The sequence below is a fragment of the Dasypus novemcinctus genome, chromosome 1 (genome assembly GCF_030445035.2).
Source record: "Dasypus novemcinctus isolate mDasNov1 chromosome 1, mDasNov1.1.hap2, whole genome shotgun sequence".
NCBI classification, from domain to species: domain Eukaryota; kingdom Metazoa; phylum Chordata; class Mammalia; order Cingulata; family Dasypodidae; genus Dasypus; species Dasypus novemcinctus.
The window spans coordinates 190991270-191135448 of NC_080673.1; the positions used below are offsets into that span (position 1 = coordinate 190991270).

The 144179-nt window shown below is 40.0% G+C and overlaps 1 pseudogene; it reads left to right on the forward strand.

The window, feature by feature from the left end:
* The first annotated feature begins 143869 nt into the window (after positions 1 to 143869).
* The window catches only part of LOC101440290 (fructose-bisphosphate aldolase B pseudogene), an 831-nt pseudogene continuing 521 nt past the window's right edge, over positions 143870 to 144179 (forward strand).

Consider the following 144179-nt stretch of genomic DNA (forward strand, 5'->3'; position numbering starts at 1 on the left):
AAGCCATATGGAATAGACAAAATATTATGAAAACCTGGTACTGGAAGGATGGGGGAAGGAGTGGGAGAAGGTGAGAAAGAGGAATTTAGGTCAAAAACCTGCTTACCACTTAAAACATCCAAATTAATTAAATCCACAAATGCACCAAAAAATAATAAAAGCTCTTCTAGGTACAAAGCATTTTCAAAAATTTTTCTTTGCCATATTTAAACCCTTCCAATTACCATTAAAAGAGACGCTGTTCTTATCATTTTATCATTAAAGAAACAATTACTAAAAACTCACTTATATGGAGTTTTTAGTTTCCAAAGTGATTTCACAAATAAATTTTAATTTTTAAAAGTGTCCATGTTTATAGAGAAGGAAATTAATTCAGGAAAATTAAGTAAATTGCCAAAGATCTCATGTCTTAGAAGTGTCACATCCAGGATCTAATCCCCTTTATTCTGACTCTTGGATGGTTGTTGAGATCTGTTTTTCTCAACCTGTGGGAATCAGGCTGAATCTGCACAAGGACCTGGTCATCATCACCATTAGAGGCTCAAGTAGAATCTTCTGCATGTTTCTCAAACTCAACCAATATTCACCCTGAAGGAACTTATTGGTGTCAAAATTCTACCACTGTCCAAGTTCAGAAGATGAACTTTGCCAGGGGCAAAGCTATACTTTCAGACTATGAATATCTTGTGAAGTGTCCCAGAATTCCACCAGCTAATCTAGGAGGATTTTCCAAAGACTTGAATCTAAGAGGGAACCTCCTGCATGATGGATTAGATAAGACCACAGGAGAACCTCAGGCTATAGATGACTCTTCAACAACAGGCCAAGTCCTTATGGTTGACAGCCAACCAGGCAGCAGCCAGAGAATGGCTTTTTGCCAGCTTGGCTTCAACACAGTTCTCCGGTGCTGGTGAGGGATCCACCTGGCTCTGGCCTCTCACTCTTAACTATCAAGTTCTCAGGGTCCTCTGCTCTATTCCCTAGCCTGTGGCATAATAAATCTACCCCTGAAAAAGGAAAACTTGGCTCACCAAACATACATTGAAATTGTCCTTTTACCTGAGGCCAGCTAATTGTACCTCCTCCTTGTGGAGTTATTTTAGCATTTGTTCCTCAGTAAGTGAGCCCCCTAAGGATACATATATATATGTGTGTGTGTGTGTGTGTGTATATATATATATATATATATATATATATATATATAGTCTGGGGAGTGGGAGAGAAAGACAGTTTAATACCTGTGGTAGTTTGAAGCTGTGTGCACCCCCAGAAAAACATGATCTGAAATCTAAACCATTCCTTTGGGTCTAAACCCATTGTAAGTAGGACCTTTTAATGAGACTACTTCAGTTACGGTGTGACCCATCTCATTCAGGATGGCTCTTAATCCTATTACTGGAGTCCTTTATGAAAGGAATAGAGAGAGAAGAGAGAAGAGAGAGCCATGGACAGAGCAGCCAGAACTGAAACCAACAGAGCCCAGAAGAAAAGGGAGAGACCAGGAGACACCACCATGTGCCTTGCCATCTGACAAGCTAATGATCAAGCGTCCCCAGCAGCCAGCCCCAGGATGCCACAGTCTCAGGGAGAAAACAGCACCTTGATGATGCCTTGACTTGGAAAATTTCCCTGACTTCAAAACCATGAGTGAATAAATTCCCATTGTTTAAGCTAAACCATTTCATGGTATTTGCTTTGAGCAGCCCAAGAAACCAAAACAGTATCTTAATAGAATACATAATCAGGTTATTTTACACCATCCAGTTTTTTTTCCCAATCTATACCTCTCATTAACAAAATGAATCTCTACATCCCCTAGATTTTTGTTCCTACATTGAGTATATAAGAGGTTTATAGTTTAAACCTATTAAACTTTAAAGCAAATACTAATTGTGTTTGGTTCAACTACAGCTGATTCTGTGACCTTAAGCAGAGGCAACACACCCGATTGTCAGGTGAGCTCCATCTTCCCTTGAGACTCACCATTAGCCACATATCACTCTTGGGTAAAGTGGTTACAAGCTGGATAAGCAATTTCATGACATCATTCATAGAGGCAGTATATTTAAAGCCATGCTATCCCAAGAACATAAGGCAAGAAAGTACTGTACTATCCTACCCTAATTCAACCCAAGAATTCATTTCGTGCCAAATGACAGGCTTCCTCTTCTCCCTTCCTCCCTTACCAGATATTCTAAGATTTTGGGATTAAAAACTGTCCCAAAGAGGAATGGAAAGACTGATCTCTCTTATTTTCTTTCTTTCTCTCCCCACCCTGAAGCCCCAGTCAAGGACTTGAATTACAGGGGCTGTGCTCTCTGGGGCTGGAGGCATCATCTGTTTGAAAGCTGCTTTTGACTGTAGAGATGGGCCTGGGGGTAGGACACAATATGCAGACTACCCAAGGGCAGTTCTTTCAGTAACCTCCCCCAGGGTGAAGGCCCAGCCCTCTTGCCTCCAGTGGCCGCCAGGTCACGCTTTGCTGGCTTCCACTTCCTCCCTTGCTTTAGGCTGCCATGCATTGGGTGCTTGGCCTCACAACCCCAGTCACCTGAGCAAGAAGGGTGGCTCTCGGCTTGGGCCTCATGCAACAGATACCCAGGGCTCACCTGGACAGCATTCATGGAGCCAAGATGTGGTGGGGACCAGAGGTGACCCACAACGAGGACCTGGAGCAGCTGAGCAGACGGACCTTGTGGCAGCCCATTAACGTGCCTCAATTCTGACTGGGCGGTGGTAGTTCTGGTCATGCCCTGGCCCCAGCCAGCAGGGAACCGTGCCAGGCATAGACTCTCTGGGCTCCACTTTCTCCTTTGAGGTCAGAAGGGCCCTTCAATCCTTACCCCAGCCACCTTGTCCCACTTCCCTTTCTCCCTGCGTCCCAAACGAAAGTAGGTTTAATACACAGAAAGTGTATAGTCGTCTAGCGAAGTAATGATGCTTTTCTGGACTAGGCAGTCTAGTTAAATGATTTAAGATGTATTTTGGAAGTAGAATTGACAGTTCTCAGGGATAGATTGACTTGGTGAGGAATAAAAGACAGGGTGAAATAAAAATATAAATCCTAGGTTTCAGTAACTAGGTGTATTTGCACTTTCATTTATTCATCAAATATGTACCGTGCACTTAAAATGCACCAGGCACTGTTCTAGGCTCTGCAGAAAAAACTCTATCTTAGTTTGTCAGGGATGCTATGACAAACCTCATAAATTGGTTGGCTTAAACAACATGAATTTATTGGCTCACAGTTTGGAGGCTAAAAGTCCAAAATCAAGGTAATCGGTAGGCCATGCCTTTTCTGAGGTCTGTAGTTTTCTGATGGTGGCTTGCAGGCAATCAGTCTATCTCCAGCATATGGTCCTCCGTCACTTTCTCTCTCCTCCTGTGGCCACTACTGTTTCCAATTTTTCTTTGTTTATAAGGACTCTCGTCATACTGATTCAAAGCCAGATCTGATTCAGTTTGGTCAAATCTTAATATGACCTTCAAAGGTCCTATTTACAAAGGAGTTCATACCCACAAGACTGGAGGTTTAGGACTTGAATATGACTTTGTGGGGCACATGAGTCAATATATAAGCAGGAGGGAAGTGCACTTGGTCCAGGGGTTTGGGTGTCCGTCTACCACATGGGAGGCTCGCGGTTCAAACCCTGGGCCTCCTTGACCCATGTGGAACTGGCCCACATGCAGTGCTGATGTGTGCAAGGAGTGCCCTGCCACACGGGTGTCCCCACGTAGGGGAGCCCCACGTGCAAGGACTGCGCCCCGTAAGGAGAGCTGCCCAGGGTGAAAGAAAGTGCAGCCTGCCCAGGAATGGCACTGCACACATGGAGAGCTGACACACAAGATGATGCAACAAAAAGAAACACAGATTCCTGTGCCACTGACAACAACAGAAGTGGACAAAGAAGAACATGCAGCAAATGGACACAGAGAACAGACAACTGGGGTGGGGGAGAAGGGGAGAGAAATAAATAAAATAAATCTTTAAAATATATATATATGCAGAAGTTTTTATTCTGGTTGCAGGATATTTAAGAAAAATTTAAAATAAAATAGGAAAAGAGCAATACCTAACATGATTGTGTTAAACATTGTGCTAAGTGTTTTTAATGTGTTGGCTATTTTAATCCTCCCACAGCTACTCTAAAGTATGTAACCTCATTTTATGGATTAGGAACCTGAGACCCAGAATTAAATAACTTGCCCAAAGATGGTTGGTGAAGTGTCATTTAACAGTGCCATGCCACACAGGGGTGTACCCCGCGTAGGGGAGCCCCACACGCAAGGAGTGAGCCCCGTAAGGAGAGCCGCCCAGCGAGAAAGAAAGTGCAGCCTGCCCAGGAATGGCGCTGCCCACACTTCCCGTGCCACTGATGACAACAGAAGCGGACAAAGAAACAAGACGCAGCAAATAGACACAGAGAACAGGCAACGGGGGGGGGGGGGGGGGGGGGGGGAATTAAATAAAATAAATAAATCTTAAAAAAAAAAAAGAAACCCAACATCAAGAGATGAGGTGGAGGACATGGGATTGGCAGAAGAGACTGGAAAAGAGGGTCTAGTGAAATAGAGGAAAACCAAGAGAGAGGAGTAACCAGAATCCAATGTGCCTGGTCCAGAAGGTAAAACATCTGTTTCAGAATGCAAAATACTCACTTTAAATGCTCAGTGTCCTGTAGAGTAAGAGCACAATGTTTCTTCTTTTTTTTTTTAAGATTTTTTTCTCTCCACACCTTCCCCCGCCCCCCCCCCCCTCCGCAATTGTCTGTTCTCTGTGCCCATGCGCTGTGTGTTCTTCTGTGACCGCTTCTATCCTTATCAGCAGCACCGGAATTTGTGTTTCTTTTTGTTGCATCGTCTTGCTGTGTCAGCTCTCTGTGTGCTACGCCACTCTTAGGCAGGCTGCACTTTCTTTCATGCTGGGTGGCTATCCTTATGGGGCGCACTCCCTGCGCATGGGACTCCCTATGCATGGCACTCCTTGCACGCATTAGCACTGTGCATGGGCCAGCTCCACACTGGTCAAGGAGGCCTGGGTTTGAACCGTGGACCTCCCATGTGGTAGGCGAACGCCTTATCCATTGGGCCAAGTCCACTTCCTGTGTTTCTTCTTTTAAAAACAAATTAGGAAGCATGCATATTGGAAGCTCCAGGAAGATGGCAGAATAAGGAACTCCAGAACCCAGTCCTTCCACCAAAAATAACTATTAAATAGGCAGGAGCTGTCTGAAACAACTGTTTAGAAACTCAAGAGGCCAGAAGAACACTGTACCCCTCCAGGGAAGAGCAGGAGGAAGAAGCTCATAAATTATGGTAGGAACTGTATATTGTTCTTTCCACACAGTGGCTACAAGCATTCATGTGACATTTTCATGGCAGGCTACCATGGGGTTCAGACCCTGGCTAGTGGCTGGTGACAGAAAGAGAGATAAAAATCCACTTCAGCAAGAAGAGGAATATGCACAGCCAATCATTGACCTGACATTTGATTAGTGAATTTGGATCATTGGGTCCTGGCTCTGAGGTCAGTTATTGGTTCAGCCCACCCCAAACAAAGGTGGTGTCAGCAATTGTTCCAACCATTCCAGGACAAGGCAGAAGTGATAGAGATTTAAATGCACATGGTTTCTGCAGGGATGTTGGGGAAAGTTAGTTGAAGGGCTTCATTTGCTGGGCAGATCAGGAAAGCTCAGCCTTGAGGAGCCATCAGAGAAATTTTTGGTGTCCTTCTTGGGCACTTTGGAGAGGATCTATACCCCCTTCGTGGGTCTTTGGCCCTGTTTTAATTGGGAAAGACTAAATTGGGAAAGTCATCCCTAGGGTAACCCTCCTCCCAGGATTTGTCCTCTAGGCAAAAGCAATGTGAGACAACATAAGGAGTGTAAAAAACTACAGAGGTGGACAGTCTGGGACAAAGGCCTGCCAGCTTCAGATACCTGTGAGAGGGAGTATGTCCCCTCGAAACAGAGGGGACAACCAGACTCCACTAAACAGGGAAATTCCAAAATAACTAAAAAGCAAAATCCTGGGACAAGACAGAGGCCCAGTAAGGCAGGGAAAGTCCTGTACAGTGCATTTGCCATGGGCAGACCTTCCTGATAGGAGGCCTGATACTCAAGAAAATCACCAGCTAATTACAAAACCAAAAAACAGACATCCTGGGGAGTAAATCCCAGAGTAAACATTTTAAAATATTAAAATGTACAGTATGCAACAAAAGAGTACAAGACAAACAGGAAAGGATGGTTCATCCAAAGGAAGAGGATAAAAATCCAGAAAACACAAATTAAAAAGATGAGAACATGGACATACCATACCATACTATACAAATAGGTTGGCAGTGAAAGGATGGAAAAAATATACCATGCAAGTAGTAACTAAAAGAATGCTGAGGTGGCTATACTAATATCAGATAAAACAGACATTAAGTCAAAAAACATTTATGATGGGGACGCGAATGTGGCTCATTGTTTTCTTTAGGAGATACCAGGAACCAAACCCGAGACTTCCCATGTGAGAGGTGGGTGCCCAACTGCCTGACCCACATTCCCTCCCCAGGAAATATCTTGAGGCAAATGAAAATGGAAATAAAACACCATAATTTATGGAATTCAGCAAAGGCAGTGCTGAGAGAGAATTTTATAGCTCTAAATGCTTATATTACATTGAAGAAGGACTTCAAATCAGAAACCTAATCTCAAAACTGATAGAATTATAAAAATAAACTAAGCCCAAAGCAAGCAGAAGGAAGGAAATAACAAAGATTAGAGAGAATATCAATAAAATAGAAAACAAAAAGAAAATAGAATCAACATAATCAAAAGTTGGTTCTTTCTAAAATAGGCATTCTTTTTCTAGTGATAGAAGAACTTGTAACATTGATATAAAGATAGTGATCACAAGAGGTTCTGAGGGGAGGGAAAGGGAAGAATAGGTGTAACATGGGGCAGTTTAGGGACACTGGAATTGTTCTGCATGATATTACAGTGACAGATACAGGCCATTATATATTTTGTCAAAACCTGTAAAATTGTGAGGTGCAAAGTGTAAAATAATATAAACTATAGACCATGGTTAATAGCAATGCTTCAATATATGTTCATCAATTATAACAAATGTATCACACTAATGAAAGATGTTGTTAAAGGGAGAAAGTGTGTGTGTGGGGAGGTTATATGGGCATCCCCAATATTTTTTATGTAACATTTATGTAATCTAAAGATCCTTTAAAAATAAAGAAAAAAAAAGAAAAAAGTTGGTTCTTTGAAAAGTTCAAAAAAATCAACGGACCATTAGTTACACTGACAAAGAAAGAAAGAGGATACAAATAATGAAAATAAGAAATGAAAAGGAGGACATTATTACCAATCCTACTGAAATAAAAGGAACTACAACTATATGAGAATAAATTAGATAACCTAGACAAATGGACAAATTCTTATAAACACACAAACTACCTACATTGACTCAAGAAGAAATAGAAGAGGTCAACAAAGCAATTACTAACAAAGAGATTGAATTAGTAATCAAAGACCTCCCAACAAAGAAAAACCCAAGACCAGATGGCTTCACAGGGGCATTTTACCAAGCATTCCAAGAAGAATTAACTCCAATCCTGCATAAACTCTTCCAAAAAACTTAAGAGGCCGGAACACTCCTTAACTCATTCTATGAGGCCACCATCACCCTTATATCAAAGCCGAATAAAGATACAACAAGAAAAGAAAACTGCAGACCAATATCTCCTATGAATATAGATTTTAAAAGCTTCCACAAAATACTAGCAAACTGAATCTAACAACATATTAAAAGAATTATATACCACAATCAAGTGGAATTTATCCCTGGTATACAACATTGGTTTAACCTAAGAAAATCAATGAATGCAATACACTACATTAACTGAATGAAGAATAAAAACCACATCATCCTTCCAATCTATACAGAAAAGGTGTTTGACAAAACACAGCACCCATTCTCAATAAAGCATTTAGAGCACTAGGAACAAAAGGAACCTTCCTCAACACAATAAAGGGCATATATGAAAAGCCCACAGCTAACATCCTACTTAATGGTAAAACCCTGAAAGCTTTCTCTTTAAGATCAGGAACAAGACAAGGATGCCCACTGTCACCACTGTTATTCAACATTGTATTGAAAGTTCTTGCCAGACCAATTAGACACACAAAAAAAATTAAAGGCATCTAAATTGGAAAGAAAGAAGTAAAACTTTCCCTACATGCAGATGATAAGATCCTCCCTAAAAATCCACAACAAAGTTCCTCAAGCTAATAAATGAATTCAGCAAAGGGGTACAATATCCATACCCAAAAATCAATAGTGTTTCTATACACAAGCAATGAATAATCAGAATAGAAATCAAGAAAAAAACTCCATTCACAATAGCAACTAAAATGATCAATTATCTAGGAATAAATCTAATCTAGGATGTAAAGGACTTGTACTCAGAAAACTACAAAACATTGCTGAAAGAAATTAAAGAAGACAAAAATTAATGGCATTCTACTCCATGTTCATCGATTGAAAGACTATCATTAAGAAGTTAATACTAGCCAAAGCAATTTACATGTTCAAGGCAATCCCAATAAAAATTCTAACAACCTTCTTTGCAGGAATGGAAAAGTCAATTATCAAATTTATATGAAGGGTAAGGTATTCTGAATAGCTAAGCCCATCTTGAAAACGAAGAATGAAGTTGGAGACTCATACATCTTGATCTTTAAACTTATTACAAAGCCACAGTAATCAAAACAACATGGCACTGGCACAAAGGGCAGACATGAAAACCAATAGAATAGAATTGAGACCTCAGAAGTCAACCCTCCCGTTTATGGCCACCTGATTTTTGAAAAGGTGGCAAAGGCCACTCAATTGAGAAAGAACAGACTCTTCAACAAATGGTGCTAGGGAAATTGGGAAAGAACAATCTTTTCAACAAATGGTTCAACAAATGGAAAACTGGATTTGCAAAAAAAGGAAGACCCCTTCCTCACACAAAAATCAACTCAAAATAGATCAAAGAACTAAATATAAGAGCTAGAAATATCAAATTCCTAGAAGAAAACATAGGGAAGCATCTTTCAGACCTTGTTAGGTAATGGTTCCTTAGACTGTATACCCAAAACAACAAAAGAAAAAAATAGAAAAATGGAACCTTATCAAAATTTTAAACTTTTTTTCTTCAAAGAGCTTCATCATGAAAGAAAACTAAAAAAAACTACCCAATGGGAGAAAATGTTTGGAAACCACATATCTGATAAAGGATTAATATCTAATATGTAAAGAAATCCTTCAACTTAACAACAAAAAGACTAACAACCCACTTTAAAAATGGGCAAAACACTTGAACAGACCTCTCTCTAAAGAAGATACATGAATGCCCAGAAAGCACATGAAAAGTTGCTCAACATCTCTTAGTCAAGCAAGTCAAAATGACAATGAAATACAATTTCACATCCGTTAGAATGGCTGCACTTGAAAAACAGAAAAAATAAGTGTTGGGGAGGATGTACAGAAATAGGAACATGCATTCATTGTTGGTTGGAATGTAAAATGGTGCAAACACTGTGGAAGACAGTTTGGCAGTTCCTCAGAAAGCTAAGTACAGAGATACCATATGACCAGGCAATCCCACTACTAGATATTTACCCAAAAGAATTCAAAGGAGGGACTTGAACAGGTATTTGTATACTGATGTTCACCATTATTGGCATCATTATGCACACTTGCCAAAAGATGGAAGCAACACAAGTGTGCATCAACTGATGAATGGATAAATATATATACTCAATGGAATATGATTCAGCTATTAAAGGAATGAAGTTCTGATACATGTGACAACATGGATGAATCTTGAAGACATCATGTTGTGTGAAATAAGCCAGACACAAAAGGACAAATATTGTATGATCACACCGATTTGAAACAATTAGAATAAGTAAATTCATAGAGTCTGAATCCAGAATATAGGTTATCAAAGGATGGGGTAAGGATAGGTAATGTGAAATTAAGGTTTAAAATGTACAGGGTTCCTATTTGGAATGATGGAGATATTCAGATAATTGATGGTGGTGATGGTAGCACAACATTGTGAACACTGAAATATATATCTGCGTATGATTAAAAGGAAAATGTTAGGTTGCGTATATAATAAATACATGAATAAATATATTTATAAATTTATTTCTTTAAATTCTTTATAAATATAAGAATAATTTTTTTAATCCATAGAACTACATTACACAGTGAACCCTAAATTAAACCATGGACTTTAAGTAATCATACAATTATAAAAATGATCTATCATCAATTGTAACAAATGTTCCACACCAATGCGTAGTGTTGATGGTGGGGTGGTATATGGAAATCCTATATTTTAGGATTTGTGTGACTATTCTCTAAACCCACAATTTCCCTAATAAAGAAAAAAAAATTAATTCTGTCTCTAAAAATTATATTATTTGTTCTTTGAAAAATGTTTGTGTTTTTCACCCTATTGGGAAGCAGAGGTTAGGCTCTGGAGGGTAGACATGCAGGGCTTTCCTCCTGTGGTAGATAAATCCTGTCCCCCACAAAGCCATGTTCAAGTCTGAGCCCCTGGACCTGTGGGTGTAAACTCATTTTTTAATTAGGCTCTTCAAAGATCCTATTTAGATGAGGCCAGATTGAATTAGAGTGGCCCTTAATCCAATGTGAATTGAGTTCTTATAAGCACAGGAACTTTGGACACAGAGTAGTAGCTACAGAGGAGACAGAAAGAGATAGCGGGCCACGTGATGGAGTCCAGCAAGCTATAGACTGGAGGCGGTAGGGCCTGCTGATACTCTGGTTTTGGACTTCAAGCCTCTAAACTGTGAGCCAATTAATACATTTCTGTTGTTTAAGCCAACCGGTTGTTATGTTTTGATAGATCAGCTCTAGAAAATGAAGATATACTTTCCTCGCTTGATGCAGAAGGAGAGCCTGGGGGAAAAAAACTGGACTACGCTTGACCTAGTACAGCCTGGACCTTCCTGTTTGTGCCTCAGCCATGGGGACATGATGGAGCTCTTTAATAACATGGAATGTCTGACTGTAGACAATGTAACTTGCTCACTGTCATGGTGTCCCATGTGGCCATACTACACTCTCATAAGGGGGGATGGGGTTTCCCCTCATCAGAATTGGTATTCCCATATAAATTATCCTTTCAAGAGATAAGTCCTGGAGCAGGCAATGGGGAAGGCCTTCGTTAGATGTGAAATGAGGGGGGCAGGATGTACGAAGGCGAGGCTGCTGTTCGTTCTGGACTGAACTCCGAGGAACAGAGCTGGTGAGATCCTCCCAGTGGTAGAGGATGAAAGGGCCTTGGAGAAACGACAAAAGGTACAGATTAGGTAGGAACTCACCTGGTAAAGAATTCTGAGGTCAGGTTTGAATGTGGATGTTACTTCTCATGACAGAAGTAACTTGTAATCTATTTCCAAGATCTCGGGCTTTCAGCTAAAAGTGGGGAAATGCATAGGGTTGTTCCATGCTTCCGAAGGAATAGGTAAGGAAAGAGCAGTACCTGCCCCCAAGAATGGAATGGAGTTGTTGGCCATGTTCACAGAGCAGAGACATAATCTCTAAGGAGCCACCAGTTCCAGGGATAGCAACGTGGTCATTAAACAATTTAGCAGGATGAACGGGAGGTTCTTGCCTTGGATTATTCATGAGTAGTACCCCCCAGGACACTCCAGAGTGACAGATAGTTTGAAGGAGGAGAGTTCCTGGAAAGATTATACTATATAAAAATATCACTTCAATTCTAGGCAACATGGAGAGCTAAATGTCCAGAAAATACCCTCAGGAAATTACCCTCAAAATCTCTGGACACATGTGAAAGTTGTCTTTTTATCATGTATGGCTGAGTCATCTGGAAAAGAAGTACAAAACAAAACATGAGGTTAGAAATGCAGGAAAATACACATCCAGAGAGGTAGGAAACATTTTGCCATAGGGGGCATTTGAGGACCATTCACAAGCTATAAGAGGGGTGTGGGAGAGGTGTACTGGAGACCTCAGAAATGGGCTGTTGAAACAGAGATTCCTACATAAGTCTAAGACCCAAAAACAAAGAAAACAGTTATTCACTTTTTCTCATATCACCTAGAACAAGCTTGGCTTTGGATAAAGAGAAAATTCTCAACCATAAACACACACTCAAGGGATTTAGAGCCAGAATTTATGCTCCTATAAAACCTGTATAAGAAAACAAACAAACCAAAAAATGCTACCTGTTTTCTGTGCCTCCAGGGTCAGGCAGAAGCTGACACAAATCTCAGGAGAAGACACTTTAAACTCAGGTCTCAGATAGTTCCTACTGACAAGGGTCCAAGGTATTAGAAGTGACAAATCATGAGGAACAAGCCATTGTGAGTGTGAATAATCAGAAGGAATGTAAATAAAATAAAGTAGATTCCTAAATCAGAAAAAAAAAAAAAAAGAAAGAAAGAACTGGCAGAATCAGACATATGGAAGCAAAGGATTAGAATTATAAAACCAGAATGTAAAAGAAATACTTAAAGGAAAAAATAGAGCATCAGAAGTATGGAAAAAGGGACCAGATAGACAACCACTTAAAATAAGCACGCTAATTTCAAAACGAATGAAAATAATAGAACTGCTAATAATGAAAAATATGGTCATTTAAATAAAATTTCCTGGGCATGTTTTACAGTAGTTTAGGTACAACAGAAGATAGAAATGCTGAACTGAATGATCAGGAATTACCTACATGCAGCACAGAGAGATAAGAAGTAGAAAATACAAAGAAAAATTGAAATGCATGAATAATAAAGTGATAAAGTCTAAAAACAGCTAATAGGATTTTCAGAAGGAAAGAATAAAGAGAATAGAAGAGAAAAAATAGTTTGAAAAGATAATGGCTGAGAAAATTTCCAAATTGGCACCCCAACCTCAAGTCCAATTTATCTGTTAAGAAATAGTCCAGCATTAGACAATATAGTCCCAATTGCTCATTTCCCCAGGGACTGCAGGCAGTTGTGAGTGGGGAGAGGCAAATACACTATTATGGAAGGTGGGGGTGCGGGGTGGGGGATGAGAAGGCTAAACCGTTAGAAGCCTATTAGGAAAGCTATATGCAGCACAAATAAATTCCCTGGAAAGCAGGCATCAAGACCTCAGGATATCTATCCTCCAGTTTTAAGGGAAAAAGACAAACCACAGTTCATATTAGAATGCTCTATACAGGAAGTTAAATAATTCATTCTCTTACTTCCAGGTCTGAGAATTGTATGAAAGAGGGAAAGAGATGCTTTCCTCAAATTAATATAGACATATGACTAAGTCATTGTATTATCAATCTTGATTTAGAGCAATTCAAACGTCCTAAGGGAAAAAAAAAATTATAGAAAACCAGCAAATAGAGTGAGAAGATTGACATAAGTGAATTTTCCAGGTATCTATTATTTTCCCCATGAAATGACATAACTTTTAAAAAAATATTAACCCCTTAGTTTGACCCTAGAAGACTAGAATGGAAGACTATTCCATTCTATTGGAAGATTACACTAGAAGAATGAATTCTATTGGAAGATTACACTAGAAGAATGAAAGCTGCTAATAAAACTCTTTCTTCTCGTTGCCCAAATTATGATATATGCCAATTCCTGGACCAATCACTGCCGCGAGGGACATAATTACACTTTACCCAATAAACTCAGGTATCTGACTTGAGTAATAGGATAGGTACACGATTTGACCATTCATGGACGTAGGAAACATTGGAGGAAAAAAAGTTTTGACAGAAGAAAAGAAGGCCTATTTTAGGCATAATATCATATTGGATATAATTAGACAGAATTTGAGGTAGGGAATGTAAAGAGTAGATAAGGCAGATGATAAAGTAGCATATTATAATAAATATTTGCAAAAGAGTTTACAGAAAACAATCCTGGAATTTGGAGTTGTCCCCGTTTACTGGTAGTAGGAAGGGAACTGAATTGATTTTAAGAGGGGCCAAATGCATTTGCTTTGGGAAGATGTGTTCATGGGCAGAGCTAAGGTTAGATGCCCCCAGGTATTGGAGAAGAAGTGTGAGAAATACATACTCAGCTATGATGTTTAAATAAATGACTTATCCAAAGCATATCAAAAATGCAATTTATTCCAGGATCATGGAGAGAATTGGGGAGTAGAAGTCAATCACTTCAAACCATAAAATAAGAAAGCCATCAAACATTTGGAAGGCAAACCAAACTTAGAACCTATCTTTTAATACTTGCAATGTCTCCAACAACATTGTGCATTCAAAAGCCATCTCTTTGAAACTCTTGAGAAGAGTGATAGTTAAAATCCTCTGACAAGTAAGAAATAATTAAGAGGAATCAATTGCACAGTATCCACGTTTATCAATTTAACACATGCAAACTTACATTGAAAGTCTCCTTATTTAGTGGTGTGGCTTCATTGCTTTATTTTATTTTATTTATTTTTATTTTTTTGTCTTTTTTTTTTTAATATTACATTAAAAATATATGAGGTCCCCATATACCCCCCGCCCCCTCACCCCACTCCTCCCCCCATAACAACAATCTCCCCCATCATCATGAGACATTCATTGCATTTGGTGAATACATCTCTGAGCACCGCTGCACCTCATGGTCAATGGTCCACATCATAGCCCTCACTCTCCCACGTTCCACCCAGTGGGCCATGGGAAGACATACAATGTCTGGTAACTGTCCCTGCAGCACCACCCAGGACAACTCCAAGTCCCGAAAATGCCCCCTCATCACATCTCTTCCTCCACTTCCCTACCCCCAGCAGCCACCATGGCCACTTTCTCCACACCAATGCCACATTTTCTTCTCTTACTAATCACAATAGTTCATGAATAGAATATCAGTAAGTCTACTCTAATCCATACTCTCTTCCTCCGTCCTGTGGACCTTGGAATGTTTGTGTCCTCTCCACATCTATATCAAGAGGGGGCTTAGATTTCACATGGATGCTGGATGCAATCCTCCTGCTTTCAGTTGTAGGCACTCTTGGCTCCCTGGTATGGTGGTTGACCTTCTTCAACTCCATGTTAGCTGAGTGGGGTAAGTCCAATAAAAACCAGAGTGTAGGAGCTGAAGTCTGTTGAGGCTCAGGGCCAGGATCTCCAGAGATTCAGATCTCTGGGTATATATTAAACCCCAGCACCAACCACAGTTCCGGTAAAAGTAACAGGAGAGTCTTGTGAACAAAGATCACATCTGAGTCCAGCTCCATCATACAGAAACACAAACTCCAAAGTAGGGCCAACTGACATGGCACTGAACTCCATCTGCCATGACCATAGAACCTGTGGGCCTCTGTAGCCCTTAGAAGAACCAATGCCCGGGGTTGTATCTACATTATCTGTCTCTGGGACTCTGCTGAGGTGTGCATAAGGGCGACCCCTCTGATAACCTCCCAGCTCATTGCTTTATTTTAGGAAATACATAGAGATTTTTATTATTTTTATAAATATTAGCTTTCAACTGTATGCCAAGTATTTTGATAAGTGTTTCACATACATCATCTCATTAATCTTTATGAAAACCCTGTTCCATTGTACTGCCATGATCCCCATTTTGCTAATGGGGAAACTGAGGCACAGAAAGATTAAGTAGAACCTGTAAGTGGTATGCTGAGATTTGAACTGAGGCCCAGGTAAATTCTTTTCCAGATTCCAGAAAAATTCCTCACACCTGTAAATTTTTCCACTGTAACTTCTTCTATAGCTAAGTCTGTCATAGTATAAACACTGAAGTTGATAAAGAACTTCTGTGCCTTTTGATGGAATAGAAACTTGTTTTAATGTTGAACCAAAGAGTATTTATGAATGGATCAATATCAGGCTGGCTGAAGGACTCATTTAGCCTATCTTCGACAACATATTTATCAACAACTAAAGTGAAGGCCTTGAGAGCATTTGCTAATCATCTAAGTAGAATCTTGGGAGCCATTCTGGAATGGAATTCCCTCTACTTTCACACCCAATTAACCTGCAAGTGAGGCCATTTTTCTCTCTTCGGTGTATCTTGAATACACATCCTCCTCTCTAGTCCCAGACATGTCATCATCTTCTGCCTCTTCCTAGATAGCCTCACACCTAGACTCACTCCTGTCTCTCTTCTTCCCCTCAAATCTGCCCTCTCCAGTGCCAGAATAATTGATTTGATGAATGAAGGAATGAATGGATGATGCAGATCTGAACTAGGGCAGTGATAGTAGCAAGGAACAGATGGATTTATTGGAGAAATATGTTGTAGGTTATGACATGTTTACGAGTTTGGACTTCGATCTAATAGCAGCAGAAAGTGAATAAAGACCTTTAAGTAGGAAAGGGACAGGATTGAGTTTATATTTTAGAAAGATATTTTTATATTCAATAACCTCACTGAAGAATATGTCTTTTCGTTTGTTCATTCCTGATTTCAAATATTGGCTCATCATTTGCAAGCTGGTTGAAATTGGGCAAGGTGGCCATTCTCTACATCTCAGTTATCTCATATATGAAATGGGTATAACAATAATAACCTTCCAGGGTTTCTGGAAGTGAGTTAATATATGTAAAGCACTGAGAATAGTGCCTGGAATATGCTAAGTGCTTCGCTACTTTTTAAAAGTCTACAAATAAGATTTTTGTTTTTTTTCCTGTAAGTGCCGGCCTTTGCTTGTCAAATTTATTCTTAAATTTTTAATCAGTTTTGTTGGTACTGAAAGTTGTATATTTTTCCGGTTTCCATTTCTAGTTGCTTATTACCAAGGCAATTAAAACCAATTAATGTTATGTTTTTCTCTTATATTCAGGCAAATCACCAAATCCTCTTACTATATAAAATATTAATAGGGTCCCTAGAGTATTTTTGATAAACAAAGACAATATTATCTCCTTTTAACCTAAATTTAAATCAGTTATTTCATTTTCTTTTCAAAGAGCATTCTCGACAACATTTAAGAAAATACTAAATAAGAATGGTGAGGGCCTCCACTTCTAGTCAGAAATAGTGACAGGGAACAGATTCACTATCATACGTTCAAGAACTCTAAAACTAGACAAAATACATGTGTCCAGTCAGTGTGCAATAAGCAATGCAGGATTATGAGCCTTGAGAGAAGAGAAACCAATCAGGAAAGCCCTATGATTGCCCTAGCTTCCTGCCTGCAGGAATTCCAAATTCCAGTGCAGGAAGAAGAGGTGCGAAGTATATCACCCCAGTTTCACAGAGTGAAGGAGACTTTGCAGCCTCCTGGTATTCAGGAAGCCTGAGGGAGATGATTGCTACAGGGCAGCATTCCAGAGAAGAGGGAGTTATGTAGAAAATGAGCTCCAGAATTCAGTACAATGGTCTCCTTCAGTCTTAGCTAAAATGAAAACAAAATAAAAGATAAACATTTTGGAAGGGAAGAAAGAAAATTCTCTTATTCAAAGACAACATGTTTACATAGGTGGAAAATCCTAAGGAATGCACACTATGGGAGTTTAGCAAAGTCATTATCCAAAAATCATTTTTATTTATTTGCAACAAACAATTGGGGATTGAAAATTTAAAACAGCATTCATGTTAGCCTTAAAAATGTGAAATATTCAGGGACAAAATTTGTCAAAATATGTGAGAGTCCTATACCCCGAAATCTACAAAACTCTGCTTAGATAAATTAAAGATAACTTTAAAAACAGAGATATTCCGTGTTCCTAGGTTAAAAGACTCAATATTGTTAGGATATCAGTTCTCCCCAGTTGATATATAGATTCAGGAAATTCCAATCAAAGTCACAGAGAGATTTTTTTATAGAAACTGACAAGTTACTCCTAAAAATTATGTGAAATTATGAAGAACCTAGAATTGGCAAAACATTTTTGAGGAAAAAGAACAAAGTTGAAAGACTTAGTCTACCTGGTTTCAAGATTTATTATAAAGCTACAATAATCAAGAGAGTGTGAAATTGGCATAAAACTAAACATATAGATCAATGAAACAGAATAGAGTCCAGAAATAAACACACACATATGAAGTCACCTGATGTTCAATGAAGATGTCAAGGTATTTCCATGTGAAAGGATAGTCCTTTAAACAAATAGTAAAGGAATAACTGGATATCCATCTGGACAAAAATGGAACACCATCCTTATTTCATACGACATACAAAAAATTAACTCGAAGTAGATCACAGGCCTAAAAAGTTAAAAGTTAAAACTGTAAAGCTTCTAGGAGAAAACATATATTTACTTGCAGTAGCCAAACAGTTTTTAAACAGGGCACATAAAAGCATGAACTGAAAAAGAAAACCAAAAACAGTAAATTAGATATCATTAACATTAAAAACTTTTGTTTTTCCAAAAACACCATCAAGAACATAAAAAGTAAGTCAGAGATTGGTAGAAAATATCTGAAGTACATATATCTGGCATATACATTTCCAGAATGTATTAAGAACAGAATGTATTAAAGATATCTTGTTTCTGGAACATACACAAGGAACACTCTTAAGAAGATGAACAACCCCATAAAAATATAAACAAAAGATTTGAAGAAATCCTTCATGAAAGAAGATGTACACATTGCCAATAAGAACATATAAAGATGCTTACTGTTATAATTCATTAGTGAAAGAAATTTAAAACTGTAATGCAGTGTCTCTACACACCCAGTAGAATGGTTAAAATAGAAAGGCTGACAAATACCAAGAATTGTGTGCTGCACTTGAATCTCCTTCCAATGTCTTATTATTTTTACTCAAATTACCATCCATAGAACTACTACCATATGCTGGCAATCATGTCTGTATTGTCTCATTTAATCCTCCAACTACCTGGCGAAACAGGTGAAAAACCTGAGGGTCAGAGACATAAGTACCACATCCAAGACCTCACAGCACGTAAGTGCTGGAGCTGGAATTCATACTGAGTACTGCTGGAGTCTAATGCCTCCCTTCTTCCCAGACAGCCTCACTAACTCTGTCACAAACAATATAAACAAGACACTCCACATAAATCAGATGTCATGGAAATGTCTCCAAGATGAGGACATTAATAGCAACTCCCTATGAAACTTGCCATACTTTTCCCTCCCTGCTGAAAAGTTCTCCAAAGGTAAGACCAAATATTGGACGATCTTCTGCTATGAGTCAGGGCTTCCAAAACACAGCTGCCCTTCAGGGTCAACCTTGTTCACAAACTCAGAAATAACCCTTTTTCCAGAGGATTAAGGACACCACAGCAAAAATCCCAAGAGAGGAGGGAAAAAAGCAATGGAGGGGACAGATGTCATTGGAGATAGGCCACCATGTTGCCTTGGGCTGGTTCTGCACAGGTCTTAGTCCAGCTAGAGTGATCCTCACCAGAGAACATGGCTAGCTCAGCCCACTCTTGGACTGATGGTTCCACACGAGAGGCAGGGGAACAAACAGACTTGACAGTTAGGTGTAGGTTTGAATCCAAGCTGTGTTTCTTAACCTCTCTCAGCTTTCAATTCTTCATCATATAAATATGACTCAAAAGACCACCCCCATAGAGTTGGAAAAAAGTAAACAAAATAACATTTGCATAAATACATGGCATATAGTGGGTATTTAATCAATGGTGGTCACTCTCTCTCTGCTGGCACCCAATGCTTTAAAGCAATAGTTACAAAGCCAGTTCTTAAGAAAACTAGGCCTGCCACATTCTAGCAGAGGGGTGAGGTAGGACAAAAGGGGCGAAGATTCTGTAGTTAATTATGATTGAGGAAAGCAAGATACACCTTCTTCCTCCTTCAAATTCACAGTTAACATTACTGTTCAAAGGCTCTGAGAATTCATTGAGAAAGATTTCTTACATCCATGTGACCACAAAACTGTTTTCATAGTCTTGTAACACTGAGTTAAATCCAGATAACACGCTTTGAGCAATGTTGCTTTAAAATATAATATCTTTAAAGGAGATTTTCATTCTTTCATACAAATAGAAGTGTCAGAAAGAAATTCATTCTTTCATTATATTTATATTACCTTTATCTGAGGCACCTAAAAATACCCAGAGATAAATTGCCAGCTATTGAGACAGGCAGGCAGATCTGATCCTCATATTACAGTATCGCAACTGCCAAGAGACAAGATCTGATCCAAGAAAGATTGAAAGCCACTATTCAAAAGCCACGAAAAAGCAATGCAGAACATTTCTTAAAGTGAGAAAGACACTGAATCTCTGTCATCCTCTCAAGACGCAATGATGGATGAAGCCTCTTGTCCTTAGAGCAGTTGGTTTGCTCTCACAGCCATCTCTCTGCCCTGCTTTCATAATAGCATGTAGCGGAAAGAATGCTGGGCTCTAAAAGCAAATACTGAAACTCAAAATCTGGCTCTTCAATTTACAAGGTATTTACAAGTCTCAGTTTCCTTAATTATAAAATCAGGCTAAAATGATGGTTCGATGAGATCCTACATGCAAAATACTATATATGACATGGTCAATTTATGTTGTATTTAATTAATGCATTTGGATGAAAGATAGCTAAGACAGTGTAGAACCACAAGGACCTTGAAGATTATCTACTGCAGCCCTCTGATTTTACAGATGGTAAAATCAAGGCCCAGAGAGTGAAGTGGTTTGCCCAAAGTCACAGAACTAGAACTTAAACTTGAGTCTCTGGACTTTAAATTCAGAGGTCTTCCCACTACACCTCAGATATCAGACACATCTTCATTTTTCTTTAACATTGAATGAGCATAAAATTAAGCTGAACATACCAGCGATCTCATAAGTAAATATGAAATACTCTTATCTAATAAAGTCAGGGGGAGAAAGGAAGTTCTGGTTAATCAAAGAATCTGTCTCACGGAAATTAAAAATTTCTCACCACGGAAAGGTCAGGGAGTCCTGATATATACCACACATAGATTAATAGTCGACTTTCAAATCAGGTGAAAGCAATACAGTTCACCTTTGAAACTAGCCTGGACATAATTTCCTCTCTTTGATGACTTTGGATTCTTACACAGCCTAAAGACAACCTCTCTGAATATCAATCATCAGCATACTGAGGGCATTAACTCAGAGCCCCACTCTGAGATTACACTGGGCAGTGTGCAGTGTGTGGGGCAGGTTAATAGAGCTCTGAGTTAATGGAAATCCAGGGAGCAGAGGGGTAAACTGGGTATAATTTTATGACCAGCTTCCAGGAACTCAGTAATTTAGAAGATTTTGCACCTTTAATGTTTCGGTTTTTTTTAAAGATAGACTATTGCTTAATACTTTACTAATTTCAGAGTTAAAAGTCATCATCATAAAATAGAAACACAGTTTAGATAGTTCACAGAATCTCAACACTTAAACCTGGAAGCCAGCAAGTCCAATGACATCCTTTAAAAGATAAGGACGAGAGGCCCAGAGACGTGAACTGACTTACCTAGATGGAGGCAGAGCAAGGAGTCTAACCCAAGACGCTGAACTCTTCCCAGGGCTCTTTCCCACTAAGAAGCAGAATCTCAGATTTGATTCTTCACTTTTCATTCAGAAGAGCCTGAATGATACTACCTAGATTTACGGTGGAGAGTTTGTGAAAAGACTTTATCTAGATTGCAACTGCCATGGGAAGTGAAGTGCAGTGTCTGCTCCAAAGAAGGAACGTTTCCCACTTAGTATCCACTAACTTATCCCTGACTGCATCTCATCAACCCCTGGCATACCCAGGAAATTCTGGCAGTGCATGGGAATAGAGCCACAAGCTTCCTATATAGCTGGGAATTATTATATCTGGCTTTCAAATGCCTGCTGCCATTCCAACTACTGATGCACAATCTCTTCTAACTCAATAAACCCAGAATTTAATTTACTGTTTTCCCCCTAAGTCAGAATCACTTCTGCATTCTCCATCTCAGTTTTTGGCAAAACCATCAACCTCACTGCCCAAGCTAGAACCCAGTGGGAATACTTCCTCTTCCACTGCCATTGATTGTCCACCTAAAATATCTCTTGAGTCCATTTTTTTAATGGTTATTAAATCCCATCTACCGCAGCCATAGTTCAGATTCTCATCATCTCACACATAAGTTTACTACAATAGTATTTCTCCTGACATCGCTGCCAACAACCCATCCCAACCCAGCCACCATCTGCTTAAAACCCTTCAATGTTTTCATTCAGAAGAAAATCTTCTTCACATGTTCCCCTCATCCTTCCACCCACCTCTACACATGCACACACTCATTGTCACATGCCAAGAGCATCAAGCTGCTTATAGTGTTGTAGTGTACAATATGCTATTTCTTTTCTCTGTAACCTTGCTCATGGCAGCCCCTCTACCCAGAATACCCTTTTCCCCACCTACTCGAGATCATTTTACCAGGGTATTTCCTCCTCTCGCATCAAGTCTCAAGCCTTGCAGGAAATTTTCCTGGATCCACCACATCTGACCCTCAGGATATATTTAGTACTACTTGGGATCAAGATCGAGACTGTGTCCTATGCCATTTTTGTATTCCCAGTGCCTAGCACACCTAGCAGCCCCTTGATAAATGGTAAATGTACAGATCAATCAATAGTTCCTCCCCATCTTTCTTGTCCTTTCTAGCTAACTCACAACATAACATTTCCATCTCCACTCTCTACAGAGCTAGAGGGAACAGACATAAAATAATCAAAGAATTAGGAAGCACTGGTGACCAAGAGCTCATTCCTTGCTACTATTGAAAAGTGGTGCATTATATTTCTACAGATGCTGAATGCTACAAATGCAACTGAATCCAATCACCACTTAAAAATGTTGCAGTAACCCGGCCTTATATTTGTGCAGTTCTTTAGTACTTAAAGATCACCTTTACAAGCTTAACACATTCTATCCTCAGACTAATTCTAGGAAGTCAATTGGAGTCTGGATAACCTCCGTTTTGCAGATGAGAAAACTGAGGCTTAGAGAAATTATTAAAGCACACTGAAGTCCAAAGATGAGTCAAATTAAAGGCTCAAACCTTAATATCCTGACTCCACCATGTTACCTCAAAATATTCTCATTCTAAATAATAATCAAAACAATCTTATCTCTGAATTACGTCAATGGCTTCATTTTCAAGAAGCATTTTCTCCCCAATCACCCTGGACCTCCTAAGCCCGTCTGCCTTTCCTTTTCCTCAGGAGGAATGAGCGCAACTTCCTTTAGGACTCACTAGCAGATGCTGCCTGGAAACAGCTTGAAGAATTGTTTGACTCTCTCCCTATTCCTGGTTGCTTAGAAGCAAGGGGGCAAATTAGTATCCAAACAGTGTCCTTAGATGGAAGGCGTAATTTCTACAGCAGGTCAACTTCTATCCAACAAACATCACTGAATAGAAATCCTTGATTGATGAAGAGATTTTCAGGCCCCAACCATGGACCATGTAATAAAAGCAGCCTTGATGTGACAACATTCCAAACACATACGCATGGACACACCCACACAGAGCCCCCTATTATTTTGAATTATTTTCTGCTATGTTCTTTCCAGGCTTTTTTGATGTATTGTCTAATTTATCCAGAATATGCATATCAGACAGCACTAATGGCTCCATAACCACACGCCATCTGCATTTATTTAAAATTTTTGTTCCAATCAAATCTTTTTTCTTACCCAAGTGTGATGATTAATGTTACATGTCAGCTTGGCTAGGCCGTGATGTCTGTTTGCATGGTCAAGCAAGCCTAGATGTTATTGTGGAGGTATTTTGTAGATGGAATTAGCTTCTACAATGAGTTGACATCTTTCCCTCAATAATGTGGGTGGGCCTGATTAAGTCAGTTGGAGGCCTTAAAAACAAAGAACAAAGCTTTCAGATTTAAGAAAAAATTTAGACTCAAAACCTTAATATGCCAGAACTTCCAGCCTGCTGGCCTGCTTACAGATCTCAGACTTTCCAGCCCCACAACTGCATAAGCCAATCTTTAAAATAAATCATTTAATATATACACATACATCCTGGTGGGTCTGTTTCTCTGGAGAACCTTGACCAATACTATAAATAAAAATAAAAACTTTAAATCACCATGTAATTGAAAATATGGTGTCACTATCCATGAGATCTAAAAATAAATGTGTAACTATTAAAATAATTTTTCTATGAATCCCTTAATATATCATATATTACCGCTTTTACACATACAACACTTTAAGAAACCATCACAATGACTTTTAAAGTTATCTCACCTTCACCACTGGAATTCTTGTATGACCAAAATCTTGGCCAGTTCAGTGATGGTTTGGATGTCTTATGTGAAACTGAATCTGGAAGTCATGATTTCAGTGAAGCTTGTGGCATTGAGGCTGATGTTGGTGCTATCAGACCTCTGCTTAGAGTAGTCCAAGTTTCCATCAATGTCAAAGTTTCCATCAAAGTCTTTTGGCATCTTCTTCCAGGCTGCACTTCAGCTGACATTACTCATGTACTTTCTCATCCTCCTGCAGGAAAATCTGGTGGCAGCCTGTGGTCCTACTGAATGCAGGCATCCAATCCAGCCACTTTGCCGTGAGTCCATGGTCAGGAGTGCACTGTGCGTATCCAGGCACCTATTACTCATAGCTTCCAGAATAGCTATAAGAACACATTTCACAAGACCTCCCAGCTTAGGGAAGCCAAGCTGTTGAGCTCTGAAATTCACACTAACATGAAGAAGGAGCTCCAGCGACCCAGGGTAAATAGGTAATGTAAACAAGAAGTAAGCCACTGAGTGTGGCAAGGATACTAAGACACCCATCCCTGGGAGACACAGGAATCCTCCAAGAGTCACCTTTACCTCCAGGATTCCCTGACAGCTTTGTCCAATCTGCCCTTGACTGCATGGCCGTGCAGGATGCTTCCAGCCTACATTCTTTCCATCTCTTCACCCAGCGTCACAGATGCATGGCTATCTGACAGTCTCCCAGCCTTACCAGGTGCCCTCAGTGGTTTCTCTCACTCAGGTGTTTTTTCTAAGAAAATCCTTGCACATTTAATTTTTTCTTAATGTCTGCTTCACTGAGATCTGAGCTAACACAGTCCCCTCCTCTTTCTTTGGTTTTGTAAGAAACCTTGCTGAGCTGTGGGTTTGTTTTGTAAATGGTTTCTTGAAACTGAAATAAAATTTTTCTTTCTCACTTCTGCACCTGCAGATCTTTTCCCAGTACACATTCTCCTCCCTGCACCAGGTAATCTTGGCCAGATTTTATTTATTAATTAGAATTAGGTTTATTTTTTATTTTTTATTTTTTAAAGATTTTTTATTTATTTCTCTTCCCTTCCCCCCTCCAGTTGTCTGCTTTCTGTGTCCATTTGCTGTCTGTTCTTCTGTGACTACTTCTATCCTTATCAGCAGCACTGGGAATCTGTTTCTTTTTGTTGAGTCATCTTGTTGTGTCAGCTCTCCAAGTGTGCAGCGCCATTCTTGGGCAGGCTGCACTTTCTTTTGCACTGGGGGGCTCTCCCTATGGGGCACACTCCTTGCACGTGGGGCTCCCCTATGCTGGGGACAGCCCTGTATGGCACGGCACTCCTTGTGTGCATCAGCACTGCACCTGGGCCAGCTCCACTCTGGTCAAGGAGGCCCGGGGTTTGAACCACAGACCTCCCATGTGGTAGGTGGATGCCTTATCCATTGGGCCAAGTTCGCTTCCCTAGAATTAGGTTTTATTAATTCGGTCATTAGAATGACCCAAAATGAGTGACTTAAACAAAAGAGAAGCTTATTTATACCTCTTATAAAATTGGTCTTGTGGTAGAAAGCCCAGGGCTGTTATTGCAGTCCCACATTCTTGCCCACTGCTTCCCCAAACCTGGTGTGTGGCCCTATATTCTTGGTCAAAATGACTACAAAAGAATCGGCTGCTATATCCACATTCCAAGGCATAGTGTAGAGGAAACAGAGAGCAAAGGGATAACTCTTCACTTTAAGACATATTATTGTCTAGAACGTAGCCAAGTGGGCAAACCCAGATGCAAAGAAGGCTAGGTAGGGTAGGTTTTTAGCTAGTGACTATATGCCTAGGTCTGTTATTAAGTAGGGCATGAAGAATGGATAGGAAACTCTAATGCAGGCTGAAAAATAAACGGTCAGGAAAAAAAGGCTTTGTCCATTATAATATTAAAACTCCAAACTCTGATCCAATTAGAGCACTGGAGAGTAGGGCAAAGTTAGAACCTGCTTTACCCCACCCCTCATCCTCTGGCCACTCATTTGACTGCCAATGGCTCTCCAGAGTTGTATCTGAGGAAGGAAAAGAGATAAAAGATGGAAGGTTCTCACTTTACTGGCAGAGTTATAACCCAGAATTGGAACTCTCAATGTTGTGCAGATTCCAAAAGGTGATTCATTCTCCAATGGGTGCTTTTGTGGATTCTTCAGAGATATCCAAACCCTGCAGTATTCATTTGCACTTGCAGTTCCATTGACATGAGTGTATCAGAGACTACCCCAACATCCATTCTCCTCTTATTATTATATAGTAATGGAATCCAATTTTAACTGGACACATGACCTCCCAGAATAAAGGTCACATCTCCCGGCCTCCTGTGTGGTTAGATGTGGCCACATGCTTGGATTCTGACTAACAGGATGTGAGAAATACTGATATATGCAACTTCCAGGTCATGCTTTGGAGGGTCATACCCTCCTTGGTAGTCCTAAGAGCTGTTCACTCACATGCCACTGTAGGATTGCACTTCCTGGTTCCTTGAAGTTAGGTCTGGCCATGTGACCAGTTCTGGCCAATAGGAGGTGGGCAAAGGCATTTACCTTCTGGTACAAGACCCTCCAGCTCGCCCTTCCCCTGCCACAGGCCCCACCAATGTTTCAGATGGTGAAGGCTCTATCAACTGGTTTCTTTGAGCAAGAAGAACATGAAGAAGGAGCTCCAGCGACCCAGGGTAAATAGGTAATGTGAACAAGAAGTAAGCCACTGATATTTTGATAATAATTATTACTGCAGCACAACCTAGCTTATTCTGACTAATACTCCCTCGCCTCCCCCTTTCCATCTTCACTCTGGCTAACATTCAGACTTGGCAGTGAGCCATCTCAGACCATGTGAGCTAGGGTACCAACACAGGAATACAAGAGCAATAAAACAGAAGAAACCCAGGTCCCTGAAGAATTCTCATAACAGAGCCAGGATACCAGCTCAGTGAAAGAGAAATAAGCTTTTGCTTTAAGTCCTTCTATTTTGTTAAATTTGAATCTATATCCTATGCCTCCTCTGACTGCTTGTTTGTGACTCTTCAGTTCTGAGAAAATCCTGAAAACCCCCTTTGTTACCCTGACATTATATTATACATTTTGGAGTTCCGTGTTTTACCACACATTTATAAACAGATCTGAGCACATCATTGCACTGTTAGCTCTCAGGAAGTGCTGAATGAAATTGCTGAATGCTATCACCCACCTGTGTATAACCATGAGGAGAAGTCTGATCCCTGCCCCACCCTGGTTTTATTGGAAACCCAGTGTATTCACAGTAAAAGATTGATGATATTGGTTTAAACAGTACAACCACTGAAATGACCAATATCAACAGTAAGGGGTAGATGACTAGTGGGGAACTCAGTGTTCATAATGGAATGTGGCCCAGATATTAGAAGGAAACAGCACAAAAAGTGTGTGATTGAAAGCCTTTGTTGAACAAGCAAGTGTGAAATTAGGTGTAATTATAATACCTTATATCAAGAAGCAGCCCAGTTCTCCAATTAAATCATAAATAGTATAAAGCCACAAAAGGAGTATACATTCTTAAAATCTTTAGGTAATTGCACCACTTATGATGCCATCTATGACTGCAAAATTTCAAGAAACACTCTAACTCAAACTGGATTAAAAAATAAATGGGAACTACTGTCTCCTTTGATGGGGAAACTAGACATAACTTCAGGAAAAACGTAACCCAGCAACTAACCCAATGACCAGAATGGGGTTTCTCTGTCTCAGTTTCTTGGCCCACTTCTAGATGTTGGTTTCAATCTCTGAGGCATCTCTCCCACTCCACCTCCCTTCTCAAAATGGTCACCAGAGAATTACATGTCTCCTTGTTTATCTCCAATGGGAGAGATCATGCCACCCAACCACCCAAAAAGAGCCTGGTTCCAGCTTGATTGGACTAGCTTAATGTGCGCAAACCTGAGCCAATCTCTGCAGAGCAGAGAATGGAATTAAGCAGGTGAGTTGAAGACTGAGCCAGTGCTTCATCTTTTGGATGGAGTCAGTGTCCTCTAAAACATAAGGAAAAGATTTTCAGCAGAGACCGCTAGTCCCTTTTTCTTCCAGGCAGGCAACTAGAATGTATTTCCCAGCTTCCCTGGCAGTTAGGTGTGATTAGTTCTGGCCAATAGCAAAAGCATGACCCATGGAAACTTGCCACATGTGATCCTCCATCTTTTTTCATTTGCCAGCTAAATGGAGAGGAGTGAATATTTAGAAGAGGTCAGAGCCAAGAAGATGGAAGCAGCAGGATCACTGGATAACTGGAAGCCATGAACACTCACATTAGAACATGATGTTTAAGCACTGAAATTTAAGATTTATTTATTACAACTGTCAGTATCACTTTAATTAATACAATACTATGAAGAATATTGGAGTGAAGTGTCCAAGAGTAGGGCAAATGGATGCTAGACAGCTCAAAATAAGCAATGTCCACCACAGAAATGTTTTTTTAAAATCTGCATTCCCTTTAAATAAAATGGAAGCATTTATGCTGCCAGTGACATCTCAGTCTATATACATTTGTTTTCCTAGAAGAGGAGCATTGTAATGACTTAGCCACAAACCAAATAAACAAAGCAGCAATTGCCTCTTGTACTATAATAAGCCTTTGCAAACATGCCCTGCTTTTGCACATGGCTTCCTTAATAAATGGATGCTATTTTCTTATGTTCCTAAGTAGTCATATCAAATAGAAGAGGAAATTTCAATTTGCTCTGCATCTCAGGGAACTGCTCTTCAAGGCAACTAGAATTTTCTAAAATGAAAACCTCTTTCTTAGCAATTGTAATGTGCAAGCACAAGACAAGGAAAGAAAAGCAAGAACCAAGAGGCACACAGAAGTTAATATAGAAGAAGCTGTGAAACAGTTCCAAAGGCAATGAAAGGGGCAAAAGATAGTCACTGATTAAAGCCCAAGCCAATTACTTCCTATCAGGAATGGAACATTCCCAGAGCAGAGATTGGTAACCAAAATCAAAGCATAAGCAGGTGTTAAGAAAAAATTGGAAACTGACATGTCAGATAAACAAGTATCTGCCTGGAAATCTCCTCCCTCTCTAGATGGCTAAATTCTACTCATCTTCCAGGGCTCAAATGAAATGTTACAGCCCTAGGACAGCTTTTTATGAAAATTCCCAACCTACTTCCAAGTAGGTGATCCCTCCTGTTATAATTACCTTAATACTCTTAACCCTACTCATTATTATAGCTCTATTCATTATTATAATTATGGAGTTATCTGTGTAATTATTTATGGTCTGTCTTCCCACCTGGAGTGAAAGTTTCACAGGGGCAAAGACCATGCTACCTTGTTCACCTGGGTATTTCCAGGGCTTAGCCCAGCACATGGCACACAGTGGGGACTCATGAATTCCAATGACATTCTGGTAGGTGATAGACCTGACTCCAAGCTACTTTAAAAGCACCACGTGTCCAACTACTTCTTGACTTGACATTTTCTTTTGGCCAATTTAAAAATAAATAAAAACCTAGAAGCCAATGGAATTCATCTAAGATTTCATCTAAGAAATCATCTATTTCAACCACCTGGGAAGTTCATGGGGATTTTCTCAGGACTTTTTCTTGGGACTCTCACCTCACAACATATGGACTATTTTCTCTTTAACATGAGAATTAATCCAGTATTAACCAAACCCCTAACCCCAGCACACCCCTCCCTTCATTTCCCAATCAGGACAGGGACTGTAACTCAGCCTGTGAACTCTGGAGTCAATATCTATTCACAGTCATTCCAGCTTTGTCATTTCACTGACACATAATCCCCAAGTCATTTCCTCTCTCTGAGAGGGCCCCCAATTTTATCATTTGTACAGTGGCCTGAATGTGTAGCAGGCAAAAGTTTGTAAAAATGGAATGAGAAAGTATGAGCAAACAACCTAGTACTCGGTTTCTCAAAAGTAGCAAAGTCCCATTATTTTCTTTCTTTCTTTCAAGACACTCCCTGCCCTAAGGTCCCCTCTGCCCTTCAATCTTACTATAGTCTCTGGACTTTTCTCCCCATTTGCCTCTTTACTCAAATCCACTTCAAATTACTCTCAAAATAGAACTGATGATCAAATTCAGACAAAGGCATCAATGATTGGATCTTATTTTTTAAGCTAATAATTAAGAATTTATATAGTATCATTTAATACTCACAACACCCCTATGAGGTAGGCACTATGTATTAATCCCCCCTCACTGATAAGAAACTGAGGCTTGAGTAACTTGCCCAGTATCCAATGGCTTGGAAATGTGGGTCTGTCATTCAAAGCCAGGTCTACTTGACTCCAAATCCAGGTTCATTCTATAGCACCATGCTACCTTTCCATTTTCTTCTCTTAATATTCTTGCTTCACTCAAGCAGTAAAGCTTTCATTGGGTAGTTGCCTGGTTTGACACCAAGTATAGACTAAAATCATATTACCACATGTGGCTGGCATGAAATACAATTCACAAAGTTCCAACTATGTTACCTTCAGCCAGAATATTGTAACAGGCACCTTCACTAATGGCTTTGACCTCAGCTACTGTGATCAAGGAACATTTGAAGTGACAGACAGAAAACATAGTAGAAAGAAGGGTATTTGAATCAAGGGGAAAATCTTGCAGTCAGTCAATCTAGAATATATATTTTTTTCCAACTGAAATCACAACTACCACAGAAAATATTTTTAGGCTGTGAACATTTTAGAACATTTAAAGACATTAGAAAGAGTTACAGTTCCCAACTCTTTAAAACTTAATTGTGTAATGACAATTGGCTATAGAAGTATTAATGACCGTTGAAGTATGATTGCTAAATTTAGTATACTCAAATCAGAAGACCTAGACAAATTTACCTCTGGGCATTATTGACTGAGTAGCTAAGACATCTGCACATTGACTATATTAGCTCCAACATAAGGATGATCCTAGATCAGAGGGCTGGGAGATATGAGATACAGAAGGATACCAAATGGGTCAAAGACCCAAAACTGAGGGTTCCAAAATCCAAGAAGACCTTACTAATTGCTGAACAGGTACCTACCGTATTCATTTCTGGTTAAGGAATCCAAAATCCTTGAAAGAATCTGGTAATTAATATGAAGCCCTGATACTTTTGCTGCTTACAATGACTGTGCGTTATTTTGTGAGTATGTATGTGTGTATGTGCACGATCTTAGGGTTGAGCTTTGTTCTACAAAAAATCTTTTAGATGTCTTCAAGCCTTGAGTTAGATAACCCTACTCAGGTTTTATTAAAAGTAACTATAGCAAGGCCAAATGACAGTATCTTTCTTAGATTCACTCTCTTGATGTCCAGACAGATGGCTCAAGTCTGTCTTCCTTAGAAAATACTGTCTGAACAGCAGTTGTTCCAGTTAGAATAAACAAATAAATATTTACTCATCAAGGATCCTCTCCGACAGAGCTATCTTCCTGGCCACCCACTTGCTCTTCCTCCTCATCCAAGAAGCCTTGTTCAATGGTTTTTTCTGTCAGGGCTGTGTGAAGCAATGAAGATACCAAACTTCAAGGGACTCAAAGAAGAGGAGAACAGACATGGGTGCAAAATTTTGAAATAAAACAGTTCAGACCGAGGGTAGGAATCAACATAGGATATAGTAACAACACCACAGGGAATAGTTAATTCTATGAGGGAAAGGTGGTTCTGGAACCATTTCGTGAAGATGGTAAAACATAAGCTAAATCTCAATAGAGAAGTGAGTGTTGTTTCCTATTGCAAGCTTCAGAAATGAAACTGAGTCTTGCTATAAAATTTCCAATACATCCATAGCAGTAGCTATATTACCAGAGCCCACCAAGAGTGCCCTCTAGGAGGTTAGCTCCTTGGAAACATACTCGAGAACCCATCTGTGGTGCTCTGGAGCTATGTACTCTAGAAAACATTTTCTTAAACTTAATCCACCTCTGTGAGTGTGAACCCATAAAAAAGTGGGGCCTTTGAAGAGTTAAGGTATAGCCTAACTCAGTAAGGATAGGTCTTAATCCTATTACTAAAGTCCTTTATCAGCAGAAGATAATTCAGACAGATAGAGAGAAAGCCACAGGAAGCAAGAAGCCGAAGGTCAACAAAAACAAGAAGAGAACAGAGAGGCCAGCATGTGCACTGTCATGTGACACAGAAGCCAAGGACCAAGTATCACCAGCACCCAGCCCCAGATTGCAAGTCTTTGGGAAGAAAGCATTGACTTGATGATGCCTTGATTTGGACTTCTTCCTAGCTTCAAAACCATCAACCAATAAATTCCCATTGTTTTAGCCAACCCATTGCATGATATTTGCTTGAGGAGCCAAGGTAACTAAAATGATATCTATATATTAAATATGCTCCAAGTACTTTCCATCAGTAAGAAAATGTGACCCATTGATGATTTTGAAGACAATGAGTAGAAAGAATCCCTCCTAAGCATCTTTTTTTTTTTTTTTTTTTTTTTTTTTTAAAGATTTATTTTTTTTATTTATTTAATTCCCCTCCCCTCCCCCGGTTGTGTGTTTTCTGTGTCTTTTTGCTGCGTCTTGTTTCTTTGTCCGCTTCTGTTGTCGTCAGCGGCACGGGAAGTGTGGGCGGCGCCATTCCTCGGCAGGCTGCTCCCTCCTTCGCGCTGGGCGGCTCTCCTTACAGGGTGCACTCCTTGCGCGTGGGGCTCCCCTACGCGGGGGACACCCCAGTGTAGAACGGCACTCCTTGCGCGCATAAGCACTGCTCATGGGCCAGCTCCACACGGGTCAAGGAGGCCCGGGGCTTGAACCGCGGACCTCCCATGTGGTAGACGGACGCCCTAACCACTGGGCCAAAGTCCGTTTCCCCCCTCCTAAGCATCTTGAAGTAAGTTTGGCACAAGAAATTGGCTACTGTAGATTTAACCCTAATAAAAAAACGTTTTAAAGTCACAGGTGGCAATAGAAGAGGCCCAGCCAAAAATCATGGGCCAACTAAGCAGAAACACCATGGTAGACATAGTAGGCATGGCTGGCAAGCAAGAGGAGAAGTACTGTGAGACTGACAAAGGCATTAGGGAAAAAAAATAGTAATAACAGCAACAGCTAAAACTGATGAAACATATACTGTGTGTTAGTCACACTATATCTTCTAAGTATTTCATATGCACCAACTAATTTAATCCTCGGTCCCTATGAGGTAGTTCTAGGATTATTCCAACTTGACAGATGAGAAAGTCAAGGCAGAGAAATGCTAAGCAAATTGCCGAAAGTCACAGAGCTAACAAGTAGGTGATCTAAACCAGTGTCAAACGCAGGTGGTCTCAGTGCATAGCCCATGCTGAAGATCTCTTTGCTAGACATCTCAAACCAACAAATATGTCTAATCAGCTTGGCAGGAGCGGGAGTCCAGGAGGATGATTAGCAACTCTGTTCCTGGAGTATAAAGTGCTAGGTCTATACCATGTATTCCTCCCTGCAGGGCTAGTCATTAGGGGCCTACTGCTGAAGTAAAAGGAGAAATAGTAGCATACTTTGATGGGATTAGATGTGCTTTCTCTGAAGCCTGAGATCAGTAATGTAGACCAGAGTTACTCCAAAATTACTGTAATAGCAGACCCTTTTCTCTAAGCAACATAAAAAGAAAAAAATTTTTTGCATAGACCCTCCTAGAAATAGCTTCCTTCCAATTATCACTTCTACAACTCACAGGGTCCAGATTTTTCCATTTCATGTCTGTTGTGTATATTTAAACTCATGATCTCTGAATTTATTCTTCCAAAATGACATTTTATCAAGGAGAGCATCTCCATTTAACTTCCCTGTGTCAATATTAGCAGTGGCATTTGTGTGTTTATTACAAAAATTGGGTCCTGACAATCACACAGCCAATTCCAGGGTCCACGAGCACATTCATCAGGACTCAAGTGGTTTTTTTTTTAATTTCTTCTGTTGACATTGACCCTGTGTGCAGTTATTCATAAAAAATCTTTATGATTATAATTTATGACTTAATTTTAACAATTATTAGATTGATGTTACCACGGAGTCCATGACCTGAGGTGCGGAAGACTCACTATCAGATGCTATCAAGATTAATTTAAATTTCTCATTTTTGTGATTCCTGTTCTATTTTTCCAACACTACCAAGGGTCAAATATAAATGAAACAAGAAGTGTCTTCACATTAATGGTTCTTTATTGATTCCTTAGGGGCAGAAATGTGGGTCTTTATAAAGCAGCGGGAATGCTGGAGAAATATTCATCCAGAGAGAGACAAAGAATATTTTTATATGTACCTAAAACAATCACACTGTAAAAGAGGTGTTTTCTCCAATTTATGCAACAACAAAAAAATGAACTACATTACAGTATTCCTGTTTATATTTTTAAATGAAAAACAGATAATTTTTCAAAGTGGAGAATATGTTGTATATATGTTAACACAATGAAAAATATTTTAAAAAGAAAGGAAATGAAAGACATAGAGCTAGATACCACATGAAAAAAAAAAAGGCCCAGAGATTCACAAAGAAACATGAATTTTGAACGGGATGGCTCATAAAGATATGGTTATTTGAGGATTTCACACTGACCACCCACAGGCTAAACATGGGTCATGGACAAATATTGCTTTGTCCTATACAGAATTATAAAAATAGGAAAATGTTGCAAAAACCATGGATTTTCAACTTCCTTTGAAAAGGCAAAGACCTGGCACCACTGTGCTAAAATCTCCCCATGGCAATAACAGTCTGATGCCTCATTGAAATGGGCAATGCACTTTCCAACTGTCAGAGTCCCATCACTCTTTGTCTCATACCTGATCTTTTCACTCTCTTATGTTACTTGCCTGGACCCTTCAGGCTTTTAAGTTTGCACCTTCTGCTCTTGTTCATTTCTCTCACTTTAAAGATAAGTAAACTGAGAATAAGAAAGATTAAATATCAGGTTCACACAGCTAGGGTAAGGACTAGATCCCAGGTCTCCTAACCTAGGCCACCTTACCAATTCTCTTAGTGTAAATTTTGCTCTTAATTATATCTATTGGATACATGGGCAATGTTTATTTAACACCTTATTGACTATAATGAATAGGAAAATATTATTGTACCTCTGATGTTGCTGAAGCCTATTTTAATAATGATGAACTATTTTAATGACACTTTACCATCTACAGGTCTACCAAGAGAAAAAAAAAATACTAGCTGTGAGGATTGTCTGGGGTAAGATGTATGCTATATTGCACAGATTCCTGTCTGCCATCTGCAGAAGTGATTTGGCAAGACTCTAAACACAAGCATTCCTAAGTCAAGGAAATTTAACATAGTCTGATGTTAAAAACTAATTAAGAAATATTTGTGGTGGGCAGCCAAGATGGGCCCCAGTGATCCCCACCTCCCATTAGTCTCACCCTTAAGTAATTCTCTCCCCTTCAGTGATGGCTGGGTCTTATTGACTCACTTCAAATGAACAAAATATGACAGATGTGATGGCATGGCACATCCAGATTAGGTTACAAATGATTGTGACTTTTGTCTTGGGGTGCTCTCTCTCACTCGCTCTTCAATTGCTCACCATGTGGAAAACCAGCAACCCTGTGAAGAGGTCCATGGGGTGGACCCAGATTTGTCTACGTCTATGAGAGTGAACTCGGAAGCAGATTTCTTCAGTTGATGCTTCAGATGAGATCACAACCCTGGTCGACAGTTTGACTGCAGCCTCCTTAGAGTTCTTGAGCTAGAAGCATCCAGCTAAGCTATGCCCAGATTCCTGGATCACATAGTTTGAAATAGGAAATGTTTGATATTTTAAGCCATGAAGTTTGGGGATAATTTATTACTGAGTGTGGTAGATTGAATCATGTCCCTCACAAAGATATGTTCAAGTCCTGACCCCTGGTCCCATGGGTATGAACCCATTTGTATATAGGTTCTTTGAAAGTGTTATCAGTTAAGCTTTGAACAAACTGAATGAGGGTGGGCCTTAATATAATATGACTAAATCTTTATAAACTGACTCTCAGTTTTCTAGCTGCTATGACAAATACCACACAATGGATTGGCTTAAACAGTGGGAATTTACTGTCTCAGTTTTTGAGGCTAGATGGTTTGCTTCCTCCTGGGATTGGGAGGATGCTGGTGCTAGCCTGCCAGAATCCTTGAGGTTCCTCAGCTTGAATGCCTGTCTTACATCAAATGGCAATAACCCCTCTTTGTTCCTCCAGGTTCTCTTGACTTCCAGCTGTTAGCTTCTAGCTACTACTTAAGGCTTTTTCTTTATAAGTCCTCTACATACATGATTGAGACCCATCTGATTCAGTTGGCCACAACTTACCTAAAAATATCCTCAAAAGGCCCTATTTACAATTTATTCACACCCACAGGGATGGAATTATGTTTCAGAATATGCTTTTTCCTGGGTTACATAATTTAACTTATCACAGTCTACCTCTCAACCCCCAAAAGACATGTTCTTACCATATGCAAAATATATTCATTTCATCACAGTATTTTAAAGCCTTAAGCCATTTTAAAACAACTACAAATCCAAAGTCTCATCAAAACCAGTCATGGATATGGTACATTCTGGGGCAAAATTACTCTCTGTAGATCTCTGAAACCTGGAAAAAAGTTATCTGCTTCCAAAATACAATGATGGGAAAGGCATAGGATAGACATTCCGTTCCAATGGAGAAATTGGATGGAAAACAGAGGTCACAAATTCTAAACAAGTCCAAAACCCAGTGGGACAAACTCCATTATATTCCAAGGTCTGAGAGTCATCTGTGGATTGATGCTTTGTCTTCTGAGACTGCTAGATTGGCAGCCCTACCCTCTACAAGCACTGGAGTGGGAGCTTTGCTCTGTCTGAAAACAGGTATAGGCCTCACTCTCTTCAAGCATCAAAGTGGCAGCCAATCTCTCCCCAAACATTTAGGCACAGACTCTACTCTTTCTGAGCTTTGGGGTGGCTGCTGAACCCTCACCAAATATCAGGCAAGAGCCCTACCCTCTCCAAATGGTGGGGCAGATGGCCTACCCCTCCAAGTACTGGAATGGATCATCCCATTTCACAAACATGGGTGGGCCTTCTCTCTTGGCCTGGAGGAGTTATTTTCAATACAGACTTTGACTTCCATGGTTCTTCCCTTGAAATCATTCTTCATTCAATTCATCCCTTCTCTGTCCTATTTAATCCAATATGGCAGTACTTCTTTTCATTCAAATTTCACAAAACCCATGTTTGCTTTGTAAGCAGTTAGTTCCACCAGGAAAAAAGGACTTTTCACAGCTCCTTCCTGGATAACTACATTTCTAATCCTGACTTACACTGAAATACCTCACTGTATTATGTTCAATCACAGCCTCTTTGGCAAAGCATTGTTTGGTTAAACTCTCATGTAGTGCCTTGTTCTTTGGGGACTCACTTCCCAGAAGCTCAAGGAGGGACTTAATAGAGCCACTTCTGCCTCTGGTTTCAGAGCATGACATCTGGATAGGCTGAGAATTATCCAAGTCACCAATTTCTGGTTCCTTTGTGCTTAACAGTTCAATCCTCGATTTTTCTTTTCCTCTCACATTTTACTATAAGCTGTAGGGAGAATCAAAGCTGCACATTCAGAACTTAACTTGGAAATCTCAACTGAATATCCAAGTTCATCACTTATAATTTCCATATTCAATCCAACACTAGGACATAATGGAGCCAGTTTGATGTTTCTTTAAAAGAAACATCTTTTTTTTCCTCCAGTTTCCAACAGCATATTCATCACTTCCTTCTAAGGCCTCAATGGAAGTATCTTTAATGTCTGTGCTAAAGAGACCAATAGACTCTTCAAAGCAATCTACATTTTTCTATCATATGCCTCACAGTTCTTCTAGCCTCAACCCAGAACTCAATTCCAAAGCTCTTTCTACATTTTTATATATTTGTAAAACTGTACCACAAACTGTCTCAGTTTCCCATTTCCACACAATGGGTTGGCTTAAACAATGGGAATGTATTGTCTCAGTTACAGAGGCTAGAAGGTTTACTTTTTCCCTAAGACAGTAACATTCCAGTGCTGGATTGCCACAAACATTGAGATTCCTTAATTAAATCCCTGCCTCACATCACATGATGATGTCCTCTTATTTTTCTTCCATGTCCAGGTGACTTCAGGCTTTCAGCTCAACCTTGTGGACTTTTCTCATTTAGGCCTCCAGTAATAGGATTAGGACCCATTCTGATTCAGTTGACTACATCCTAACTAAAAATAACATCTTCACCAGGTCCTATTTATAATGGGTCCACACCCACAGGAATGGGATTAAGATTAAAAACACACTTCTTTTCTGGGGTGCAGAATTCAACCTACGACTTAAGCAGAGGAAATTTGGATACACTTAATCAGTAGAAGGCTAAATCATCTGTCCTAGATGGTGCCTGGTCCCATCTCCCATCCCTCCTGCCTCAAGGTCCTGTCCTCTTGGTTGGAGTGAGCATGCCTGCCTCAGCCTCCCTTCCTCTACTCCCACCTCAGCCACTGGAGCCCATTTCATGGCCATGCTGTGGCCTGGGTGTTCTCAGCCACCTCTCAGCTGTGGTCCACTCTGGGGATACATCAGTACCAAGGGGCTCAAACCAAATACCAGCCAATAGGCCATCCAAGCATTCTAAAACACCCAGGCTTCACAGTGGGCTCTACCACTTTATCTTCCCCAAGAAGTTTACTCAAAGCTGTAATCTACCCTGGGCTAGAAGCCATGGCTAGACCACAGGAGTCTGATAGCCAAGAGCATGGATGCTCTATTCTTGTTGTCTTCACTTGTCCTCCACTTCCATATCCTCTACCATTTGTTCTCCAGCCCTCCTGTTTGAGAGTCTGTGTTATTATTATCACAGCCAGAGTAGCTGACAACGGGAGATAAATTTTGTGTAACTTTGGTTTTCACATCCCCTCTATGGGATCCGACCACTTTTTTCAATGTTTGTGGGCATCGGATTGAACCATCTGTGAAATGGTGTTTATAGACACCTTGCTCATCAAGATGATATATGATATGTGTCCAAATGCCATGTACTCTCCATGGGACAATGAAGAGCTGAGTCTTTGAACATGAAGCTTTTATACTGCTCAGATGAATAGAGAAGAACTGCCTGAATAACAGACTAATGTTTAGCCAAGGTTCAAGGTTCTCAAACCATCATCCTACAGATTATGACTTTTCTGTATATTTTCACAATTAACATCTTTGGCTTACTCAATTTCTAAGAAAAAAGAAATTTTCAGAACAGCTTATTCAGGATTATTTATGGATATAAAAAATTTTTGCATCCAGGGTCAATGGTCGTTCTGTCCAAGTGTCTCAAGTGTTTATGTGGGAGGTTGTGGTTGTTTCTCTGTGTCATCAAAGCCCCCAAAATATTCCTGAGCTTTTAATCACTATTCAATGAAAATTATTTAAAGCCTATTTAAATTTGTTCCTTTTTTCAGCAAATCTTTATTGGACGTGTTTTTGTTTCAGGCACCACACCAAGCACAAAGAAGAATGGGATCCCACACTTGTCCTTGAGTAGTTTATAATCTAGTGGCAGTGACAGATATTTAAACACAAAACAATAAAATAAATGAATACAATTTATTAAGAATATGTTCAGCAATCTAATGTACTAGAGGAGTATAGGCTTTTGAAAACAAAAAAGATTTTCTTCCTTGGGGAGACCAAAATAAGTCAGGAAAGGAATGCTTTTGATTTGAGTTTTGAGAGACAAGCAGGAGATTTCTGATGGGTGGGGAAATAGAGAGGGTGACAAACCTCCTGATCTCAGCACAGAAACAAGGAAAGGTGTTTGGAGAACAGTGAACAGCTTCAGGGTGATAGAATTTAAGATTAGAGTAAGAGATGAGGATAGAATGGAAAGATAAAGTCAAATCAGAGAAAACAGCTAGGCATGCATAAAGAAAGCTTTAAGCTCAGGCAGTGCCAATAAAAATGAAAAGGAGTCAACAGATTCAAGAATGACATCCAGTTTAGAAAATATTTGTCACAATTGGACACTTAAGTGTTATTTTATTTGGGGGCTTTTGTTTTTGTTTGAAGCAAAAAATTAAATAAAAGAGAAGAAATAAATGATATGAAAGTAATGAGATCACCCCCAAAGAAGAAATATAGAAAGAGGGGTTAATCTGGGGAAGAAATAAAAGGATGGCAGAGAAGAGTTTTATTTGAGAAATCAGTGGGACTTATAAGATGTAGGATATCTAAGGATAGTTTAAAATAGGATAACTCAAAAGCTAATGAGGTTTTGACAAGTATACCATGGCTAAATGAGTTGTTAACATTAGGGGAAGTAGGGTGAAGGGAAAATGGGAATGCTAAATGATCTTTGCAATGTGTACTATATTTCCTATAATCTTAAAATAGGGTGAAATAAACACATTCCACACTTTTTTAAAAAGCTAATGCAGGAATGGAGAGGTGGCAAGGTATTTTAAAAAATAAATATGCACTGCACAGTGTAATAGGAAATCTAACACAAATATGTGCGAATCTTCAGGAGGTGTAACATTGAAATCTGTCTTGAAAATTCATTGTTCCTATATACTAGAACAAGTGTAGGCAAACTTTTAGCATTGGTTTCTGTCCCAACCGCTCAATACTGCCATAGACAACACTAAAACAAATGAGTATAGCTGTAATCCAATAAAACAGAGGTATACAGTGTACAAGCAGTTGTTTGCCAAATCCTGCACCAGAGTATCCCATGATTCCACTTCACTTAAGATATATTTACTGAACCTTCATTATTGCTAATAATTTTAGCCAAAGTAAACAAAGAATAACTTCCATTTACAGAGTTCTTATTATGTGTCAGACACTTTGCTAAACCTATTTTATACATACTAGAGTAGTTCACATTACACAAAAGTAGGAGATAACATTACTATCTCCTTTATATGTGAAGAAGTTCAGGGCCATAGAGATTAATTTGCTCAAGGTTCAAGGTAGTAAATGGTGAAGACAGAGTTTGGAAGACTTACCCTTTTGTCAGTATAGTGGACTAGATATTCTGAAAAGCCCTCCCACTGAAAAATATAGAGATGCTAGATAAAGTACAACAATTAAGGATTACAATGTGTTTTTGAGCTCAAAAGAAACCAAGCAAATTCCTCAAAGACCCAAAAACGCAACCGTATGTTGTAGAATGAGGTCAGTAAATGTAGGTGGGACTGCCTGCTGGCCAGTGATAATGCCAGGAACCTTGAGAAACCTGGACTGATGCTCACCCAAAGAGTGATTCTTAGGCCCAAGAGTGAAGCCAAGACCCTTGTATAGAAAAGGAGCCATGGTGGGGCTCCATCCAAAGTGAAAGGTCAGATTAGGAATAACAGATCCATCTACCAGAGACTGTAAAAGAAATCTGTCTATGCCATAGCTCCATGGACCCTTTCATCATGATGAAATATCCCCTATATCTCTGGAAATCCTATGGGTTGATGTTGACTTTGCCTGGCCACACTCAACTCCTTATGCTTGTGGTTTCCATGTTCGAGCTGTATGAATACTTTTTCTTTCAATCCTATCTGTGTATTTATAAATAGACAGAACTCATGACCACACACAAAGCAGTTATTATTCAAAAAAGGAGATGAGCCTTTAATAAAAAATCTAATTAGCATCCTTAGAGAAAGGGAAGTCTTTATTTCATCCAAAGACATAAAAATACAGATTACGAAAAATGGGACAACCAGCAAATTAGAAAGAAGAAAAGGTAGACTGAAAAATTTTAAAGTGATTTAGACTGCCTGCAGAAAGACAAGGAAATACACAGATAGTCTCAGCCAGCTTTTGCTATACAACAAACAAGCCCTAAATCTTAGTGGCTTACATTAAACATGTATTTCTTGCTTCTGTTACATGAGAGATGCAAGGTGGCTATGACTGTGCTTGGTTCAGGGGAGCTAGGACCAGATTCATGCTTCCAGAAAATATAAAAGAAAAATGTAGAGATAAAGCAAAGCGAGAAGAATCAATGTCAGACAAAGAAGAGTTCATGAAAGTGAGAACAGAAAAAAAAAAATGGAGGAAATGACTGCACATATTTTAAAAAGAAAATTTACAGAGCTGATGAAAAAAAGATATTCCTAAATTGAAATGTCCCAGTGAGTTGAGTTCCCAGCAGAGTAAATGACAAAATGGCTAACATAAATCGAACACTGTTAAATTCAGAAATATACAGATAAAGAGAAATACCCTAAAAGTTTTCTCAGGAAAATAAAAAATTCAGCATGAAGAAATGAAAATACCACCGGTATTAGGTTCATCAGCAACACTGAGTACTAGAAGAAATGGAATAAACACCATCAACATTAAGAAAAATTATTTTCAACCTAGGATTCTACACCAGGCCAAACATCAAGAGTGAGGGCAAAATTACGATATTTCTGGGGAAGTGGACTTAGCCCAATGGATAGGGCATCTGCCTACCACATGCGAGGTCCATGGTTCAAACCCCAGGCCTCCTTGACCCATGTGGAGCTGGCCCATGCGCATTGCTGATGTGCACAAGGAATCCTGTGCCACACAGGGGTGTCCCCCACATAGGCGAGCCCCACGCGCAAGGAGTGCACCCCATAAGGAGAGCTGCCCAGTGTGAAAGAAAGTGCAGCCTGCCCAAGAATGGCGCCACACGCACAGAGAGCTGACATAACAAAATGACGCAACAAAAAGAAACACAGATTCCCGGTGCCACTGATAAGGATAGATGTGGTCACAGAACACACAGCTAATGGACACAGAGAGCAGACAATGGGGGGGGGGGGGGAGAAATAAATGAAAAAATAAATAAAAATCTTTTAAAAAAAGATATTTCTGTTAAGACAAAAAGAAATGAAAAAGTTTCTGGAATATTAAAATTTTTCTAAAGGCTAGATATTAAAGAAATATATGTTTAAAGTAGTCTTCTTTAAGTAATGAGTGGCAATAAATGAATTTAGGAAAAAATGTTAAATTCATTCCAAAAATTCGTTAAAATATATTTAACCCAAAAGATACAGAATTCATATAAATAAAGTAATAAAATATTAGTGAAGTTCTTAAAACAAGATCTGAATAAATTAAAATTAATGCCATGCCCTTAGATGGGAAGATACTATTTTTAAAACCAGTAAGTATCTTAAAATTTATATATGAATGCAATTCAATTCCAAATAGAATCCTGATGAGGTTTTTTAATTGGATAAAATGATCTTAGAATTTAGCTGGGTGAAGCAGATATGGCTCAAGTGATAAAGCTTCTGCCTACCATACAAGAACCTGGGTTCGATCCCTGGGGCCACCTGGTGAAAAAAAGGAAGAGAAAGCATGCCTGCATGGCAAGCCAGTGCCCATGCGGTGAGCTGAGTGCCCAGGCGGTAAGCCGAGCACCTGTGCAGTGAGCCAAGTGCCCATGCGGATGCCCATGCAGTGAGCCGAGTGCCCAAGTGGTGAGCCAAGTGCCCACACAAGTGCCTGCGTGGTGAGCCAAGTGCCCTTGTGAAGAGCCAAGTGCCTGCATGGTGAGCCGAGTGCCCGTGCAGTGAGCCAAGTGCCTGTGTGGTGAGCCGAGTGCCCATGTGGTGAGCCGAGCGCTACATGGCGAGCCAGTGCCTGCACAGTGCCCGTGTGGCAAGCTGAGGGCCTGCACAGCAAAACCTAGTGCCCACACAGTGAGCTGGTACCTGACAAGTGAGTCACACAGCAAGATGATGACCAACAAAAAGAGAGACGAAGGGGAGAGTCAAGGTGAAGCACAGTAGAGACCAGGAACTGTGGTGGCGCAATTGACAGGGTTAACCTCTCTCCACATTAGAGGTCCCCAGGATTGAATCCTGGTGAATCCTAGAGGAGACAGATGACAAGACAAAAAGAGAACTAGATACAGAAGGTCACACAGTGAATGGACACACACAGCAAAAACAACAAGGCAGGGTACAGGTTTGGGAAGAATAAATAAATGAATAAATAAATATTCTATTTCGTTAAAAAATTTCTTAAAAAAAAATTTAATTGGAAGACTAAATGCCCCCACACAGCTGAGAAAATATGTTGTTTTTTTTTAATTGAAAGAAGAATGGTCTGACCAGTATCAAAATATATCATAAAAGAGACACCCAGGCTCTACAGTCATGGCAGATGGCTCCAGAGTTCAGTGTCTTGCCAGTGGGCCCTACTTATGCCTCTTCTGTCCCTTTTACTGAACCTGTGGTTGGTTCTGGGGTTGATGTATGCCCAGGAGCCTTGAATCTCTGGTCTGTCCATGTTCCAGCTGGGCCCTAAGCCTCAGCAATGTTGTAGCACCTACTCTCCAGTTCGTTGGACTTGCCTAGGTCATCTGACAAGGAGGTGGGGATGAACAACCACACCAGGGAACCTAGAGAGTCTACAACTGTGGGCATGAGAGTCACATCCACCAGCCAAGTGGGATCAATTGAGAGGTGGCGTGGACATCACCATCTCAGGGTCCTCAAGATGGAGGAATAAAATAAGCGTGAGCATGGACTTACTGGCATTCTACTATAGAATTATTGTGACTCTAGCAATGGAAGAAATTATATCCTTGATGTGGAGACAGTGGCCACGGGAGTTGCTGAAGGCAGGGAGAAAGAAAAGGAGGTGTGATGTGGGGCATTTTGGGGACTTGGAATAGTCCTGCACGATATTGCAGGGACAGATGCAGGACATTATATATCCCGCCATAACCCACTGAATGTACTGGGGGACAGTAAAAACCACAATGTAACCTATAATCCATGCTGTGTAGCAGTGCTCCAAAATGTATTCACCAAATGCAATGAATATACCACACTAATGAAAGATGATGATGTGGGAAAAGTAGGGATGTGAGGAGTGGGGAATATGGGCATCTCCTATATTTTTTAATGTAACATTTTGTGTGATCTATGTATCTTTTAAAAATAAATAATGGGCAGCAGACTTGGCCTAGTGGTTAGGGCACCTGTCTACCACATGGGAGGTCCGCAGTTCAAACCCCGGCCTCTTGACCTGTGTGGAGCTGGCCCACGCGCAGTGCTGATGCACGCAAGGAGTGCTGTCCATGCAGCAGTGTCCCCGGGTAGGGGAGCCCCACGTGCAAAGAGTGCACCCCATAAGGAGAGCCGCCCAGAGCGAAAGAAAGTTCAGCCTGCCCAGGAATGGTGCCACACACATGGAGAGCTGACACAACAAGATGAAGCAACAACAACAAAAAAAAAGAAACACAGATTCCCGTGCTGCTGACAACAACAGAAGCAGACAAAGAAGAACATGGCAGCAAATAGACACAGAGAACAGACAACTGGGGCCAGGGGAGGGGGGTGGAGTGGAGAGAAATAAATAAATAAATAAACCTTAAATAAATAATTTAAAAAGAACATATCATAAAGCCACGTTAACCACATCAGTGTGGCATTGGCATAGGAATATAGAATAATATCCAGGTTTATAAAGATTTAATATATATTCAGTAGAGATAGCATAGTCTGTTTAATAAATGAAACCAGAAAAACCAGTCAAAAAAATAAACAAAAATATTGGAAGACTATCTAGGAAACTACATGGTCAAATTATGAGCAAGGGAAGTCTATTTAATTGAGATTTAAGGCAGTAGATATTTAAAGAGGGGGAAAAAAAGACAGATACATTTGTGTATGTAAATTTTTTTAACATTTCATATGTCAAAAAGTAATATAAAGAGCCAATTTAGGGAAACGGACTTTGGCCCAGTGGTTAGGGCGTCCGTCTACCACATGGGAGGTCCACGGTTCAAGCCCTGGGCCTCCTTGACCCATGTGGAGCTGGCCCATGCGCAGTGCTGATGCGCGCAAGGAGTGCCTTGCTACACAGGGGTGTCCCCCGCGTAGGGGAGCCCCACGCACAAGGAGTGCACCCGTAAGGAGAGCCGCCCAGCGCGAAGGAGGGAGCAGCCTGCCCAGGAATGGCGCCGCCCACACTTCCCGTGCCGCTGACGACAACAGAAGCGGACAAAGAAACAAGACGCAGCAAAAAGACACAGAAAACAGACAACCGGGGGAGGGGAGGGAAATTAAATAAATAAAAATAAATCTTAAAAAAAAATAAAAAAAAAAAGAGCCAATTTAAAATTATTGGAAAAAATTGTAATGCAGAGTTAATATCTATCATACACAAAGAGTGCTTTTAAATTGACAAGAAAAATAAATAATTCAGTAGAAAAATAGACAAAGGACTTGAATAGGTGTTTCATTCAAAAGTAAATCCAAATGGCAAAGAAAAAAAACCAATGTTTTAAAAATACTCAAATTCTCTAATTATCAGGAAAATAGAGATTAAATTCACTTAATACCTGATCAAACTGATTATTGAAAAGAGCTGTAATGTGTATGATCAAACCTATTTTTGGTGACACTGTGAGGAAAATTGTACTTAATTAAATTGTTTGTGTAAATATGAAATGTTACTTTTTTGGTAGGCAAACTGATAGCATCTACTAAAATTACAAATTCACATGTTTTATTCCCAAAAAAACCACTCCTTAAATTCTTTTAGACTCGCAAGTGCACAAAGATATGAGTAAAATGATGTTAATGAGGGAATGGTAGAATATACTCTAGTGAATCCACACTATGCAATATCATGCAGCCATCAAAAAGAATAAAATGGAGCTCTTCCAGTTGATATGAAGAGTCTTTATGAAATTGTCTTAAGAAAATCTTGGTGTGACTGGAGTGAATTGTGGGATAGAGAAATGAAAAATGATGCATTCTATTAAGAAAATTAGGCCTCTCGACACTATGCTAAGGTGTTTGGAGGCCATACACACAACATGATAAAAAGAATAATAACAATTAAAGGTAAACCTTAAAAAATACTATGCTACCCCAATTAATCTAAAGCCACATAGACTCCCTTATCCTTCCTTGGGACTTCTCATAGCCTCAAAAAGGTGAGCTAGTAAATCCCCCTTGTTTAAGCCAACTCATTAAATGGTACTTGCTTGAGTAGCCCAGGAAACTAAAATACTTACCTTCCCATTTTCTCCTTGTGCTTTCCTCATTTCCTTTTAGATTTTCCTATTGAAGAAAAAAAAAAAAGGCACATAAGAGATAATGGACAATTGGTGTTTGCAGCTAAGTGTTCATTTTACTGAGATCCCCAAAATAAAATGTAACCAAATCAGGCATATGTGTTATAGAAGAAACTGTTTTCCAGATATGCTACCTTGTTCATTTGGTAATTTGAGTGTGGTGACAGGTCGGTCAGGCTATAATTGGTTTTAATTAGCCTTCCTACAGCTGTAATATTCTTTGCCTACATGCAAACTGTCAAAAGCAGGGAGAGGTGAGGAGGCAAGGAGGGAGGGAGAGAATACAGGAGGTTGGTTCATTTTCTATCTTTTTTGAAATGCCAGATAAATTGTTTTCAACCTGTCTTACAAACAAGTGCCCCACTTTCCAGCATAAATGAAGGGAAATACGTCAGCATGGCAGCTCTTAGAAAGCCATGGCTGAGCCCTTCAGCAGCAAACAATGAACTCAATCTTGCCTTTTTGTATAAAAAAGTGTGGTTTCCAGGGACGCAGGAAGGAGAAGAATCTCCTACATCCCCTCCCCAGCTTCTCCCAGTAGAGTATTGCTTTGGGGGCTGCCAGAGATTGCGTTCATACAAATCAACCAAATACATTTAGGGATGCAAATTTTGTGTAGTACTAGTCAATCAATATAGAGGGACTAAGTCTACGTATGTGTCATTATTCCACCCAGCAGGAATAATAGGACAACTTCTGACTCACTGTAAAATAATTGCATATATAGTTATGTTTTATCCAAAATAATATTCTTTTAAACCAATACCCCTCAGTCCTATTGAGTCTCTCTAGGAACCCCAACCCCCTCCCCCTAGGGAGCCACTGTTGCACCCAGCAGAATTTGGATCAGAAGCTGCCTGAGAAGCTGACATCTAAGGTCCTTTTAATCATTGACATTCCAGGATAGTGTATTTTTTTCAAATGATGACAGGGATTAATGAAGGTCATCCCAGGACTAGTCCACCCCAGGTTCATGGCTCTACCTTCTTTCCTCCCACCCAGTTATTCAGTCTACATGCATAGCTCATTGGACCAAACTGAAGATGACTACCAGAGACACACATGGCTAATCTGGCCTCCAACTCCATCTTGACATTTAATGACGAGAAAGCAGACATCAGTGGAGAATGGACTGGGCACCATCACCATTTCCTCTCCTTCCCCCAGGTCTGAGAACCACGACTGGGCAGGCTGGTGCACTCAGACACTTATCCTCAACATAACGAGGGGCCTTCAGGGACAAAAAGGATATCAAGTCATTTAGACCAACCATCCCGTAGATAAATCCTCTACTTATGACCTCCAGCAGGGTTGAATTCATTGGAACATGAGGCAGCATCTCCTACCTTTAGCAAACTGATCATGTCAATGGTCTCCCTTTATATGGACTGGAACTCATGCTCTCCTCAATACATATTGCTAAACTGGTCTGTAGTTATTCCACATGAAGTTTCTAGATGTTTAACCTCAGCTACTTTTGTTGATTCTAGTCCAATTCCCTGAAATAATACAAAGAAATAATTCCACATTATAGCTTTCATATAACATTAAATCATCTCTTTTCTCAAACATTCCCAGCTTTCTGGAAAAAAATGCCTCTTTTCCAATGTTCTCAACTTGCTTGGCAATCTTTACTCCCTTAGCTTTTCCTCCTACTGTCACAAATACCACACAATAGTTTGACTTAAACAACAGGATTTTTTTGGCTCACAACTTCGAGGCTAGAAGAAGTCTAAAATAAAAATATTGGCAAGTGAGTCCTGCTTTCCCGGGAGGCTGCAGCACCCTGAAGCTGGCTGCTGGCAATCCTTGGGGGCCCTTGGCTTGAATCTTTGTCTCTCATCACATAACCATATCCTCTCCTGGTTTCCGCTGACTTCTAACTTCTCCTGTGTGGCCTTCCCCGACTTCTGGCTTCCAGTGTCTTCTCTTTTTAAGGCCTCCAGTAACATGGATTAAGACCCACCCTCATGGTTGGGCCACACCTTAACTAAAAAGAAAATCCTCAGAAGGTCCTACTTACACAGGCTCACACCCATAGGAATGCGAATCAAGATTAAGAACATGTCATTGTTGGGGTACCTAATTCAATCTACCACAGTGTCCTCTGAATATCCTCAAAATTATCCATGCTATTCTTAATCTTTGGCATCTGAAACAGATACACGGCCCATGCTGTGCCCCCACCTGTTCAACAAATTCCTTTCTCCTATTTAAACGCCAGGGCCCTGGTGGAGACACTCTTTAAGAAGCCTCCATTGAGTGTGTTCTTGAAAATGGCTCCCAAATGTGCTCCCAAAGCAGACCTGCCACCCTCTCTGGTGATGATCAGTTGAAGTATCTGTGTGCACACTGCACCATGACCACAGATCCTGCCTTCTACACTGCATCCCCAGCAGCCAGGACAGAGGCTGGCACAAGGCAGACACCAGTAAAACTGAGTAACTCAGTAAGAGCCTCCCTGAATTCCATTTCCCCAGGGAAATGAGGCCAGGCTTCAAGAGAAATAAAGAAGATTCCTAGAGAAGATCTATCCTCTCATGATTCTTACTGGTGAGGGGCAAAAAAAATATTTTCTTTAAGGTTTTCTGATTAAGCAGAGTGATAAAGCACATCTGTGGAGAGGCAGAAGTTGAGATAATTTTCATGTATGTGCCCTAGAATCCTAGAATAGCATAGGGAAAGGGTCTTGCAACTAATTTCTTCCTACTCTGCTGTTGTACAGCTGAGGAAACTGAGGCCCAGGGGAATTCAGTGACTAACACAATTACATGCCAGTTAATGTCAGTGCAGAGTTGTAAGTCTATATATATTGCAGAGAAGGAGGGTGAAAAGATATTTATTTTGCAAATGTTGAGGTCCAAGAATATGATCAGCAGTGAGCTCAGTGCTGAGGGGGAACAGATAAGGTCCCTGTCCCCATGGAGCATCCAGTGTAGTGGGAATGACAAGTAATAATCACAGAGTCCCATAAGCAAGCATCCAATTGCAAATTGTGGTAAGTAATGTGCACTAGAAATCCAGCATCTTGTAAGTGCTGGAGCAGGGGACCTAACCTAGTCTGCGCAATCCAGGTCACCCTCCCTGATGTGGCAGGATGAGTAGGAGTCAACTAGGTACATTGGTTTTCTATTGCTGCTGTAACAAATCAACACAAACATACTAGCTTAAAACAACACAAAAGTATTCTGTAATTGCAGTTCTGGAGGTCATAAGTGTAATATCAGTCTCACTGAGCTGAGTCAAGATGCAACAGGCTGTGAGGGAAGAATATATTTCCTTGCTCTTTTGGACTTCCAGATACCACCTATAATCCTTGGCTCATGGATTGCATTCACTCCAAACCCTCGCTTCCATCACTATGTCTTGTACTAACTCTGATCCTCCTGCTTCCTCTTATAAGGACATTTGTGATTACATTGGACCCACCCCAATAAACCAGGGTAATCTCCCCATCTCAAGGTCCTTAGCTTAAATACATCTGCAAAGTCCCTTTTGCTATGCAAAGTAACATATTCACAGAGCTTAGGACACGGACATTTTTAAGGGGCCATTATTCTGCCCACCACACTAGGTCAGGGTTAGGAAGCAGAGTGTAGGAGCATTCTAGGCGAAAGAAACACCATGTGCAAAGGATCTGAGATGAGAAGGAACACGGTGCACACCTGCTTCTGAAAGAAGATAATATGAGCAGAGTCCATACAGCAAAAGACAAGATATTGTGAGATGAGAAGGGAGCTATAAGAATGGACCATAGGATACAGGACCTTGTCACTCAAGCTGAGAACCTTGGTTCCAGTCCTAACAGCAATGGGGAAAAGTTGGAAGCCATCAAGCATTGGAACAACATAATCATTTCTTATATATTTTTAAAAGACTCTGGCTGCAGTATGAAGATTGGACTAGAGGTGCACCAAAGGTAGGCTGGAGGGAAATTTCGTTCAGATTTCTTGAATATGTCTAAGAACATACTTCCAGATTTCTTGAATATGTCTAAGAACATACTTCCATAATTCTAGGATTCCATGTGATGTGTGTGGTATTAACACTACTTGATAATCAGATTTCATTACATTTGTTAAAGTTCATCTTTCACAAATCCTTTCTCAATACTCATCACCACTCTGTGATGTGGAAAGTATATGCTCCCATAGGCAGATGAGAAGATGAAAGATCAAAACAAGAGTGGTATAGTGGTGGATTGGGTTCCATGCAGCTGGTCTGTAAGGGGGAGTAGGGTGATGGTTGGGTTGGACTATCCATTGAACTGCAGAAAGGTTTGGAGGAAGGAGCAGGTGAACTCTGGAATTTTCAGGTCTATGGTTAAAACTACAATGGTGTGAATGTGCTTTTGGCAAATATGACAAGGGAGGGTTACTGGTGTAGGGCATCATGTGTGGGGGGATATTCGGAATAGGGTGCACGTGCAGCCTGCCTCCATTTAGTATGTAAGTGTTCATTTTGTTATAGGGTATTATCTCAGTGGGTGGAGACCCACACAATAAACAAGAAAACACTAAACTCCCATCCTGGGGGGTCCTGCTATGACCTCAATTAGAGGGGTAAGAATCTCTTGAAAACATAGGCAGTGACTAATAAAAGATAACAGACTAGTATGTCAAGTCCTCAATATTGTTGCAAGTAACTATGAACCTTATTCTTCAAAAATTGAAACTTAGTAGTTCAATTTTTAGGTTCCAATGGGAGGGGAAGGGAAGAACAGAATTGATGGAACATAGGGCACTTTTAGGGTATTAGAATTGTTCTGCATGATCTTGCAATAATGGATATAGGCCGTTTTAAATTTCCTCAAAACCTATTGAGGTGTACAGTGCAAAATGTGAACCATAGTGTAAACCACTGACCATGCTTGGTAGCAATGCTTCAATATTTGTACATCAGATGTAACAGATGTACCATCCACATGTAAAATATTATTAATAGGGGAGAGTGAAAGGGGGGAGGGCATTGTGTATATAAGAGTCCTTCATATTTTCTGTGTGACTTTTCTGTAACCTAAAGCTTCTTTGAACATAAAATGAAAAAAAATGACACTGGGGAAATATACAGAAGAAATTGTCACTATACTTATAAGAAAACATCTCACAGGGATGAAAGATACAATGTATAAAAAATTTTATTTATTTAAAATATTTTTAAACTTTTCTATTTTTATTTTTTTATTTCACTGATTTTTTAATTATTATCATTGTTTTATTTTCTTATCAGTTTTATTTGGAGTTCTTTGGCTTTGTTTTTGGAGAGGTTTTGGATCACAGAAGGGTCACAACTGTAGCAAGGGAAGATCACTGGTGTGGGGTGCCAGTGATGGGGGAATGAGTGGGGAAGGGTGCACCTGGGGCAAGCCTCTAAGTCATAAGAATATGTTCAAATGTTTTCAGGGAGTTGTCTTCGTGGGTGGAGACCTACACAACAACAGATAGAATATTGAATTTGAATTCCCATCCTGGGGGTCCTGCTACATTCTCTAATAGTGCAGCAAGAATCCCCAGGGTACATGGACAATGCTTAGTAAAGGAAGACTGACCATTAAGCAAGGCCCTTGATATTGATGATTGCACTTATGGACCTCTTCTTGTGAAATTGAAACTTAGTTTAGTATTATATATTGCTATATTGCCTAGGAGTTGCCTCCTGGGACCCTCCTTGTTGCTCAAGTGTGGCCTCTCTTTAAGCCAAACTCAGCATATAAATGCACTACCTTCCTCCCTGGTGTGGGACATGACTGCCAGGAATGAGCCTCTCTGGTACTAAGGGATTATTACCAGGTACCAAGCAGCAATGCATTTGGAAAAAGACCTTGACCAAGGGATATATTAAATACAAATGAATTTTCATGGCTAAGAGATTGCAAAATGAGTTGGGAGGTCATTCCAGATGTTATGCTTATGTACATCTCAGCATGATCTCATTGACTGCCACAGTGAACAGTGCCTTAAAATGGCAGCCCTCCTAAGGGCTCTAGAGACATCTAGACATTATAGGCAGGGTAGACAATCTCAGAAATTCTGGAAATGTCAGCAAGCCTTCCTTTGGTATTTATGCTCCCCAGTGTAACAGAGTTAGACTTGTTTATAATTTCCCTACACATGGTTCTTCTGTCCCTTTTACTTGAACCTATAGTGCTATACTTATTAAATATATGTCCCAGAGACTTAAATCTTTGGTCTGTTCATGTGCCAGTTGAGCCCCAAATCTCAGCAGAGTTGCAACACCTACTCTCCAATTCATTGGGCTCTTCCAGGACAACTATCAAGGAGATGATGATGGACAAAGCCCATCCCAAGGAACAGAGTGTCTGCAATTGCAAGCAAGACACTTCCATCTTCCCTATGGGATCTAAGTTTCCTCTCAATTAGAAATAGAGTGGGCATAGCTGTTCCAAAATTCTCAAGATTAGGGAATGAACAATGGACCAAAGTAGACTAATAATTATTCTATTATAGACTTATTATTATTCTAGCAATGGAAGAACTTTTATCATTGATACAAAGGCAGTGGCCACCAGAGATTTTGAGGGGAGGGAGAGGGAGAAATAAGCATAACATGGGGGCATTTTCGGGATATTGGAATTGTCCTGCATAATATTGCAATGACAGATACAGACCATTATACATTCTGTCAAAACTGATAAAGTCCTGCAGAGTAGAATGTAAACTGTAATATAAAATATATTCCATGGTAAGTGGCAATGCTTCAGTAAGTGTTTATCAATTGTAACAAATGTACCACACTACTGAAGGATGTTGTTAATGTGGGAAAGTGTGGGACGTGGAGGGTGTGAGACATATGGGAATCCCCTATATTTTTTATTAATATTTATATAATCTAAAGCTTCTTTAAAATTAAAAAAACCAAACGTTGAAAAAAAAAAGTCAGCTATCTTGTCCAAGGAGGTTCATCCAAACAGAAGCTGAGCCCTGTTTCTGACTCCAATGCCAATACTTCTGTACTTTGATTACCATGATTTTCTCCTAAAACAAGCCTTGTTTGAAAAAAAAAAACAAACACCCAATGTGTTCTCTTCCTGACTTTATAAAGTAAGTCACTTGCCTTTCCATTTCCCAGGCAGAATATTGAGGTGAATGCATGAATGAGTCTACTACCTGCTCATAAGCATCTACTTCACTACCATCAGTGCCACTTTAGAGCATTCCTGCACAGCATGGGTAAATTCACATCCTACACACATTGATCAAAAGGAAGAAGAAGAATTCCTCAGCGTTCTTGCTTCATTCATGGTCAGAAGAATGGTGACAGCCCTCTGCTTGTAAGTTAGTTTGAAGACAAAATTAGAGTCTGAACTTTTTGCCTTGTCTGTCCCCTATTAGGCTGGTTGCTGCTCTCTGCTCAGCATAACAGATCATTAACCATGTTGGGTCTAATGTAATGACTCATATAGCATGTTCACTTCTTCCCATCACATTAATCACCACTTGCCTTAATATCCTGTTTGTTAAAACTAAGCAATAATGCAAATGCTCCAAACAGGAACCCCCAATTACAGGGAATTTGTTTTCCCTGCCCTTCAACACAAGGGGAAAGTATCAAACAACAATAAAGCAAGCAAATGGACATATTAAACAGGCAAGGAAAAAACACTTCCAGTTGTTGCCATGCGTCCAGGACACGTTGAATTATGTAAGACAACCAGGGGAGACAGAATTCCAAATTCTGAGTTTGCCGTTTAGGATGTAGCCAGTTCACGACTAATCTAGGTCACTAATTCATTCAAGCACTCTTACCCAGGTGGGAGACATATCCTGAGAAGATAGTGTGATACTAAGATCATAAAGAGACAGTCTCTGCTGCCAAGGAGCTCCCATGCTGGGGGTGGGAAAAACATCGCACTGGCTAGGGCACTGAGTCCAAAACGGCACAATTTCAATCCAAACTGGCCTAAACTAAAAAGAAAAACTATTGTGTCATTGAAAAGTCCAGTTGCGTCAGGCCCTTCTATAGGCAGATATTCAAATATCTAACAGAATTCTGTCTTTCTTCATACTGAATTCTGCTTTCTTCCATGTTGTTTTCTGTTACTGTAAGTTTCTGCACCTTTCGTGGCAAAGTCACCTGCAGCCACTCCAGTCTTATGTTTGACTAGCCAGTGGAAAGAGAGCATCTCTTTTCCAATAATTCCGGTAACTGTACCAGGCTTCACCCATCAGGCTTGTGATGTATATTCTTTCCCAAATTAATCACTGTGGTCAAGGACATGGAATTGTGGATGGGCCAGGTCCAAGTCACATTTTCTCTGCTAGAGCGGGAGGGTGGTCAGCTTCACCCAAACCACATAAATCGAATGGGAGAGCGGCAGCTTCCCCTCCAAAAAACATCAAGGTGCTGTTACCAAACTAAGGAAAAATAGATGTTAAACAGATTAAAACTGCAGGTATTCTCTACAGCCATACATGTCTGAGAGCCATAAAGATAAGAGAAGGCTGTACAGAATACCATGAAGAAGCAGGAGGAGAGGAGCTAATTCCATCCATGGGAGGGGAAAGCAGGAAAGTAAGTTATGCTTGAACTGAGTTTTGAAAGGTAAGTAGGTATTTGCTCTACAGACAAGAAGGGAGTTGGCTTCCTGAGCAAAAGCATTGAGCTGTGAAATAGCCCAGCCTATTTGCGGGATCTGGAAAATTCCATGGCAGCCCCACTTCACTCCTTCCCACCCCCACCGCCATCTCTGCTGTCTTGGGTTTTTCACAGGTAGTCACTGATGCCCTTCCACCTGGAGATTTTTGCCTGCCCCAGGTCCTAAACTGGCTTCAAAACTCGCAGTGTATTAAAACCCTCCTCTCAGTCAGACATGGAGGCTAAGTGTTGTCAAGCTTTCAAGGTGAAAATCTAGAGCCACAGGAAGGAGAATGGCTCTCAGGGGCCATCTGCTGAGAAGGTGCCTTGACCGTCAAGCCTGCAAGATCACCTCTCTGTCATGCCACATCCAGTCACAAATAGTTGCAAACCAGTTTGTGGTATTTGTGATAGCAGCTCAGGCAAATGAGGACACCTTTCCCAAGAGCAATCTCCATCATTTATTGAGCGCCTGCTGGATGCCAAAACCATGATAAAAAATTTACCTGTTATCTCATTGAATCCTCAGAAGCTCAAAAGTTTGCAACTGTCATATTCATTTTACATTTAAGGAAATTGAATTTCAGAGCAATTGAGAAAATTGTTCAGGTTCCTACAGCTAGGAAGAGAATAGCCTAAGATTTAAATGCAGACCCCAAAGCCCATATTTTTCTACCTGTTTCTTCTCTACTGGAATAAACTGCCTGTATGCTGAATTAAATGATGGAAAACATGCTGTGAATTCTTCCCAGTGGTTAAATAGGGAGATAGTTTACTCCTGAATCTTGAGTATGTGATATCTATAGGATATCAAGAGAAAAGTATTACAATAAAGACTTAAACCATTAAAGTATCTGTATTAAAATCTAATCATAGCAGAATTGAATGCAAATGGATCCTCAAGGTACCAATGGTGAATGCAACTGCTCTTACTCCAAAACAACATGGTTCTTCAGCAATCCTCACTGTTTTGTTTTGTTTTCCTCCTGAGAAAATTGATAGTAATACCAACTCTGTCACATTTTAAAATAGGAAAAATAGCTTTCCTATGTTTCCTATGTGTTGAGTCCACTAAGATGACATATTTAGGGCTTTTGTCGAAAGCAAGGATTGAAAAATAAAAAGTTAGTCAAGGAGTGCATTGTTTGTCTGCAGCAGCACTTTTTTTTTAAGATTTATATTTTATTTTATTCCACACACACTCTCATTGTTTTACACTTGCTGTCTGCTCTCTGTGTCCATTCTCTGGGTGCTTTCTGTGTACACTCATCTTCTCTTTAGCAGGCACCAGGACCTCCCATGTGGGAGAGAAGTGCTCAATTGCTTGAACCACCTCAGCTCCCTGCTTTGTTCGGTCTCTCATTGTATTTCCTCTTTGTGTCTCCTTGTTGCATCATCTTGTTGTGTCAGTTTGCTGCACCTGCCCATTGTGCCAGCTTGCTGTCCTATTTGTCTTCTCCAGGAGGCACCAGGAACCAAACCTGAGACCTCCCTTGTGGTAGGTGGGAGCTCAATTGCTTGGGTCACATCCACTTCCTTACAGCAGCATTTTTAATGTTTTACAGTGTGCACATCTCTAAAGATGATCCATGACAGGCATGGGTAAAGAGAAAAGTTCCATAGTCAAATAAGTTCAGGAAACCCTGTATCCTAAGTTTAAGTGACTTGGCATATTAACAGCTATGAAAAGTCCTGCAATAACAAAATCTCTTTCATTTTGCTTAATTCAGCATTGTCCAAATATATGTAATTCTGGAACTCCTCTTTCAGTTGTACATAGACATATTCCCTGACCTTTCCTTACCTCACACTTGAATAAATATTGATCTACACTAATTTACATGAAATAATATTTTTCTATCTGTCTAATGAATCCGCTCACACCTTCACTGACCCCTGCCCTTGGTAGTCCCCTACACACACTCTGGCCCTGAGCTGGCCATCAGGCTTGCTCTGGTCAATAGGACAATACTAAACGCAACATAAGCAGGGACTTGAAAAGTGCATTTGCCCTGTGGCTTGTCCTCTCACAATGCTCCTGGGTCCCTTGTCACTACCACCATAAGGAGATGCCCAGGCTAAACTCCTAAAAGATGTGACACCATATGGAGCAGATATCAGCCATCCCATCCGAGGTCTCCCTCTTCCCGGACCAAGCAACCTCCAGCCAATCTGTCAGCTGACCCAAAGCACATGAGTGAGCGTCATTAGAGAAAACAAAAGAACCACCCAGCTGATAGTGGGATGGATGCTGGGGATCCCAAACTGCCGACCCATAGATCTGTGAAATAAAGAACATGTTATTTTAAACCACTAAACGTGGGGGTGGTTTGTTAGGAAGCAAAGGCTAACAATGGATACAGCCACTAACTGACTAGTCTACTCTGAAACAATCTTCAGGAAAATGAAGACCTCTTGTTTTCTACATTTAATGCTCTTTCAGGGCATGATATTATCTCCCATAATGGTTTATGGGGTTTTTTTTCCAAGAGGTACTGGGGATTGACCCAGGACCTTGTACATGGGAAGCAGGTACTCAACCACTGAGCTACATCTGCTCCCCTCCTATAATGTTTTAAAAATTAAATTCAAAGGTTTTCAACATATATATCTTTCTAATTGCAGTAAATTTACATGCATCTTAGATTTTTAATTAGTGAGAGTTCCTGAAACCATCCTAAAATCTCACAACAGTGTTTATATTGATTGCACACTATCAAACCTTCATGGACTAATATACCTCCCTTTGTCAAAATAAACATGGGCTCCAGTTACCATGAACCAGGTAAGTGCATTACAATTTTTAAGAGACATCTAACCCTCACAAATTATTTTGATCCAGGGAACCTTAAAATTAATAAACTGTGAAAGGTGTATCTTTAGTTCTTGTTGGATGAAAATGAACATTAGTACCCTGCTGGTGAGTCATTAACACATCACAACAGTAAGAAGTAAAACAATATTGTTGCTTGCACTGGGAGAAGCCCCAGTTAATTAAGATGATAGTGAAGGTCAGAATGCTGAATCTTGGAACCACAAACCTGATAAGTTTATTAAACAATAATATTTCCAACTGCTATAGGAAAATGAAAAGATGACAACCAAAATAGCAAAGGGAAAGTTTACAGATTAGAGAGAAAAAATACTAGCTCAGAAAGTGTCATCATGGACAAGTCTGCCTCCCCAGTACACACTGTGAAAAATATAATCCCCAACTCATTAGGAAGGCAAAGGTATGAGTGGGAAAAAATTCTAATTACACACTAGCTCAGTTAGTTAAATTCAGATGGCATGACATCACAGGGACTGATGGAATAAGCCATTAAAATTTAAATTCCATGCAGAATACTGCAAATGTTTTTTAAAGAAGTTAACTAGTTCCCACTCTCCAAAATTGCCATGCATAGAAAAACCATAAACTCAAAGCAAAGAATTGTGTATCTCAACAGAATGAGAAAACTCACTCTAGAAAAGTAGATAACCAGTGAACGGAATCTATAAAAATGAAGGGAGAATGTCAAGTCTTGAGACAATGTCTAGGAATGTCCTTATTATAATATACACCAATACTGGAATAAAGGGAGTGGGGGGATTAGACAGAAATGGGAATTCAACTTGAAGAGACCAAAGGTTAGCTATTGGGTATTCATAGGCACTAAAGCAATCGTTTTGCTTTGCTAAGTACACATGGCAATTTAGCTGTTCTACTACCACATGTGGTTTCCGTTTTGAGTATTATAAGCAGTGCTGCTATGAACAATCTTTTAGGTGTCTCCTGGTGCCCGGATTATTTTAGGGCTATGGTAATCATTAGAATCACCTGGGGGGTGTAATACCCACTGATGTGCTGTTCCTATCACAGAATATCTAAATTTTTAAAATGTTTCCAATATTTGAATTGATTATATTCCAATTTCACCAACTGCTCCATAAAAGATAGGACTTATTTCTTTTATTTTCTAACTGAAGTTCCTTTTTAAGGTCCCCTTTGCATTTAATCATGCTGTCTCTATGATCCCTCTCAATCTAGAACAGTCTCAGGACATTGACTTTTTTTTTAATGTACATTATTATATTTAGTCCACAAAACAGTAACAAGGGCTATTTACAAATGAGGAATTAGATACACCAATTAACTAGGTATTTTACAAATAAAAAATTTTACCCTCAAAGATATTGATCAATTTTCTTTTTTGTTGTTATATTTTTATTCTTTTTTTATTTTTTTTATTTTTAAAGAAGCTTTAGATTATATATATGTTACATCAGAAATATAGGGGATTCCCATATACCCCACGCCGTACCACTCTCACATTTTTCCCCATTAACGTCTTTCATTAGTGTGATACATTTGTTACAATTGATGAACACATATTGAAGCATTGCTATTAACCTTGGAATACAGTTTACATTATGGTTTATAATTTTCACCACACAATTTTATAGGTTTGACAAAATGTATAATGACCTGTATCCTTTATTGCAATGTTATACAGAACAATTCCAATGTCCCCAAAATTCCCCATATTATGCCTATTCTTCTGTCTCTCTCCCCTCAGAAACTCTGATGACCACTACCTTTATATCAGTGTTACAAGTTCATCCATTACTAGAATAATAAGTCTACTTTAGTCCAAATGCTAAATTGTAGTTAGCTAAAAGAAAAAGAGTAATGAATAAAGGAATGAACTCACCCACCAGGGGAAGGAGACGACCCGGTCCTCTGTCCTAACTTCGTGAGCCTTGGTTCCTTTGGCAGCTAAAAAGGGGCTCTGCCCCGGGTAACCCCCAAGTCCTCGGGAAAACAGCAGCCGCTGGAGTCAGGGATTCCCCAGTGCAGACAACCACTTCCACAGCTCACCTTAGAAGCATTCTCTGGTTACTATTTTTATTTATTTTTGGTCCCATCTGGGGTACCAATTTGTTAGGCCTCAAAGAAGGGCCTTTGTGGATAACCAGAGATGGCATGAAGAAAACGTCAACATCAGAGTTAGTCAAACTCACATTTATTACACCTACAGAGGTAAGGAGCCAAGGCCAGTCTAAAGTGACTCAGACCCAACTCCCTGTGCTGCAGTTTCACTCTTGCTTAAATACCAAGTTATTACTTCGCATTTGCTTTGATTATGCATTAGTTTTTATGCATATGGATGAACACACATAGCTGGTTATATAATTGTATGATTAGTATGTTCAGGAAATCATACTTGCACATACATTGCATGATCAAAAAAGGGGGGGACAACTCCACCCCTGGGTGGGAATTTTACTATGTTAATTAAGCAAGTTGAAGTGAGGACAGCAAGGGGCTGCTTCTGCGTAGGTCGGGCCAACAGGTTGAAGCTGATTTCCATACTTCATTGATTCAACAGGATATTCTTGACCACCAAAAGTGGAATTTGGCACAAAGAGAGGGTTACATCTCATTACTTTCTGGTTTACATGCAATTCTTTTCTTTGTATCCTAGCAACAGGGAGAGAAACAATTTACTTTCAGGTATTCCGTTATCCTACATCCATCAATTTGTATTCTCCCCTTAGGTTTGTTCTTTCCTCAATCTTAGGTTTGTTCTTTCCTCAATCTTAGGATTTGGGGATGGTGATGCCCATTCTGCTTCCAGTTGAGAAGGGGCTTAGATCCCATGGGGCACAGATGGATGGAACTGTCTTGCTGGCAGTAGTTGATACTCTCTGTTTTCATCAAAGGATGTCATCATCATCCTTTTGATAGCTTTCTTGGGCAAGTAGGTGTTGGCTGCAACTCTGCTGAGATTCAGGGCTCAACTGGCATATGAACAGCTGGAAGATTTTAGTGGCTGGGACACAAATTTAATGGGTAGAGTGCTAATTATAGGTTCAAACTAAAGGGGCAGAAGAACCATGTGTAGGAATATTATAAATGAGTCCATCTCTGATATTTGGGGGGAATAGGTTATCACATATTCCAATGTAAGGCCCACCAACAGGGTGCTGATTTCCTGGGGTTGTCTACCCTGCCTCTAGTGTCTAGATGTCTCTAGAGCCCTCAGGAGCCCCACTGCTTGAGACATTGTTTACTGTGGCAGTCACTGAGATCTTCCTAGGATGTGCATAAGCATAACCTCTGGAATGACCTCCTGACTCACTTCGAAATCTCTTAGTTATAAAAACTCATTCATATTTAATATTTCCTCCTTCCAGTCAAGGTCTTTTTCCAAATGCATCACTAGTTAGTGCTTGGTAATAATCCTTCAGTGCCAGGGAGGCTCATCTCAGGAGTCATGTCCCATACTGGGACGGCAGTGCAGCAGGGGGAGGTTGTGAGTTTATATCCTGAGCTTGGCTTAGAGAGAGGCCACATTTAGCAACAAGGAGGCTTTCAAGAGGTAACTCTTGAATATAGATATAATACTAGATTAAGTTTCAATTTCACAAGAACAAGGTTCATGAGTTCAAGCTTCAGAGGCCTGGCATACTGGTCTGTCCTCCTTTGCTAGGCACTGCCCATGTACTTTAGGAATTCTTGACACTCTATTAGAGAATGTAGTAGGACTGCCCAGATGGGAATTCAATATTATTTCAGTTATTGTGTGGGTCTCCACCCACTGAGACAACACCCCATTTCTATTTGAACACCTTCATATTCCATAGAGGCATGCTCTAGGTACACCCCTCTCCACATATTACCCCCCCACACCAACACCCCACACCAATGATCCTCCCCTGCCACAGCTGCAACTCTTCTGCAATTCAAAACCTCCCCAGAAACAGCACATCATCTGTAGGGTAAAACTAACCTGTCTCAATTGAACCACATATGAAATATCTATTATACTTTATCTCATTTAACTCTCACAGTAAGTCATGAAGTTGTCATTACTCTTTCAGATAAAAAAGGGAAACTAAGACTCAGAGAGATCAAATCACTTGCCCAGGGTCACACTAAGCTCACAGCTGGAATTCAAACTCAGGTTATGTGATTTAATAGCCTCTTTCTACTCTACAATGTTATTTGTTCCCTCATAACCATTTTCACTTTTTCTGTAGGCCTAAAATCCTAAATGAGAGAAACCAGTCTACCTTTCACTCCCTCCTAGTTAGTATCTAAGTCTCCTACCATCTTCATACATTTTCTGAAACCGTTCTCATCCAGGATCCTGCTACTTTGACTCCATTCAAGTGAACTGAGTTTTTGTATAGCAGTGAGCAACATTTCCTAGAGGGGTTACCAGTTACGTGCACTGTCAAAAGTCCCACAAAAAATCAAAGAGAACAGTATTTCAAAAGCAATGTGGATCTTGTAGTGAACAATGTAGCTTTCAATGAAACCCAAGTGCAAAGGATAGGACAGAATTGGTACACAAAAAAACAACAAGAAGTTCAAACAGAAGGGCATAACCCTGCATAGAGTAGCACTTTGGGAAACAGATTAAGACTACAAAAATAATTATCTACCGGGCAATTTTGTACCAAGGGTTTCACCAGATTTTCTCTAACCAAAATTCACAACTCTGGGAGTTAATTACTAAATGAATCCTCATTTTCCAGGTGGAAAAATCCAAGGGTGAGAGAGTAAGGAAACTAGCTGAGCTGGAATGTAAACCCAAACTGTCTAGTTACACATCCAAACACTTATCCATTATACAAGATATTTTTATATACACAAGTGTTAGGAGCGAAACTGAAGACAGAAAATTCCATGCTAATCACAACTTCCTCTGCAACATTGAAAGCGCATATCACAGTAGTGAAAATAGAAGCTGTGGAGTCAATCTGCCTGAGTTCAAAACCAACCTCTCCAGTGGAATGAGCTTGGGCAAGATTATTAACCTTTCATTAAGCAGGGATTATAATAGTATCAGTCTTATGAGATTGTTGAAGAATACAAAGTGCTTTGAAGAACAACTTTCAGTAAGTACACAGAAGGTGTTGTTTTTTTTTAAGATTTCTTTTATTATTTATCCCCCCCACCTCACTGTTTGCCCTTGCTGTCTGTTCTCTATGTCTGTTTGTTGTATGCTTGTCTTCTTTATTCAGGAAGTACCAGGAACCAAACCCAGGACCTCCCATACAGGAAGGAGGTGAGGTACCTAATTGCTTGAGCCACCTCCACTCCCTGCATTGTTGAGTCTCTCATTGTGTTTCATCCTTGTGTCTCCTTGTTGCATCATCACATTGCATCATCTTGTTGCATCAGCTCACCATGCCAGCTCACCACACCAGCCTGTCACATCAGCTCGCTGTCTTGTTCATCTTTTTTAGAAGACACCAAGAACCAAACCCAGTAACTCCCACATGGTCGGCTGGCACCCAACTGCTTGAGTCACATCTGCTTCGCAGTTATTATTATTTTTTGTTTTCTTCCATTTCCTCCACTGTCACTTCAGTAGATGCTTTCCTTACTTCATCATCTCAAATATTGTTCATATTCTCTAAACTCATCTTCCCTTTCCTTCTAAATCTACTCCCATCTATAATAACACTTTAATTTACATAACTCTAACTTAATTGCTATATCTTTTCATCCACTTCTCATTTGATTCTCACAACAATCTGCTGTTATTCATGAAAAAATCTTAATTCACATACTCAACCTATCTGAGGTTGCTCAATTAGTGAATAAAAGAGCTAGAAAAAGGACCCAAGTATACTGCCTCCAAGTCAACTATTATCTTCCTAATAGCATACCACCTCATGGTTGCCTAATTCTAAATTTCCTAAAATACAGTTCATATTATGTCACTTAGCATAAAATTCTTTGATGACTCCCTAAATTTCCCCACCTACACATATGACCAAAACCTAAATTCACTTTATTTCCTATGGATACCTTTATTCAAAATTGGATACCTCTTTTGCCCCCATACAATATCTTTCCATCTGGAATACCCTCTCTCTCCTCCCTTATCACTATCTGTTAATTCCATATTCATCTGTCAAGCTCATCTTGATTGCCAACAACTTCATAAAACATTCTCCCAATCCTCCCAGTTCAAGTGAATCATCTTTCACCATTTCATTTATGCCATTTACTAGATTATAAGACATTTGAGGGCAGGTCTCACAATGCCTAACCATGTGCCTGTTGCATAGCATGTGCTCAACAAATATTTGTTGAATTTAGTTGACTCTATGCCTTATCCAATTCTAGGCCAAAGTAAAGAATTTTAAGGAAGAGGCAATGCCCTCTCTTCTATATGCTTGGGAGATTTGGAACTTCCTTAATCATTACCTCAGTTGTATCCTCCATGTCTCACTGTGTTATTTGCCTTTTACTTTATGTGTCCACTGCTATTTCGGAGTAGTTCAAGCTCTCATCCCTTCTCTCCCAGACCACTATAATGCCCTCCTAGGTCCGTCTTTCTGCTATCTCTCCACACACCCCTCTATCCTTCCCAAGGCTGCCAGATTAAACTTCCAGTAGCACATCACCAGTCATTGAAGCAGTAACAATTTCATTAGCATGATGGAACATTAGAGCCCTTCCAGCACAGTCAATATATCAGGAGCAGTTACCAGTAAAAAAAAAAAGGCTACCACTCTCACCCAGGTAGGCAGATCTCTGTTAAAGTGGCCACTGTGGGATCTAAACTATCACTGAAGGGCAAAGTCATCAGGAACTCTTGAGCAGTGTAGTGCCAAACCCCTGGTTGTTTCATAACTGATCCTTACCTTACACCCCAGACTATTTCCCAAAGGAAGCCAAGAGATCATGTCCCACCTGCAGAGAGATCATGTCCCACCTGGAGAACATGAAGCAGTAGCACGAGCCTGGTTTTAGCATCAGACAGGCCTGAGGATTAGTGTATTAGTCAGCCAAAGGGGTGCTCCTGCAAAGTACCAGAACTCCATTGGCTTTTATAAAGGGTATTTATCTGAGGCAGACACAGTTACCAGGCCCTAAAGAGTCCAACCTGGCTTCTGATCTCACCTGTAGGCTGGCAGGCTCATTTCTTTCCAGGCCTTCATAGCTCTCAGGGCTCTGGTCTCTTCAGCTGAAAACTATCAGGTGAATGGATCATTTCTCACCAGGGTCCCAGGATCAAGTTCTCTCCTCTGCTGTGTCTATGGAGCTCTCTCTATTCCTGTGTATCTTCTTCTGTCTTCTTGAATATGCATTTATACAGCCCACCACAGGGGTAGGGACTCAACCCTGCATGCCCTAATGATGTGGTCAAATCAAAGCCCTAATTGTGATTTAATCACTTAAACACAATACCTTTAAAACAAAGGGTATCATGCCCAGAGGAAAAGACCAGTTTACAAACATAATATCTCTTTTTGAAATTCATAAATAATATCAAACTGCTACAGTTTGAAATCCTGGTTCTACCTTTCTGTAGCCGTATGTTCTTGAGCAAGTTGCTTAGCCTTGGTTTCAACATCTTTAAAATAAGAATACAAATATCCCCAAATGCAACAGGGTTGCTTCAAGAATGGTAGGAGAAAACACATATATGTTTTCTGACATGTGTATGAAATAAACACAAACGAGTCTAAGAGATTTAACAAAAAGAACTGGCAAGTTCATACCTGGATCAGCCCTCATTTTGGGAACACTGGATTTTGAGAAAAGGAATTGGGGCAATTCTGGATGGCCTCAAATTGTTTTAAGATACTGTATTGAGGGAAGCGGATATGGCTCAATCAGATGAGCTCCCTTCTACCGTATGGGAGGCCCTGGGTTCATGTCCTGGGGCCTCCTTTGAAGGCAGGCTTGCCTGCATACTTCAGAGCACCACCCAGCCCATAGATGCTGTGGAGAGCTGACTCAGCAAGGTGACACAACAAAAAAAGAAAGGAGACAAGTGAGAACACAGAAGAGCCCACAGCAAATGGACACAGAGAGCAGACAGCAAGCAAGCCGCAAGGTGGGGAGGGGAAAAAGTGAATAGACATACAGTGATTGGACACAGAGAGCAGACAGCACATAAAAAGCCACAAAGGAGGGGGAATAATTAATTTTTAAAAATACTGTATTTTTTTTTTAATTTTTTTATTTTTTATTGACTTTGTAATAATATTACATTAAAAATATATATGTGAGGTCCCATTCAACCCCACCCCCCCACCCCCCCTCTCCCCCCCCCCAACAACACTCGTTCCCATCATCATGACACATCCATTGGATTTGGTAAGTACATCTTTGGGCACCTCTGCACCTCATATACATTGGTTCACATCATGGCCCATACTCTCCTCTATTCCATCATGTAGGCCCTGTGAGGATTTACAATGTCCGGTGATTACCTCTGAAGCACCATCCAGGGCAGCTCCATGTCCCGAAGACGCCTCCACCTCTCATCTCTTCCTGCCTTTCCCCATACCCTTTGTCCATTATGTCCACTTTTCCCAATCCAATGCCACCTCTTCTATGTGGACACTGGATTGGTTGTGTCCATTGCACCTTTATGTCAAGAGGAGGCTCAGATTCCACCTGGATGCTGGATGCAATCCTCCCATTTTCAGTTGTAATCACTCTAGGCTCCATGGTGTGGTGGTTGTCCTTCTTCACCTCCATCTTAGCTGAGTGTGGTAAGTCCAATAAATCAGATTGTAGGTGCTGGAGTCTGTTGAGGCTCAGGACCTGGCTATCACATTGTCAGTCCAGAGATTCAAATCCCCTAAATATATCTTAAACCCCAACATTAACTGCACCTCCAGCACATTAGCATGAAAGTCTTATGAAGGGAGATCCCATCTGAGTCCAGATTCATCACACATAAACACCATTTCCAAAGAGGGGCCATCTGCCCTGGTAGTTAACCCCATCGGCCATGACCATAACTCCCATGGGTCTCTTTAGCCCTCAAAGGAACCAATATCTGGGGGTTGTATCTGCTTTATCTGTCTCTCTGACTCTGCTCAGTTGTGCATGAGGGCAAACCTTCTGCCAGCCTCCAGACTCTTTTTTAGAAACTCGTAGCCATATAAACTCATTTCTCCTTTACAAAAAATACTGTATTGATGATGCAGTCATTTATTGCAATCATGTATTGAGAGGCATAAACAATACGTTGGTTTTCGAAAACAATAAGATTTGGCCTGGAACTAGAGTTGCTCACAAGTTAAGCGGGGAACACAGAAATAAAAGTGTATAATCATGGTGTAATAAGTGCCCTAAGCTATGGACACACAATGGAAGGAGGTGTAAATTTCTGGGAAGATAGGAAATTTACTAGAGGAGGAGACATTGGAGCTAAATTCACCCCTCCTTTGGTTAACTTATTATGAAATTACTTCAAACTTACAGAAATTTACAAAAATAATACAAAAATAATATCTAGAACTCCAACATATTCCACATCCAGATACCAAGATTTACCAACTTCTGTCATTTTGCCACATTTGTTATATTATTCTCTCTCTCTAATCTATTATCTAAACATATGAGAGTAGATTGCATACATCATGCTCCTCTAACTCTTAATACTTCCATGTATATTTCCTAATAACAAGGACATGGAGCTAAATCTTGAAGAATGAGTGAGTATATATCAGTTTTCTCTTAGGTAGGAAACTATCTTTGATTAGGAAAGCATACTGATGTTACTTGCCTAAAGAAGAGTAAAACTTAAACAAATGAGTTGGAAAGAGACATTAAGAGAGTGCTAATCTGCTCTTTCTAAGAAATAAACAGAAATGTAAAGAAAGTGGAGAGGAGAGAAAAGAAAACACAGCATGAACATCAACTGAAGTTTGCAGAGTGAGCAAGTAAGGAAATGCCCATTCTACACTTGCCAAAGGACTCTCAAAGCCAGAGTAGAACAATTTCCAGTTTGGAATTGTCTGCATTGTTGCAGATTAAGTACCCCCACTTCCCCAAACTGACATCCATTTCATACACAAATATTTTGCAATTAGGGGAAAAGCCAGGAGGTAAAAAGAAACAAATTCATATATGGTTTATCATGGAGGAAGGGAGAGAGACCACCATGAAGATGGACCTAATATGACAGTGTTCAGCTGAAACAGGAGTTCAGAGCCAGAAGAAACTATAGAGTGAAAAGCCTGTGGTGAGAGAAATGGACTTCCCAAGGAAAGTAGAATCAGGGCTTTAGTCAATGTGATCTAAATCTCAAAGAAAAAAATGATCTCTCCTGAACTTAAGCATAACAGGGAGAGAAATAACACAAAGTGCAAAAGGATCTAATTCCACATGCCTGAAACATGGTGGTAAGAGGAAGCTAATGTAGATGAGTCTTGGGAAAGACAAAAGCCCAAAAGACAAGGAAAATGGAAGTGCTCAGCCTGACTTGCCTTCCCTGAAACTAGGATTCATTTTGTAAGGACAAGAATTCCACCCCTTGAAGTCAGAACAGGCTCAGTCTAGGATTCCATTTCCGTGGTTCCACCTTTGTGCATCTAGGACGTATAAAATGTATGACTATCTACCCTATATAAAATTACTTGTGTTCACACAGGGACCAGCGTTTATGCTTGATTGTATCGCCAATGCCTAGCACAAAGCACATGATACATATTACATAGGTGCTTGGTAAGTGAATGTTCACCCTCTTGGACTCAAATTCTAAAGGCATAGATGGACTTTAAAGATCTTAGCTTTACATTTCAATTCATAATGTTATTAATAATAATAGTTTTCATTCACTAAGTCTCTGCTATGTGCCAGGCACATTACTAGATGCTTTTAAGCATATTGTTTATTCCTTCAGAATAAGAAAAAGTGCTATTTTGCAAAATTTATAGCAGTACCTGGTATAGAAGACACAGTCAAGAAATATTTCTGGAATTAATACATGAAAGAAGAAATGATCAGCGGCCAAGGGATATGAAAAGATCACCATGGTTATTAGTGAAAAAGCCAAAACTAATGCTCCCTGACTCCCAGCCAATCTAGCATTGCTTACATTATAATGTAACAGATTTGGACATAATGATCTAGAAGTTTCCTTCCTGCTTGTGGTAGACTGAATAATGTTCCCATAAAGAGGTCCTCATCTGAATCTCTGGAACCTGTGAATATGTTACCTTACATGGTAAGTGGACTTTTCATATGTGATTCGGTCAAGAATCTTGACATGGGGAGATTATCCTAGATTATCTAGGTGAGTCCAATGTAATCACAACATTCTTGTAAGAGGAAAATAGTGGGAATTTGCCTGCAGAAGACAAGTTTCAGAGTAGTGTGAAAATGACTCAAAAAGTAACTGACAGCTTTGAATATGGAGGGAGTAGTCAAGAGCCAAGGAATGCAGGTAACCTCTAGAAGATGGAAAAATTAAAAAAAAAGAAAATAGATTCTTTCCTAAAACCCACAGAAGGAACAAAGGTCTTCAACACCTTGATTTTAGCACAATGAAACTGATTTCAAACTTCTGACCTCCACAACTATAAAATAATAAATACATGTTAAGACACTAAAATTGTGGTAATTGGTTGCCAAAGCAATAGAAAACTCATATACTGGTTCAATAATCTGTAATAATAGGCCATGAAAGTCAATTAAGGACTCATTTTTACTCTTTTCAGAGTTTTTCCTGCCAGAAGCATTTTGACTTATATTTATTATCCTTTCACTTCTCCAGGAATCTTGAAGATCATTTTTGAAAAGATTATTCTGCTATCTTCTGGCTTCTTATTGTTGCTACCAAAGAAAGAGCTTTCTGTCTAATATTTCCTTTGTACATAATTTGATTTTTCTCTCTGGTTGCTTTTCAGTTCTTTTTATCGTTGGTCTTCTATAATTTCACCATGAAATATTTACTGTTATTTAACCTGATTGGGATTTACAGTATTTCCTGCATCTGAGTATTTGTTTCTTTCAAGATTGGAAATTCCTGGTTATTATCTCTTCTATATGACCTCTTTACTGTTTTCTTGTCCTGGAATTTCTATTAGATATAGTAGATCCTTTCAGTTTTCCTTTTTGACAATGGTTCAAAGAAAAGAGAACTATAGGTAATCCAGGAAAGCCCTTAAATTTCTGGGTGATGCTATTCCCCCAAAGCCAATCTCTAGACTAGATGATGAAGAAATTCACTAACAATGTCCCTAATGGGACAACCAAGAATTTATCAATTGTTCTTGGTATTTAGGGTTGCAGTTTGCAGTTCAGTCAAATGAAAGGTCCAGTATGATATGGTTCTCCATTAAAAAAATTTTAGGATAGGAAAGTCTAATCTACATTTTTTAATATATTTTATTGTATGATAACATACATAACATATATATTAAGGAAAAATAACATAGGTAACATATACATTAAGATTTTTAAATAATTACTTAAAAATCAGAATATTGAACAGCATCAGCATGGCAAAGTAACACATCCACTGGAAAAGCCTCCCCTTAGAATCACCTAATAAAAGGGAAAATTCCACTTGCTTGGAACTCTGGAGTACAATGGAGACTGTAGAAGGACTCCACAAAAGCTGAATTGAAGAAAAAGGAAAAAAACCCCACCAAAGTCAGGTAAGAGATTTACATTCTAGATGGGTCAGTCTGGACTCCTTCCCCTCACTCAGCCCATGCAGCTTAAGAGTCACACAGAGGTAGCGTGGTCAGCCATGGAGTAGACCCTAGAGCCACTCACAGTAGTGAGTTAGAATCCCATGGAACAAGGACAGGGACCCAAGTCCACAGAGACCCAGAGCAGAACACAAACACTGAAGAATGCCATATACAAAAACGCCCACAGGGAAAAACGAAGAGAGAAAGAGTGAGACCACAGCAGAATGTTAGCAAGAGGTGTACATTCTCAGTCCAGTCTCTGTTTGATGAACCATCAAAATGCAAAATGGGCCCTGCTGGATTGACATCATCTAGCTTCCCAGAGCAAGATACCCTAATTGGGAAGAAAAATGGGGGCAGAAAAGCCTCACAAAGGAAAAAAAAGGAGGGTGGGGGCTGAATTGTAGTATGACAGGATGGGTCCCATAACAAGGTGTAATAGAAAGAGGGCACTGAGTGAGGAGAGAACTTAAACAAATTATAGGCTCTAAGGAGTAAACTGCACCTAAACAAACAGAAAATGTCAAGATTCCCAGAGAAGGAAGAGAGGAAAAGCAGCTTTCTCCTGAAGGGGAAATAATTACACTCTAAAAGGGATTCTTAAAAATTGTACCATATAGCCAGGACAAGAATCAGATGCAAAAGAGCTGAAAACATCTGAACATTTAAACATGGGCTACTCTAAAGTTTCAGAATAAGTAGGACCAAGCATCAAAGAAGATCCTTAACATGAAGTCAAACAACAATAAAAACCCTAGGCAAGAAAGAGAAACTGATATTCAGAGTTAATTCAGTAAAATAATCAGATGCCCTGACATCAGAAAGAAAAAAAAAAAAAAATCAAAGCCATACTAAGAAACAGGAAGATATAGATCAATCAAGGAAACAAACTAAAATGACAGAGGAGACAGAATCTGGAGCCCACAATCACAGAAGCTTAGGCAACTCTCCTATATCAATTCAAGGAGATGAAGGAAAATATGGATAGAAATAAACTAATAATGAATACAGACCTAAAGGATATTAAGAATGTATGAGCCTAAAGAAGAATTCAAAATTTAAAAAGAAGCATAACAGAAATTATGGGGATGAAAGGCACAATAATGGAGATTAAAAATATACTAGCAGCATACAACAGCAGATCTGAATCAGGCAGAAGACAGGACAATAAAAAGCATACACTCAGAAGAATAGACAGAAAAAAGCATAGAAAAAATTGAGTAGTCTAAGGGACTTCAATAACAGCAGATCTGAATCAGGCAGAAGACAGGACAATAAAAAGCATACACTCAGAAGAATAAACAGAAAAAAGCATAGAAAAAATTGAGTAGTCTAAGGGACTTCAATAACAAGTATATCCATCATGGGTGTCCCAGAAGGAGAAGAGAAAGGAAAGAACATCTGAGGAAATAAATGTCCAAAAATTTCCCAACTTTTATGAAAGACTTAAATATATATGTCCAAGAAGTACAAAATACTCAAAACAGAAACATCCTAATAGACCTACTCCAAAACACATAGTAATTAGAATGTCAAATGCCAAAGATAAAGAGAATTATAAAAGCAGCAAGAGAAAAGTGATTTATCACATACAAGGGATCATCAATAAAATGAAGTGCCAATTTCTCATGAAAAACCATGGAGCCAAAAAGGCAGTGGTATAACATATTTAAGGTACTTCCAGTCAAAATTCTTTATCAGGCAAATCTGTCCTTCAAAAATGAGAATTTAAAATATTTACAGATAACCAGAAACTGAGAGAGTTCATCAACAAAAGACCTGCCGTACAAGACTTGCTAAAGGAAGTTTTTCAGGTTGAAAGGAAAAGATAGGAGAGAGTGTCATAGAGCACTGTGAAGAAGTGAAGATTGTCAATAAAGATAATTAAAGGATAAATGCAAAACCCAATAGTACTTTATTCTCAATACATAATTCTTCTCTTTAATTCCTATAAGAATGAGAATATCATTAAATAGGAAAATGCCATATTTCCTGATAATGAGCACACAAAATGTAAAGTGGGACAAAAAAAAACATGAAGAGGGAAATGGAGGAATATGTAAGCAGAGAGCATGTTTGCTATTGAAGCTAAACTAGTATCTTTTCAAATTAGTAGCTACAGACATAGGTTGTATAATACAAACCTGAGGGTAACCAGAAAGAAAGAATTAAAAATACATATACAGAAACTTAAATGAGAGAGTGATAAGTCAGATATAACACATAAAATCAACAATACAGTAAAGGAGGTTGCAATAAAGGAAAAGAAGTCAAAAAAAGATATGCATATAAAAACCAAAGGAAAAAATGGCTAAAGTAATAACACTGAATGTTAAATGGATCAAACTCCCCAGTCAAAAGACAGAGACTAACAGAATGGATAAAAAGGCATAATACATATGTATGTTGTTTACAAGAGACTCATCTTAGACCCAAAAACACAAATAGGTTGAAAGTAAAAGGATGGAAAAAGATAATCCATGCAAGCAGTAACAAAACAAGAGTTGGGGTAGCTATACTAATATCAGACAAAATAAACTTTAAGTCAAAAACTCTTACAAGAGGAAAATTACACCATATATTAATAAAAGAAGCAATCCAACAAGAAGAAATAACTATCATAAATATTTATGCACCTAACCACAGTGCCTCAAAAGACATGAAGCAAATACTGGCAAAACTAAAGGAAGAAATAGGCATCTTAACAATAACAGCTGAAGACTTCAATATACCGCTCTTACCAATAGATAGAATAGTTAGACAAAAGATGAATAAGACAATAGAGAATTTGAATAATATGATAAATGAACTAGACCTAACTGACATATACAGAACAATGAATCCCAAAACAGCAGAATATATATTTTTCTCAAGTGCGCATGGATCATTCTCCTGGATAGGATAGACCCACATGTTGGATCACCAACAACTCTCAATGAATTTTTAAAAATTGAAATTATACAAAGTATCTTCTCTGACCACAACTGAATAAATCTGGAAATCAATATCAGGCAGAAAACTGGAAAATCAACAGATATATGGAAGTTAAATAACACACTCTTAAACAATTAATTGGGCAAAGAAGAAATTATAGGCAAAATCAGTAAATATCTTGATACAAATGAAAAAAAAAACAACATATCAAAACTTACGGATGGGGAGCAGATGTGACTCAAGCAACTGGACTCCCACTTACCACATGGGAGGTCACTGGTTTGGATCCCAGCACCTCCTAAAGAAGACAGCAAGCTGGTGCAATGGGCAGGAATGGAAAGCAGACACAAGAGACACAAGAAGAGTGAACATAATGAGAGATACAACAAAGCAAGGAGCAGAGGTTCCCAGTGCCTCCAAAAGAAGACAGTGAGCTGATGCAGTGAGCAGTCACTGCAAGCTAATGCAACAAGATGATGCAACAAGAGGAAAGACAATGAGAGACAGAACAAAGCAGGGAGCAAAGGTGGCTCAAATGATTAGGTACCTCCCTCCTGCATCAGAGGTCCCAGGTTTGGCTCCCAATGCCTCCTAAAAAGAAACAAGGAAAATGAACAGACACAGCAAGTGTAAACAAGAAGGGGGTGAGGAGAAATAAACAAATAAAATAAATCTTTAAAAAAAACTTTTGAGGAGAAGTGGATGTAGTGCACTGGTTTGAGTGCCTGCTTCTGATGTACAAGGTCCCAGGTTCAATCGGCAGGTACAAACTAAAAATAAATAAACAAACAAAAATAAAACTTAAGGGATGCAGTAATGAGAGTGTTCAGAAGGAAAATTATAAATACTTACAATAAAAAAGAAGAAAGAGCTCAAATCAAAGACCTAAATGCATACCTGTGATGGTTAGGCTATTGTGTCAACTCAGTCAGGTAATTGTGCCCAGTTGTTTAGTCAAGCAAGCACTGGGCTAACTGTAATATAAGGGCATTTATGGACTTTCGTCACCATTGACTTTACTGCAGTGGTAAATCATAGATAGCTGGTTATAATTACATCAGTCAGGGAGATTGCCATCAGCAATGAGTGATGCTTAACCTAATCAGTTGAATCCCTTAAAAGGGGAAGTGATTCTAGCATTGAGAGAGAATTTCCCAGCTCGTCTTTGGACAGCCAACATCTCCCAGAACTCATCAAGAACCTTCATTGGACTTTCATTGCAGCCCCTGGTTGCAACCTGCCTATAGAACCTGGACTTGTGCATTCCCACGGCTGCGTGAGAGACTCATAGAATCACATACTATTAATAGGTATCTCTTGTTGATTCTGTTTTCCTAGAGAACACTGACTAATACAATACCTAAAGAAACAAGAGAAAGAACATCAAACTAACCCCAAAGAAAGCAGAAAAACAGAAATAACAATGATTAGAGCAGAAATAAATGAAACTGAGAATAAAAAACAAGAAGGAACATTAACAAAACCAAAAGTTGTTTTTTTGAAAAGATAAATAAAACTGACATATCTTTAGTTAGATGAACAAAGAAAAGAGAGAAGATGCAAAGAAATTGAATCAGAAATGGGGGGGGGGGTCTTTACTATTGATCACACACACACACAAATTCTAAAGTATCATAAGAAGATACCACAAACAATGGTTGCCAACAAATTAGACAACCTAGATGAAATGGACAAATTCATAGAAATACACAAGCAACCTATACTGCCTCTTGAAGAAATAGAAGATATCAACAGAACAATTACAAGTAAAGAGATTGAATCAGTCATCAAAATTCTCCCAACATCTTACCCAGGTCATCCAACAGGGAGATGAAGGTGGTCAACCACCACACCAGGGAATCAAGAGTGTCTACAACCATATGCAGAGGAATTGCATCCATCATCCATGTGGAATCTAAGCCCCCTCTTGATCTAGAGGTGGAGAGGACATTACCATCCCAGGGTCCACAGAATAGAGGACTAAAATATGGACTAGAGTGGACTTACTGATATTCTACTATAAAACTATTGTGGTAATAGAAGAAAATTTAGCATCGAGGTGGAGAAAGTTGCCACAGTAGTTGATGAGGGCAGGTAGAGGGTAAAAGAGATGTGACGTGGTGGCATTTTTGGGATTTTGAGTTGTCCTTAATGATATTGCAGGGTCAGATGCTGGACTTTATATATCTTGTCATAACCCACTGAATGTACTGGGGGTGAGTGAGAACTACAGGGTAAATTATTATCTGTGTAGTGCAGCAGTGCCCCAAAATGTGTTCACCGAGTGCAAAGAATGTGCCGCAATGATGAGGGAGGTTGTTGGTGTGGGAGGAATGGGTGGGGAGGTGGGGGGTATACAGAAACCTCCTCTATTTTTTAGTGTAACTCTTTTTTTGTGACATATATGTCTTAAAAAAATACAATTTACAAAACTGATGTGGTGGGGTTGGGGTGTAGGTTATATGGGAGCCTCTTATGTTTTCTGTTTTTTATGTTTTTAATGTAACATTCCTTGTGATCTATTAACTTTAATTTTTTAAAAAAAATGTTATAAAAAAAATTCTCCAAAGAAAGAAAAGCCCAGGACCAGATGACTTCCAGATCAAGTCTACCAGGCAGTCCAAGAATCAATACTAGTCCTGCTCAAACTCTTCCTGAAAATTGAATTGGAGGATACACTACCTAACTCATTCTATGAAGCTAATATCACCCTAATACAAAAAGCAGATAAAGATACTGCAAGAGGAGAGGGAAAGGGTGCTACAGATTGAGCTCAACCACATGGCTACTGGTTCTATCAATCATGCCTACCTAATGAGACCCCTATAAACTTGGACATTTGAGGCCCCAATGAGTTTTCGTGATTAAGAAAACACATTGCTCATCTTGTCGTAGTGTGTTATATCAATGGGTGCAGACTGATACAATGAGTAGGAAGGTATTGTACCTCCACCCTGGGGAGGCCTGATGTCCTCAAACAGAGGAGTGGGTGTCTCTTGAGAGTGTAGGTGGCTCCCAATGGGGGAGGACAGACTAGTGTGTCAAGCCCTCAGCATTGTTGTATCTATGAATCCTGTCCTTCAAGCAATGAAGCTTGGTTGTCACTGTGGGCCCTGAGGGAGGGGGAGAGAGGAATAGAATAGACGGAAGAGGGAGTAACTGGGGGTAATGGAAGTTTTCCACAAGATCATGCAATGATAAATATAGGTCATGTTAACTTTCACCAAAAATTTATAAAAGTGTATAGTCCGAAATGTAAACCATAATGTAAACCATAACACAACCAAAAATTTAGAAATGTATACAGTCTAAAATATAAACCATAATGTAAACCATAAGAGAACCATGGTTAGTAGCTATATTTCAATATCTGTACATTAGCTGTAGCAAATATAACATCCACATGTAAAAAGATCATTGCTAGGGAAGGGAGAAAAGGGTTCGATGTTGGGTATATGGGAGTCCCCTATATTGTATACGTGACTTCACTGTGATCTAAAACTTTTTTAAGACAAAATTTTTTTAAAAAATTTTTTTAAAGGATGTAGACACTGAGGAAGCAATGGAAGAGACTGCCTTGCCACTGTGCATACAGTGGCAACACCTATTACAGTGATGAAAGGCAAAACATCAAAAATAAAGTTTTATGATATTTTCATTTTTTAACACCCCAATTTATTTTTTACTTTATTTTAGTATTTTTCTAAATTATTATGTATTCTATTTCTAATCTTTAAACCTACCATTACTGTTCCATTTTCCTATTAATTGGATTTGGCAATATATTAGGCTCATTTTTGAAGAAGTTTTGCATTACAGAGGGGTTCAACTCTGGCAGTAGAGGAACACTGTGGTGTGGGGTGTTACTGATGGGGGACATATGGTTGGGAGGGAGTTCTCCAGGGCATGTACATAGGGTATATAAAAATGTCCAGATACTCGTTGGGTATTTTCATAGTAGTTACAGTTACACATGACAACTAAGGGAGTGCTGTCACATTGCCCAATGGAATAGCAACAATCCCCGAAGTGCAAGGACAAAGACCAGTGAAGAAGGATGGTCCAATGATGGGCACTTGATACTGATGACTATGCTTATGAGCCTGTGTGCTTGAAATTTCAAGTAGGCCTAGAGCTGCAGGGTGCCTAAGACTTACCTCCTGTGAGCCTCCATGTTGCTCAAATGTGGCCACTCCCCAAGACAAACTCAACATGTAAATGCAATATCTTCCCCCCAGCGTGGGACATAAATCTTGAGGATGAACCTCCCTGATGCTGAGGGATTACTACCAATCACCAGCTGGTGATGCAACTATAAAAAATACCTTAAATAAAAGGGGAAAATGGTAAAGACAAATGAATTTATACAACTTAGAGATTTCAAAATGAGTTGGGAGTTCATCAGAGGTGTCACTCATACACATGTCTCAGCAGGATCCCGGAGACAGCCGAAGTAGATACAACCCCAGGTAGTGGTGTTCCTGAGGGCTACGGAAACACACAAGTTCTATGGTCATAGCAGATAGCTCTGGAATTCAAAGTCATTGGGCCCCACTTTGGAATTTGTGTTCCTGAGTGTGATGGAGTTGACTCAGATGAGACCTCTCTACACATGCCTCTTCTGTCACTTACTGAACCTGTGGTTGGTGCTGGGGTTGGTGTATGCTCAAGAGATTTGAATCTCTGGACTGTCCATGTGCCAGCTGGGCCCTGAGCCTCAGCAGAGTTGCAACACCTACTCTCTAGTTCACTGGACTTACCCAGGTCAGCTAACAGGAAGGTGAGGATGGTCAACCACTACATCAGGGAACTGAGAGAATCTACAACTGCAAGCAGGAGAACTGTATCCATCAGTCATGTGGGATCTAAGTCCCCTCTCGATTTAGAGTAGAGTGGACATTGCCATCCCAGGGTCCACAGGATGGAGGAATAAAATATGTATTAGAGTAGACTTACTGGTATTCTACTATAGAACTATTGTGACTCTAGCAATGGAAGAAATTTTTATCATTGGTGTGGAGACAGTGGCCATGGGAGTTGCTGAGGGCAGGGAGAGGGAAGAAGAGGTATGATATGGGGGCATTTGGGGGACTTGGAGTTGTCCCAAATGATATTGCAGAGACAGATGCAGGACATTATATATCCTCCCATAACCCACTGAATGGACTTGGGGAGAGTGTAAACGACAATGTAAACTACAATTCATGCCACATAGCAGCACTACAAAATGTAGTCAACAAATGCAAAGAATGTGCCACACTGATGATGAAAGAGGTTGTTGATGTGGGAGGAGTGAGGGACGTGGGGAGTGGGGTTTATGGGAACCTCTTAAATTTTTTAATGTAACATTTTGTGTGATCTATGTATCATTTAAAAAAAGACAATTTAAAAAATTGCTAAAGAAAAAAGAAAACACTTCACTGCTATGCTGTGAGGGTGAAGGGTTCTGAGTCCACTTGGAGAAGACAAGGAAGTTTGTGTTTGAGACTCTTCCAGTGGTCACCCTAAATGTCTCTTCTTTTGGCTTCTTATCTGAATCCCTTCATTTCAATAAAGGTATAATCATAAAAATTAAAAAATTAAAAGAAAAATACTGCAAGAAAAGAAAATTACAGAAAATTGTCTTTAATGGCTATAGATGCAATAGTCCTCAACAAAACAGTAGCAAACCCAGTCTTACAATATATTAAAAGAATTATATACCAGGATCAAGTGGGATTTTTCCCAGGTGGGTAAGAGTCTCCAAAATAGCACAGCAATCTTGAAAAAGAAAGAAGTGGACTTATACTTTCTGATTTTGAAATTTATTACCAAGCTACTGGAATCAAAACAGCAAAGTACAGGTATAAGGACAGATATATATTAATATAGACCAATGGAGTCAATTTGAGAGTTTAGAAATAAAATTTTACATCTGTGGCAAATTGATTTTCGATGAGGGGACAAGGAATACTCAATCAGAAAGAATAGTCTATTCAACAACTGGTGCTGGGATAACTGGAGATCCATATGCAAAAGAACGCAAGAGGACCCCTATCTCATGCTGTATACAAAAATTAACTCAAAATGGATCAATGACCTAAATATAAGAACAAGGACTATAAAATTCATAGAATAAAACACTGGGAAGCATCTTCGGGATCTTGTGTTAGGCAATGGTTTCTTAGACTACACCCAAAGCACAAGAAGCAAAAGAAAAAATAGATAAATGGGATTGTATCACAATTTAAAAGTTTCGTGCAGCAAAGGGACCTACCATGAAAGTGAAAAGACTACCTACTCTGTGGGAGAAAATAGTTGGTAATCACATAGCCAATAACAGTTTAATATCCAAAATATAAAGAAATTCTACAACTTACCAACAAAAAGACAAACAACCCAAGTAAAAAATGGGCAAAAGACTTGCATAGATTTCTCCAAAGATGATATACAAAGTTTAAAAAGCACATGAAAAGATGCTCAACTTCATTAGCTATTAGGGAAATTCAAATCAAAACCACAATGAGATATCATTTCTCACACACTAAAATTGCTACTATTAGAAAAACAGAAAATTACAAATGTTGGAGCAGATGGGGAGAAACAGGAACATTCATTCATTGTTGGCTGGAATGTAAAATGGTGTAATCACTGTGGATGACAGTTTAGCAGTTTAGCAGTTCTGTCTGGCAGAAAGTTACGTATATAATTACCATATGACCCAGCAATCCTTATATTAGGTATACAGCCAAAAGTAGGTAAAGCATGGACTCAAACAGATATTTACACACTGATGTTCATAGTGGCATTACTGACAATGCCAAAAGATGGAAGCAAAGCAAGTATCCAACAACCAATGAATGGATAAACAAAATGTGGTATATATACAATGAAATATTATTTACCATTAAAAAGGAATGAAGTTCTGATTCATACAATGATATGGATGAACCTTGAAGACACCATGTTGAGTGAAATAAACCAGACACAAAATGTCAAATATTGTACAATCTCACTGATACAAAATAATTAGAATAAACAAACTCATAGAGTCAGAATCTGTGGCCTATTACCAGGGCTGGGTTGAGGGTAGGGAATGGAGAGTTAATGCTTAAATTGTACATAATTTCTATTTGGGTTGATTTTAAATTTTGGTATCTAATGGTGGTGATGGTAGCACAACATAGTTAGTGAATGTAACTCACAGCACCAAATTATATATGTGAATATGGGTAAAAGAGGAAATTTTAGATCAAATATATGTTACTAAAATAAAAGTTAAAAGATGAAACATAGGATTGTACAATACAGTGAGCTCTATTGTAAACAATGGACTATATTTAATAGTACAATTACAAAAACATTCTTTCATGATTTACAGCAAATGTACCACACCAATGTAATGTGCTAATAATGGTGCAATATATGTGAACTCTGGATTTTATATATTTTATGCACAATATTTCTGTAAACCTACAACTTTTCTAACAAAAAATAATTTTAAAAAACTCACATATGTAAATAAATCAGGGTATTCACAATACAGTCTAAGAAAAAGAATGCTACCCATAGCTTTTTAAGCCACTCTGTGCCCTTCCCCAGTCTAATTCCTATAGAAATATTAGTTCCTATAATCATTCTACCAAAAATGACAATTATTGTCAATTTTATGTTTATAATCCCTTTCTTACCTTTCTTTCTTTATAGACTTATTTCAAATGTGGGCAACCCCAAACAATACATTGTTTAGTTTTGCACTGTTTGAACTCTGAATGGAATCATCCTGTTTGTACTCTTCAGTGACTTACCTGTTTTGTTCAACATTGTATTTGTGAATTTCCTCCGGGTTCACGAATGTAGCTGTAACTGATTTTTGCTGATTTTTGGTATTTCACTGCATGTGACTATTAAAATTTATTTATTCATTCTCCTGTTTATGGCCATTTAAAATGTTCATAGTTTTACAAATGAGACTGCTAAATATACTCTTATACATGTGTTCTGGAGAAGTACATGAGTTTCTTAACGGTCTATAGTTAAGAGTGGTTTTGCCAAACCATAGGAAATCTGCTGTATTAGCTACAGTAAAAAGCAGCACAATGCACACACATTTATTATTTCACCATTTATGTGGTACAGCTTAACTGGATCCACTGATTCATGTCTTTCATGGGTCTACAATCAAGGTATCAACCAAGGGTGGGTGTTTCATCTGACTGTTCAACTGGAGAAGAATCTGGGTTTTGGTAGATTTCAATTCCTGCGAACCAAGGGGCTCAGCTCCTTGCTCTTTGTCCACCCTCAGTTCTTTGCCATGTGGGCTTCAGCTTAAGGCAGCTCCCAACACGGCAGGTTGCTTCATCGAAGGAAGCAAGTAAGATCATTTGCTAGCAAGATAGAAATCAATATCTTGCTATATTCTGTTGGTTAGAAGCATGTTACAGGTCCTGCCCACAGTCATAAGGAGAGAAATTGCACAAGGGTATGAAAACCAGGAGGGGGGCAGTCATTGGAAATCATCTTAAAGTATGTCTACCATACTTGTCTGAAACCAAACAACATAATTTTGAATATTTTTCCAAAGTGGTTATATCTATTTTCATTCCCACCCACAGTAATTTTTAAGTATTCACCTTTTGCATCCTCTTCAATAATTGTTATTCTCAGGTATTTTAATTATGACTGTTAAGTGTAAAATGTCTTTCTGCTTGTGGTCTGAACTTGCATTTCTTGGATTACTAGTAAGATTTAAAATCTTTTCACAGGTTTAAGAGTCATCCTGTTTCCTCTTCATGTCTCTTCTTTTATTGTCATATCATTTGTCTTTAGTGATTTTTAGAAGTTCTCCTTTTGATTTGTTAATATGGATTCTAATATCTTGCCTATTACGTGTGTAGAAATATCCTTTTCCCATTTGTATCTTTTCATTTCCTTTATGCCCATTAGAATTTTTTAAAAAAGCTTAATTTTCAGGTTTGAATTTCAATCCTTTCCTTAATAGCTTTAGTGTTTGGTAACTGTACAAGATACTTTTAGTTATCCTGAACCTATAAAGATATTATGCTATAATTTCTTCTACAAGATTATAAAACAAACTTACTCTATCTTTAAGTCTTTAAGCCACTAGGAATTGACGTTTGTATCATGTGGAAGACCTCTTGTCCCAGGTTGATTGGTCTATTTTTCTCCCCAGTGGTTTTCAATGCCACTTCTGTCATATGTCAAGTTCCCCGTATCTGTGGGTCTATTTGTTCTTATCTTTCACTGAGGCATTGCCCTAAACTTATGCCCACATTACACCATCTTAAATATTAAAGCTTCCCCATTATAATTCTTGATATCCTATAAGGTGTTTTAGTTTGCCAAAGGGCTACTGATGCAAGGTACCAGAAATGGGTTGGCTTTTATAAAGGGAATTTATTTGGTATAAAAGCTTACAGTTCCATGCCTGTGAAAAGCCCAAACCAAGGCACCATCAGAGATGCTTTCTCACCAAAGTCAGCTGCACGTGGCGAAAAAGGCTGCCAATCTCTGTCCAGGTCTCTTCCTTTCTGCATCTGTAGGCAAACCTGGCATAGGGCGCTCTCTCTCCCTCTCCCTCTCCTTCTCCCTCTCCCTCTCAGCTCCTTGAGCATTTTGGGGACTTCCCTCTTTGCTGTTCAGTTGTGGGCAAAATCTCTCTCTCATGGCAGGATCAGATATGGCACCTTCCTTTTCCTGTGTCTATCTGTCTCTGTGCCTCTGGATTTATATCAGACCCAGCAAGGGGGCAGGGGCTCAACCTGAATAACTCTTTACTAATGTAGTCCATTAAAAAACCCTAAAGCGATCTTATTAAGTAATCTAATCAAAGGGCCCTCAACAAACTTAATGCAGTCAAAGTGTATCACTCCCACAGGAATAAACTCGTTCAAAAACATAATCATTCTCTTTTTGGGATTCATAAAATAATTTCACACTGTCATATAGGGCAAGCAACCCACTATATCTTCCAACCCGTTCTTTTTCTTTGGAGTTATCTTAGCTATTTCTAAAGATGTTACAATAAGCTTATCAAATTACATGACAGAAACAACATATGGGAAATTTTTATTGGAATTCCATTTAAGTTTAGATTAATATTAAAAACTAAATTTTATATAGTGTTTACAATGTGTCAGGCACCATTTTAAGTGCTTTCTATGTATTAACTCAATACCAAACACTACGTTTTAAGTTAGTGACTATAGATGAGGAAAACAAGGCCCAGAGAGGTTACATAGATTACATAGATAGTGATATTGAGATTACATAGCTAGTAAGTGGTGGGATCAGAATTCAGATACAGGCAGTCTGGCTCCAGAAAAGCCTCTATTCATAATCTTTTGTTAATAGTGCTTCTAATTTATAGTTATAGTGATATAAGTCCTCGTCTCCATGGATATACTATAGTTTTTTTCATTTATATATGTCTATTTAAATGTTTCTCATTTCAATATTTTTCAATAAACTTTCATGAAGATTTTACACATTTTTGTTAGAAATAGCCTGAGGTACCTTATGTATTCATTTTATATGGCTGCTGTAATAAATTACCACAAACTAGTGGCTTAAAACAACACAAATTTATCATCTTCAGTTCTGGAGGTCAGAAATCGTAAAATCAAGGTGTAAGTCTGTGTTCCCTCTGGAAGCTCTAGGGGAGAGTCCATTTTGCAGAAAACCACATCTGCAAAATCTTTTTTCGAAAAGTACGGTAATGAATTCATAGGTGGCAGGGATTAGGATGTGGACATCTTTGGGGAATCATTATTCAGCCAACACCTTATGTCTTTTAAAATAATCTTTTCTAAGTGCATTTGACTTTCATATATTGTTCTTATACCCATCAACCATGGTAATCTCTCTTAATAATTCTAAACATTTTTCCTCTTATTTTTGGTTTTCTATAATAGATAATCATAACATATATAAATAAAGATACATTTGCTTCTTCCTTTCTAATCTTATAACATTTATTTGTTTATATTTTCTTTCTATTTTTGGATGTAATTTGTTTTACAAAAATTGTATTGAAGTCGGTAGTGGGAGTTACTGTACTATTGTAATAAGCATCTTATTAAGAACCATATGCTTTTCTCAGTCTATTGAAATCAACGTAATTTTTTCCTTTGTCAATCTACTGAATAGCATTTATAAATCTTTTTATGTTATAACAACTTTGTATTTGATGTATAAACCAAACCTGTCCAAACTGAATCCATGTTTATCCATTGTTGTATCACAGTTATTTGTTTTCAATTTTTTCATCTATGTGCATAAGTAGGACTAGCCAATAATGATCCTTTCTTCCAATGATCCTGTCTGATTTTGTCTTTGAGTTTATATAAAATTCATATAATGAATTAGAGAGAGTACCAAGTTTTTTGGTGTCCTGGAAAATTTTACACAAGAATGAGATTATCTGTTTCTTGTGTATTTACTTGTGCTCACCTATAAATTCTTCTAAGATTGTTTGGAAGATTTCTAACTACAAATTCAATATTTTAATAGTTATGGAACTATTTTGTTTTCTGTTTATTCCTATCTTTCTAGGAATTTATCCATCTGGTCCATCACTGGGCTCTCCTTCAATCAATAGAGAACCAGTTCTGAAAACTGGTTAAGGTCCAAAACTGGGATTGGGATAATGATTTTTTATTGTGGTGGCTCCCCTCAGTTCCTTGATCATCCATTTTTCTCATATTAAGTGGTGTTAATTACATTTACAATGTTGTGTCACCATTACAATCAACCATTGATGATGCCTTGATCTGGACTTTCTTTTGCCTCAAAAGTGTAAGCTAATACATTCCGGTTGTTTAAGTTGATCCATTTCATGGTATTTGCTGAGCTGCCTGGGAAATTAAAACACATGTGTACTATTTTAAGCTGAGAAATTTATTATTTTTAATTAAACTAAAATATATCTCTCTACTCAACAAAGACTTCTATTAGTAGAATCAATTAAATGACTCATGAAAATTTTACTCAATACATTTGTTCTTTGAGACAGATGGCCTAATGGGCACATTAACTATCCATTCATCTAGATTTTCTAAGTTCTATTGCCAACGATGGGAAGCAAAATTCCTGGAGCATGTTATCTCTGTCCCCTGACAGTGCATTAAAACAGGAATCAGGAGACCTGGTTCCTAGTCCAGGTCTGGTACTAATTAACTATGTGATTTTAGACAAGTCACTTATCCCCACTGGTCTTCCATTTCCTTGTATATAAAAGACAGGTATTGGATTATATAGTTCCTAAGTCCTTTCCAGCTCTGAACTCCTGTTATTCTCTTTGTTATCCTGTTACTGCCTTTGCTGAATGCGCCCCCGCCCCCGCCCTTATAGAATGTCTAAACACAAATCATCCATTTGAACAGAGGCACTGCATCTCCTAGAAACCGTAGTTGACATGTATATACACTTTAATCACTCAATGTCATAATTTAATTCCAGGAAAAACCAATTTCCTGAATATGAAATATAAAAGCCAAATACAAGTTAACAATGGTTATCTTAATACAAGGCTCTGGCACAAGTACCAGAAGAAAAAAAAAGAAAGTAGATTACTCTCAAAAAATATTGTAGTTTAGTAAATATTGAAAAGTATACCAGTGTCTATAATGCAGAGAACAAAAAAAAAAAAAAAAAAAACACAGTATTCCTTGACATTTGAGGAATTCACAGCTAAATATTCATAAGCAAGTCATAATTTGCTAAGATATTTTATTGGGGAATAATTCAGAGCACAGATATTAAACCTCTTTTACAGAATTACCTAAGCCAAATTGGCATTCTGGAACCTTGTTTTCAACAGATGCCAGTTGCCAGTATAAGGCAGCACGTGTCATATCTTCAAAAGAATTTAATGATCAAATTAAAAAATGAAAATACATTTACTTGTATGTGTTAATGTAAGTATAAAATTATATTGCATACTGCCTATTCAATAAAAGTTATATTTTCAAAAAGAATTTCCTTTTTCTTCTGGATCTAATATGAAGCTGCCTGTTTCACAGTTTACATTTATGGGAAAATAATAGGATTTATAGTGTATTAATTGTAAGGTTATATTGCTAATAATAATAATGGCTGACATTTATTGAGTGACTATTATATCCTAAGCTCACTTAAGAGCAGGGGCCCTGGAGCCAGACTGCTTGGACTTCCCTCCCTTTTTCACCAATTAGTAATTATATTTTTTTGGACAATTTTCTTGGGTCATCTGAAAAGTGAATTAAGATAATGCTTGCCTCATAGGCTTGTAATCAGAACTAAATAACACTGGTAAAGGGTTTTAAACAGTTCTTGGCATGTAGTTTAACTGTTCAATAATGGTAGTTATCATTATATTTATTAGTATCATCACTAATCCCCACATCTCATGAGATCATTACTATTACAATACTCATGATATAGGGCAAGAAACTTAGGCAGAGGAGTAAAAAATATCCCCAAGTCACAAGACTAGTTTGTGGTGAAGGCTGTAGTTTCAGTACAGGTACTTTAATTCCAGAAACTATAATCCTGATCCTACATCCAGCAAATATTTATTTAGCCCCCAAGACAGTCCAGGCTTTGGTGTAGAGATTGGATATACATTGGGAAACAAAACCACTAGGGTCTCTGCTCCAAAGGAACTTACATTCTACCAGGAGGAAAGGCAGACAGAGACAGAAAGAGACAATAAGCAAGTCACCAAATTCACGAAAGAAATAATTTTGGATGGCAACAATTTATTTAAACAAAAGATACTGAAATTGGGTAAGACAAGGGTGACTGGAGCATTTGGGTGGTAGGCAGGGGGAAGATTTAGGCAGAGTGATCAGAAAGAACTTCTCTCAGGAGGTGATATTGGAGCTGAGATCTGAGATGATCTGGAGGAACTGCTGTACAGGTAAAAGGGAGAGCAAGTGCAAAGGTTTTCTAAAGGGAAGCAGTTTGGATTGATTGAGAAGCCGAGAGAAAGCCAGTTGATTAGAGAATAAGAAAAATGGGAGACCAGGATGAAAAAAAAAATCACAAGTGATTAGATCATTAATGATTGGATGGATGGATGGATGGATGGATGGATGGATGGATGGATGGATGGACAGACTGATGGAAGGACGGATGGGTGGAGAAAAACAGGAAGCAAAGAACCAAGCTCAGTGTAAGACTATTTGCCCAACAAATATCTGTTACATGCCTACTTCATGCCAGGCATAATTCCAGGGCCTGGGATTATAGCAGTTAAAAAATAAAAATTACAAGTAGACAAAAATCCCTGCCCTGATGGGGCTTTACCTTCTATGGAAGGAGCAGACAATAAATAAAATTAATAAGAAAAGTAAATGGTCATTAGAAAATGAAGGAAGGAGGATATGAGGGCAGGAGGTACAGTTTTAAGTGGGGGGAGAAGGACTCTCTGTAAAGGTGGTTTTGGTGGGAGTGAAGAAGAAACTCATTCAGGCAGAAGAGGATATGAGAAAGGAGAAGAGCAAGTGCAAAGGCCCTGAGGTGGAAGCACACCTGCCACATTTGTGGATCTGCAAAGACACCAGCCAGTGCAGGCCTAGTGAGTGAACAGCTGAAAGGGCAAGGGATGAGGGGGCCCTGCATAAGGGTGGGGAATGATAAATATCTGAAGGACTTCAACTTGTACTCTGAACAAAAAAGTGGCAGGATCCAACCGATTTTAACAGGCTCACTCTGCCTGACGGTAATATCTCTGAAGCGAAACCAGGGTGGAAACAAGATTGGCGACGAGGCTGTTATTGCACTGGCCTGGGAGGAAAGGCCAAATTGGAATCTTGAGTCTGTTGCCCATAGAAACGCTGCTGTACACCGAGGCTGGTTGGGTGGTAGGACCAGAACAGTGCCTTTGGGGATTTGGGGGCAGTGGGGAGCCGAACTGAGGAGGTCAGGGCATTTTAGAACCATCCGGGGCTGAAAGCACCATGAGCACTTGTGTGAGAAGGGGCATGCCCGCTACCACCCATCAACTAAACCCTGGACAACAGCAGCATCCTCTGGCAGGATCAGTCATCGCTGCCCGGCCACTTCCTACAACAGCCTCCTGTTTCTCACTCCTCTCCCTCCCCCTGCCCCCAGGCTCCCAGACTCCGGGGATCCTCAGCTCCACTCTGGCTTCAAATCACAGCTCCTTCCAGTGACCTCTGGGCAATTAAAGCCGGCTGACCCCCGAGCACTGCCTTTCAAATAATGGGCAAATCCCCTCTCGCTCATGGCTTTCCAGGACAGATAGGGCACTCAGTCTCCTTCCCACTCTGCCCAGCTGACTTTTTCACAGGCATAGGTCTCCCAACTCCCAAACAATGCTTGGAAACAAAATTGCAGAACGGACTGAATAAGAACACCATCCCAGCTTCTACAGCCCTCCCATCCCCACCCCACCCCACACATGACCAGGAAGCGCAGGGTTCTGACATGGCAGCCTGCCCATCTGCTCAACAGAACTGCCTGAAACTGAAAATAAACCCACTGTTTTTGTGGCTGACAATTTGGATGGCTTATTGCAAAGACCAGTCATTTATTGGAATAGACGTTGAGGTCACTTAGGCATATTTATTTATTCCAGTCAGTGTTTCAAATTGACTTAAAGAAATGTTGCATTCCAACAAATTGGAAGTGCCTCCACACCCTAATCTGACAGTGCTCCAAGTGTAAGCCACTCCCTGTTCTTCTGCCATTCCTCCGTGCACTGATTACCTATCGAAGGTTTGTGCTATACGTTAAACAGCATTTTTTTTGCACTTGTATTAATTTATCTCCATGGTTTTCTATTCAATAGGAAAACAACTTAATCAAAAAGAGCAGGATCCAGAGTCAGAAGGCCTAAAATAAAGTCCTAGTTTGTCACCTTTGTGCCCTCAGTGACACCACCTAAGAAATGGGGCAACATGTGCTCTTCACATTTCCCAGGAATATTATGAATATCAAGTGAGATAAGGACCAGGTGCAATGGATGTGTCATGATGATGGGAGAGTTTGCTGTGGGGGGACTGGAGGGTGGGAGCAGTGGGGTTGAATGGGACTTCATATTTTTTGAATGTAGTATTTTTTAAAAAATGAATAAAAAATAAATAAATAAAAAAGTGAGATAAGGAGATCATATCTTGTGATCTTAACATGAAAATTATAAGCCTTGATACAATGGTTATAGGAACGGAAGTTTTGGTATTTTCTAATCCAAAAATGATTGTAAAATCAACTAAATACAGGAAGTGCTTCTCCTATATTCTGAGGTTTATACTTCTATGAGGCTCAGTTTGCTCACCTGCTTCTTTTGTCTTTTAGTGGCAAAAACAAACAACTCCCTGAGCTTCAATTTCCTTACCTGTAACAGGCAGATGAGACAGATTAAATAACTAACTCCGCTCTATAGTGGAACAAGTAATAAATGATGAGATAGAAAGGAGAAGGAAGAGATGTTTGGCGGTCAGACGTTTTCCCTGAAGAAGTGACATTTCACTAAGATTTGAAAGAAAAAGTAGGTATTAACTAGATATGGAGGGAGAGGGAGAAAGAGCAGGAAAGAGCAAGACAAGTCTCCAAGCTGAAAGTATACCAGCCTGCCTGGAGCTGGAAAGCAAGAGAGGCCGTGGTGAAAGAGAAGACTGGAGGCTAGATTGCCAGGGGCATTTAGGACACATTCAAGACTTGGGACTTTTCCTAAAATCATGGGAGACCTGCACACCACTATGGGAGGAAACTTCCAGAAGTACAGTCAGTCCTGCCATCTCCTTTTAGGCACCTCTGGTGATGATACCCTCAGAACAAAATCCAAATGCCTTAACCACATGGTCAAGTTCCTTCGCGATCAGAGCCTAACCTACCTGTCCAGACGTTTCTGCCACCTCTTCCCGATGTGTCTGTTACTCTAGCCAACACCTCTATGTCCTGTGTCCCAAATACTACCCAACACAGTTTTCTTTTTCACTACTTGCTTCACACTGTTTCCTCTGCCTGAGATACCCTCCTATCTCTACCTGCCCTTCCACTCCTGGCAAAGTCCAGCCCATATTTTGAAACCTAGACGTAAAGGCACCATCTCCAAGGAGGCTTTTCAAATCCTCCCAGACATACTGGGCCTCTCAGGGCTCTGAACTTGCCTGCAACTTAGCATATCTCTTAGTGTACTGGCCCTGTTCTGCCTTGAATTGTAGGTACTGGGATGGCATTCTCTTCTCTCCTCTTCTTGATCTGTAAGCTTTTTAAAGTTAGGAGCCATGCAGCCATCATCTTTGTGTTCCATGTGCTTAGTCCACAATAGAGGAAAATGAATGTTACATGAAAGCATGCTAAACAAAGACAAAAACTTAACCTTATGCTCAATATGAGACTCATTGATATTATGTCTATACAAGTAAAATAGCATCCTAAGAATAATTTTTTATTTGTAGTTAATTTTCAAAATATAATGTACTCAATAGAAGTTTCACATAATTTTACCACCATACAAAATACCACCTACAATATCACCTGGCAAGACCTTCCACAAACTAAGAAATACATTTTCTCTGTCCTTGGTGAGTTATTTAAGGAACTCTAAAATACAAATAATCAAAGTTATATAAATTTCATATGATCTACCCTTAAGTATTTATTTTTCTCCCTGCAGTTGAGATTCTAATCAGCCTCCATTAATCCTTTTGAACTTTCATATAGGTTAATCTTTCAAATCTATTATGTATGTTCATTAAAGGGCTCACCTATGGTTTTAAAAAAAAATCCATTTCTTGGTTTCACCTATTATCAGGACAGAGAAGCCACAAGTAACTGTCTAGTTTGGGCCACATTCTATATAGTAAGACAGTAGGCTTCTCCAGAACATCAGTGACAGGCTACAATATATACTGGGAAAGAGATCCAATAGGCCCATTCTGAGGGGAAGATGTTCTGTGTTTAATTACATGTAAGAGGCATTTACGATTTCTTAAAAAGCTCCGCAATTAGCTTGAAAATTCAGTACAGAAAAATACATACCATAATATTAGGTTTCAAGGTATGTGTGGAACTTGGTCACATATAATACAAAGAAGTCCAAGTTTATAAAGGGACGTTATACAGAGACAGGATACAATCCCGGTAAGGGGTGGTGGAGCTAGGGAAGTGGTTAATAAAGGGGAAGGCGGTGGGAGTGAATGGAATTTTGACACATTTAAGGTGATTTGAAAGGATTTGTTGATTAATTGCCCGGGGCAGCTGGTGAAAAGAGAGGAAGCAATTGAAGCTGATGTTCAGGTTTGGGACTTGGGCCACTGTGTGTGGGTAGAGGTATTCTTTGGGAAGAAGGTAAGAAACTAAGATGACTCAAATGGCCAAAACCACAGCAGAGGCGAAGCTCCCTTCCTGGCTCTATGGGCACCACACACAGTCTCAAAATTTGGCTCCCTGAGCTGGCTAATGATTTGATATGCCTCCAAACCATATTCTTTAAATATCCACTCAACATTTATTTAGTAGAAGAAGGGAGGAACTGATTTTTCACTAGTAAAAATAAATATGAAAGTATAATTATATTTATATAATGTATTTGTTTATATAATAAATAATAAATTATATAAAAAAATAGATTTGTTTACTAATATACTACCATAGCCAAAACAGAGTCATTAGCCAGAAAAAAAATCGTGAAGGAGGAGAATGGGAGATTAAACATTACTGTCTTTTCTGTAATACTTGTGCTCTCTCTAGTTTTCATTCTTTTTTTCTTAATTGGTGGAAGATATTTACACTTTTTTTATGATTACAGAGGTTGTAGGTTTATAGAAAAATCATGCAGAAAATACAGAGTTCCCATGTATGCCACACATACACAATTTTTCCTGTTATTAACACTTTGCATTAACATGGTATCTTTGTTATAATTGATGAAAGAATATTACTGTAATTGTGCTATTAACTCTAGTCTATGATTTACATCAGGATTCTTTGTATTGAACAGTCCTATGGTGTTTGCTATTTCTTAATTTTCATTCCAGTAACAAACACACAACCTAAATTATTTTTGTAATTTATTTTTTGGAAAGGGAAAATTAGAAAACTTCTAAGGACATACATTTAAGAGGCCGAAAGTTAGCTAATAGCATAGTATACTCATTCCTGATAAAGGGCATTAACCAGGCACTTTCAGAACTTTTGCCAGTTTTGCTATTATACAGGTCAAGGTTTTACACACACATGAGCACGATCACTCAGATTTATTGTCTCTTTTGGCAGGAGAAAGAATACTACATTTTGCTGACTTATTCCAGAGATGTTTGTCCCTTTTAGGTCATCACCACTGGCAGCTCTGCACCTGGCAGCACCTTTGCCCTGCCACACTCCTATGTCCTGCTGACACCCTCCCCAAGACAGAGGAGGCTCCGTGGGGCTGTGTCCTAGGTTTTAGGACTCGACTGCACATGGATCTTCCAGTGGCCAGGCAGGCTCCCCAAGGGAGTAGCCACGTTGACCCCACTGGAACATAAACTATCTCCTTGCAACCTGAGGCTGGTGCACAGAAAGCTTAGCGTCTGACAGTGCAATCCCAAGCAAGTGCATGACCCCTCTGAGCATTAGATGCTCATGTGTGAACTCATAAAACCTAGCCCGAGCTAGGGATAGAGCCAGGTTCTCACCTTTGGGAAGCAAGCCTATTTATGGGTCCAATTTGGAAGTCTGATGCCTGTGCTGTTGGTAAGTAGGAAACCAAATACCAAAAAATCGATGCCATTCTTGGATAACCTCAATTGCTCACTCTTCCTCTGGTTTCTTGTCATGTTAGTCTCAACAATTTACATATCAACATACTAATTAAAAGAGCTGAAAATGTGACAGTTTCAGATAAGTTTGCTTCCCCACCCAGCTCAATGTCTACCTCATGGAATCTTAAGAGAAGTGAATGAAATGACAATTATTATGCTTCACCTGAGTATGACACAACATAGCATATTTTTAAAGGATGTTCCACAAGTTCTGAAGATTGCTTGAATGAAAAACAAAAATATGTTCAAAGATAACACAAGGGGGGAAATAGTATAAGAAAGAACAATAAATATCAGTGAAAGATGATCAACATTTTTTGCATGCATGCATAATGGTATTTTTTATTTCACATATTTATTCAAGAAATATTTATTGATCTTTTGCTATGGCCATGTGTACAAAGCAGTGGGGATGCAAAGATAAATAAGCCAAGAGGTCCAATGCCTGGAGAAGATGGAACATGCAGAAACCAACAATTATACTAGATTTCAATGACAGACTTCCAGGAGGAGCATTCAGAGGGCTGTCCCACACAGAATATAGGGTCCCAGCTCCTGGGGGAAGTAGGGTGAGGAAAGGTTTCTAGGAAACATCTGAATGAAGACTTAAAGCACAAACAGAGCAAAGCAGGACCAGCACATCCCGAATATGATTACTTACAATTTTGCTTTGTATTGATAAAGTGAAAAGAAAGTAAATAGAATAATTTCATGAACTTCAAGCAAAAATCAGCATCATAACTTTTTATAGCCCAACACAGTCTGTCTGTATCTAGATACATTTTAACAATGGTAGCAATTAAAATATTTCTAGAACTCTCATTACATGTTAAGTGTCATACACGGTGTCTTACATGCATAATCTCATGTAACCCTCACACTAATACTGGAAGAAAGCAATATCATTGTTCTCCTTCTATAGAAAGCAAAAGCTTAGGGAGGTTCAACAACTTTCCCAAAGTCCTGCAGCTAATTAGTGGTAGAGCCAGGATTCAAACCCTCATTTTGGCAGCAAAGATGCAGCATCAACCGAGAGCAAATGTATAAATTTAACATATACAGAGATGACACACAGTTTTTGAACTTATTGCATTGTGTCTGAAGAGCTGTTTCTGAAAAACAGACATCCTGAAAAGCTGCAGGTTGTTTACAGGCAGCATATATTTGAGATATTTGCTATTGATGAAATTGTAGGTGATAATTTGCAAGTGTTACTATTAGGATCATCCCTGATTTCACCACAAGCTTTTCCATAACTGTCCAACATTTTAACCCGGTGGGCTCTGGCATTCCATACAAATCTGCAGAGGTTATAAAAAGGTTAAAATCCAGGGGCATGGCTTACTTCCTTAATTACTGAACAAAGTACAAGGACTCACCAGGGGAAAATAAAATGCCTCCCTTTATTAGCTAGACAAATACAATAGAAAAATTAGGGTGTGTAAGCACTGTTTATCTTGCAGTAACTCTGGAGCAAATTTATTCCTACTAGACAGGAATGGGTAATTGCACTCGAAGATGATATTTTTTTAAAAAGATAATTTAAAACTACAAATAAATATTACCTATAAAATAAACTCAGGCTAATTAGACATGGTAAACAATAAAAGGAACTCATATTAAATTGTTCAGCTAAAACGGAGATTTTCTTTTATGCGAGTATCAATTGCAGAATGTATTGTTTTCCTTCAATAAGCTTATCTATATGATCAGCATTATGATAAATTTGTGTTTTCTGTATATTCACTATTAGACACAAGGTCTTTCTTTTAAAAGAATCATTCTATTAACTTTGTTTATATTCCAACGATGGTTGTTTGACAGTTTAGCCAAATTTGGTGGATAGGGGGGGTGACGCAGGGTTCTTTAAAATTTATCTAATTTTCACAAATCTTTTTTTGCCCTCCAAACCCCATCAGCACCCACACATGTACCCAGTGTTTGAGAAATTACAATAACCAGAGAGAGAATTAATTTAGAGCTTTCCACTGAAATAACTCCAGTCCTAGAGAGATCTTGTTCCTGTTTTCTCTTTCAATTCTTGTTACCATTTATGTTTCAAACTGAAATTTAGAAGCAGATGCACGTGACAACACAAAGACAGTCTGTTTTGTTCTTTCTGATGCATGCTTCTTTCAGCTGGGAGGATGCAGGTAGAGTAGGCAATCAAAAATTAACCCACTGGGGTCCACAGACGTTTGCACTGCAGAGGTTAACAGTGCTTCACAAGCGTAAATTCGCATAGAATTTGGCACTACAAAAGCCATGTTTTAAATGTTTACATTAAATACCATTTTTTTTAACAAAGGAAAGGAAACACTTCAGTAAATCTTAGATCTAGATGCACAGTGAGATTTCAGAAAGCATTAATAACTATGGTGCCAGAAATAAAAAGATGAATCTAATCGTGGGCCTATGATAACATGCATAAACCTACAAGCATGCCTACCCACTTGCACAAACACACACTCAAATGCTTTGGGAAGTATTTTTAATAAGCTTATTTCTGTGCACCACCGATTATTCTCTTTTTTTCCTTCAAAGGAGTGAAGGGCATTTAACCAACCTGCTAGACAAAATTTCTTGGTAATGAGCATAGCTGTGTTAAAGAATGGTCTGAATGTTAAAATAGTTTGCATTTGTGTTCAATGCATTTTAGCCCCAAATGGACTAAACAGTGGTGTCACACAGCAACAGAAAGAAAGATAAGCAACAGACTTAGAATACATCATATAGGGAAAAAAACTGCATTAGACCAAGGGAACGATATTTCTCAAATACTGCTGAGGCTAGGCTATTAAGAAATAAAATGTAAACGAGGAGAGGGAGATGAGCCTAGTAACTGCTGAAATACTGTCCAGGCATTGTCTAATTTTTTTAAAATGTATCTCAATATGGGAAATATAAGAATATATTTATTGAAAAAAATATATATATATGTATAAAACCAGTGGGGTGTACTTTTCCCAGGAAAGATGAAAATTACCTTTGCACAAAAGAAAATAATCATATCCACAGTGCAATACCAGGTTAAATTATATTCATGCCGTGTCACTCATGCAGAATAGCAGAAGTGCTTCAAGGTAAAATTGCTGGAATTAACCTTCCATTACTCCTTTGGTTTTTAAGAGGGCAAGATCAAAGACCAGGTCTCATCAAATCTATTAAAATAAAAAAGAAATTGCTGGCAGCTGGGGAGGAACTCCAAGGGAAATTACCTCCTCCCTATTAGTACAAAGCACTGTTGTAAAGGACTTCACTTTACTTAGGTCCTTTTTAATACACTACCTATAATTTAAGTGAGAAGCAGGTTGGTTGATTTGTGGTGGAAAAATTTATGTGGAAGAAAATAAAAGAGAAAGGAATGGAGTTTTCAAAAGCCTTCCTGAACCAATAGCTAGAGCCGCCAGCTAAAACTACTCAGTGTTTATGTACCATATCCAAATGCAGACCCAACCCTAGGACTCACTGCCTGTGCGAGACCTATCATTGTCCTTATTTATTCCTGTGTATTATCCCATAATGGCCCCACCGAGATGATCGCCTTTCAGCACCATCTGCTACTAGGGAAAACAAGAACATCCACTACACCTGTTATAAGTGGCCCTGCATTCTAAGCTTTTCCTCTGGACAAAATGGCAAATTACGTAGGCAATAAACAGGAATCCACCAGCTAATAGGGAAAGACAGGGCCTGATTCTGGAACATTTAATCAAGTTCCTAACTCGCCCTGAAGCTGGGACAGCGAGTAATTTGACTATCTACAGTCATCGATGGGGCTAGCCAGTGCTTAACACCAAAAACCTGGCCAGCTGGTTATCTGAAGATCGTCTTGGGCTTTGCATTATGCTGATGTAATTCCTTGTGGAAATATTGCCTCACATGAATATTTGTGATCAACAGACTAAGAAATCACAAAACTTGTTTGACAGCAGTAGGCTAGAGTCTATTTAAATTAAATCAATGAATATTTATTTACAGGGTCCAGACACAGAGGAAGACGGTCCATTTTCTCTTTACACTGAGGAAAGCAAGCCACGTGCTGACTTCCCGCTGGGCATCCCAGCCCTGGAATCAGCGGCACACCTTTTGCATTCATCAGCTTCTCCCTGCTGAGGACCACCCAGAGGTGATGCTGCTTTTAAGGCAACATTCTAAAAGCAACTCAGGTTCTAGACTTTTAAAAACACCCGAGTGTCCCCCCGCTAGGGGAACCCCACGTGCAAGGAGTGCACCACGTAAAGAGAGCCACCCAGCGCCTAAGAAAGTGCAGCCTGCCCAAGAATGGCACCACACACATGGAGAACTGACACAAGATGAGGCAACAAAAAGAAACAGATTCCTGTGCCGCTGACAACAACAGAAGTGGACAAAGAAGACGATGCAGCAAATAGACACAGAGAACAGACAACCAGGGTTGGGGAGGGAGGGGAGAGAAATAAATAAATAAATAAATCTTTAAAAAAAAAAACACCCCTGAATGCTACCCCTACACATGCTACTACCTTGAGGAAAACCTTCCTGTTCTAGGGAAAATTACTTATCTGGCACTAAAAAGTTCCTGATTTTTTTTAAAGCCTAATGGTTTACTACATGCTATTTTCTTAAATTAGTTATCAATGAATCAAACAAAGAAATACTGCATGACATGAAGTATACCAAAAATTTTAGTATTTCACTACTGGCAACTAAAAATTATTGAATACCTACTCCGTCAGGCACTATGGGTATATCCCATCAGAGTTCCTCATAGGTCCCTTATCTTATCCGGGCAACATAACTCTCCTGAAGCAGCTAGACAATAATTCTAATCTCAAATTGTATATCACTGATCTTAAATGCTAGATGAATAGAAATAAGGGAGAGAAAGAGGTGGGATGGACTAATCAGGGCAGGCTTCGTGGAAGAGGTTGCATTTTATCTGGGCTTTAAAGGAGAGGAAGGCTATGTTAGTGTGTACACTGTGTGTTATAACATTGTATGTCTGACCTTATATACACAGATAGATATGCTAGAGATACAGAGAAAGACAGAGACTGTTTGAGCCATTCATAATGTATCTGTATGGGATTGCCTGGTGAAATAATACCACCTCAAATTGCCACACCATGCTCATCTACATTATAAAGAAATATCACTAAAATTCTCAGCCTACAATTAGAATTATATCTTGTAAAATGCCTATCTCCCATTTGAATTGACAGCCTTAGGAACAAATGAATATCTTGTCTATTAATTAAACATATTAATCTTTCACACTCCTACTTTGATAGGTGAACTTCAGAGAGGAGACTGGAGAACACCCTCATATACTGATGAGCCTAAATTAATTGCCATCTCACATGAAACAGATCTAGGCATTGCTACGGACAACCTAATGAAGATATTTGCTGAATGCATGGCAGCGGTCAAAAAGTGCATAAATTAGACTACATTAAGAAGTGAATATGTAATATGAAAAATGTCATAAAGCTGCAACATAAGCTTTTATGCATTCAGCTCATATCACTTTACCTCTGAAGACAGAGAGTGGGAATGCAAATTTCCAAAGAAGTACAACAAGCTATCTGGAGGCCTAAATTGGCAGGGATAAGGAGAATGTCCCCACAATATGTGATGAAAATTACTGTGCCCATTTCATCCAGGGAGGAAAGGAAGATAAACTATACATCCTAGACTTCAGCAAGTCACACTGATGAAGGGAAGATCCCATCACAGAGACATGAAATTATCCTACAGAGAAACATGGGGTAGAAAAACTAACAAGATGCAGGTACTGTGAACTGTCTTTTTTGAGTCAGTCCAATTTCCTTTCTTTACTGAACATGGATGCTGAAACCTTTGAACCTCTCAGTGGTTGTTCCAACATATCTGCTCTTGAATAAAAGGGCATTGTGGCAGTTTGACAGGGTTATGAATTCCAAAAATAGGTATTGGATTATGTTTGTGATCTGGTGTGTACCTGGGTGTGATTAAGTTATGATGAGGGCTTTGATTGGGCCATGTAGTTAGAGCATTGGGTCCCCACTCCTTGGTAGGTGGGGACTTACAGATAAAAGGCATGGCAAAGGACAGAACTGAAGGTTCTTGATGTTGGAGTTTGATGCTGAAGTCTTAAGCTGGCACCCCGGGAAGTAAGCACACAGAGGAAAGAGAAGCAAGCACTAGAAAGAAAGGAACGTGGAACACAGAGAGAAGCAAGACCCTGGAAGGGAAGAACCCAGGAAGCCTGAACACTTGTAGTCGGCAGCCGCCATCTTGCTCCAAAATGTGAAAACAGACTTTGGTGAGGGAAGTAACTTATGCTTCATGACCTGTATCTGTAAGCTCCTACCCAAAATAAACATCCTTTATAAAAACCAACCAAATTCTGGTATTTTGCATCAGAACCCCTTTGGCTGACTAATACAATATGTAACATGTTTAGGACTCTGCTTGGAATGTGGTGTTGGCCATCAGTCATGTAATCATGGTTTCTGGGTTTAAAACACAAGCTACCATTTATGAAGGGCTTCTGCAGGACTGGCATTATAAATCCTGACAATACCATAGAGGTAGGTACTATTAGCATCCCCTTTCTACAGATAAGGAAAACTGAGGTACCGAGGTGAGGAGAGACGTCAGGCCGAGGTGTGGCTCACGGCAGTGGCAGGGCTCGGCACACGCCATGCGCCGGCGTGAGCCAGCCCGGGCGGCAGGCACAGGCGCGGACGGCCCTCTGCCGAGAGGGGAAACCAGGCGCTTTCCCGCCCTCCCCTCGCTCCCCCGCCACAATCCTGCGGCTGCCTGCGCCTCTCTCTCAACCACCCCCCCCCCACTCCAGGGGCCTCCGCGAGAGGCCGCCGCCATAGAGGAACCCCCGCGCCTCTTCCCCCCTCCCACAACACTCAAGTGCAGACATAATCACCGCTTGCCACACCCCTCCCGGCAGAGCGCAGGCGCGCCTGGCAGTCACAGCCTGCCAGCCCCCGGCCCGCCCCTTGCCGGCCCCCCCTCTGCCCCGTCTCCGCCTACTGGCCTGGACAGCGACATCTCCCAGCCATATTAGGGCATAAAGTCCATTCCCACCAATCCACACTTGCCCCAGGCCAGCCCCGCCTCTGCTCCCCCAGACTTATATTTGCAAGCACTTCCTCAATAAACAGACCTGCGCATAGTCCTGGTCTCCGTGGCGTTCTTCATCGCGTCGCGCGTCCCCACCAAACCTGAGCGGCGAGAAGGGGCCTTGAGGCTTCGTGTCCGCTCCTCCTCCTTCGCCCGCGTGGTGGCCCCATCCAGAGAGCCCGCCCGGCCAGCCTCGCCGGCCCTCCCGGAGGCCCGAAACCGCCCGCACCGAGGAGTAAAGTAATTGGTTCAAGAGCACACAGCCTGTAAGTGGTATAACCTGGACATGAACCCAGATTGTCTGAGCACTTAACCTTGCCACTTCACTCACCACTTGCACTTATGGGGTTACCTGTCATCAAAATTAAAGGATGCAGTACCATTTGCTATACTTCTCTGTGTATTTTTGTTTTGTTTTTGCTTTCTTTTATTGCTGGATGGGGAAGGGGATGGTAAATATTGGAGGACAAAACTCCTAAAGGGCTTTATTGACAGCTGTTAATTGACCTGCTTTATTGACTGCCTCGTTGACTACCCCAGTGCCTATAACAGAGCCTGGTACAGAAGGTGCAGACAAAGCATTTGTTAAATGTAAATGGTGAATCAAGATATGCCCATAGGAGTGTATGATACATATGAACACTAACAACTATGCAGGACAAAGTCTGTGTGTTTGGAAGAGAGACATGCATGAAATTGAGAACAGCTATTTTTGGAAAGTCTGCCAGTGCTTTGAGTTAGGAGGGACAGTCTTAGCCAGAAAGGAGGGAAGTACAGTGTTTAGTCAAGCCAAAGGGGTGCTGATGCAAAATACCAGAAATCTATTGGCTTTTATAAAGGTGTTTATTTGGGGTAGAAGCTTACAGTTACCTGGCCATCAAGCATAAGTTACTTCCCTCACCAAAGTCTGTTGCCATTTGTTGGAGCAAGGTCTGCCAACATCTACAAGGATTCAGCCTCCCTCTTCCTCTTAAGGCTCCATGGGCCCAGCTTCTTCTGATGTTAGCTGTAGGATGGTATAAGGCTCATCTCTCTCTCCAGGCTCATTTCTTCCCAGGTTCAGCTGCTCAGGTCTCTTCACAAGATCAGCTATAGACTATGAGGCTTATCTCTCTTCCCAGCGCTGCAGGATCCTATCTAACGAGTTGTCTCTCTTCCTCTGTGTTCTTCTTCTCTGTGTATTTATTTCCCAAGGCTCCAGCATCAAAACTAAACTCTCTCCTCTGTCATGTTGTTTTCTGCGAGTCCCCGCTCACCAAGGGGCAGGGACTCAATGCCCTACAGAGCAGCCCGATCAAAGCCCTAATCATAATTTAATCAAGTAAAAGTGAAACCTCTGAATTTAATACAAGCTAGTATGCCCAGAGGAACAGACCAGTTTACAAACACAATCCAATATCAGTTTTTGGAATTTATAAACAATACTAAACTGCCACAAAGAGGGTGACCTGTAAAACTTCCCCCATGAATCTGGTTTTGTGCAGCTTTCTAAAAGTTTGAAGGAAAGAGAAAACTGACATATATGCTCTGTATCTGACCCACTAGTAAGATACTTAACATAGATATTGAATTTAAATTGAGGAGCCAGGAGGATTTCCCAGGCAGGCACTGGTGCCAGATAGGGGCAGCAGAATAGAACTGAGGAATAGTGGGAAGCAGCAGCAGTACTGTAGAATGTCCAGATGGGAAGGACTTAGAGGTGGCATACATTACAGCATGTAGGGGATGTGTCTTGAATTTGCAATAAGACTTCAGTGTTTGTATAAAATCATATGTTTATTTAGGCTGCAGAGAGAGATTATGGTGGAAGCGGTTGACAGCCGCCTCACCCTGCTCCAGGTATGCCACAGCTTTGCTTTCCAAAAGCAGACTCTTGGTTACCATGGAAGTGGACAGATCACCTGCAGGCAGAAAATGGCAGCAGGGTAAGAAAGAGTATGGTGGGCAGCAGTGGGAGAGTCTTCTGAGGTGAAGCTCCATGAAAGTTTAACAAGATTTCCAGTCTAGAGGACATTCTTGGACCCTGCCTCCAGTCACCACATCATTTCCTGAGTCAGGCATCTTCAGGAGCCTAGCGATTTCAGCACCTGGTGACTGACGTGAGCTGGGCTGGCTGAGCCCTTCTCTGGTTGGTTGTTTGAGAGGGGCTTCTCCAGTCAAAAATCCTTGGGCACTGGAGGCACTGGAAAAATGCATTTCCTCTCAGCTCCCTTTCCTGCAAGGAAGGGCAGAAACAAACGCTGGGACTGGATGAAGAGATTTTTGTAGGGATTGGCCTAGTTCAACTTTTCACCAGTTTACTTGTCTGTCTCCTAATCCCAATTGACCTTTCTGTCTTCCATGTGAAGCCCATTTGTGTTGATAGGGAAAACCAGCATTTATTGAGGCTCTACTCTGTGTAGGCATTAAGCTTCAAAAGAACTCTGTAAGGAGATGTCGTTATCCTCTGTAGCAGTTTGATATTATTGATGAATTCCTAAAAGAAATATTGGACTATGTTTGTAAACTGGTCTTTTCCTCTAGGAATATGAGATTATATTGGATTCAGAGGTTTACCGAATCAAATAAACCTCTTGTGTCAGTAGGGCGTTGAGTACCCGCCCCTTGGTGGGTGGGGATTCGCAGATAAAAAGCATGGCAAAAGACAGAGTTGAGGGTTCTTAATGTTGGAGTTTTGATGTTGGAGTTTGATGCTGATCTTAAGCTGGAACCCGGGGGCAGAGAGCCATTCACTTGATAGTCTATAACTGACCTTGTGGAGAAAGGCAAAGCCTAGAGAGCCTCAGTCTACAGCTGACCTTGTGGAGACAACAGAGGAGCTGAGCTATGACTAACCCTAAACCAAAAAGAGAAGAGGAATCCAGACAGAGAGGATCATATAGAGTCGGCCCCTAGGCTGGCCCACTTGTGAGGGGCTGTGACCTTCCATCCAAGGCATGTTCAGTCTAAAGAGATCTCACAGGGAAGGTGTGAGATCTCTTTAGATTCACTCTCCTCTCTCCCTCCCATCTTCTGCCAGTTTCCCATGGGCCAGCCCAGTGGAAGCCAAAAGGGACAGTAGTCCTATTATTTTCCCACATAAGCCAGCCTCCTGGAGCAGAGAACAAGGAGAGGGATGATGTGGTGGGAAGCAGGTAAACAATGGAAGATACCTAGAACCCCATTGTGTTTTTTTAAAAATGGAAAAGTAATGCCTTCTTCACAGTGTTCACTAAGACCAACCCAACTCATTAAGATCACTGGATACTCTGGGTTCTATGCTCCTTGGAGAGCCATGCAGGTGCATATGGTGCACTGGACCTCCTCAATTTAGCAAGTTTTTGTGACATGCATAAGTTTAAGATGAAGCTCAAGTTCAAGTCCACAATGATCCACGTGATTGCCAGGCCATGATAAGATGGGATGAGACCACGATGATCCACGTGCCCACCAGGCCACAATAACATGGGAAGAGAAGATGAAAGGTAGAGAAAAAGCACAATGTGGATGCTGCCCAAGAAATGGTCCCCCTTGCATTCATGCCCAGCTTCCATTCCGTGGTAGGCAATCCAGCCCTGGAAATAGCTCTGTCATGCCTCTGTGAGAGATGATGATCCTAGGCAAGGAAGAAAGCAGTCCAGGGCTGACACTTGGAAAATATCAAGAATGATTCAAAATGTTAACCTTTACACTTCTGCATTTTAAATTTTAAAGAAAGTGCTTTTGTAAAGGCATTTAAATGCTATCCACCTGCCTGCCTGACAATGGTTTCTAAAAATTCATTATATCTTGATTAAAAAGACTTTTCCTATTGTACACTCAAATTTTTAGCCCTTGTTCAAATGCCTCTTGTTCTTTCCCTTTAGGAATGACAAAGAAAGAATGCCTAGTTGGCCATCTTTTTCACCTTTGTTATCTTATTTTTTTGTTCTTCTCTTCAGTCACCAAAGGTTTTTATCAAATGAGATGTGACAACAGCAATTGTATTGTGCTTTATAATTATAAAGGCCTTTCTTATATTTGATCTTGGTTTATAGTCACAACAAACCTCTTAAAGTCAGTTTGGCAAATATTAGTATTCCTGTTTTACAGGCAGGGAAACAGAGACTTCCATGGTTAACTTTTTCCTATAGTGCCCTGGCAAAGAACAGCCCACCATGGCCTAGATCCATAGGTCTAGATCTGCCTAGACCTACTTCTTCAGAGCCATCTCCTACCATTCTCCCCACTGAGCTCCAACCTTCTTATGCTCCTCAAACTCAAGAATCTCACTCTGTTCAGCTGTTCCCATTGCCAAGAACTTTCTTCCACAGATCTGCATGTGGCTAAAGATGACTTTTTGTTTCTTAGTCTCAAAACAAACTTCACCTCATCAGAGGCCTTCCATAGCCACCAAGACTAAAGAAGCTCTCCTTTCCCATCATAACTACACCAGCCTGCTTGCATTTCTTCATGGTGCTGATAATTTTTTTAGATTACCTTATGTATTTATTTCTTGTTTCTCTTGCCCACTTAAATAAAAGCTCCATGAAAGTAGGGCCATTCTTTACCTTGCTGACCCCTTACCCTAGTACCTAGGGCATACTCTTGTCACATTTCTAATTGCATATTTTTGGAAAATTTCTATTTTACAAGCTGTATAAGAGATGTACCCATGTCTATTTTGTTTATTTCTCTATAACACAGATTAGGCCCTTAGTAATTGTTAAGGAAATACTGAAGGCAAAAAGGGAAGGAGGAAGGGAAGGAAGGAAGGAAAAAAGGAAGAAGAAGCTAATTTTATTTTGACCTTACCATTGTGTTCAGGATTGAATCATGTCCCTCACAAAAGGCTTGCTACGGTCCCAACCCCTGGTCCTGTGGGTGTGAACCCATTTGTAAATAGGACCTTTGAAGATGTTATTAGTTATGGTGTGACCAAACTAGATGAGGGCGGGCCTTGATCTAATGTGGCCAAAATCCTTGTAAGCAAAGGTCATCGGACACAAAAGAGAGAAGCCACAGGAGAAGCATGTGGCTGGAAGTCAGCAGAATCCAAAGATAAAGAAGATACTGCCATGTGCATCGCCATGTGATGAAAAAGCCAAGGAACTCCAAAGATTGCCAGCTAGTCAGAAGATACAGACTGCAACGGCTTGCTCGGTTGGTAGAGGTGGGGTCTGGCTGCGGACGAGGGGTCGGTCCAGCTCTGGACGAGGGGTCGGTCCCGCTTGGGACGAGGGGTCGGTCCCACTTGGGACAAGGGGTCGGTCCGGCAGCAGACGAGGGATCGGTCTCACAAGGGGTTGTGCGGTTCAGCTGACGGGGTCGCCCGGCGAAGCCGGCGACGAAGGGGTCGCCCAGAGAAGCCGGTGACGAAGGGGTCACCCGGAGAAGCAGGCGACAAACTGGGGACAAGGGAGGCCAGGCCCTTGTCGGGGGCTCTCAGGACTGGAGGGCGCACGGCAGAAGAACTACCGCGGAGACAAGGTAAACACGCAAGTCCACTTTATTGAGGGAGAGGCAACAGTTTTATAGGGGCTGGGGAAGGCTGATTGGTCGAAGCCATGCCCTGTTCTGATTGGTTGCCGGCGAAAGGTCAGTGGGCGGTACTGGACGGGGGAGGGGTGGTGATTAGGGATTGGCTGTTGCTGTTGCTGTTGCTGGGGGAAGTGGCAGGGTTTAGTGATTGGTGGCTGCTGTTGCTGGGGGAAGTGGCAGGGTTTAGTGATTGGTGGCTGCTGTTGCTGGGGTAGAGGGCAGACTTGAGTTTCTCGCCCACGCCTGGCTGTTGCTGCTGTCGGGGGGAGGGAAAAGGGCAGACTGGACTTTTCCGCCCACGCCTGGCTATTGCTGCTGTCGGGGGGAGGGAAAAGGGCAGACTGGACTTTTCCGCCCACGCCTGGCTGTTGCTGCTGTCAGGGGAGGGGAAAAGGGCAGACTGGAATTTTCTGCCCACGCCTGGCTGTTGCTGTTGTCGGGGGAGGGGAAAAGGGCAGACTGGAATTTTCTGCCCTGCGCCTGCACAGGGAGAAGGAAGAAGAAGGGTGCCGCCCCACAAGGCATCGGGTGGCGCCATCTGGGAGGAGGGGCGGCCGCGGAAGCATGGCTGCCGAGAAGGGGAGACCCGAGGGCACTCTGCGCCCATGCCGAGCTCCCTTCAGGGGTGGCGGTGGGCCCGACCAACCACCCTATTATGGGGGCAGCGGAATTAGGCCTACCGCGGCCGCTCCCCTGCCAGGCCAGCAAACCACACTTCAGCCCGAGGGGTGACCGCAACAGACCCCAGGAGGAAGTAAGCCTCTAGCCTCTGAAATCATAAGCCAATACATTTCTGCTCTTAAGCCAACCCATTGTATGGTATTTGTTTCAGGGACTGGGAAACTAAAACGTATGAGTCAGGCACTCTGCTAAGCCATTTTGCAGCACCTCAGCATTGTTTATGAATTCCAGAAAGAGATATTGGACTATGTCACCTGTTCTGTTCCTCCAGGCATATTAGATTGTTTTAACTTCAGAGGTTTCACTTTTGCTAGATTAAATTATGATTAAGGCTTTGATTTGGGCCATATCAGTAGGACATTGACTCACAGAGAAAACGACTAGGCAGAGGAATTAGTGTTGTTTTTAATGCTAAAGCCCCAGGAAGTAAACACACAGAGAAGTAGTCACATGAGGGAAGAGAGATGGCTCCCTTAGGACATGGCAGAGGCCCCAGGAAAAAAGACACGCTGATTGCCTGATAGTTTACAGCTGACCTTGTGGAGAGAGCAGAGAAGCTGAGCCTAGAGAGAAGTGAGCCCCAGGAGAGAGATGAGGCTTATCCCAGCCTACAGCTGATATTGGAAGAAGCTGGACCAAGGAGCCTTAAGAGGAAAAGAAAGGCTGAACCCTTGTAGATGTCGACAGCCATATTTCTTCAACACGTGGCAACAGACTTTGGTGAGGGAACTTATTTACATTTTATGGCCTGGTAACTGTAACATTCTACCCCAAATAAATACCCTTTATAAAAACCAGCATCAGTACCCCTTTGGCTGACTAATACATGTTTATATTCTCATCTCATTTGGTCCTCAATTACCTGCAAGTCAATAAGTTGTCCCTAGTTTTGCAAATGAGGAGACTGAGGCAAGGGAAGATTAAAGAACATGAGCGAGTCTCAAAACTATGTCTGTTTGTCTTCACAGGCCATGTTCCTTCCAATGACATCACACTGTACCTGAGCACCCCTATTCTTTGTACCCTCAAGGAGAGGACCAGGAAGAGGAAGGGACAAAATAGGGCTTTAGTCAAATTGTAAAAACAACCTGCTCTTGGTAAGAGTTTTTCTAGGGCAAGAAGCCAGGCTTTTCACCATTACGGAAAGACATTATGAATATGAAAAGGGGGAAACCTGGAATGAATCCTATGGTTGTGAGCACATCTAGCATGTGGATGTTGATTTTGAAATACCATTCACCACTATAAGGAACCAGAGCTCTTCAGAGAACTTGCTGGTTCCAGTATCTAGTAGGAAAGTACAAGATAAGCCTGGAACATCTTCTTGTGTCACAGAGGGACTCAGAAGGAGCTCCAACTGGCTAATCTGGGACAATTTGACAATCAAAATAAAAACAACCATAGTAATGGAGTATATCCCATTGAATAAAATAGGAATCCATGAAGCCATGGATTTGAGAGATTTGAGAGAAAATTGAGAAGGGAAACTCTACAGTGGAATGCTAGGTAATACATATAAAAGAGATGATGGAATTTTTTAATTGCAATTTGACAATCCCTTGAGTGGTTAATTCAAGCTATAAACCTCAGTGGATGCTAAAACTAGTGGATAAAAGTTAATTGGGGCAGAGTATCTAAGTAGATACCCACAAGGTACTAATTAATTATAAAGGGAAAAGAGTAATTTTACAGTGGAGAAACCTGGCAGGCACTACCCTAATCAAGGGACCAAAGATTACCAATAACAGGACAAATCAGCATTGTGTGCCCCCAAAGCACAACCTCACCTCTGTCATGCTCTTGTCCAAGTTTCATACTCTGAATCTAATCATGAGGAACCATCGGACAAATCCAAACTAAGGGACGTTCTATGAAACAACTATCCAGAAATCTCCAAAAAGGGTAAGGTCATGAAGTTCAAGGACTAAGCTCATGGACTACAGAACTGTTCGGATAGAAGGAGACTGAAGAGACCTGACAATCTAGTACAACATGTGATCCCAAGTTGCATAATTTTGCTAAAGAGGACATTATTGGACAGTTGGTTAAACTCAAATGGGGTCTCTGGGTAAAGGGTATATGGGAGTTCTTTGTATTATTCTTGTAAATGAATACTTAAAAATAGTTAAAATGGAAAAATTTTGTTATGTTACCAGAATTTTTAAAAAGTAAAGAAAAATATGTAGCAAGTTCCAGTCACAGTGGGAATTCAAACTTTAATGTATAGTGAAACACATGGGGATCATGTTAAAATGCAGATTCTGATTCAGTAGGTCTGGGGTTAGCCAGGTGAAGCAGCAAGCTCCCAGGTGAAGCCCATATGCCAGGTCCACAGACCAAACTCTGAACAGTAAGGAGTGAACCATCGTGTGATTAATCACAACTACCATGTAGGAAGCAGGTACTAATATCAGACATTGACTAGTGTTTGATGTGGATGATCCCAACTCCTTAACCACATTTGACAAAAGTGATCTGGAAGGTCCTGAGAATGCAACTCCCTCACCCAAAATCCAGAGAGACCATAGTGACCTGTGCACTGGGCTTGGGAGCCAGATAGATATTGGTTGTAATCCCTTACTAACTTATCACACAGCCTCCACACTTTACATATCCTCTTTGTGTTTCACTCTTCCCCTATTGGATTGCTATGAGAAATAAATGAAATCATTAATGTAAAGTACTCAATGCAAGGCCCAAAGTAGATAGCAACTATTAGTGAAATTGTTCCAAAGGCGGTGTCCCTCCCATTGCACTGTGTACTGAACGTGATATAACAGCAGATAACCTTTACAATCCTTCCCTCCCAACCAGGAGCTTCTGTCATTACAGAATGGAGATTTTTTTTTTTTATTAGATGTGCATCCTGAGGGGAAACCCCAGTGAAAATGACCTACACAGTTTGACCAACATGAAGGAAAAGGACTTTTCAGACCAGAGAAAGCACATCAGCCAAAATACACTGTGGAATCAGGCAAACGTGCTGCTTCTGGTGGGAAGACGAGATGTTCGAGCAAAGGGATCATGTAGCCAAAAGAAAGAAGCACTGTGCAAGGGTCCATGACTGCCAGTTGCTAGAGAGCTACAAAGGTGAGCTGAGGAGTTTAGCTTGCCTTTTCTGTAGGTGGCTTAGACAGTCTTGTTGCAAGACAAATCTCTTCTTATTGAACAAATCCTCTTAAACTGTCTGAACATCAACAGACGGTAGCCTTGAAATCCGGATTACACATCCCTAACACTCATTGGGAGTATCTTTGATGACTGAATTAATCTATGAATGCAATTTCCTTGTAAGAACAATGTGATGTTTCAAACCAAAGGACATATCACCAAACAGAAAAAGGCTAGTTAACTAAACACACCTGGCCCAGTTAAGTTGCTCAACTTTTTGTGTCTCTTAGCATGTATTAATTACCCTCTTGCCCATTTCACAACAGAATCCACATTTTTTCGACTCACTCACATTCATTACTGCACCTCTCAGCAGGGAAAGATTTATTGTCTGCAGGACTGGGTATGTGCTTCTCTAATTTATTGCTTTTGGGGTAAAACACTGTCCATTCCTCTCCTATTTCTTCTGGACTGTTTAATTTCTACATTCCATCTTTTTACTTTGGAAAGTCTTTCTTAGTCAGATTTAAATCTCTGAGTCGGCAGCCCTTTACACATTACATCTCCCCACCTGCTTTCCTTGGATGTAAATTGGCTGAACATGGAGAGAAAAATCACTCGTTGTTGCTCTGGTTCATCCTTCAGTGAACATACCCCAAGAACACTTGCTCCTAAACTATTTCTGTTTGCCAACCAGCAGCCAGCCAGCAACCCACCCACCCACCTGATGGTTGGGGAAAGATGACAGAAGGGAGAGCAAAAGAAACTAGGGAGGGAAGAGAGAGAATCCAATGACCAATATCCTGGCTCTATTCCAACCTGGATAATTAGAGTCTGCCTCCTATTTCAAACATTTTCCCGTTTGCAGCCTGCATGCGTGTATGTGTGTGTGTCTGTATGTTGGGTTGGGGGAAGGGATCAACATGAATAGCATTTTGTTTTTCTATTTCTTTTCAGACATGGCCTATTAGAAATAACTTGAAAATTACAAATATAATCCTGGGGAGAAAAGCAGATGTCTCAGGGTTCTCCCTCAAAAGGGTTTGGGGATAGGTAAACATGCAGGGTTTCTAAAGGTCTTAGGAAGCTTCTGCAATCTCAGAAAGCAGCCTTAAAAGCTCAAGAAAAGAAAGTAAAAACAACCTCCTTTCTCTGGAACAATACTAGAGACAAAGAAGAGGGCTTGCCCCCTGTTGGTGGCTCCTGACTGACAGCCACGTTTTGTCCTTGGCCTGCCACTGCTTTGCTCTTCCACAAACCCTCTCTCCAGGTGACATCCCAGGCACAGATGGACTTGGGAGGATGGAAAACATGAATTCTTGTAGCACATCCAGCTCCCTCTTTTAAGCAGATTGGGCTTTAGCCATTTGGTAAAGAATGAGGATTTCATTACAAAGGGAGGGGAGAATTAAGTTTAATACACAGTCAAGCAGTTTAGATTCCAAAAGGAATCCACCTCAGGTACCTCTCGTCAGGGAAGCACCAGTAGGTACCTTTGAGACTTACAGGGAGAAACCTTAGTCCTCCACAAGCTTGATATTTTCATCATGGGTGCCACACCAAAAAAAAATTTTTTTAATTGTTGGGCAACATATATATATACACACACACATAGAAAACATTTGTTTCAATATAAAAACATAGATATGTTTTAAATTACTTACCAGTAAGTAAAAATTGATAGTCCACATATATTTGTTGCCTTTGTCTCTTTCTTCTTCATAGTTTGTGGCACACATTTCTAGAAGACTAAGGAGTACTAAAAAAATGTCCCGGTGGGATAAGGTCATCCTTGTTCTATGTCTGTCTCTCTTACGAGACTTCGGCCTTTTTACGTGACAAGGGATAAAATCCTGGGCAAGTGAGTGAGGTTTCTCTTTCCCTCAATATTCATGCTGCCCTGTGATCCACCACCCTTAGAGTGGCGTTTACCGCCCCTTCCTGGAGGGCAAATCCAGCTAAGAACCAGGACAGCAAATGGATTTTTTTTCTGTAATTTAGCATTGAGAAAATCATTTTGAAAGCTGAGGTCTTCTTTGTTTTAGAGAAAGAACATGTTTCTTTCTTTTAGAGAAAGAAAATGGGTTTTGAACTCTAAAAAGCTAATGATATTGAAGACTTGGAGAAGACAGTATCGCATCAACTACAGAATATAGAATACATTATATCGTGCAATCCTTTTTTATTTTCCCTCAACAAAAAGGACATACAATTTCCAAAGGTTAGTAGGGAGAAGAAGATAAGATGGAAAAAGACTTGATTCTAGCAAAATGCTGCCTAAGAAACACTTCTACTCTCCCCTTCATCCTGAGCTAAGGCCCAGGGAAGGCTGACAAAAGTCTCGTGTCAGGTTAGCGTTTCCACACACAGAGGCAATCCGTAAGCCCACCCACATGAGGCCTTTGTCCTAACCATGATTCAAAATGAGTAGCCATAGGAAGCTGAAATACCAGGCCTGGTGTATTAGTCAGCCAAAGGAGTTCTGATGCAAAATACCAGAAAATGTTTGGTTTTTATAAAGGTTATTTATTTGGGATAGGAGCTTATAAATACCAGGCCATAAAGCATAAGTTACTTCCCTCACCAAAGTCTATTTGGAGCAAGATGGCTGCCAACGTCAGCGAGGGTTCAGGCTTCCTGGGATCCTCTGTTCCTGGGGCTTGCTTTTCTCTGGGTTCCTTCCTTCCTGGGGCTGGCTTCTCTTTCCTCTGCGTGCTGACTCCCCAGGGTGCCAGCTTAAGGCTTCAGCATCAAACTCCAACATCAAAACTCCAACATCAGAAACCCTCAACTCTGTCCTTTGCCATGCCTTTTATCTGTGAGTCTCCACCCACCAAGGTGTGGGGACTCAACGCCCTAATCATAACTCAATCATGCCCAGGTACAGATCAGATTACAAGCATAATCCAATATTTCTTTTTGTAATTCATCAATAATATTAAACTGCTACACCTGGGCAAAGAAAACTTCAGCAGCTCAATTCCCCAACTCCCCCAAAAAACCTCCCAAGACCCAAAAGCAGCATGAGACAGAGCTGTTGGAACAAGACAAATAGCCATATTCCATACTTATAAGTGTGTCTGATGGTGTATGCATGCGCAGCTAAGTCACTAAATATATATACGGGAACTGATGCAGTCCAGGCTGGGGGAGGGGAGGGATAGCTATACTATGGAGCCATCCCAGACTAACTAATCAATTCCCCAACTCCCCCAAAAAACCTCCCAAGACCCAAAAGCAGCATGAGACAGAGCTGTTGGAACAAGACAAATAGCCATATTCCATACTTATAAGTGTGTCTGATGGTGTATGCATGCGCAGCTAAGTCACTAAATATATATACGGGAACTGATGCAGTCCAGGCTGGGGGAGGGGAGGGATAGCTATACTATGGAGCCATCCCAGACTAACTAATCGGGTATTAGAACTAATGAAATATTAAAAATGGGTTGAGCTTTAAGTAAATCAAGGAGCCAACTAAGTAGATCAAGGAGATCACTAGTGAACACCATGGAACATTTTTCCCATAGTCTGACGTTTTTGAACATCAAATACATTCTTCAAGGTACAAAAATATACTCATCAGTGCCCTGTTCTGATATCACAGGGTATTTCCACTCCACCCTGGGGGAAATTAGATTATATTAAATGAAAGATTCTGAAACATTTCTTATTTTCACCCGTGACTAGTTTTTAAATTTTTAGCAATATTTATCTATTCAAGTTTTTCCATTTCTTCCTAAGAAGTTTCTTATGTTAATAAATATCCATTTGTTCAATAAACTTTTATTAAGTATCTCTTGTAAGCTAAGCTCTGTGTTAAGGCTAGGGATGTTGGTTCCAGCACCCAGCACAAGGTTTGCTACATAAGAGACACTGGATATTTATTGCATAAAGGATAAATAAAATATATCTGTGGGAAACTTGTGAGTTTCCAAGAAGGGTTCAGGAGTACCTGAGATGAGCCATCTGAATAGGGGGACCTCCCAGTGGCATGAAGGATGCAAAATGATCTGCAAGAACCTAGAGGCCAGAACAAGCAAAGATCTGCAGGTACTTTAGCAGCAGATAAGGCTGCAAAGAGACTGACAGAGAACAATGTTCAGCATACGTCATCATCACACACCAACGCTGAAATAAGAAGGATCAAGAATGAGAAGTGGAGGCCACCTCCCACCAACACCTGGACTGTATGTGAGCCCCCACAGAACTGAGACTTCCTCTGAAGAGAAAGGGACAATAATTGGGGTGCAGGACCCCTGAAGGGAGTGAATTCTATCCAAAAAGAACTAAAGGAAAAGTGCTTGAGTTTACATAAATTGGACAGGATTGAATTTACAGGTCTTAGGCGAAGTGGGGACTTAAAATATAAGTTCAGCTCAATTTTATAAAAACATAGAAAACTTTCTTTTTGCACATTTGGCCATAAAACTTCCTGTTACTTATGAATGAGAGAAGTAGGACTTTCTTGGTACATACATTTGGAAAGTAAGGAAGCCATGTTTCTAGCCCCAGGCTGTGTGGCTCCAGGAATGATGGGTCTTTCCACTGTACCATGCAGTCTCTCTAAATGAGTGGGCCCAACTTGTCAAAAGATTTCTTTTAATGGGCCATGTACATTTTCAAATCTTAAAAAAATACGATAATGTTTTTCTGGTGAGTAAGCCTCATAATTCCTCAGATTAAACTCTTTCCCCAATGGATAGTATCATTTAATTATCCAACCTCAATAGACCAGTGGGGATCTGAAGGTTTTCACTCAGCTCAATAGGTACATATTCTTTGAATCTCTGGACTGACAATGTGATAGCCAGGTCCTGAGCCTCAACAGACTCCAGCACCTACAATCTGACTTATTGGGCTCACCACACTCAGCTAAGATGGAGTTGAAGAAGGACAACCACCACACCATGGAGCCTAGAGTGATTACAACTGAAAGTGGGAGGATTGCATCCAGCATCCATGTGGAATCTGAGCCTCCTCTTGACATAGAGGTGCAATGGACACAACCAATCCAATGTCCACATAGAAAAGGTGGCATTGGATTGAGAAAAGTGGACATGATGGCTGATGGGTATGGGGAAAGGCAGGAAGAGATGAGAGGTGGAGGCGTTTTGGGACATAGAGCTGCCCTGGATGGTGCTTCAGGGGCAATCACCGGACATTGTAAATCCTCACAGGGCCCACTGGATGGAATGGGGGAGAGTGTGGGCCATGGTGTGAGCCGTTGACCATGGGGTGCGGGGGTGCCCAGAGATGTACTTGCCAAATGCAATGGCTGTGTCATGATGATGGGAGGGAGTGTTGCTGGGGGGGGGAGAAGTGGGGTGGGGGTGGTAGGGTTCAATGGGACCTCATATATATATATTTTTAATGTAATATTATTACAAAGTCAATAAAATAAAAAAATTAAAAATTAAAAATAAATAAATAAATAGGTACATATTCAACAGGTGACTTGTATTCCCCTCTCCCCTCCCCCAGTCCTTTGTGCTGGGTGCTTTACAAAGCTATCTAGTTCTCTGCTTCTAAAATGATGGTCTGCACACCTGCAGCATCAGCCTCCCCCGGGAGCTTCCTGGAAATGACAACTCTCTGGACACACCCTGACCACTGAATCAGAATCTGCCTTTTCACAAGGTTCCCCAGGTATGAGAAGCACTATTCTAGTTGACGCCAAGAATTCCGTCAAGTATTTATAGGATCACTTCTCACCATGACTTTGAATGTAAAAATCAATGCACCCACAGTGAATCAGAAGTTAAACCATGGGCTAAAGTTAATAGTACAATATAAAAATGTGTTTTCGATTGTAGCAAATGTACTACATCAATGAAAGGTGTTGCTAATAGGCTGATATATGGGAATCCTGTATGTTATGCATGATTGTTCTGTAAACCTACAACTTCTCTAATAAAAATAATAATGATGATGATATACCCAAATCTTGGTATGTTTTTAAATGAATTTATTGTCAGAACTCTTTCAACTGAAAGTGACAACTCTCAAGCTTGCTTAAATTAAAAAGGGAAATGCTTTTTGAAGGCTCAGATAACCATGGGAAGAATAAGCCACAGTCCTGCTTCAGAAATTAATGGAACCAGAGATAAGATGCCACCAGACACTCACACATGTTTGCTATTGTATTGGTGTGTCTGCATCATTACAGTAGGTAGGTACCACCAAAACATAAAGAACCTGGCTACCAACAGACCTCAATGTCCCCCAATTCACCCCTACACACCGTCTGTAGGTGTTGCCAGAAGACAGAGAACATATCCTTTACTCCAGCTCCAGCCCCAAAGAGTCTATAAAAAGTCTCTGCTTGACCCAGCTTAGGTCAACTGCCCATCCTGGGTCCATCTGCTGGGCTGAGAAGCCCATGTGGAGTTGGGGGTGGGAGGTCTTCTGTAAGAAGATGGAAGCTCTTATTCAAACCACAGAGTTGGCATGGAGTAAAGACAATTTCACAGGTAAAAGGACAGGGCAGTGGTGTTAGAAGGAGGAAGTAGGACTGGCAGGCTTCCTCAGAGATGGTCCCTACTGCCATGCTCCTCCTGTGTACCCTGCCTCTTCTTTATTGAAGAGATAAACACAAGCATGTGAGCATTACACAATTTCGGATGAAGGCCAAAGGACGCAGACTTACACATAAACCTTAATAAAACATGATTCTTCTTAAAGCTCATTCAGGCAAAAACTCATTGTAATATCCCTGATAGTAGGTGCAATGAGCTGGAGAGCCACATACATACTTAATACTTGAAAAAAATAGTGTGCATCAATTATGTCTGTTTAGTTTAACCAGCAAAAAAATACACTCTTGCTGCCTTTACTTGCACTTCTTTCTCAGGTTAAAATCTATTTATTAAAATGATAGCTGCTCAAGTTCCCTAAACCTAGAAAAGTGAGTTTTCCTTTTCGACTTTCGCTCATAAAGTTGAACAAGCCCCTTTCGAAGATAACAACTGGTAAAATATTGGGATTTGCTGATTTTTACTGTTTTAGGGTCCCCTTGCTCCTCTCTTCCACAACACAGAGAAATAATAACAATATTAACAGCATAATGATAATCACAATAAACAATTAGCAGGCATGAGTGTTTTATTTACATGTTTTAAAAAGTTATTTCATTTTACTAGTCAAAATAGAAATGAAGAAACATAAGGAAGATGAGGCTCAGGAAGGCTACGTAGGTTGTGTGATGTCACACAACTCTTATCACTCATCCTGAAACCACTGGGACCATAGTCCTAAAGAGCTCAAATAAATTACCAGGGGGGTTTCGGTTCTGCTCAGCTGTCTAATAAAATTTCATAAACCATGATGCTTAAAAAATGCAGTCAGAATCATAGCTAACGCTTGTTGAGAGCTAGCTATTAATATTTGCCAGGCACTATTCTAAATGCTATTGCTTTCCTCCTTAGCCTCAAATGGACTCTCAGAGGTAGGCATTCCTATTATTCCTACTTGACAAGCAAGTAAACTTAGGCTCAGAGTTTAAGTTGTCTGCTCTACCTCATACAGGGGCTGCTTGATCAAACCTGGGTTTGAAGTCAGGCCTAACTGACAACCAAGTCCATGTGCCATCAACAGTTTTGTCTCGTTAAGGCTTACCTGTCCACTGAAGAAATCTATTGATCCCTAAAATCTTTATGGTCACAATACTGTCCTTTCTGTGAGGTTGTTCTGGTAGCTTCTATCCACCAACAGACATAACCAGGAACAATTTCTCAGTTCCTTGGTTTTAGGTAAATTGCTTAGTGGCGAATTTTAAATCATTCAGACATGCAATTACATTCTCATCCTTTCTTTTCATTTAAAAAAAAAAATCTGATAGCTGTTCTTTTCCATCCTCCACATCTCACCTACCACGCCCTACTTCTTTCTTTAAAAAGCCCCATTCAAGTGCCACCTCCTCCTAGAAGCCTGCCCAGATTCCTCTACCTTGAACAGCTTTTGCTCCCAGTGCCCAGAACACTGTGCGTGTATTGTCTATGGCTCTTAGCACTTTGTTAATGGAATGAAGCTGATTTTTGCACAAATGTCCCCTTCCCTCCTAAGCTGAACATTCCTAGAGAATAAAATCCTTAAAAAATAATTTGTCTTTTTACCCCCAAAGCACCAAACACACCTAGTGTGTGTCTTTTACCCAGTAGGCAGTGAAAACTACCCACTGATAAATGTTACTCAAGAGAGGAAATTTGGGCTTCAGTAATAGTATGACTAAGAAGTCAGGTGATAAAAATATTGATGAGTTGCAGATCTACCACTGATCTCAGAATCAGAAAACCTGGGTTTGGATCTCATTCCTCACTGGAGGACAAGGCTGTGTGGCTGCCTCTCTGAGTCTGTGTTTCCTTGTGTGCAATATGGGGATAATAATCTCCTCCCTGTCCATTTCAGAGGGTTATCAGGAAAATCAACTAAAATGATGAATACAAGCATGTTTGCCAAAGCAAACTTCCATACATACTGAAAAGAGGGCTTGTTCTCTGTGAAACCAGGAAGACATGGAGGTCCACAAGGAATGGGCTACACCTAAAACCCACTGCTCCCCAGGGGGTGCTTCTGCCCATTCCAGTGACATATGAGGTTAAGTTCCAATTTGATTAAAATGCCAAAGATGGTTTCTTTGGCATCGTAACCTACCTCTTGTTATTCTAGATGGTCTAAAATATTGAGACGAAAGTTCCAGAATGAGAAGTTTGAAAAGTGAATCTACTATTAATTTATGCCCCCGCTAAAGAGCTTACTCCAAGAGAGCAGAGAAACCTCCTATTCCTTGGGTCTCCCACAATGAGACTCTATTACCTGCCATATGAGTTTATTACAAACCTGCTACTGGGCCAAAAATAATTAAGTGCAGATAATAAGTGGATCTTGCATCTGAATGGGAGGTAAAAATCAGGAGACTCCACCTCATGTGAAACAAAAATTGGTTGGAAAAACTGAAATATAATAAAATGTAATACAATAAAGTAAGTAGGTCAGAAAAGAAAACTTCAATAAATTTAGGATAAAAATAGATAAGGCCCAAGATCTAAAAGACAAAACGGGTGTGACGTTTCTTACTCATTATAAGTGGAGGAGTTACCAGAGGCTCAGAAAGTTTAAGTAACCTGCCCAGTGACACACAGCTTCCTTATAATACAGCCAAAAGGAAAAGCAGGAGCTTTCAGACTTGAAAACTTGCGCCTATCTTACCCTGCTGCTGTATTAGTCAGGGATCTCTAGGGAAACAGGTTCAACAGGAGCTATCTGTCAAAGTATGCAATTTTATCAGAGTCTCTCACATGAATGCAGCAATGCACAAGTCCAAGTTCCCCTGCAATCCACAGAGTAGGTCTTCTTATCCACTTGATTATTAAAATCTTTCTTTGCTGAAGTCACTCTCTGGTGAGAATTCACATGGGACACAAATATTTTCCTGTTTTTTTTTGCCTACTCAGAAAGGTCTATCCACATATCTCTTCCCCAAAGCTCTTTGTCACCAATTTTCCAATCATGACCATCCAGCCAAACCATGGGCAACAGTGCATGAATCAGTGTACAAACACGTCTGGCCATTTCTCCTTCCAAACAAAATGAACAACTAGGTGTACTGCTTCAAGTTCTGCCCACTGGGAGGATTTGTCCTCACCACTCTCCTTCAGGGATGTCCAAGAAAAGGGCTGCAGTGCTACAGTTGTCCACTTTTGGGTGGTACCTGCATATCGAGCAGAACCATCTGTAAACCAGACCCAAATTTTCTCATCCTCCATCAACTGATTGTAGGGGACTCCCCAAGAGGCCAAAGCTGTGGACTGAAGAAGAGAAGGTAACATGGCAGGTGGTGACCATGGGTAGTTGGGCTACTTCCTCCTGTAACTTACTCATGCCTTTATCACCTGCTCAAGCCCTATCTCATATATACTACTCCCACTTTTTTTATTATGGAGTGCTGCTGTGCATGCCCAACTTTATGATTTGGTGGGTCAGACAATACCCAGCTCATAATAGGCAACCCAGGTCTCATGGCAACTTGATGGCCCATGGTTAAATGTTCAGTCTCTGCTAAGGCACAGTAGTAGGCCAAAAGCTGTTTCTCTAAAAGAGAGTAGTTATCTGCAGAGGATGGCAGGGCTTGGAAGGCAGATTCCTCAGGGCAGACTAGAGGCTCGGCAGTACATGCTGGAGTTTGTTTGGTATCTGCCTCAGAGCTGGAAGAAGGTCTAGACTCCCTGGGGCAGGCTGGAGGCTTGATGATATAAGGTTGACAAGATCTTGTCTCCACAAGGCAGTCCATTGCAGGTTTATCTGTCAAATTCTCAGCAGAATTTAGGGTTCCAATTTCCCCACCAATATTATCATCATCCCATGTCTCTATCCCAGTCCTCTGGGTTCCACTCCTTTCCAATCAATGCATTCACTTTAACTGCAGAAACCCTGTGGGGTTGAGATTTTAATTTCCTTTGTAACTCTGCTACTGGTACAATGAGGGTCTGAGTTTGGTTCTGAGATACTTCAAGTTTGTGGCTACAGGAGACAAGATTTTCTTTCAGAGCACACATAGAAACTGTCACATCATTCAATATGCGGTGTTCAAGTTTCAAATTTGAAGACTTTAACTCATCTCTTCCTTTTGTAACTGTATTCAGAGTATCAAGGAGGAGCCAATCAACATCAGCCAACATCATTATACCTTTTTTTTTGATAGAAAAAAGTTTAATTATAATTAGTACTACTATTTTTAAGAATAAAACATCATGATCAACCTGCCAATATGACAGTGAACACAAATAAATATGAAACCAGGGCAACAGCATATCTTTGGTCTTGGGATATCACAGAAAAATAAACTTCAGCCTTGGGGAGAATGGGTCTCCTACCACCCTGTCCTACTCACTTCCACTGACTATCCTGGAAGACTGCCCTTTCCTCCTCTGAAACCAGTAATAAAGATGCTTTCATGACATGTTAAGAGTAATACATATTAAAATACATATAAATGAATTCCTTAATTAAAATGTACAAAACAAATGCAAATTTTTAGTTATAGAATTGTTCTCTTAAATTTTCCTCCATGAATTGAAAAAAAAACTGAAATAATTTAAAATCAGTAGTAAAATATGAATTTAGCTAAATTAAATATTGATAGCTACATCTTAATTATGAATTTTTTTAATTTTAAAGAAATTGTTTTATTAAGATATGAGTCATATACCATAAATTTCATCCATTCATCACCAGAGTCAATGTTAGAACATTGTCATTAACTCACAGAGAAAATATAACCTCTACTTCATATTATCTTACCCTTCTATGTCTCATTTAGTCTTTTTTTTTAATACCTTTTGACTCCACAAAACTCTGTTAAGGAGTTGAAAACACTCTCACCCAGATCTTTGCTTCTTATAAGCATAGAAGTAGGGAAATCCAGAGATGATATTTTGGTATCTCTGTTGCCAACTCACACCATGGACTGTTGGCAGACTCTTCATTATTGGAAAGAGAGTCATTAGTAGCCTTGAGTCCAATTAGATTAGAGAGTCAATTGTAAAACTCTCACAACCACCTCAGACAAACCATGTTTAAGACTCTGTTCCTCAAGAACCACTCCCAGTACCAAGCTGTATTAGTCAGGGTTCTCTAGGGAGAAAAAATCAACAGGAGATATCTTTCAGTAGTGTAGCAGTTTGATATGGTTATGAATTCCAAAAATAGATATTGGATTATATTTGTAATCTGGTCTATACCTGGGCGTGATTAAGTTATGATTAGGGCTTTGATTGGGCTACATCATTAGGGCATTAAGTCCCCACCCCTTCGTGGGTGGGAACTCACAGATAAAAGGTGTGGCAAAGGACAGAGCTGAGGGTTCTTAATGTTGGAGTTTTGATGTCAGATGTTTAATATTGGATGCTGAAGTCTTAAGCTGGAGCCCTGGGAAATAAGCACACAGGGGAAAGAGAAGCAAGCCCCAGGAAGGAAGAAAATTTGAACCTAGAGAGAAGCAAGACCCTGGAAGAGAGGAACCCAGGAAGCCTGAACCCTCACAGTCAACAGTAGCCATCTTGCTCCAACACATGAAAATAGACTTTGGTGAGGGAAGTAACTTATGCTTTATGGCCTGGTATCCGTAAGCTCCTACCCCAAATAAATACCCTTTATAAAAAGGCAGCAGGCTTCTGGTATTTTACACCAGCACCCCTTTGGCTGACTAATAAAAGTAGTATGCAATTTTATATAAGAGTCTCTCATATGACTGTGAGGAAGCACAAGTCAGGTTCCACAGGTAGGCTGCAAACCAAGGGCTCCTATGAAAGTCCAATGAAGGTCCTTGATGAGTTTTCAGGAGATGCTGGCTGTCTGAAAACAAACTGGAAAATTCTCTCTGAATGCTGAAATCACTTCCCTTTTTAAGGCATTCAACTGATTGGACCAAACAACTGTGCGCAATGACCTAGTTAAGTTGACACTTTAGCCTAACCATCACAACTACATACTACAATTTACTGAGAATTGAAGCAGATAGTTCCAAGGTCAACCAGAGGCACAGATAGATCATAATAAGACTAAACTCACTAATCTAAATGGACTAAATTGCATAAGAATTAACATCAAAAGAAAAATCAGGTTCTAGTCAGCCAAAGGGATGCTGATGCAAAGTACCAGAAATCTGTTGGCTTTTATAAAGGGTATTTAATTAGGTGGGAGCTTACAGTTACCAAACTATAAATCAGGTTACTTCCCTCACCAAAGTTTTTTGCCTGTGTTGGAGCAAGAGGGCTGACTATATCTGCAAGGTTTCAGTCTTCCTGCATTTCTCTCTTCCTGGGTCTTGCTCCTCTCCAGGCTCAGTGTTCCTCTCTTTCCAGGGCTTGCTTCTCTTTCCTCTGTGTGCTTACTTCCCAGGGCTCCAGCTTAAGACATCAGCATCCAATATCAAACATCTAACATTAAAACTCCAACAATCAAAAACCTCCAGCATCAAAAAGACTCTAACTGAATAAATGAATGAATGAATGAAAAAGCTCCAACTCTGTCCTTTGCCATGCCTTTTATCTGTGAGTCCCCACCCACCAAGGGGTGGGAACTCAGTGCTCTACTGACGTGGTCCAATCAAAGCCCTAATCATGCCCAGGTAGAGACCAGTTTACAAACATAATTCAATACCTATTTTTGGAATTCATAACTATATTTAACTGCTACAATGCCTAAGGAGAAAAACATTAAATTTCTAATGTCAAAATCAAGAAAGCCCAAAGGAGAAAGAAAGAAAATTTGAATACCAGGAGACACAAGGGGCCATGGAAAACTTTTAAAATCACAACAAAAGGGAAGATCAGGATTTTTATGCAGGATGGAAAAACTAATAGCAAATGGCAATTAAGAGACAATCTTTTAATACAAAATTGCAACAATCATTAGTAAAACCCTCAACTATGATCAGTCAGTTATTTCACAGAGATTACAGCGAATGCTTAGCATTGAAGAGGATGAGAATTATGATGAGGTACGATTTTTGCCCTTGAATGAGTGCAAGTAAGGAGAATAGAGAAAAGGAAAGAACTCATTTAGCACCCGCTGTTTATTAGCAACTGCATTTGTGCTATTTGATCTTCACAACTCTCTGATCTATTTTATCCCTATTTGACAGATGAGGAAACTGAGACTTAGAAGGTATTAGAAACTGCCTCAGGTTCACTCAGCTAGAGCTTGTTAAGCAGTCATTTCTGTTTGAGTCTGCCTAATTCCAAAGCATTTACTCTTTCAGCCAAGCTTTATATGCATGCTTCTCCCCTGGTCTGCACTGTCCCATATAGCAAACAAAATCCAATTTGCACACCATGGTTTATACCACTCTACCAGATCTGCTTCCAGTGGCCTCTCGACCTCAACTCCCCCTCACTCCCTCACTCATCTCCAGCTCTCCTGAACTTCTTGTTATTCTTCGAACACACCAACCTCTTACCTGAGTTGGACCATTCTACTTGGTATTGCAGCCACTGGAATGATAACCATCAAGAACTTTCCTGGGCTAACTCCCGCTTCATTCAAGTCTCTGTTTAACAGTCACCTTGGCAAGAACTTCCTTGGCAGCCTCCCTTAAAGCAACTGCTGCATATGCATGCACCCACATCCCATCTCCACCTTTGGCCTGCTTTAATTTTCTTCTTTCCACTTATCACTACCCAACATTACATAAGACATTTATTTGCCAACCTGTGTCTGACCTGCTTCCCCTACTTCTCTGTAAGCATCACAAGCACAGGGACTCTATAATCATTCACCTCTGTATCCACACACCCAGAACAATCCCTAATCATTACCTACTGAATTTTTGTTCAGTGAAAAAGCAGATGAGATAAAAGGCATGAAACCATAATATTGAAAGGGTGGTCAGTCAGTTGTCAAAGTTTCCGAGGGTAATGAGGGAGGTAGGGTAGAGGATAAGATGGAAAGCAGATGTTAAAGCCTAAAAGGAAAGGAGAGGCTGTCCGGGGTTTAGCAAATAATGGTGATATTCCCAGGGAGAAGAGAAAACAGCCAGCAGCCTCCCAAGGGAACACCTGGGATGGGTGAGTGCTTTCACCCAGGGGTCTCTCCAACAGCTTTGCTGTTATCTAAGGTTTCTCTTAAGTTTTAATCCAAATAAGGAAGGTGTTTCACTGATCACCATCTACAGCCACACAGAGAGAGGATGCAAGAGGAAAATTTTCATACTCAGAAGGGTACTGCTACTATATAAAAGAGAGATCTGTACTCACCTCTTCCCCAAACTGAATTATGAACCCCAAAACCAGACACTGTGCGGATATAAACTCCTTCAGTGACTGTAGAAACCAGAGGAAGAAGATGTAATTTTAGCCCATCAATAGGTAAGGCTACTAAGGTTCACAGAGTGGTGTAATTTCCCCATCATGAAACATCTGGTGAGTTGGATTGAACACCAATCAGACTCCAAAATTCATGCTGTCTGCCACCATGCTATATGTCTTTATTTTCAATAAGGAAATCATTATTAGTCAACTGGATCTAAAGGTGGCAAGAATGAATATTATCCCTATGGGAAAGCTACAGGGAAAGCCAAATTATAATTTGGAGTTGACTTGACAAGCTTAGAAATGGAGCAAGTCAAGTGAATTAGGTGATGTAAATATCTAAATAACTGTGAGCTACTTGAGGGTAAGTGTGATGGTTTGAAGCTGTATGAACCCCAGAAAAGTATGTTCTTAAAGTTAATAGGTTTATACTCATAGGTAGGTTGTATGACCTTTTGATTGCATAACTTCTGTGAAGGTGTAGCCCATCATGGGTCTTAATCCTTTTATTGGAGTCCTTTATAAGAGAATGAAACTCAAACAAAGAAATAAAGAGCCACAGAAGCAAGAAGCTGAAAGCAACAAAAGCTGGAAGAGAAGGGAAATACCAGCAGACACTGCCATGTGCCTGGCCAGGTGTCAGATGACTCCAGAACCGCAGGCAGCTGGTCTTTGGGAAAAGAGCATTGCCTGATGATGCCTTCATTTGGACATTTTTCTCAGCCTGAAAACTGTAAGTTTGTAAGTTAATAAATCCGCCTTGTTAAAACCAGCACATTTCTGGTATATTGCTTTCAGTAGCCTAGCAGACTAGAACAGCAAGGAATTGGATTTTTCTCCAGCACAGTTCATTAAGGCTCAGTAAATATTGGCCAAATAAATGGTGGTATTCACCATAATTCTTTAACATACCCATTTCTACTACAGAAATATGTACCCTGTGGCAGACACTGATGATTACTATTTCAGTAAAGATTCTAGCAGGAAATTGATGGTGCACATGAAAATTAGGGTTATTTAAGGAGAGTTAATAAGGGGACTATTTGGCCAAAGTATAGGGAAAGTACATTATCTCAAGGCTGTTAGGACCCCATAAGTCTAAAGAGACTTGAGAGGGAATGGCCACTGGAGCCCAGAAAAAATTTTGCATGGAGGACCCTTTAAGAGGAGCTGTGATCTTTGGTCAAGGGCACAGCTGCACCTGTGTTACCCTGTAGGGAGGGAATTGAAATATACTCTAACATCCTCCAGTCTCCTGCCACTGGCCTCCTATTGGTCCCCCAATGGCCAAAGCAAACTGGAAGCCAAAGGGCCAAGAACCCAATAATGCGATCCATAAAGGTCAGCTGCCAGGGGCAGAAATCAGAATGGAGAAGGTTGGAGAGAGGATCTAGAGGGACAAAAGGTGACATCCTGTGCAAGTGCTTACTCAATATCTATTTTCCCCATTGTTTTTCCTTTTCAACAGCTCAAGGTGACAGTTTGGTCAATGACAAATAAACAAAGTCAACTTGGATTTCTAGTAAATTTTTCCTTTCCAAACATGGCTGCATCCCTTCTATCCTCTACCTTATTTTTTCTTCCCTCCTTCCTAAAAGTCACACAACATGCCAAAGGGCCTCTTACCATGAGGCAATCATGAGGATGTCACCAAGGATAAGAGCAGAAACATGGAAGGAGACTAGGTCTCTGGTGGGGCAGCCCCAGAGAGTTCTTAGGTGAGAAAAATAACTCCTCCCTCCTTATGTGAGAAAAATAACTCTGCCCCTCATGTCAGGTGCCTGTTTCATGCAGCTATCTATATTTAATCCCTCATCAATCTACCCTCCAGGCACCCAGATGTTTGCATGATCAGGTTAACTCAACATGGTCCCTGGGCAGCCTTGGAAGCACACACCCAAATGTTCTCTCCCCTAAACCTATATATCTTAGTTTCCATGCTGAGAACCCCTCTTCCTTCCTTGGAGTGGTTGGTATTCTATCTGTTAAGCTATAGTCAGGTTTTGGTAGCCTGGATGTCCTTCTATAGAGTCTTTAGAGTAAATTACATGGCTTTGATCTCCTGTTATGTTTTCATTAATCAAACTCTCAAAGTTCCAATAATGACTTCATGTCACTGCTTATCAGTAAGTAGTCTATGGCTCAATAACAGAATATCCATTGCCTAAATAACAATGAACATTTGTTGAACCCTTAATATGTTCCAGACTCAAGTATATTTCATTCATTTACTCCTAGCTATATCTTTAATCTCATTTTATAAATCAGAAAACTGAGGCTTGGAGAGGTTGTGTTCCATGGTCAAGTTTACACAGTTAGCAAAAGTAGCAGCCAGAATTTCAGCCTTGGTGGTCTAATTTCAGAAACTATATTTTTTCAAAGTGGTTAAAAGTATGTTCTCTGAAGCCAGACATCCTGAGCTCTAAAGCCATCTCTTCTACGAAGCAGCTATGTGACAATGGACAACTTGATTAACCTCTCCATATCTTATTCTCCATGTGTATGAATTTGGGGGTAATAATAATGTATTCTATGAGCATTAAATGATCCACAAGCAATGCTTAACACAGCATCTGGCACAAATAGCCACTTGATAAATATTAGCTCTTATTATTCCACCATGATGGCTCTGCTCAGACAAAAAGATAAACAAACATTCTTTCTGAGCCAAAGTGGAATGGAAAGAGCACTGAACTCTGTGACCTAGGGAAGTATTTTACCCTCTCCAGCCCTCACCTTTAACATCTCTAAAATGGGAATAAAAATCTATACGTACTTCACAGTGTTTTTTACTTATGGGGAAGCCCTCATAAACTGTGAAGCATGGTACAAATTTATGATATTAGATTTATTACTCATCCAACTATCCCAAGATAAATGGGACAATGACCAAAACCAATGTCTCCTCTGCATACAAATATTTCAGAATCACTTTTTTTCCTCTTATTTTTAAAGAAGCATTAGATTACATAAATGTTATACCAAAAATATAGGGAATTCCCATATACTCCACTTCTCCCCCTCCCACACTTCCCAGCATTAACATCATCTTTCATTAGTGTTGTACATATGTTACAATTGATGAATACACATGAAGTGTTGCTAACAACCACGGTCTATAGTTTACATTATGGTTTAAACTTTGCACTGCACAATTTCATAGGTTGGACAAAATGTATAATGTCCTATTGTATGTCCTCCCATGGCCCACTGGGTGGACTGTGGGAGAGTGTGGGCTATGGTGTGGACCATTGACCATGAGGTGCAGCGGTGCTCAGAGATGTATTCACCAAGTGCAATGAATGTCTCATGATGATGGAGGAGGTTGTTGTTATGGGGGGAGGGGGAGGGGGAGGGGGTGGAGGATATATGGGGACCTCATATTTTTTTAATGTTAACTTTAAAAAATAAAGACAAAAAAATAGTATAATGTCCTATATCCTTCACAGCAATATCATGCAAAACAATTCCAATGTCCCAAAAATGCTCTATGTTACACTTATCTTCCCTCTCCCTCTCCTCAGAACTGCTGGTGACCACTGTCTTTATATCAATGTTGCAAGTTCTTCCATTAGTATAATAATAAGTCTACTTTAGTCCATAGTTGCATTCCCCCCTTACATTTGTTCATTCTTCAGTTCTGAAAATTTGGGGATGGTGATGCCCACTCTGCTTCCACCTGGAAGGGGGCTTAGATCCCAAGGGACAACTGTCCTGCTTACAGTTGTAAATACTCTGTTTCCTGGGGATGGGAATTGTCCATCATCATCCTTTTGTTAGTTGTCCTGGGTGAGTCCAATGAACTAGTTAGAGGTGTTGGCTCCAACTCTCCTGAGATTCAACCAGCATATAAACAGCCAGAAAATTTAAGTCTCTAGACACATATGTAATGGGTATAGTGCTAATTATAGGCTCAAATAAAAGGGGCAGAAGACCCATGTGTGGGAAAATTATAAATGAGTCTAATTCTGATACATTGGGGAAATAGGTTATCATATGTTCCAAGGTAAGGTCCACCAATGAGAAGCCAATTTCCTGGTGTTGTCTGCCCAGCCTATAATGTCTAGATGTCTCTAGAGCCCTCAGGAGTTCCCCTGCTTGAGCACTGTTTACTGTGGTAGTCGAGATCTTTTTGAGACATGCATAATCATAATCTCTGGAATGACCTCCTAACTCACTTTGAAATCTCTTAGCCATAAAAACTCATTTGTATTTAATATTTCCCCTTTTTGGTCAATGTCTTTTTCCAAATGCACTGCTAATTGGTACTTTAATAATGCCAGGGAGGCTCATTCCTGGGAGTTATCTCCCATGCAGGGGGAATGCAGTGAGTTTATATGCTGAGTTTGGCTTAGAAAAAGGCCACATTTGAGCAGCAAGGAGGCCTTCAGGAGGTAACTCTTAGGCAATATATAATACTAGGCTAAGTTTCAATTTCACCAAGAACCAGGTTCATAAGTACAACTATCAATTTCAAGAGCCTGGCATACTGGTCTGTCCTCCTTCTCTAGGAATAGCCCATGTACTCTAGAGATTCTTCCTATTCTATTATAGAATGTAGCAGATCTCCCAGGATGGGAATTCAATTTTCCTTCAGTTATTGTATTGGTCTCCACCCATGGAGACAATACTCCATGACCATATGAACACCTTCATATTCCATAGAGGCTTGCCCCAGGTGTACCCCTCCCCACACATCCCTCCAAAGTGACACCCCATATCTGAGTGATCTAAAACCTCCTAAAAAACAAAACCAGAGGAAAAAAATAAAAAATAAAATATATTTTTAAAAATTTTAACAATTTTTTGCATTGTGTCTTTCATCACCGTAAGATCTGTTATCTTATATGTATGTTGACAGTTCTTCTGTATGTTCCTCCAGTGACTAATTGTTTTTTCACTTTATTTTCCAAGAAGCTTTAAGTTATAGAAAAGTCACATATAAAATATAGAGGATTCCCATATCCTCTCCCCACCCCCACATCCTCCCCTACCAATGACATCCTACATGAGTATGGTACCTTTGTTACAATTGATGAACAAATATTCAAATATTGAAGCATCACTACTAACCATGGTCAATGGTTTACATTATGGTTTACATTTTGCATTGTACACTTTTATAGGTTCTAACAAAATACATAATATCCTGCATTCATCATTGTAAGATAATGCAGAACAACTTCAACAACCCCAAAATGCCCCCTATTCCACCCATTCTTCCCTTTCCCTCCCTTCAGAAACTATGACAACCATTAAGTTTCAATTTTTGAAGGATAATTACTTTTAACAAACTTCTTTTGGAGCAGAGTTGTTCAAACCTTCCATGGAGTGCTTTAAATGAAGGTGACCTCCACTCAGTTTTTGTGCTCAAAACATATCTCAGGAATGATGTCAAGGTCTTAAATTTCATAGGTTTTTTACTTTGTCCTTGAAATACCCCCTCCAAAGTTTAAACTTAAAAAGTCACAATTCCTAATGCAGATGCTTCTAGGTAGGACTAATTTATTCATTCAGTTTATTGAGCCTTTTCTACAGGTCAGGCCCTTACTCATCACTGAAGATACAAAAGTAAATCAGAGTGTTGTCTTTATAGACTCACAGTCTAGTCATGGAGACAGACATGAAGACCTACAATTATAATATAATGTGCCCAGAGGGAAATTCTTTATAGGGAGGAGGTGAAGGATTCAAGGGGAGGTGACATATGAGGTGAATCTTGAAGGACAAGCAGAAGGAGGGATAGGAGAGGGAGTAGACAGTTTTTTAAGCCTGCCCATGCTAAACTAGCACAAACATGGTCAATTGTAGGAGGTTAATGCCCCTTCAATAGCATCATGACTCATTAGTCTGGCACAGAGAGAAAAATGGGAGTTGGGGTTAGAAGAGGAAAAGACAAAGACTAATTCTCTCAAGCTCACCCAAGCTCACCCTGCCATTAAAAGAATTATGTGTATTTGTGAGGTGGAGAGGGGAAAGAGAGATAAAGACCTGTGCTAGATATTTTCCTTAGATATCTTAGGGTCTTCTTGGATGGATCAGAAAAATGTTGTCATTCATGTTTTTCCCTCCATCCTATTCTCCAAGGTGGCATGTGGATGTTTGGGAAATGAGGAGTTCATATGAACTAGTCAGGGTTTTGTGGGGTTTTTATCTGATTTTTTAAAAAATCAGCTCTGATGATTTTAATATCTGTGTAGTAAAAATAAATAGTTATGTGTCTTGCAAGAGATGTACTTTTTTTTAACTCTTTAAAAGTCTTTAAAACTTCTTGCACTGATGGTCAAGTATTCATTATTAAAATTGTAAAGATGAGATTCCAGGGTGAAAATATCTCTGCCAAGTGCCTTTTCTCCAGTATTCTTCATCTTTCCACATTTTGAGATTTTGGGAGAGTCAAGTCAGGGCATGTCTCTCTCAGAAGAGCAGTTAAGAAATAAGAAGTTGGTAAATGGATGTGGCTCAAACAATTGGGCTCCCGTCTACCATATAGGAGGTCCAGGGTTTGATGCCCAGGGCCTCCTCGTGAGCACAAGTTGGCCCACACGGAGTGCTGGCCCACACAGAAATGCTGGCCCACAAGGGAATGTCACCCTATGCCGGCTGACATGGACAGAGTGCTACAAGATGATGCAACAAGAGACCCAGAAGAGAGAAAAATAAGAAGACATAGCAGAACAGGGAGTTGAGGTGGCACAAGAGAGTAATCACCTCTCTTACTCCAGAAGTTCCCAGGATCGGTTCCCGAAGCCGCCTAATGAGAATATAAGCAGACACAGAAGAACACACAGGAAATGGACACAGAGAACAGACAACAGGGGGAGCAGGGGGAGCAGGGGGGGCAGGGAATAAATAAAATAAATCTTTAAAAAAAAAAGAAATAAGAGGTGAAGTCATCCAATAATTTCAGTGTCCCCCGCGAGCTGGACACTTGCCTAAGACCCAGGAAGCAAAGGTGAGCAGACCATAGACCGTGTACCAAAGGAGAGCAGATGCTAGAATCCCTGAACAATCTCTGATTTCTGACCCTTCTCCCCAACCTAAAAAAAAAAGTCCTGGATTCCCCATCCCTACAAAAAATCCAGGCCACGTTTCCCAGTCACTAACTCTAGGTACAATTTAAAAGTGCCAATTCTGAGATCATAGGAGATAGACTTTGAATTACTTTCTTCATCTTATGCTGAGTCTGCAGGTTTCAGCAGCACACTAAAGACCTTTTATGATGGAGAATTTTTCCAAAGTCTAACCATTTTGGCAAGTGTCCTCTGGGTGACCATTCCAGAGCCTCTCTAGACTGGTACTCCTTGTCTGCTATCCCAGCTCTTTCTGACCTGGTCCAATCAATGCTCATTCCCACATCACACTGAGTTTATTCCCCTAAATGTTATTCCTGTCTTTGAAATCATCTTGCCCTTTAAAATGCAGCTTTTATTGCCTGTCTCTGGCTATGCCTGTCCCATGCAAAATGAGGTCTATATCTGACATTTCACTATTAATTTGATCTTTGTGGATAGCAAAACCAGATACTGTGATTCAGGAAACCAACTCTGCAGTATCTGTTATCCTGTTTGACCTTACTCTTCAAATGTATTAAATAATCACCAAATCTTCACTACATAATGGGATTGATTATATGAGTGAGTGATTTCACTTGAGGCAAGGAGGAATTTTATTACTTATCATTTACATTTTTTTTTAAATTCAGCACTTTGAGGACTATCATTCACATTTGGAAAATTATTTGCCTGGCACATGTAGAGAGATGCTCACTATATATTTGTGAATGAATGAATGAATGAAAAAGTTAATAACTGAAAGTTTCTATCTTTAAATTCTGATATGCTAAATCACTGTGAAAGTAGGCATATAGTTTTAAAAAATCTTGAAGCAGGAGAGCAGCATTGTCAGATTGGGGTTTAAAAAGATGATTCTACTCTTATTTACCCTTTATTCGCTTCCTCTTAGCAGAACATAAACCACAAACCACTCAAAAGGCCAAAAAAGGAGCCGTTCAGATTGAGCCCATCAGAAAACTCTTACTCTTCTAAATTTAACATCTGAATCCAGAAAATCAGCACTTTCACAGCCTCTGAATATTCCACATACATGTGTTTTCTCCTCTAGATGGACATAGTGTGAGAACAGAGACCTCGTTGTCCTGCTCTTTATCTTCAATACTATAAGCCTCAGTCAGTGCCCCCAAGGTCAGTAATTCATTGTCTTGACCTCTGTAACTTACAAAGACCTTTCTTCTATTCACTCCTCCCCACCTCCTATACTTGTTCCTTTAGTGAATAAATGTAGCCCCTGCCAGGGTCCCAGACCTTCCAGGCTTCAGGGGATACAATGAGCCACACCTTCAAAGTGTCCACTCTTTAAGGCACAGTAGTTCACACACTTCAGTGCACACTGAAGCCATCTGGAGGGCAGAGGTGGGGGCAAAGAAGGTGCATTTCTATTAGGGTCCAGGTGATGGCATTAGGGTCCAGGTGATGCAAATACTGCTCTTGGAGACCACACTTTGAGAACACTGGCTTTGGGGATTTCTGAAAATTCCTGAAATTGGCAAACAAGATGAACAAAATCGGAGCCCTGCTGCAAAGCTTCCATGTCCCTTGTACTAACTTACCAAGGAAGAACATGCAAAATGCTCAACCTCCAAAGAATTAAGAGCTTGAAAATCCTACCCCTCCCCCCCACCACCACCAATATTTAATCAAGCAAGCAGTTCTGATTCCTTAAAAAGAAATTTCTTTAATAGCCATAGAGTAGAATTTCTGAATCAGAACTGAAAACACTCCCTCATTTTCGGTACATTTTTCTTCATTCATGTATGGACTTGCCAAAATTGTGCTGAATGTTTTTCTCTAGGCTTTTACAAAGTTAGATACATCTCTGAAAATATGCCTAACCTCATCAAAAGTGCCATTTCCCCTTAAAAAATATCCTGTGTATTTCCACTCAGGTTTTTGTAAATTTTAAATATTTTAAGTGTATTAATAATTACACAAAAACTACCTGGCTACCTTCTCCTTGTAAATTATTCAAACAATATAAACAAAGCAAAACCTTTCTGGGTCCCCATTCTTCACCCCTGCCCGTCCCTGATTTGGAAGCGAGCGCTTATCAGTTTGGTGTGTTTTTCCTATTCAGCTTCACATAGTCCACATATAGAAATTTATAATGGTGTTTCTATTTTTAACATAAATGCTATCATATGATCATATTCAATTGCAATTTGTCTTTGTCTTTTAATTATGCTCAGGAATTCTTCTGAAGTCATTATATGTAGATCTACTACAATATTTCTAATTACTGCATAGCATTTCACAAAATTGGAGTACCCTCATTACTATCCCTTTTTTCCTGGGCATTTAGATGGTTTCTAATCTTTTATTTACTATTGCAAACAATGACATTATGAACATCTATGGGCCTGCCCTGTTTGTGAGAGATTCAAGCATGATAGTACAGTCTCTAAGAGTATGTGTATTACAAAACGCAATGAACATTGCCAAACAGCCCTCCCAAAAGACTACACCAATTTGTACTCTCAAAGGCAGTGTCTAAATGCATCCTTTTCCCCACACCTTCTCCCACGCTGGATATTATCAAGCTTTCCAAATTTTGCACTATGGTAGATGCTCAAAACCAGCTTTTCTATGATCTTTATAAGAATTATTCTTTAATCTCAATTTTTCTTAATTTATATTCTTTAAAAAGGAAAAAACCTACACATTACAGTATACAGAACTGTTTCATTCAAATTAACTGATCTTATTTTCCATTTTCTTCCTAAAGAAATTCTCCTAAGTAATAGAGGAGCCAATCTTCTCAAAGTTCATCTGAGTTCAGCCATATTCTTTAAAAAAGATAAGAACTCCAAAATGAAATATATCAAAACATTAATGGTAATTGCTTTCTGGATGATAGGTGAGCTTTTTTCTTTTATTATCCTTGCTGCCTTTTCCAAATTTTCTCCAATAGGTAACATTGGTGCAGTGCACACTGTTTGCTCTACACTGTTCTAAGCACTTCCCACACTTTATCTCATTTTATCCTCAAAACAAGCATATGTGGTAAGTCCTATCAGTATCCCTGTAAAGGCACAGAAAAGTTAAGTAACTTTCCCCAAATCCCACAGCTACGAAGAATTTGCTGCCTCCAGAATATAACCACTCCACCAAATGACCTCCTATGAAGATATACTACTTTATTATCTGATTAAATAAGATCTAAATATCACCTGAAGGCAGCATTATAATTACTATCCAGAGATCAGTGACACTATAACCCATGAGTTAACTCTTCCCGGGTGTTCTTTCGTACATGTTTCCAAGGCAATCTTACCTTCCCAACCACATAAAACCTCCTCTCCCAGCCTCATCTCTGCCCAAAGATTGAAAGGTACAAGCTTCAACAAACACAAGGTTTTATGGCCTTTTAATCCTCCCATAATTCATTTTTATTAGCTTTCCTTTGTCTCCTGTGAAGACATCTTGTTCTGTAAAACACACACTGTAATTTAATTGTTGGCTCCTCTGTGTGATATTCTTAGCCTTTTTTTTAAGCTCCTCAAAACCCTCTCTTTATCTTTAACTGATAGTTTATATTTCCTAATACCTAACACCAGTTGGAATGGCTGCAACACCCAACACTGACACACAGTTCCCACAGCACAGCTTCTGTGGTTAGGCTTTCAGCTCCTCGGCCCTGGGAGCAATGAATGAGAATCGCCGTCAAGAACGTCAACAGATTGCGTAACAATCTGTCAATCGTTCTCTGGAGAGAGGAACTGGCAACTCGTTATATTAAAGAACCTCAATCAAGCATCTGGATTATGGCAGCACAAGTCGATTTTATGTGAGCTGATGAGTTTCAGCAATTTATTATCCTGTACTTTTTGACATAATCTTATCCATGGAGACTCTAATACGAAGATACATTCCCTGCAAATGACAACTGTTATTCCAGCCACACCTTTCTGAATATCCTCTCTGCTTCAGGTATTTAGCATTGCAGAGTTACTACAGACTCATCCCTAATAGGAAATCATGTACTTTTTAAAATTCAATTTGCAAAATATCTGCCTTTTTCATTTGCTCCATGCCACCAGGAATATTGAGACAGCTTCTTAATAAAACATTCTTTATGTTATAACTTCCTCATTGTTTCTTCATTCAAGGAGAGTGGACATGGTCAGCAACTAGACAAAGCAGACAGGCTGAAAAGGCCTAAAATCATCACCATAAGAGCTAGAGTTTACTGAACACTCCCCATGTGCCAAGTACCATTGTCAGTATTTTATTTGCATTATTTCATTTCATCTTTCCAACTGTCCTATAATGTAAGGGCTATTATCATCCTCGCCTCACAAGGAAGGACAGTGAGGCTCAGAGATTAAGCAATTTGCACAAAGCCATACCGTTAGTAAGTAACAGAGCTAGTATTATCTATCAGTTAGATTTTCCGCATAACAAAATTACCCCAAAACTGTGTGTCCTAAACAGCAACCGTTTATTTAGCTGTAAATTCTGTATGTCAGCAATTTGGGCTGGACTCAACTGATCTCAGCTGGGCCCCACTCATGTGCCTTCAGTCAACAACTGATGACCCCGATGCGTCAGCTGGGGGCTGGCTGGGGTAACAAAATCCTCCTCCACATGACTTCCAATTCTCCAGAAGACTAGTGGGGCTCATTCACATAGGGGTCTCAGAGTTCCATGAACAGCAAGAGAGGGCAGGTCCCAATGTGCATCCACTTTTAAGTCCTCTGCTTGCGTTCCATCTGTTGCTCTCCCATTGACCAAAATCAGTCCCCAAACCTGCCCAGATTCAAGAGAACAGAGAGGGACTCGCCTCTTGAGAGGCCAGTTTTGCAGTCTATCACAATTTCAACCCACATTTAGCGGATGCCAAAGCCCAGCTCTTGACCACTGTGCTCTGCCAGGCCTGGCTTGGCTTGGTCTCGGATCCAGTCCTCACCCTCCACCTGCTCTGCTCTGTGTAAACATGGGCACTGCCTCCGGCAGGCTGAGTTTCCCAGGCACCTGAGAGAGCCAGTGCAAGGTGACTGGCAAGAAATTATGAAGGGAGGAGCAGGATAGACTTTGTCCTCCCTCTCTGGCAGCAAATACAGCTTCTCAGAGGTTCCAGGTCCCCTCTAACTCAGGCCTGGTATGGTTTGCTGTCACTGCACCCTTAGTGTGTCCCCCATGCCTAGGGGCAGTGACAGCTTCCTGCCATGGCTAATCTCAAGGTGGCCACATCATCCTTTGTTTGCCTTTCCAGCTTCTCCAAAACCTGCTTAACCAGTTCCCTGCATTAAATTCCCTCGTTCACAATGATTAATGATTTTTGTTTTCCTTGTTGAACTCCTTTAACTGCTATATACACTCCCCTGACCTTTTCAGTCTTCTAGGTTGAAACTATTATGTAATTTTCCTCCTCCAATGCCAAGCACCCAAGAAGCAACCATATTCATCCACTCAAAACATTTCCTGAAGAACTACTATCCAAAACACTGGGCTGGAGACTGGTTGCAAAGTTGAACCACACCTTATAAAATGAACTCAAAGGAGAGAGGTTTATATACAAATAGTAACCATACAGTAAAGTTCTCTATAGGCTCAGGAGTCACATAGTCTGGAAAGGAATCTTGGGCCCTTATAATCAATAAAGCAAGTAACCTACTCAGCTTCCTCTTTATTGGACTGACTTCATAGGATTGCTAAAAGATTTAAAGCAATAATACCCACAAAAATCTTAGGACAGTGCTTACCTGGCCAATAAGAAGTACTCAAGTCACGTATGACTTCTAGGGAAACACAAGGGCAGAAATATTAATTTGCTTTAGGGTCAGAGGAGGCTTAACAAAAGAGGGGGCCTTTCAGAGAACTCTTGAACGAGTCAACAGGAAAGGGCATTATAAGCAAAGAGAAAATGTCTTCATTACTAGAAAAATTTCATGATCACTTGACTGAACTGAAAAAAAAATTAATTAACATTTACCATTTTCCTACTGTAGTGATATTCTAAGGTTCACAAATTCTTAGGCACCCTGGCTGGTTTAGCTAATTTCTTAGAGTGGCTACCACTAGATCCGAAGGTCATCTAAACTGAGACAGATTTGTGATGACTTAAATCAGTAGTTCAAAAATAAAATAAATCAGAGAAAAAATAAACTGTGAGGATTTTGTTAAAAATCCATCTCCTTGAAATGCAGACCTTGTCTTTTTCATTCAATCACCAAAAAAGATTTTGATGGCCTGCCATGGATCTGGGACCCCTGCAGGCTTTGGAGTCACAGCAGGAAATTAGACAAAGTTCTTCCCCACATGAAGCTTATATTTCAATGGAGAGGTACAGACCAAAAAACAAGTAATTAAGTAAATACATAGGATCAGGACAGTGATTAAGTGGTGTCAAACTAACGAAACTTATTGATTGGGAGAGCAACTTCCAATAGGGTGGTCAAGAAAATATTCTAGGAGGAGGTGGGGTTTGAGCTCATTATTCATCTGATTCAGAAAGTCTGGGGTGGCACCTGAGCATCTGAAATTTCATGTTACCCCACCAATTCTAATGAATACTCAGGTTTTGAAATCACTGGCCTAAATGATAAAAGAGAACAATTTACTTTAGCCTTTCTGTAATGATGCTTTACACATGCTATTGTGACCCTGCTTCCTTGAAAAGGCACTTGGAAACTGTTCAGTTTTTCCCTGGAATGCAAGCCACAAAGTAAGTGCAGGTTTTCTGTAGCACAGTTCAGGTTAGAAGGCTTTGATTATATGCTATTGCCCCTAGAAGAAATTCCAAATTCCTCAACCTGGCATTTATGACTGATTTTCTGGCCTCAACCTACCTTAACTCTTCTGGACTAATTTGGTAATATCCTGAGTTCTAAATGAATACCATGAACTTCACCATCTAGTGTAGACTGCTCTTCCTATTATACCCACCCACCACCACCATGATCACCGTTAACTCTACCATCACTTGACTTCTAACAGTTACAATTCTATTCAATTTTCCAAGCTCAGTTGAAATACCATTTCCCAAAAAAAGTTGCTCCAATCCCCCATCTTAAAATGAGTTATCCCCATCCTGACCACCCCCCGCACTTTGCTTTTCATACTCTGAGATTAACAAATATCTCATTCTAACTTTTGTTACACCTATTGAGGTACCTGCTTTATCTGCCCTACTAAATTGTAGGCTCCTTGAAGGCAAACACCAGCCTTTCCATCTCTGTCCATCCCATAAGGCTTAGCACGTTGCTTGGCACCTAGCAGGAGATCCAGTTATTTTAAGTCATTTTTCTCAGCTCCAGATCCACCCTTCCATGCTCACTGTGTGATGCTGGGACTGAAAATATGCAACCACATTTCTTCTATAGGATACACTAGAGGGAAAAGGTGAGGCAAGAGGAAGAAGGAAATTGCTCCTTCTTGCTGATTCCCTGTTAACATCCTGTCTCTTCGGTGTTCCTGTAAGCTAGAAATGCTTCTTTCCCTCCGGCAGTTCCTTCCTGCAGCAACAGCTGAATTCAGTTTGGGCTTTTCTGGCACTGGTAGAACCAGCCTCATCCTAACCCTTCAACAACACCTGTAACATTCCTCCTCTGAGTTCTTAGTTTCAAGTGTGTTTCAAAATGCTCCTCTAAGTTTTCTTTCTAATCACCTTTACCGAGGTATGAATTACATAAAATAAAATGCAATCATCTTAATTGTACCATTCTATGACTTTTTTTTAATTTTTTATTATTTTTAAAAAGATTTATTTATTTCTCTACCCTCCTCCTCCCCCCCCCCTTGTCTGTTCTCTGTGTCTATTTGCTGTGCCTTCTTGTCCGCTTCTGTTGTCCTCAGCAGCACAGGGATCTGTGTTTCTTTTTGTTGCATCATCTTGTTGTGTCAGTTCTGCCTGTGGGTGGCGCCATTCTTAGGCAGGCTGCACTTTGTTTCACACTGGGCGGCTCTCCATACGTGGCACACTCCTTGCATGTGGGGCTCCCCTACTTGGGGGTCACCCCTGCATGGAACGGCACTCCTTGTGTGCATCAGCACTGCACATGGGTCAGCTCCACATGGGTCAAGGAGGCCCGGGGTTTGAACTGCGGACCTCCCATGTAGTAGACGGACACCCTAACCACTGGACCAAGCCTGCTTCCCTTAACCTTTTTTTTTTTATTGATTTTGTAGTAATATTACATTAAAAATATATATATATGAGGTCCCTTTGAACCCTACCACCCCCACCCCACCTCTCTCCCCCCCAGCAACACTCCTTCCCATCATTATGACATATCCATTGCATTTGGCAAGTACATCTTTGGGCACCTCTGCACCTCATGGTCAATGGTCCACATCATGGCCCATACTCTCCCCCATTCCATCCAGTGGGCCCTGTGAGGATTTACAATGTCTGGTGATTGCCCCTGAAGCACCATCCAGAGCAGCTCCATGTCCCAAAGACGCCTCCACCTCTCATCTCTTCCTGCCTTTCCCCATACCCATCGTCCACCATGTCCACTTTTCCCAATCCAATGCCACCTCTTCTATGTGGACATTGGATTGGTTGTGTCCATTGCACCTCTATGTCAAGAGGAGGCTCAGATTCCACATGGATGCTAGATGCAATCCTCCCACTTCTATGACTTTTTGACAAGCATAAATTCCCATGTAATCATCACTCCAGTTAAAATATAGACCAGTTCTATCGCCCTAAACCAGGGGTTCATAACCAAGGATCCACAGACAGAGTCCATGGAAAGATTTCAGTGGGTCCATGAGCTTGAATTGAAAATTCAAAAAACATTTTTCTAATGGGATCATGTTGGTGCAGGTGTGCCACAAAACTAGCTGCTGCTACATTCTGAGAAGGAGTCTGTGGTTTTCACCTGAGTGGCAAAGGGGTCCATGGAACAAAAATGTTAAGAACCCCTGCCCTAAACTGTACCTTTGAGCTCCTTGACAATCAATCCCTCTCCCCACACTAGGCCTCAGAAAACAAATCATCTGGTTTTTGTCAGTAAGGTTTTGTTTTGCCTTTTCTAGAATTTAATATAAATGGAATCATACTGTATGTACTTTATTATGTTTGGCTTTATTTGCCTCCGCATGTCTTAGAAATTCATCCATATGGTTACAAGAATCAGTAATTTTTCTCTTTATTATTGATATTTATTTCTTATTTAGAAGTGCTACAGTTTGTTTTTCCATTCACCTGTGTTTGGACATTTGCTTGTTTCCAGTTTTGGCTATTATGAATAAAATGGCTAGCCCACTTGTGTACAAGTCAATGAACGGACATATGTTTTCATTTCCTTTGGATAAACACCTAGTAGTGGGATTGGTGAGTCATATGGGAGTTGTGTGATTAACTTTATGTTGTGTCAAACTGTTTAAATTGTGTCAAACTGTTCTCAAAAGTGTTTGTAACATTTTATATTCCCATCAGCAGTATATGAGAGTTCCAGTTCCTCTACATCCTCACCAACACTTGGCATGGTCAGGCTTTCCATTTTAGCCATTCCAATAGGTGTATAGGGGTATCTGATTGTGGTTTAATGTATATTTTTCAATGGTTGATGATTTTTAGCATCTTTTCATTGTTTATTCAACAAACATCTTCTTTTGCAAATTATCTGTTAAAATATTTTGTCTATTTAATAAATGAGTGATTTGTCTTCTACTATTGAATTGTAAGAGTTTTTTGTATGCATTCTGAATACAGGCTCTTCATTAGCGTGTATGTATTGGAAACATTTCTCCCAGTCTGTGTTTTCCCATTTCATTTCATATAATGTGCCCCTTCAAAGAACCAAAGATTTTAATTTTGAGGAATTCAAAATAACCATTTTTTCTTTTCTGATTCATAATTATTGTGCCCTATATAAGTAATCATTGCCTATCTCAAGGTCACAAAGATTTTCTTCTTTGTTTTGTTCTAGAAGTTTAAAAATTTTAGTTTTTACATTTAGGTCTAGGCACTCAGTAATGGAAGCAAAAATTGATAAAACTGAAGGGAGAAAAAAGTAAAGGAATTATTTTCACAGATTTCAGTGTTTCTCATTCAATATTTGAAAGAACAACTAAAAGTAAAATCAGTAAGGACATAGGAGATTTGAGAAACAACTTAATCTGACTGATATTCATAGACCACTCTACACAACAGCAATGGAATACACAATGCACACAGAAAAATTACCAAGACATACCATATTTTGGGCAACTAAACATTTTTCAATAGAAATAAAAGTATGTTCTCTAACCATTGTGGATTTTTTTTTTTATTCTCCTTCCCACTTTGCTGTTTTGTGCTCATTGTCTGCTGTCAGCTCACTGCCTCAGCACTGGTCCTCAGCTCTCTGCAGAGGCACAGGCCAGCTTTCCTTCACCAGAAAACCCCAGGAATGGAACCTGGGGCCTTCCATATGGTAGCCAGGAGCCCAATCACCTGAGCCACATCTGACTCCAAATTTTTTTTTTAGGTGGTACTGGGGGTTGAAACCGAGACCTCAAAAATGCAAAGCAAGCACTCGACCATTGAGCTACACCTGTTCTGCTGGAATTTTTATTAGAACTTGATAACAGAAACATCTTCAGAAAATCTCTAAATATTTGGAAAATAAATAACACACTTCAAATAACCCTTCACTTAACAGGAGAAAATATTTGCAAATTATATAGTTGATAAAGGAATTATATCCAGAATATATTTTAAAACCCCATAAAACTTAATAATAAGAAAACAAAAACCCAATATAAAAACGCACAAAAAAGGAAAACTTAACAAAGAATATACACAGATGGCAAATAAGCCCATGCAAAGAATATCAGCACCAACATTCATTATATCCACAATGAGATGCTACTACACACCTATTAGAGTAGCTAATATTTTTTAAAAGACTGACAATGCTAAACATTGGCAAGGAGGTAGAAAAATTTCATCAGTCATACACAACTGTGGGAAATATAAAATGGTGCAAACCCTTTGGAAAACAGTTTGGCAGCTCCTTAAAAAGTTAAATGAATACGTATCATATTATCTAGCCATTCTAGCCTAGACATTTACCACACCACCCAAAATATTAAAACATATATCCAGACAAAGACCCATACATAGATTCTCATTGCATCTTTATTTATAATAGCCAAAAACCTAGAAACAACCCAAATGTCCACCAACAGGTGAGCAAATAAATTGTGTTAAAACCATCCAATGGAATACAAAGGAAAACACTGTTGACACCTGCTATGACATTGATGAATCTCAAAATAATTATGATGTTTGAAAGAAGATAGAAAAAAGGAATTCATGCCATATGATTCCATTTATATAAGATTTTAGGAAGCAAAACTGATCTACAGTCATGTAAAGCAGATCAGCAGTTTCCTGAAGACAAGTCAGGTGGTCAGGGAAGTAGAGAGAAAGGGATTATAAGAGGGCACAAGGAAGCTGTTGTGGTGATGGAGATGTCCTTTATCTTGATTGTGGTGATTGCTTTATTATATCAAAACTTACCAAAATTTACATGCTAAAATTACAGTTTACTATAATTCAATATCTCAATAAAGTTGTTTTTTAAAAAATCAATAACTCACTTGGCAGCTGCTGTCTCACCCAGGGCTTCTAACTTCTGAGAGGATTCTCTTCTCCCAAACTGCATGTCACCATGGGACACCAATTTCCAGGTCTTACTCCAGAATAGAAGGAGCTCTCCAAAATCGCCCAGCACATTGCTGTAAACGGAAAGGGGATCCTGGCTGCCGATGAGTCTGTAGGCACCATGGGAAACCACCTGCAGAGGATCAAGGTGGAGAACAGGAAAGAGAACCACTGGCAGTTCCGAGAAATGCTCCTCACTGTGGATAATTCCATCACCCAGAGCATCAGAGGTGTGATCATTTTCCATGAGACCCTCTACCAGAAGGAAAGTTGTTCAGAAACATCCTCAAGGTAAAGGGGACTGTGGTGGGAATCAA